Here is a 122047-nt window from a genome sequence, read left to right on the forward strand (position 1 = left end):
CAAAACTCTTTAGCACTGGTAACATTCAGAACTGGGAGGTTGTTGTTGATGATTTAAAGGAATTGATCTTTAAACGTCTCTTAGATATGCGTTCAAGATGCAATTTCCCAGGTGATAAAAATGACATACTGGAAGAGAGAGGTGAGCATGCACTCAGAAGTAAGAGATGCGATAAAACATTGCAACTGTATGTGCTACAAAGAAACTTTCATAGTAGCTTGCTAATATGGCACATTGCTGTTAATAATTGTTTCGAACAGGATTCTTCGGATTCAATTCATCGTAACATCAGCAGATCTTTATCTCGTTACATGATGTATCTATGGAAGGACTTGCCGTTGATGCTACCTAAAGCGTTGGGTGAACCATTGTACAATCAATCCTTTCGCGTGCGGTATGATGCTGAGGAGCTCAGCAAATTATTGGAGTTGCAGAAGGAAAAGGAGGGTTGGTCAGTTGATGAGAAATGGGAATTGATAAGTGAAGTGTTGGTAGAGATGCTAACTTATGTTGCGAGTCAATGTAAATGGAAAGAGCATGCTCGAGCACTTAAAGGAGGAGGAGAGCTACTCACTTTGGTGGCCATTCTTATGGCTCATCTTGGTCTCCATGGGCAGTGTATCTATAACTAATTAACTAATGCTATTATATATACAAATTTATGAATGATTTTATGTAATAATATACAATGATAGCTTCATAACTTTCATATAACACTTCAATTTTACCAGACGTGATGCTTATGAAGTTTTAGTATATTGTTTGTTAAAGAAACAACGATTGAGCAGGATTCTGTTCAAAGGAATCAAAGCTCACAATATAATTATCTAAGCTAACCTTCGCAATCCTACAGAAATTTCTTTGGCTGTGATAAGGTGTTTGATGAAATTTCTGACTGAAACGGAGATGAAAAGGATAAGAAAAAAGGATTGCTGGGTTTTTTCTCTCCACTGATTATTTTATAAAGAGTAAATTATATATAATTTAGTACTTGTATTGTTGATGATATTATAGGTTATAAAAAACATCTTAGTCCCATGATTAAAGTTAACTGTTATTCTTTTCCCTAAATTTCTAAATTAAACCTTTTAATTTTTCCAATAGTATAGGTAAGATTGAAAACTTTGATTATCAATGAAGAACAATTTATGAAAAAATATCAATTTAATTGTGATGAAAAACCAACATAAAGACCAAGTTACAATTATTTCATTTCAAATAATAATTTAGGCTTTATTTATTTCATTTCAAAATATTTTCTTCTTTGTTTGCAATTTTATAAATATAAATGTGCTGTAGTCGTACTTGCAAAGATTTAGAGTTCTAAGAAGTTATATAAAGATTTATTATAATTAGATAGAGATTTGCTTCAAAAAAATTATGTGAATAGTCTAACAAATATTTTTATCAACTAGTGAGTCATGACTAAACCAAAAGTGAAGCTAATCATGTCAGACAAATATAGTAGCTAAGATTAAGAGACTATAACTTTCAGATTCAAATTTGTGTAGGAGATATATTTTCAAAACCCAATTCCTGAAAAAATTGCCTTTGGTGATTCATCCACTACATGGATATCCTGAAATTAGGCTTGGAAGATCCTATTTTGCCAATTTCTTTGATTTTCTCATATATTTTGTGTTATTTTGAATTTTATATTATTTTACTGTGTGTTTTAGGATTCTGATATTATTACGTAGTTTGGGTCAATTTTCTAGCCTATAAAAAAGCATTATAAGCCTTTTTAGAAGACATATATTATTAAAATTTATTTTTAGAATAATAAATTATGAATTTAAGATTTGAGCTTCTAGCCCTTTTCTCTCATCAAATGTGTTTCTTCGGTGATTGTTTTAATGTCTTTATACTTTCATGTGCAAAACAATATTTAAGAAAATTTTAAAAAATACTTCCTTAACTAAAAAGAAAATTGTTTTAAAAACTAGATTGCATTTTTATCTGTATATGTGAACATTTTCAACTCAAAATACAAAAAATTGTATTTCTTAAAGGGTTCTTCGTCGATGAAAATGACAAAATCAAATGAAGGAACAATATTTGCTCAAAACTTGATGATTGAGGGATAAAATTCACAAACTTAATTGTAGACCTCAATCCGTCGTATCCGCAATAATTCTTGCCACTAATACAAAAATAATTACAAATTGTGTGTAAAAAATTCAACCAGACATTAATGATTCGCAGTTTAACTTTCTATCGTTGATATCTGCTTGAACATTTTCAAACCTGTTTGCAACAGCAGAATGTAATGAGTTGAACGAATCTTCTTACTTCTGCATCAACTGAATCGATATTTGTCATAGAAAGATAGCGTATATACAATTTCTCTAGCTTTTAGTTGAAGCCAAAATGTTTTGGCCTTAGCAATAAGCCATTTCAATTACAATAAGAAAACAATCTGTTCTTCCAAAATCAAGGCCGCAAATTAAAAAAAAAAAAAAAAAAAAAAAAAAACATTCTTCTCTAGAGCCCACTAAAACGAACAAACAAAACTGGCGAAGGTGACCTGACCGGAGGGTGCGAGCATAAAGTAAGGACGATAATATGAATGTGTGATCGACCAATGTAGTAAAGCTGCAGCCATCATCTAGTTAATGAAAAAAAACAGTGTATTCTTTTTCCTTTTGCATTTATTTATTTGGTAATATAGTTTCTGTAAATGAAAATAATTTACTCTTACATGGTTGTGATTGTTATGTTATTATATATACAGAAGGTTAATTTTGTCGGTACAGCACATGTATGTTTTATGTTGGAATATTGCCAATTATGTTGACATTTTCAAAGAAGAAGGCTTGTTGGTGGCAACCACCAACCTTGACTTTGGTAGCCACCATTGTTGAAGAAGAGAAGAAGTTGGCAGCCACCTTTGTTGAAGAAGAGATGAGTTTGGCAGCCACCATTGATGACAAAGGAGCAAGAGGAGCTGCCATTGATGCCTATAAAAGAGGCATGATCTTAGAGAGCAAAGTGTGAGAGTTGTGAGACATGTAGAGAGAAGAAGAGAGAAAGAAAGAGAAGGGCTGCCATCAGCAGCCCTGCTGCCACCAGCAGCTGCTGCCCTATGTAGCAATGAGAGATGGGAGTTGAGTGAATGTGATCCTCCTCCATGTGTTGTATTCTTTCTCTATCTCTAAATAAAATGAACCTCTCCCGTGGATGTAGGCAATTTGCCGAACCACGTTAAATATTGTATCTCAGTGTGCTTAACCCTCCTATGAGCAAAGATCAGTACATCACCGGTCCCGGATTCCGCCCCATCATTTTAAACTATATATCCCAGAGGGCATTCTTTTGAAGATTTTCTCGCACCAGATGACCAAGTTTTAAGCATATGAAATTAATTTGTTATAGGCTCTCGTAGAACACAAATCCTTTATGATAATGTGGAAGCATAACACTTACCAACAATGAGTCCCTGAAGTAAATTGATTGCATAAACATCTTGATTTAGATGATAATACAAAAACTTATTAACTTGTAACTGTGTTTGGTCATATTAAAGCTCTAATATAATGTTAAAGAATGAATAATCGCAACTTAAAAGTTTACATGATTCTTTTCTTGAGAGCATGGGAAGTAATTTGTGCTCATGAGTACTCTCAACTTCTGGCAAAGTTTTAGCTGTGACAAGCGAGAAAGCACTTTATTCCACTGGTCCTTTTATTTTGTAGTGAGAGCAAGTGTTTTATTCTCTCTTGAGAACAGCTTTTGATATTGATGATAGGAGGTAAAGTACATGCACCAGTTCATATTCTTGCAGCATCATTAATGTAGATTAAGCACAATTTTGTGGAACCAGGACTAAAAAATACACAAAACTCAAGTTTGCTGCACAACCAGTAATAAATTAGTCCATCAGAAGATTCAGAACTGCTTTTTTCAAAATCTTCAGGTACGTTTGGCTGTAAAAGTTTGATTCATTTCTCCAAGTCTCTTTCATTTCTCCAAGTCCCTCTACCTAAGTTAGAAAGCTTTTTTTCATTTGCTTTTGATATTAATTATAATATATTTGAAAGTTTGATACATGTAGTTGAAATAAAATTTATGATAGAAATAGGTGTTGTCGTTGCATGCGTTAGAGAATATAGATTATAATACAAAACTATTCGTATGCATCACCGAGCTTATAAAGATTATTCATGCGAATTGCTTAGAAAGATGTTATAAATGCATAATTTGGTGTAGTGTTCATGCATTATGTGATTAATATTCTGTTTAATTGATTAATGTATCTTTAAGTAAAGTCATATCTGGCTTGTGTTGAAGGAAAGCAAAGATGAATCTGTATAATTTTTATGGACGTGTTATCGAATTGTGGAACGGATGGGAGCTTCGAGCAATGATCTTGCTGAGTCTCTCGCTGCAAATTTTCCTGACCATCACTGGCAGTCGACGAAAGTATACAGCCGGAATCTGGTTCGGGATGTTTGTTTGGCTAGCATATTTGTCAGCAGATTGGTTTGCAACTATTACTTTGGGTATTCTTGCTCGTAGCCAAGGGGGTTCAGAATCCAAAGGTACCACTTCAAATGCAAGTTTCATCCCGGCATTCTGGGCACCGATGCTCCTTGTGCACCTTGGAGGCCCTGACACTATTACTGCCTATTCAGTACAGGACAACGAATTGTGGTCGAGGCACTTGCTTCAGCTATTAACCCAACTAACGGTGGCCTTTTATGTTTCGTTGAGGTCATGGTGGAGCAATGATCCGCTCATATATATAGTCATTCCCATCTTTGTGTCTGGAGTTATCAAATATGGAGAGAAGATTTGGGTTCTCTGGTGCGCAAGCTCCAGCAAGTTGATGAACTCAGCAAACGAAGCTGGCGTACATGTACGAGGGCAAATATATCCGGAAATTTTGCGCCACCAAAAGTTGGATGATATTTTGCCTCAACTTTATGAAATTTTGATCACGGAACTGGGCATAGATCGCCTTAAGCAAATGTTGGGCATAGAAGGGGGCACGCAACCAGGCCTTCGTGATATTTTTGTCACAGAACAGGGCTCGAGGCGCTTTGTTGAAATGTTTGTCACAGAAGGGTTCGTGGATCGGATTGATGATATTTTGAGCAGTGAAGAAGAGAACGTGCGTCGCATTAATGAAATTTTGGGCACAGAAGGCTTTGATAAAATTTCGGGCTTTAATAACATAATATCAGAGGCCAAAAAGTTCCATGAAGCTTGTTTCTTATTCCAAACATTGAAGGTACTATTTGCTGATTACCCCGTTCCATTTCCTGTTCATAGGATCAGCTACGGTATCTTGCAGAGCAAGGATGCTGCTGGAGCATTCAAATTGATAGAAGTTGAGTTGGGGTTCATGTTCGATGTACTTTTCACCAAGGTGATGACAACCGTTTGTCCGAGACCACGCATCATTCTCCGCTTCATCACCTTTCTGTCCTCTGTCTCTGCATTAGTAGCATTCTCATCAATGACCAGAAACTCGCATACCTATTCCAAATCTGATATTATTGTATCATACTTGTTGCTGTTCGGAGCTACTGTTCTGGAGATTTACTCGGCCATTTTGATGCTTTTCTCCGATTGGGGTATGCTTTGGCTTAGCGATCAAAGGAAGCCACTGGCGGATTCTATTTCTCGAGTTATTTGTTCTTCTCGGTTGCTATCGTTTTTTAGCAAAAACAAAAAGTGGAAAGCATCTATAGCCCAGTATGAGCCAAAAAATTCTAGAGAGAGCCCATGTAAACACCTCCCAAAACTCTTTAGAACCGGCAACATTCAGAGCTGGGAGGTTGTTGGTGGTGATTTAAAGGAATTGATCTTCAAACGTGTCTTAGATATGCGTTCAAGATGCAATTTCCCATTATCTCCATATAAGATATTGGAAGAGAAAGGTGATCATGCCCTTAGAAGTAAGGATTGCCTTTCATGGTCCGTGGTTGATAAAGACTTTCATGAAAGCCTCCTCATATGGCACATTGCTGTTAATACTTGCGTCGACCAGAATTCAATTCATGGTAACATGAGCAGATCATTATCTCGTTACATGATGTATCTATGGAGTGATTTGCCGTTTATGCTACCCAAAGAGTTGGGCGAACCAAAGTACAAGCAAATCGGTCAAAACCCGGGAGGGTCAGCACTATCTGATGGTGGCGATAAACTTGCCGAGTCATTGGACTTGCTGCAGAGTGAACAGAAATGGGAATTGATAAGTGAAGTTCTGGTGGAGATGCTAACTTATGCTGCGATTCAATGTGGATGGAAAGAGCATGCTCGAGCACTTCAAGGAGGAGGAGAGCTACTCACTTTGGTGGCCGTTCTTATGGCTCATCTTGGCCTCCATGGACAGTGTAAGTAATTAACTAATGCTATCGAATTACTTAATATTACTTGCTCTTAATTTCTCAGTTTGTACAAACTCTTGAATGATTTTATGTAATAATATGTCTAACAAATTCTGTAAAACATGCTTAATATTTATGAAACTAGATTGAATTTTTATTAGTATATACTAAAAACTGAGTCTTTTTTAAAATGATATTTTTGGTGAATAAAATTGATAAAATCAAATGGTAGTACAAAAGGGGATACATAAAAGATTTAACAACACATGAATAAATTATGGACTGACGAAGCCAAAAATAAGATTCAAGGAATCCTCGCTTTCTTCATAGTAGATTCAGCGGGCCTCGTGAGGATACACTAGGCTTAGAGATTCTTGATCTTCTGCAAAATTAGTAGCGTAGGAGACTCAATTTAGCAAGATTGATGGGGAAAATGAACTATAAATACCGTGCATGTTGTACTAAAGAAGCAACAGAGGATAATGTTCTTTTTTTGTGGCGATATATCTGTTTTTTTCTTTTTTTACTTGCCCTTACCAAAAATCTTTTTGAGGTATTTATACCCGAAGAAACATGGAGGTAGGGACATAAATTAAAAGGCAAAACGTTGTCCAAACTAGTGTAGAGGTAATCATAGGAATAGTGTAGAGGTATTTATAGCTCCAATGAGTTAATGGTGTGTTATTCAAGATGAGATTTTATCAACGCAAAAGTGTTTAACATGTAAAACATTACCGAGGATGAAGAATTATTTGGGTTTTTTTTAAGTATTTTTTTGTTTGAAAATATATTAAAATAATATTATTTTTTATTTTTAAAAAAATATTTTTAATATTATTATTTAAAAAACATAAAAAAAATTAATTTTAAATAAATTTTTTTTATTATTTTTTAAAAAACGTGTAGAATCCAAACCATACCTAAGTGGGCTCATGATGTGGTGGAAGTGGCTTTGTCAAGGTTAATCTAAAGCTTTAAAAAAAAAATTATATTTTTTTTTTATATATATTCTCAATTTTTTTTAATGTGTTAATATTAAAATAATTTTTTAAAAATAAAAATATTATTTTAATATATCTCCTAACAAATATCATTTTAAAAAATAATCATTAACTATGTAACAGAATTTTAATTCTGCCTGAATGTTGAGACTGGATAGGGTTTTTCAAAACACCCAAGTTTTTTTTTATAGGCTAAAGGGACATAACAGACCTTTAAAAAAGGGTATTCGCTATAAAATTGATCAAATAAAAATACAAACTTCAATGTGCCACAATCCTAATGGTTTATGGCAAAAAGCTGCCATTAAACCCTTTATTAAACTAGCAAATGTTTTTGGGCTGTTTCTTAGGAAGAATACAATTGGGCCTATTGGTATTCCAATAGGCCCATTTGTCTCAATAAAATGAAATTACCATTTGCCATTATTTCGGTACAAAAAATAGGTAGAAGTATCAATCGGATATTGATGATACCCGGTTGAACTTTCCATTGCTGATTTCCGCTTTGAACGTTTTCAAACCTATTTGCAACAGCCGAATGCAATAATCTGAACGGATTTTCTCACTTCTGCATCTACTGAATCGATATTTGTCATAGAAAGATAGGTATATACAATTTCTCCAGCTTTTAGTTGAAGCCAAAACGTTTTGGCCTTAGCTATAAGCCATTTCAATTACAACAAGAAAACAGTCTGTTCTTCCAAAATCAAGGCTGCAAATTAAAAAACAGCCATCTCTACAGCCCATTTAAACGAACAAAATGCAGTAAAGCTGCCGCCATCATCTAAAGGATCCTTGGAGACATCTGATAATATATCTATCATCTAAAGCTGCAACATTGTGCCCGACCTCTCGCCAACTTGTCCCACAGACAGATCATCTGCCTTGGGGATTGGTAATGTGCGGTATAGTAGTTCTCCAAGCATCCGTATTGACAGAATTTCCAGTTGTGGGAGTACTGAACAGGGGTGGAGCTGTTAAATTGTTCAACCCACATTCCCATACTAACATCTTCCATCTTAAAGAGCTGCAATGAGAGTTTAACAATATTTTCATGTACAAACTACAAGCTGATAGGAAAGGTAGTTGTCAAAGAAATGCTAACAGAAAGGGGGGCAGAGAGGGGAAGAGAGCATCCTTCAACTGAGGGAGGTATTAGATAAGATTAAATATCACTAACCCTGAGGCTTCGTTTGCCATGTTGAGCAATGACAAATTTAGCAATATCAGTAGAAATTACATATCCAGGTCCATTGGCGTAAGGAGGATATACTTCTTCAGGCCATTCCTGTTACATTTAAGCAAATAAACTTCAAATGCAAGAAGTGAACATAGAAAAACAATTTCATCATTCAGATTCTATTTATCAAGACAGAGAAATTGAAATTTTGAATTCATTTGAGTAGCAACATGGCTAACCATATCTAGATTAGTTCCTTTTCCATTTTGCACTCCTAGTCAAAGCAGAATGTGTAAGATGTTCAGGACTATGTGCTCAACTAAAAAATGGTCCCCCAGTCCCTAAAAACTACAAACACAAAAAAGCAGCACCTTTAAGGATGATGACTCTGATAGCAGGTTGGGAATGATGTTTTAATTCTTTAACTAACACAGGAAAAACCCTTATCATAGCTAGCCAACAAGCACAAACAGCCTTCTCAAAGCTGTCTTATGCCATTCTATGCCTTGAACAAGTTCCTTGACCAACATCTATTCCATTCCATGAAATATCAAATGCGGTCAAAAAATTACAAGGGAAAGGGGTAAGAAGGAAGACAGTTAGGCAACTCTTGCAAGTACTGTGGGAAGTGATACCTCATTCGGGTAATGCAAAAGTGCCATAACCAGTATCACCAACGTTGCTTCTAGTACAACAGAGAATGGTGCTACAGCTTGATAAACAATTAAAACTTCTTCAGCTTCTTTTCATGATGTTCAGCCCAACCCCAGGTGGCTTATGTGATCCCAGAAGAGATTGCTGAGATGTATATTTTGTAGAGATTCTAATAATTGCCCTTTTACTCCTTTTACCCAGACTTTCTTATTTTATTTTTTTTTCCTTTTTGTATGTTATTTTAAGAGAAAAGGGAACAAGACAATTGAATTAATAAGAGTGAAGACAGTGTTGCAAGGGATTTTATTAAATCAGAATTCCCACAAATGCATTAAAACTTGCATACCTCAAAAGTAACTGCCCATTTTCCATTTCTTAGAGGACGATGTAAGAGATTGAGATTGCCCATATAAAGAGACTTGTTGGGAGAGGTTCGATCAATTTCTTTCAAGACTGTATCCACCCTAACAAATGTATCATCATCACATTTCATTATGTATGCAGCTGAGACATTCTGAACCTGTATTCAGCATATTCAGAGATACCAAAACAAATAGATTCAGGAGATATAAATAAGTACACAGTCACAGATATCCTATTTAAAAGATTCAATGAAAGATGATCAATGAATAAAGTATAGACTTACCCCAAACTCACAAATAGCAATAGTTTTGAGAACCACAAGCTCATAGCGATCCATAAATGGCAAAATCACAATATCACCAAAGTAAGCTGCCTCTCTTTTTAGCACTGCATTCACCTCCTTCCTTGGATTCTGTGATTTCGTAAACGAGTACAAAGATAAATTAGAGTGTGACTGTTATAAAAATGGTAGCTAAGAAGAATGGAAAAAAAGAAAAATGAATAGTAAAAAAACATAATGCCACTTCCTCTGTTCCAAAACAACAGAACATCTTATAGAATGCACAATATTACATTAAGATGATTAAATAATTCGACAACTGAGACGCAAATACAGGCTCACTTATGCACAATGAGCCCTAAACACATAATATGTACTTGATAGAAAGGCAAAATGACAACTCGCAGAATAACCACCCCTCTTAACTTTTGACCATGGACATAAATCAGGGAATAATGGATCATAATTTTGGGATAAGAAGGAATAAGAATACTCCAAAGCATTTCCTCAAAAAAAAAATAGAAAGGGTGCATAAATTGAGCAAACCTCACATGCATATGTCGTATATCAAGGGTATTTATGTGAGTGTCACCACACAAAGTTTCTTTGCAAGGCAAAATTTTAACCTAAGACTTAAACCAACACTGCCCTAGCCTGTGGCTACATCTGCAGATGTTGAAGGGTAACAACAGAGATTGATCCTAGCATCCAAGTTCCCTTGACTTGTAAAGTTATTTTGAGTGCTTTAATCATCAATGAGGAGGAGGGGGGGGGGCTAAGGCTGCTAAATGTGTCAGTGGTCCCTCAACTATTGCTCAATTTCAATCTAATTTACAATTTTCTTTGAGATTTTAATGCAGTGCTTTGATCCCAACTTTCCAATAACTTTTTTCTGATGTAGCCAAACAACTACTAGCATGTATATATTTTTTTAATTTCACTTTTTGAATGATATTTAAAAAAAAAAAATGTTAGCAAGAAGAAACAGAAATTGGATAAAAAGATCACGCACTACACTTTTGAAGTTGAAATAATACATTAGAAAATTTGATGGTTGAGGAATCCTTCTGAAATCATGGAATAATTAAGTGACTGTTTATACAGTTAAACACTCCTTCAAAATAAATAAATCAATGTGGAGATCTTACCAGTGCAACAAAGAAACGAGCAACTACATTTGAAGACTTGATTACAGATGATTGCATCCAAGTTTTTCTAACTGCCATGCGTTCTGCAAAGTGATTTGTAGCTGATAGGATCCCAATAAAAAGTTGAAGGGGACTCTTTGGTAAAGGATGAGCTTTCCACTTCTCTGACATTTCCAATACTCGCTGAGGAGAGAAGCTTGGATGAGAGCTGGGCAGAGAAGTTGCAAAAACTGAATGAACATCTACGTCTCCTTTGATTGCTAATCCTGTTGCATCTTCAAGGGTAAATCCCTGAAGGCACAGAAAAAAATTTAGGAAAGTATTTTGAGTTTAATTTTAATAGAAAAGAATTGAACTCTCTTTGAATATGTACTTAAACAAAACGTAATACCACTGTAACAAACATGACTGTTAAGAACAGGAACCTCAAAAATCTACAGATAGACCATAACAAAGAAATCCAGTGGAAAGAAAAGGAATCACAGACTTAAAATGATGGCAAACAGTGATAAGCTTAGTTCGTGGAAATATTCATAGAAAAAATGCAAATCTCACAAACAATTTGAAAGTACTGTTTTTCCATAGTGAGTGGATGGAACCACTAGAAAGACCATTGAGCATCAGATATGCAGATATATGTCCCAAATCCAGAAGGCCAAGGTTCACCATTTGAGTTAGAGAATCAGGAAAAAACTGTCATAGGATATAACAATCACTTTTTTTCTCATCTATATCAACATACCGGACGATATGGAAATGAGGTCACATGCCGCCCCCCAACAGTAATATGGTATCCATCAACACCAGCACGCAAGGTCAGGATAAACAATCCGCCCTCCACAAAAGGAAATGGCCATGTCACTTCAGGTTTCTGTTCACGCCCTATAAATCTCTTGAACCATGAGGCTGTCTTGGACTCTTTTGAATCTACATTATCATCACGCATCCATTTCTCACACCTCACATGTTCATCAACTGTCAAACATATGCATTAGAAAAACTTTCAATTTAATTATTTAAAATAGAGTGCCATAAGCAGTTTTAGCTTTTGTCCCTATTTCTAATTGAATTGTATAAAAAAAATAAGAAAAGCAACAATATCTCTCTCACCTCACACAACAGCTGGTGTGAAGAAAAGTGTCTAGAGAATATCCAAAACTTTTAAACATCAATTCCTGGGACTTGAGCCTCATTCAAATACCTCAAGTCATTTCTTGAATTCTTCAATGTTTATATGTGAAGCCATGTTTCGTTGGCCCCAGCCCGTCACAAGGTGAATTTAAATCCAACTTGGGAAAATTCTTTACATCTACTTAATTTCCAGCATATAATGGGGAATACTATTTGTGGTTTTGGCACCCATGAAAAGAAGAAAATAAATTCTTTCTTTAATACATGTATACACTAAATAATTATCTTTCCAAGTTGCATTTGACTTAACGTACATAAGCAAACAAGGAAAACAAGTTAATTAACACAATTAAGAAACAAGTTAAATCTTACCCAGCATATCCTCATCTTTCTTGGATGGCAAACCATCGCATCTTTGAGCTGTCCCCCATTGCATCCTATAGCAGGTATTATGCTCAATGACTGGATGCTGACTCCAATCTCCTCTCAATCGAGGATTTAAATGTAGAATTTTTGGTGGATCCTCTCCCTCCACTGACTTTAAACCCTGCAGCTCAATCATGAACTGTGAAACCATTACATTACCATTACCATTCCTCAACCTTGCAAGCTGGGGTACATACTCCTGGTGTGCATGATGGGGTGTTCCCACAATGGTTATAGAAGACCCAGCAGCTAAACCACATGGTAGAAACATCATCTTATCCCCTCCAGCCAACTCTTCTCCACTCATGGATACCCACAAAGGACAAGACTCAATCTTCCCCTCATATAACAAACTCTGTCCAATCTCCTCTCCATCATACTTTTCCACTTCTTCCCATGCCTTCAACCCAAGCAGCCATGCTTCATCTGCCATCCTCTCAAGTGGTGATAATTTCATAGTTGCATTCCTTCGCCTCATAATTCCTCCTGTTATTCTTCCATAACGATATTGAAGTGGCTTTATAGTTTTAGACCCTCCCTTTTCATCTTCCAAAGGTTCCTTACTAGGCATCATCGGAGCATTCTGGTTTTGATTATCCTCTAATTTCCGGTGGAAAGCATCCTTATAAACAGAACTAAAAGATGGTTTGCTTAAATCGGAGTCTTCAACATCTTTTACCATAGATGACGAATCCAATCCAGCATAACTATCATCCACACTCAACATTGATGCAATCTCTAAAAAATGTGGAAACTTCAATGCTAAAAACACCAAGTATATTGCTCCTACAGCCAACAAAATATGCGACAGCTTGCACCTCCTAGTACTAGAAGGTTCAATCTTTAACCTCTTCATCTTAATACCACCCAACAAGCTACAATGCAAGAACAACACAAAAGCTCTATAAAACCCAAAAACCTCCCATGTCTCTAAATCAGCATAAGAGCCCAGAACAAGCTTAAGACTTTCTAAAATACTAAACTATGAAAAGAAAAAAACCCCAAAAACCTCTGATATGCCTATTCTCTAAATGAACATAAAAACCCAGATTCCAAAACAAGCTAAGCTAAGAGAAAATGCTCAAAATGTCCCAAAAAATATACCCTTTTTCATCAGATTTAATGAAGAATCCAAAAATCTCCAAAACCCATTTCAGAAAATGATCAATGAAGCTGAAAATTCAGAAGAATTCGAAAAGAAAGCCAAAATCTTGAGAGTTGAACCTGGAGATCAGAATCGAGCAAAACCCATGAAGTTTGAGACTTTTTTTAAGGAGAGGAACGGGAATTGGGTGATTGATCAAAGAAACTGACACAAATTGAGTGCGAGCTTCATACGAGAATCGAAAAGAAAAAAGAGAGAGAGAGATAAAGGGAGGGAGAGAGACAGTGTGGTAGAGGTTTGCAATCTCTAACGTGTATACGGCAACCAAATTAAATTAATTGAAAAAATAATTGAGAATTTTCGGGTACTTCAATTCTTTTTATTTTTTCGGGTTGGATGGCTGGATTTTTTAAATAATAGTCGATTCAAGCTCGAACCAAAGTCATTAAAACTGGTCTGAGCTATGACACTGTCCAAGACCTGCGTCAGATTAATTTATATTAACTCAAAATAATATTATTTTATTTAAAAAATAGAATTAAGATTATATTATTTTAATGAAAAAACCAAATGGGTTTTGATCATGTTAATAGATCCTGAGATAAATGTGTTGGTTTCCCACTCTAACTAAGTCAACTTATTTTTTTATAACTCAATTCGAGTTTAAGTTTTAGATTTATCTAGTTACTAGGAGACCCGCTAATGCAAGTCAAGATTAATAACACATGTCAAACTTATTAGGAAAACTTTTGGAAATAATAAAATATAAAGACGCAGAAAGAGCTTTCAAAATTAATTAGGAGTTTATTGACTTTATTAATGCTTTTCTATTTAAAGTTTTTGGAATAAAAATAGTTTTTTTATTATCAATTTTTTTTGTTAATCCATATTAGCCTCGCATTAAAAAAAAAAAAACAAACCTTCAAATAAAAGCTTCTTTTGGTATTATTAAGAGAGAAAATTGGTGTTTAATGCAATTTTTTAATGATTCAGAGTTTAATTTATATTGAATGTATGGTGGACCATGCTAATAAATGTCTATTTATCAAATCTCAATCAAAAACCCAAATGGGTAAAAAAATATAAAAATTTAATCTTTAATTGAAAGCAAAAGATAAAATCTTGAAAACGAAAAAGATATAAATCTGCTATTGATAATTTTAAAATGTAACTCCACAATAATAATAATAATAATAATAATAATAATTTATTTTATTATTCAGGAAAAAACCTTTAATATTATTTGGCTTAAATACACATAGAAAAATACATGAAAATTATTAGACTTAGACCCATATCATTCTTTTTTTTTAATTAATATATATTCAGTTTGCACACATTAAATTAAATTTTTACACTGCACATAAAACTCGTAAAATAAAACTTATATCCTGTAATCAGTGCCTATCAATATTAATAAGCAAAAAAAAATTGAATAAAACCACAAAAAAAATATATCTCTCTTTAGTCTACATCAAGTTTACCAACTCAAACACACATTGATGGTTGACAGTTGACACCCAACATTCCCTTCCATAGAAAACTCCCAATAAATAAAGATTAATTATTTAGTTAAACTATTTAATTTAATATGGTTCTATGGGATCATATTGACATCTGGGGCCTTTTTTCAATGCAAGCAGCTATGCTTCCTCTTTCGTTTCCACATGGAATTATCCTCCACAATCAAGAACACATCTTTTTTATATTCATTAGACCATGGACATTCCCTTGTCTATTAAATTAATAGATAAAGTATGGCTTTAAAGCAGCTCTGTAAAGCATTTTGACCCTCCTATGCCTGCATTACTTGAATGCATGTCTCAAATAATATATGCTTCTTTACATGATTTGCAAGCATCTATTCTCACAAATCAAATGGTATACAAGCTGAACACAGGAGATGCTGTGATTGCATCTTATATTGTTTTATCTTGGCCTGATGCATCCCTGTCATTGAGAGGGCCAAAATGATGGCCACATGATTTGAAGCAAACACACAGCTTTCTTCACCTTATCTTTGGACAATTCATAGGAGCCCATCATTTTCTGCAAAAGAAAGAAAAAAGGTGTCTATCATGGAGTCGTATTCGTGATTTCTGATTTATACCAAATTAATTCAGTAAAGAAGAGTTTTGTGATTCCTATTTACCCGTCTAAAAGGCTCAATAGGAAGAAGTGGTAACGTAAACATCTCCACATTCCTGAAACAATGCCATTGATAAGAAAAAAAAAAATTCAAATACTAGGCCTTGTCTAGTTAGTATTCTAAATCAAAAGAGACACATAAGAAAAAATATAAATATGTTTTATTGAAAATACATGTATAGAGATATATTTTAAAATGAATTTTTATCCTTTTAAAAATGATATATCGTCTCTTGATATCATTGAAAAAACTAGTTGTGTGATATAAAAGATTTATAGACTTGTAAATATACAAAAAATGTCAAATTCATCAATTAAATTGTTGTGACTTAGAGGGGTTGTGGTATGTTTTGCTTCAGTCTATAAAATAAATAAACCAACATAAAAATATGGTGAGAAAAGCATCCTTGCAACTCTTCAAAAGTGCGCAAATTTCATTATCAAGAGAGGGCAATGACCACATAATTAACTTGCTCCAGGTGGTTGTGTACCTTATCCCCTCCCCAAATCTCGAGTTAGAGCCCTCCTCGATACGAAGAAGAAGAAGAAGAAGAACCTCATTTGTATCACTAACGTATTATATGGTTCTATATTATGATAATTAATTTCATCAAAACTTATTCAAAATCAAACAATATTTTCCTCCCACACAAGAATTATCAGGTGTTTCTTGCGCGTATTTTGACAATGAAGGCAACATTGCCTAATTTTTAAAAGGTTTTGGATGAAATTGATAAAATTATTTGGTTTGGGATGAAATTGAGAAAGAGTTAATCATTTAGGGATGTTAATGATGTTTTCCCAAAAAAGTGAGATTTCAACAAGAGAGGCTGGCAGGGGCTAGGCCCAGGCTATGCAAAAAAAAAAAAGAAAAAAAAATATGACTCCCCCGAACCATTGAAAATTTTCAATTTAAGTTTTGGCTCTCCTAGAAAAAATCTTATAATCTTAATCTCTTAAAACAAAAATTGGCTTCGTCCCCGATTTAGGATAGTGACATACTTAATCTCCATGCTACACCAACATTCAATCCATCATGCAAGGTAGGTTGCCCTGCATATTCAAATTTATTTCCCAAGAATTTGATAAGAATTTTGAATAAATCCAACACTTGCTTCAAAATAATAAAAGGGATTATATATACACACACACCAACATCTATTTGGCTCAGCCAATAGAAAAACCAGCTTAGCCAATAACCCATCACCCGAACTGTGTTGGCCACTCAAGAGTAAAATCAAGTTTGGTCACTTCAATAAATTTTGGCACCCACGACATCCCCATTCTTGGAAAGGATTAACAATATATCTCTTTAGTGCAATAACATCATTCTCTAAAGGGTGTATAAGAGAGCTCCTTAAAATCCAATAAAACACCTCATGATATATTATCTTTGATAGTAAGTAAGTTTATTTTAAAATTAAAATAATTGTCTCTCTAACATACACTTTTTGTCTACATATCTTTAATAGGAACTGTTGGACTCTTGCACAATCTTCTTAGAAGGGGTTTTTCCTAGTGCGATTGCACAATTTTCTTGGAAGGGTTTTTCCTAATGTCATTGTATAATCTCTTTGAAAGAGGTTCTCTTTAGTGCGATAACTCCATCCTTCATGACAAGTTGAGATGACCAATCTAAAAAAAGTAACAGGATCTTGTCCTATGTTCAAATACATACCACCATGGTTAACTAGAGCCTAGAGAACTACCACAACTCCCCAGATTGACTCCCAGACCTCATGCTATCTCCATGGATGATATCAAATATTTAACTTTCAAGTTCTCTCTCTCTCTCTACCCCCTAATAGAAGGGCTCTCATGCCCCTATGTCATCTTCAGAGAGGTCACAAGCCTCAAAATCTTTAAAAAAAATGCAATAACTCTCTAAAAATTAGATTGACTTGGTCTTATTAGTGCAATAGCATCACCCTCTATAAGTTTCTCTTTGCCATTTGAAAATTTTTTAAGTATAGAAGTCAATAGGGATTCGCTCCTTTTAACCTCTTAGAATATTTTCTAAACATAGGCTCATCATTTTGGGTTTCCTTCGCCCCTTAAAAAATTTCCATGTATGGGCATTGATAGGGATTCACTCCCCTCAGCCTCTTAGAATATTTTATAAGTATAGGCTCACCATTCATGGGTTCCCTTCAGTCTATTGTAAATTTTCTAAGCATGGACTTCACCCTCCATGGGTTCCTTTCAGCCTCTAATTTTTTTTTAAAAAAATATAAGCTTGCTCTCCTTGGATTTCTCCACTTATTAGAAAAACTTTTCTAGGTATAAATTCCTCTATGGTTTCACCTCATCCTCTTATAATTTTTTTTTGAAGTATGAATTCCTCCATGGTGCACCTTTACATATTTAAAAATTGTTTTTTCAAACATAAGGCATACCCATACACACAGACTCTCTAGTATATTAATTGGGGTTTTCACCCCACTTCTCATACAAAAACAAATCGATAAAATTGTTGTGTCGGGTACTTTTACAAGTTTTTGCTTACAAATATCACAAAGACTTAGATGGCTATTAATAAAATCAAATTTAAGAGTCCAAAAAACCCTCTATCATCCCTTAGGCTTAGCAAAAGGAAGAACTCATTTTTTTTTGCACAACTAAATTTTGGATCAAATTCTTAGAACCAAGAGATAACCAATTATCCAAAACACAAATCTTACTCCCAAATTACTTGAATTTTTGGGACATTGCAAATACACACACACAATCTTAGTCATGATAGAAAGTAAAATTAGCAAATTGAAATTTTAATTGGCACCTGTTTTCCTTGGAAGGGTTGGAAAAATGAGAAGAAATTTCAAACACATGGCATTCATCGCCAAGTATATCATACAATCAGATGTTCTTGTTCTTGATTGCAATGTAAAGCTTGAGAACTGTTTCTACAACTGGGTTATCTTCCTCTCCTGATCCTGATGATGAGGTCATAGCATTGGATGACACTAATGGCAATGACACTCTATGCTTTGAATTACAACACTAAATACTATATATAGGAATTCCTATAATACTTGTAGGATTATAGAAATAATTATTTCAAGGGATCTTTCGAATGAAGAAAGGGTAAGTAACATGTAAGAAAAATGTATTTTTTTTTTTTGGTTCATTGTAATAAAAGAATTTGAAGCAATACTTCCAATTTCTTCAAAGTGTAATCTAGGGAGGTTACTGATCTTCATGAAAATAGTAACATGAGGTCTTTTACAATATATATATAAAAGGAAAGAAAAAGAAACATGGTTTAAATGTTTGCAGTATACAATGTTTCCACTAGCCAAGATTATATTTTCAAGGAAAAAAAATAGTAACAATATTTTCTTGAACTAATTAGTATTCAAGTTGTGTTTTTATGCTAGTTTGTGCATATTAAAATAAAAATTATTTTTTTATATTTTATCAAAAAGATATGATCATTCATGTCAAAATTAGGAAAATATTTATTAAGATCTTACCTAAATCATAATCAACAAAGTAGGATGGCATAACTCATAATAATGGCAGGGGGTTTTGATATTTTTGTATTTCTAAACAACTTATTTATTATTTAAGAAACTAAATGACTTGTTGTAGCCCAATCTACAACAAAATATATATGTCCTGAGTTATAGTAAAAAAAAAAAAAAAATTACCTTTGTGCTCTTTGATCTAAAAACTTTAAGCCTCTTTAGGTGTTGATATTTTTTTTTTTTTTCCTCTAAAATCAACAAAATAAAAATTGTTAACCAATGATTTTTTTTATTTTGCATAAGTTTCTCAATAGTAAAAATACATATTTGCCTGCAGAATAAAAAAATTATTGTGCTACCGAATAAAAGTATTTTTGGGGGTTTTAAATTTTAATGTACAATACAATTACATCTTTGATCTTGGAAGAGACAAAACATAAGCTTAACATTTGAGGGTATTTGTGTGCTTTTATATGGGTATTTTGTGTAATTCTCAAGGTCATGGGGGATATTTTTGTATTTTTACTTTTTAAAATTTTTTTTGTAATGCTTAAAGTTGCTGGAGCAAGCTCTATACACCTCGACGCGTGGGTAGCATACGCATCATTTAAGTGGCGCGTGTAATGCCATCATGTGGACGTAACTAACCTTCCATCGTCTTCCTAGATGAGCCATCGTGTACTCTTTCATTTAGAGTGACATGTAACATCTTATGGTGGTCGGATTGTTGTTGGTGGTCATTTGATTTTTTTTTTCCCTTCTTTTCTCTCTTGTGACAAATAATGTATACCATTGTCATATTTGTTTCTTACTTTTTAATTTTAGTTCTCATACTATTAATTTCTTATTTCGTTCATTTTTTATTTATAGAAGTTTTTATTCTTTTTAATTTAGTTCTTCAATTGCAATTTCTCATATGTTTGGTTTTTCATTTTGGTCCTTATTTTTTTTTAATTTCTAATTTTATTCTTGGCACTTTTGTCAAAGTTTTTTTCTTTCAATTCTATCATTCAATTAGATTTTCTGTTGTTTTATTTGTTTAGGTTGACCCTAATTTTTTTGATTTTTTTCTTTTATTAAAGCTATTTTTCAATTCAATTAAATTCTTCAATTGCAAATCTTTATCCTTCTAATTAATATTTTTCTCACCCTCATTTTTTTTTTTATCTTTTTTCTGTAATTAATTTTTTTCCTGGTTTTATCTTTCAACATTTAATTTGTTGAGAATTCGGCTTCGTACAATCTTATTGTTTTGCATTAGTTTTTTTAATATTAGTTTTGTGATTATCTTCAAGCTTTTTATATGGATTTATCATGGTCTCATGACCTAGGTCAACGATTTTTGCATGCCCTTTTTTTTTAGTTGTTATGTTTCTATTTCATTTTTCAAGGTATTATTCTAACTCATATATAATATATTTTTTATACAAATGAAGTTTATTTTTTTAAAATAAAAAAATATTCATTTTTAAATTATATTGCTAATGTGTTTGACCTTGTGTAATATTTTTTTTTTATGATGGAAGTTTATTAAGTCAGTTTTATTTGTGTTTATCTTTTAAGTCATGAATTTTTTAGGGTAAGAATTTATCATTTATTTATTTAAATAAATAAGATTAGTAAACACAATCAGATGCATGCCTTCATTTTATATTATTTAATAGTTTGATCTTGCTTATATAGACTTTTTAATTTATACTTTGAATTTTTTTTATGTAAAAAATACATTAAAGCAACCTGCATATCTAGTATTTTTTTTGAAAAAAAAAATTATAACCCATGACAAAATACAAGTTAAATGGCTAATATAAAACTAGACAGTGTTAACTAGCAAGAAATAAGGATATACTTGAAATTTGGATATCTGTGATGTAGATATCCACAATTAATTTCAAATCTAATGTATACATAATATCGTATCTGTGTAGCATCGCAGTCGATCGTGGTATTTATAAATTTCTAAATAGTTTATCTTACTTGAGATGCACAGATGCCTTAAAGAAATTCTAGGAAATCTAAAAACATTGGAGGCTTCAACAATTTTTGTTTTTGTTTTGTTTCTCTTTGATTGCTTTAACAATGGAATAAATCTTCCTTTCTTTCATCTTTTATATTTTACTATCAGTTAAAATACAATTTTAAATTTCTCGATATGTTAAGTGAAATACTATATAGTATTTTAACTTGTTTGACAAATTTTTCTTAAGAAATCACATTTAAAAACAGGAAAAAATTTGCATCATATTCATAAAAAAAAAAAAATGCATCGATCCATTAATGTGCTAATAAAGATAGTAATCACTAGATCTCCTCAGCTTTTTCACAATTTTATATAGATTTACTTTCTAAAATTTCATTGATATGATTTTGTACATTGGCCAAATGACAAGATATTGGTCATAAATTTTGGATTCTCTGCAACAATTAGATCATAATCTACTTAGATATTCTCCTTTTATGGCATTATGGCCAATGAGCCCTCCTTCTTTAATTGTCCTTATATACCCAATATTCTTCTCCATTCTTACCAAACGATTAGACTCACAATATACCAGTACCAAAAAATGAGTTCAACAAGTTCAGCAGCATCCACCAGCAGCTCTACATTCACTGAAATGTCAGCTAACATTCCTAGTGATATTATCTCTGATATTCTTACTAGACTGCCTGTCAAGTCTCTTACAAGATTCAAGAGTGTATCCAAGTCCATGCTTGCATTCCTTGGCAATCCAGAATTTGTTAAGCAGCATCTCAGAAGAGAAAATTTGAAGAACCCAAATCTTGTCCTGAAGCATGAGTCCAAGCTTTTCTACGTTGAAGATGAAGAATGGAGCAAAGCTAGAAGGCTGCCATTGCCCTTTTCACTGTGCTTAGAGAAAGTTGAAATTTCTGGTTCATGCAATGGCTTACTTTGCATTTCGGACCAACAATGCAATCAGGATATCTTTCTCTTGAATCCCTCTACTGGGGTTTTCAAACACCTTCCGTTCTCGGGTTTCGATATCGCCGCAGTTGAGAACTCTTTCACCACGATGGGGTTTGGTTATCATCAAGCAGAAGATGATTACAAGGTCATAAGGTGTGTTTATATATATGATAAGCCTTTTATTGACATTGACTCTTATGAATGTGAGGCTAGAGTCTACTCTTTGAAAGCTGGTGAGTGGAAGGATATTGGAGCTATCCCGTACCATCTGGGCTATAAAGCTGCTATCTGGCTTGGCAATGATTTTATTATCTGGAAAGCAACTATCGGGCTCGGAAGAACGGGGAGGTATCTGATAGTTTCTTATGACATGAGCAAAGAAGAGTTCAAGGAGATTCCTCAGCCTATTGTGAATCATAATGATGAACTTCACATGGAGGTAAGTGTGTTAGATGGATTGGTATCAACCTTCTATCTTTCAAAACATGACGAGGCTCACATTTGGTCCATGAAAGAGTATGGAGTGACGGATTCGTGGGAATTGCGGTTTGTGATTAAGCTGCCTTGGAGAGTTGAGAACTACAACTACATCTTTTTGAAGCCCCTGACTATTTTGAAGAATGGTGAAATCCTGATCGAGGCAGGTGAAAAGGCAAGAATTCTGCATGATCCTAAGAAGGATAGCTACAGAATCATCAATCCTATTCGTGGAGTTCCTCGAAGATTTTTAGTGACTCCTATTGTGGGAAGCCTGGTTTCACCTCTTGATTATCATCAGGGCTGAAAAGGGCATGACCTAGTTGGGATTTGGAAGTTAGTTAATGGTTCAAGTAAGGGATTAATTTTAATTAAGTTTCTTAAGCATTTAATTTCGTAATTCGGCTGTCAAGGTTTTGAGTTTTTACTTAATTTTGTAGTTTTATAAAATTTCTCAGTTATGTAGAATAAAGATTTCCTAATTACTTCTCAGAGCAAAACTTCCCCTCTCTATTTCTCTCTGTGTGCGCGTCCCACAATCAATAGTTAGGCTATCTAGATTAGGGTCAATTGTTAGTAATTAGCTGTGTATTGAGAGCTCCTCTTACAATGGGGTATTTTTTAAGCTTAAGTTCTTGAAAAAGATGATTTGAACCCGTAACCTCCTTGCAAACTCACTTTGTGCGTTTTAAATCAATTAAAAACCTGCAAGCTTCAGACAGCCTTCCTAATTTTTGTGAATATAAAGTAAATATTTCATGGGCACGATTAGGATTTGAAAGAAAACAGGAGAGTGCTGTGCTTCTTATGAGAACCAGTCAGGAGAAGCTACGGCAGAAGGCAGCAGCAGAAATCAAGAGGAAACAGCAGCAAAGAATAATCCAGCAGGAGGAAGTTTGCAGCAGTAGGTCGGTGCCGGAAGTCCTCGCGGGAGGGATCTGGAGAGGTATTATATGTGGTTGCAACAGCCTTGAAGACAGCAACCAAACTTGACAGAACTAGGTCTCTGAATCGAGGAGTTCTGACTTCTGAGTGTTACAACTATCTTAGATTAGATTAGGATTATTTTATTTTCTAGCAAGTAGAATCCTTGTTATGCTGAGATTTAAGACTATATAAATAGCCAAGGAAGTATTAAACATTCAATCAAGAAATCAAGCGATAAATAAAATAAAATACAACATGGATACACATACAGTACTAGTATACAAAATCCAGCCTTGAAGGAAGTAAAAGAAAACTCGCCCCATTTAAAAGGCAAGCTTCCCTTCTCTTGTTCTCGAGAAACAAAACATTAAATTAAAAGCATTGATACACACAAACACGGAATCAAATCGATCGAAACCATTATGAGTCTACCAGAGGATATACTTGCTCTCGTGTCATGCCACTTACCTGTCAAGAGTTTGACAGCAAAATTTTCATCCAAATTCACCAAGTTTGACAGCAACTATGTCCTTGACAGCAGCACGACAGAACTATATATTTATCTCTATTAACGTAGATTAAGAGATCCTCTCTGTTACCATCGGTCCTTGGTGTCAAACCATAAATGACGCAGCATATAGCAAAAGGTAGAAATCTAGAGGTTTTCATGCCTTAAAAATTACAATCCTAAACTATAGAGAACTCACATCAATTTTTAGAGTTTTTCATGCCTTTAAAATTTTTTAGGGACTTTGGATCGTTCTTGGCTTTCTTAGCTAAACTTCAAAATTATCTTCCAAAGCTTTATCTCCACTTTTCAGATTATACAACATTTGAAGTTCCACTTTCTTGGACTTGAACCACCCATTTACCCCCCACACGTTTCTGCCACTTGACTTGCGCCTTGCTACTTACACCTTGCTAGCATTACCAGCTTTCTTTCATTATTTGTACTCATCTTATTTGGTTGGTATATCATTGCTTTTACAAGTCACAATACTAGCTTCTGGTACTTTGATATCATTGATGTGTTCTCAAGAACCCCTAGGCACTACAAGCAACAACCTTATGTGCTCGTTCGGGATGCTTTTCATTGGTTGTTAATGCAATGGGAAGCATCATACTTGGTTTTCATAGAGATGGTGAAGGTTGTTTGGGAAATCATCAAAAAGATTCTTTCTAAATAAACATAGTTCATTCGGTTATTATGAAAATATAACTAATAAAAAAAAAGATATCATCTCTATTTAGGGATCATTTACCCTATCAAGTTTGCTAACTAATTAAAAATCTTAAGAATCATATTTGGTTTTCGTAGAAATGATGAAGGTTGTCTATGCAATCGTCAAAATGATTCTTTCTAAATAAACATATTTCATTCGATTATTATGAAAATATGACTAATGAAAGAGAAGGTACCCCCTACTTAGGGATCATTTACCCTATCAAGTCTACAAACTTATTAGAAGTTATTGGTTAGCAATAACTCCTGAAGTTACACGGATTGAAACAACATTATATTAGTATCCATTTAAGTCTTTTCAAAACCTCAAAGTTCCAACTTTGATAGTAATTAAGGGTGGTAATAGCAATGAAGCCACTGGTTTATAATAACTCTCAAAGTTACATGATTTGAACCAATATCTTGCTAGTATTTGTTAAAAAACTTACAAAACTTCAAGACTCCAAATCTAATGGTAATTAAGAATGATAACAGCCTGGCTCTTGAAGAAGAGATGAATGGTTTTTTTTTTTTTTTTTCATGTTCCTATAAACAACACCAATAATGAAATTTGATTCTATTCCATTGGCTTGAAGGCCAAGCTAAGACCTAGAATAAGATTATTAATCTTTTAATTCTAGCAATCTGGTTTATCTTTTCTTGATTAAATGGCTAGTGGATTATGCTCAACACCTATAAAAGGTCCATTTATTTGAGTTTGGAAACTCTCCAATGATTAAGTAATATCATATAAAAGAAAAAAACAATTCTCTTTTATAAGAAAGGCTTTTATATATATATATATATATATATATATATATATATATTCTCTTTTATGTGTATGTGTGTTTTTATTACTTTCACACTATGTTTTTTTAATGTTTTTCAAGCTTAATTGATCTTACTAGAAGTTATTTTTTATAAGTTTGGCATGACTAAAAAACTTTGTGAATTAATTGCTAAAAAATAAGAATTTTTGCATTTTATATTTTGAACCTTATTTATTGTGATAGGTTTTTCATCAAGTTTTAATTTTAGAATGTGAACGGTAGTTGAATGATGTTAAAATACACATATCAAGCTTTCTAAGAAGGTATCATGGGTAGAAATCCGAGTTTGTTTGAACCTTTAATTAGACCTGCAAAACCGGACCGATATTCTACTTGCAGCAAAATTCTCTGCTTTTACATTATATATTTAAACGAGCATATCTTAAGTCTCATAGGTATTGAAATCATGCCATTCAAAAGCCCAAAATTATCTACACACAAGACTATAATTTTTATGTAGAATGTAAAGTCAAATAATTTTTTTTTTTTTTTATGATGAAAAATGGGATGCAAGTTTAAGGATGAAAATAGTAATAGTCTCTTGATTTGATGAAGAAACTAACAGTGAGAGTTCTATCTTTCGGAAGAAATCTAAGGAGATTAGAAGGATTGTTTTATAAAAGCCTTTTAACTTCTTTATTTTTAGCCTTCATATTATCATAAAAGCCATCTACTAAGGTAAAAAAAAAGAGGAAAAAGTCATGTGAATTTGATTTTATATGAAAAATAATTGTAATTTTAATGTATTATTTTTTAAGTGAAAAATTTGTCTTTATTTTTAACAAATGAATTTTTTTTCTAATTTTCATTGAAAAATAGAAATTAAAAAAAGAGAGTAAAAGAAAACATAAATAAAATGCTTTCGGTAACTAAACACACCTGAAACTATACACGTGGCAACTTATAATTTGTCATCTAATCAAAACTGAAAACTCTGCGTTTTAACATCTCAATTATGGTGAAAGACAGAAATACCACGAATCGATTCCCACAAAGATACTCACATCCCTTCACCTGCGATAAAAACCAAACTGATAAATACACAGAGACCAGAACCAAAGAACAAAGACAACGTTAATCACTCTAAAGATCAAATTTTTGTTTCTGGTCTTGGTGTGGTCCAATCAACAAATCAATGGCAGAAGATCTAGTGTTAGACACGGCTATAAGAGATTGGGTACTGATCCCATTAACAGTGGTGATGATTCTTATTGGGATTCTTCGTTACTTTGTTTCAAAGCTTATGCGATCTCAGCAAAACCCAGATGCTAAAGTTGTTAGAGAAGGGTAAGCTATCAAAAACCCAGGTCACAGAATCTCTGTTAAGTGCTAAAGTTTGTCTCTTTTTGGGATTTATATTGTTTTTTGTGCTGGTTTTGGTGTATTTTTCTTGTTATTGAAAACCCATATCATGAATTCTCTGTTTAGTGTTTAATTCTGTTTATTTTTGTGATTTTTGATGGTTTCGGCGATTTATTTTTGTACGTTATTGAAAAACAACGAAAATCTTGATTAGTGTTAAAGTTTGTTTCTTTTTGTGATTTTGTTGCAGGCAAGTTGTTATAAGAGCTAGGAACTTGCGAGCTGGAGCTAACTTTATACCTTCCAAGTCTTTTCGAGCACGAAGGGCTCATTTTAGCAATGAGGTTTTGATTTATTTTTATTGGTTTTGGCTTGTTTGATTTTGGGTGATTTGAATGTTGGATTTGTTTATTATTTGTGGAAGTATCTAAATTGGTTATGCTTTGTGGCTAATTTTGTGCTAGTGTAATTGTAAAAGAGATTTGGGATTTAGTGGATTCTGTGGTTAGTTGTGGTGTATTTCTTAAAGTTGGTTGAAGCTGAAATTCTGATTGATGGTAAACTTGAAATATATTTTCTTAAATTCCCAAATAGTTTTGACATGTTCATATTGATTTTTATGAGTTAGATGGTTTTGGATATATGCCAGGTTGCCATACTTTGTTTGCGCTCCTCAGTTTTGATATTTGGAGCTTTACTTAGGGTGCATAAGCCTGATGCTAGCTTGAAGTTTTCATTTTTAGATGGTCAGATGCTAAATTGAAAGTTTATTCTTTTTTATTAGGAAAATGGATTATTGCATGTTCCTAAGGGCCAAGGTCAAAATCCACAAGCACAAATGTTCTCCGACCCAAATATGGCCATGGATATGATGAAGAAAAACCTTTCTATGATTATACCCCAGGTATTAACTGTTCAACAGCTTTTTGTCGTTCTCTGACATGTCTATTCAAACAAGATAATTGACTTGGTGGTTTCTTATTTTTTCCTGCTGGCCAGACCCTTACCTTTGCATGGGTCAACTTTTTCTTCTCTGGATTTGTTGCAGGTTAGTTTTCTTTCTTTCTTTTCACTGTTTTTAGCTACTTGATTCTTAAGCTTTGTTTTATGTCCTTGATACCTTACTATGGCTTATCTGTACATTTAATACTTATATAGATAATATATAACCTTTTTCGATAATTTGTATTCGATTTGATCTTTACGACTTTGTTAATAATCTCTTATTCCCTGCAGCCAAGATACCGTTTCCACTGACTCAAAGATTCAGATCAATGTTGCAAAATGGGATTGATTTGAGCACCGTGGATGTTAGCTATGTCAGCAGTCGGTCATGGTATGTCTGCATTTATGAATGAGAAGTTGTACTTCAAAAGAACTGCTGAAAAGCTTTTTCTAGAGAATTTCTGGATATTTGCCTAGTTTAATAACTCTAATTATCCACAATCACTTTCTTTTGCAGGTATTTCCTTAATTTGTTTGGATTAAGGGGTTTATTTAGTCTCATTCTGGGTGAAGAAAATGGTTAGTGTTATTTTATAAATTTTCATGGTTATATCTATTTTGACTGAGAATCTGCATGTTGCTTGCTTCTCTTGCAAAATCGTTGGTGCAAGAATCTAGAAGCATGGATTAGAGTTTTGCATACTTTAGGATTTCTGGATTTACTCTCTGTAGATGCTCAAATATGATATTTATAATGCAGCCATGGATGATACACAGCGTATGATGCAAATGAGTGGTTTTGGTATGGATCCAACAAAGGTACAAACTTAACTGGTTCTCTATTGAGCATTTTAGCTTGAAGAATTTAAACTGATGCACATGATCTTCTTGAACAGATTTAGTTATTAATAACTTCCTTGATACATCAATTGCAATATGACTGTTATTAGTCAAAGAAATCCCTTTGTATGTTGATTTGCTGGTTTCTATTTTACTGTCCTAAATCTAACTTTGAGCCAAGGTTGTGCCCCTGCCACTGGGACACCACAGCTTTTTAGTTAAGTAGCAACTTTTTATTTAATTGTGCTACTTTCACTGTATAGAAAGAATCAAAGGAATGATACATCTTTATAATTCTGTCATGCACAAAATCTTTAGATTCAGTGGTTTTACTAGCACCTCAGATCTGATAGATATATGGTTGAGAGTTGAATCAAGCTGTCCTGTTTGAAATGCTAGTTTGACCATCTTAACTACTGCATGTAAGTCTTATTATTTCAATGAGTAAAAGAAATTAAGAAACTGTTTGACCATAAGCAAGTTGGAGAGTTCAAACATTTACAAACATGGAGGCAACAAGTGTCAATCAAGTACAACTAAGCAAGACCATCAAGTCTTTTTATGAGTTCTTGGTGGGGTTTGAAGGACTCATTAGAAGTAGATCGCTTCCATATAGACTCGCTGCGAGCTCTGGTGCTGGTGTTTGGGTAACTGGTACAGGGGTGGATTCTTCATTGTGTCTTGCCTGTTGTCAACGTTGTCTGTAAATACCATATGATGTCTGGGTCATTAATAGCACCTTTTCATGTTATATCAGCTGCTCAGCTGCAGGCTTTGCCTATCATATTGAGTGTTTTTGTGTTCCAGTTAGCTAAACTGTCTGTTATGCAGCTTGCCTTTTTTCTCCTTATGTTTTTCCCTTCTGGGAAAAGCCAATATTTAGATTTCTATGAACCCCTATTTTATCAAATGGTTTGGGGGCACAGGAAGTCCTATCATTGATATCGGTTCTTAGATTTCTTTATAATAGAATTAGCTATGAACCCCCTGTTATATTTCAGAAGTTGTTGATAAACAGAGAGTATACTGTGTCTATTTAAAGGTTTCAACAGGCACTTGAAATTGACTCATATTTTGTGATAAATATGTAAATTTCATCTACCAAGAGATTAGTGGTCTATAGAGCTCGTTTTGTTATCAAATGTTCCTTCAAATAATAAAGCTCTTTGCTGGCACTAGTGGGCTGTGATTAGACTGATTTGATTGATGGATTGTAAAAGGAATATTGCAGGTAGGAATCTTTAAGTCAGTGAGTAATAGAGATGACAGCCTAGAGGTTGCCTCTGGCCTGCTTAATTTACTCAGTACTGGTCCTAGGTTTGCCATGTTAGGTTGGTTTTGATCAGCTGTGGATTAATGCATGTCTGGCAACTTAATAATAATATGAGGTCCATTGTACAGTTAGGCCTTGCTTGGTTCAGGAGAAAGGGTGGTGAACAAGATTATGTCTCTTTCCATTCACTATTTGGCTAGCCTCTCTTTTGGCTGCTGCCATCATTTTGCTGCCCTGGTCAATCTTTTGCTCTTCATGTGGCAGCTGTTACGCTACTTCTAAGTTTGGGTCATAGGTATACATGATTAGGCATGTGGGACTTTTCATGAAGCTTACTTTAATTCGTTTTAAATTTGCTAAGCATGTCAACATGATTACTAACTAGCTTTTCTGAGCAGCATTGGCTTGCTTTTCTTCACTACTTTAGAAATGTCTCTTGCATGTTTAGGGGTTTGATTTGTAACTAGTGAGAATCTTTCCAATGGGACCCTGAAAGACAGTTGACCATGTTTTTGCTAGTTGAAATTTAGACCAGGAATGGCAAATCTGGAAAGGTGTGAGCATAGCAAAATTAACTTATCTTTCATGCTCTTAAATGTATGGTTGCAGGATGAGATGTGCTAATAGAGAGAATTTAGGACTGTATAACTTATCTTTCATGTTCTTAACTCGATAAATGCCATTTGTATTTATAATGTTGAGCAAAAACTATTGACTTGTAATCTTGTCTATTTGCGTTCTCCTCAGAACTTGAGTGCTGAGAAAGACGGCCTTGACATAATTCAGCATGAATGGGCCCTACCAAAATTTGAGCAGCGTGCTGAAGCTGCGTTGAAAAAACTTATCAGCTGAACATTGTCAACAGGAGTCAGCTGCCACACGAGTTTCTGCTCGACGAGGCTCCCCTGTTCTTTCATGGATTCTTACTGGAATTTTGCTCACTCAATGGCTGCATGTTGGCAAGAGTTTTAACAATTATAAGAGCCAGTGAATCATCATTGTGGTATTTAGATTGAATACTAGTTTTTATCATAACCATTGGAGAAATTTTCCACACTGCTGGTGGTAATAACATGCTTTCCCTGTAAAATTGCGCGACGCCAGTCTTTCAGCATGCTAGCCAAGAGCATTTGCAGCATATATAATGGCATGCAATCAAATCAATTACTATTAATGTGATGACGCTCAATTTTTTAGGCAATGCTTAATCTTTGCATCTTTTCCATCTTTTTTCTGCGATTGGACTAACCAACAACGCCTTTATCTAGTGGCTGAGCAATCCGATGTTTTTCTCTCTTTTTTTCTTGAGGGTTTTAGTGTATAGTACTTGATAGTCATCATATATGGTGGGAACTTTAAAGTTTAAACGATTCAAAAGCTAGACAGATTCAGCTAAGCAGACATTCAACATTGGTGGAAACCTACGTAACTTTTAATGTGGAAACTTGTGCTAATTGAAACCTTCCTTTGATGTATCCTGTCGGAGCCATCCTGCTCTTTTATTAACGCTTTATCTGCTGACCAGGTAGATTGCCGAGTTATAGCAGAGAATTTAGCAGCGTAAAGCAATCCCTGGGCCACTCTCGAAATGGAGGTCCCTCTCAAGCTGGACGTTCCATTCACTGGAGCAATTATTGAGTTCATTACTGTGCTCTTGTCTTTTGATTCATCAAGCTACGTTTTGGTTGCTATTTCATAACAAGAAACATAGACAAAAATAAATAAACTTTTATTATAATTTTGGAGTGAGTTTTCTTCTCGAGAAACATGTCATCTCTGTTTTTTTTTTTTTTTTTTTTATCCCAAACAATAATCAGACGCTGCCTGCAAGATTTGTTGAATCATGAGAGGAGGAAGAACTGCAAGTCTCTAAACTTTTTTTTTAAAAAACTGTGTCAAGAAGAAGCTGCTTCTTGACTTGTTACTGTTAGCTTCCTATATATTGCGTGCTTGGAAGAGTTGTACGCTTGTGTCATGCGTACAACTACCTGATAGAAAGTTTCCTGATATGGCATTGAAAGTCTGTTTGAAAATTGCTTATACCAACCTAATTGGAATCTTAGCAGCCAAAAAAACAAAAGATAATTATAGCAGATAGAGACCCAATATACTATCGAATCTCTCTCTCTCTCTCTCTCTAATCAATGCCAGGCTTGCCTGGCCTTAATGGCGCACACATGCAAAGGAAAGCATTTTAAAGGGAGGGAATTATAGTTTAAGGATATTAATATTATTGGTCTATCTATCAAAAATCCAGTTAGATTACTGACACAGATATTATGAGAATAAAAAAACATATTTTTCTGTATTTTCTGGTTTAAAAATATAAAAATTCCACTTTAAATTTGCTGGAAAAATTTACTTAATATCTTCATTAATATCTCTTCAATTAAACATGTTATTATTCTTTTTATATTTATTTTTTTATATGTTTATACAATGCATGTCCATTAGGATGTTCGTGTAATTACAATATTACATAAAGAACAAGAAGCTATTTATTTGTTTTATAATGTTAAGAGATTCAAAGTTGTTGTAACTTTAAGGGGTATGACTTAATTAGTGAAATTTTATATTTGTTTCTTAAAAATTATTAATTTGAGTGTTATAAAAATCAAAGTTATTAAAGATTTATTATTATCGTTAACTTTATAATATTTAAATAATATGTGAAAAAGATGCAAGTGACATGCATGTTCCTATTTGTTGAAAGAATGGTTAACGGCTCAAAATCTCATGGGGTCCCATTTTCAGGATACCTAGCATCCTCCCATCTTTCCATCAACTTTTCTTTTCTCACTTTACAGTGTGTACATGTACATGGGAAATGCAACCCTCCTCTTATTGTATACTATACTATAATTTAATTTCTCTTACGTTCAACAATAATGTTATTAAACTTGCCGGATCAATTCATTCATATGCTTAGCAGTTGAGTTTTAAATAGAACTAACCTTGTCAAATTTGATGGATCAAAAAATAAATTAATGATCCTGTTAAAACCTAATTTTTATTTTTAAAAAAATTAAAATGACTTTGCTTTTCCTTTTCTTTTAAAAAAAAAATCTTAAAAATATATCATTTTAGATTCATGTAATAAAATAACAGTAGAATACATCAATGATTTACTTGATGAAAAAACCCACTTCTAAAAAATATTCTCTAATGTCACGAATTAAAGAAAATTTATTAAACTTAAATATACATAGCAAACTATAAAGCAAAATACATGCATGGACAACATCAATCTTGGATCTATAGTAATACTATATAATAGATATAGTTTGAGCTACTTTTTCAAAAGCAAATTAATTTTTTATATTTTTAGATTATTTTTGATGTATTAATATTAAAAATAAATTTAAAAATAAAAAAATATTATTTAAATATATTTCTAAATAAAAAATATTTTAAAAAATAATAATTATTATAATATTATAATAGGAGTGGTGTCCAACAATAGACATTGTGGTTTATGGCAGCTCCTCCATAGGTTACAAGATGATGAATTCGTCATGCAAAATCTCATAATGACACTTTTCAAGCTGCAAATATATATGTCTGTCTGCCCATCATTTCTTTCTTGCATTTACATGAGACTAACATATTCGTTAACACCAACTTTTATGGTCTTTTAACCACCAAAGTCGTCTTTTTTTTTTTTTTTTTCTTTTTTCAAAGTACCAAAGTTTTTTAAGCTTCTTGATCACCATGGATATGAATTTCTATTAAGATGTGAGAGTTTTAATTTATTTTCTTGTTTCAAAATTTACCCTTTTCTTCTCTTGTTTTATATTTTGAATGTCATTTAAGTTGTTTTAAATATATATTATTTTATTTTTAACCATTCAAAAACTATTTTGTTATTGTCCCGAGACCCAAAATAAAATGGATATTATCAGGTTCGGGTGAATTCAATAATAAGTGTTTGTTGGCATTCTAGCCTTTCTTTTTTTTCTCCTTTCAGAGCCTATCCAAAAGAGAATCTAGTACTTATTGGTTGTGAATATTTGAACAGAATGAACCGCAATGTGAATATCTTTATTTCGGAACAAAAAATTAAAATTAGGCATTGTCAACTAGAATGTATATATTATAATTAAAATAAAAAAATATATTTCTTATAAATTTATTCCAAAATTATTACAAAAATATTTATTTTAGATTTTTGTCTCTATCTTTTTAATTAATTATATTTTTGTTTTGTATATGTACATATTTTCTGCTTTAAATGCTAATAAAAGCAATAGATTATACATATCCATAATGAATTTATGAAAAAAATATTTTTTCCAACTTCCATAACGTGAAGATCATAGATGATACTAAACTAAAATCTTATTACAAAAACAAATTGCAATATTTGCAAGACATGGATATAGTGGCAAGTACATGTAGAATGACTTTTTAGTTTTAGGTTTTTGAGAATTGAGGAGGGGTGGTTTGGAATTATATGATTTGGGGGTGCTTGGTGTTGAGAAAAATCTATATTTTGAAAAGACATGATCAGATCAGTGACTGCGATCAAGCGTGGCAAATCAGACGGCTGAAAGTGGGTCCCAACACCACGAGAGCCCTACCTGGAAAGCATCTACACGTTGGCCCACCTAAAGCTCCATCTTTAGAAAGGTCGGTTCCCAAAGCTATTTACCAACACATTTATATATAGATCAATCGAGGAAAAAGTAAAACCATGGTCCATGGTACTTTCTTTTAGTCACAATAATAATATATATATTATATATATATATATATATATATATATATATATATGAGTTTCTTTTTTAATCTATTTAAGTATCTTATTTTGCAAAGTTATTAGACATGGTTGTTCATTAATTAATTCAAGAGTTAAATAAATTAATTAGAATTGATTTAGATTAAAATAAAATAGTGCGGTTTTAACTTTATAAAAAACAAATAAAATAATATTATTTTAAATTTTTTTAATAAATTTAACAAGATTTTGATAAAATTAAAATTTTATCAAGTTCAATCAAAATAAACTTTTATTCAATCTAATTTTAAAATAGAGTCTCTAAATTACTTGGTTCAAGAGACGAAATATTATTCTTTATCATAGTATATAAATAGATCATCATAAATCTATTAATCTCAGTACATGAAAACTTATTTCAATCAAATTAAGAATATAAACTTAATTTCAATATAAAAACTTCAATGAAAATATTACCCAAAAAGATTGGATTAAAAAAAACCATAACACCAAAAATTGTTTCAATATTATTTTTTTTCTAGTGGGACCATCCAAGAGAGGTCATTTGATAACAATCATCATAGTTGGTGATTGAAGGCCCCATTTAAGGCACCGGCCTAGACACCATTGTTGGCTTTTGCTTGTCTCCACGCCCATCCTTACAATGTGAAATTGTTTTATAGTTTAAAGAAAGTGAAAAGCTAAAAAAAAAAAAATACCTTAAAAATAGTAAATTATTTGACCACAGCAGTGAAAAGTAGTCCTTCATTATTGTTTACATACACAAAAGGTGCCATGAATTAGCCTTTCTTTAGCCTATTACTATGATTATATGTGTAGTAGGCACCGAAGCTCCGACCAATTTTATTTTATTTTTCGATATTGGTTCAAAAAGAAGCTGGGCACCATTAGTTTCTGTATATAGAAAATTAATTACAATACAAATTACATGGAAAAAAAAATTAATCTATATAGTGAATTTTATTTTTTATTTATTTTATTGGTGAAAGTATTTTAAGTTGATTTTGGTATATATATCAAGATTAAATTCTATCAAATTTTAAACAAGTTATTCATGTTTAAATCAATATATATATATACATCTCGATCAAATTTTTTTGATATATTTAAAAATGTTAATAAAAAAAATCATATGTGCAAAAAATTTAAAGCAAACAAACAAAAAAAAGGGTAAAACTTGTTTCTTGATTGTACTTAATTAGAATCTTTGAAAATAAACTAAACAATAATGGACAAGATTTGCATTCAACTTGCTTGGATGGCTCTTGATGTTCTCATATGGCAAAATTATTTTGTACACACAAATATATTGCTTGGCATGTGATTGTGTCAAAACATATTAAATTGTGTTTGCCATGACATGTACGCCACTCCAGGTTTTGATGATAATGAAGACTAGCAGTTTCAAGAAAGCCTTAATTCATGAAACACCATTTGTCTTTTAGGTTTTTCAAAAGCTAAATCATATACCAATTCTTTTTTAGTATATAATCTTAATAATTATAGGGTTAATTAGAATGGTGAGAGCACGCGAGCTTAGTTATCAATTTTTTTTAATATATATATATATATATATATATATATATATATATATATATGTTTAGGTGAGTCATTAACTTGACTATATTCAATAACATCAAACAATATAATAGCTTGATTTAAACTATAAAAAACAAATAGTAGTAGATGAATCATACAAAAAATATTTAGTAGTAATTAATTAAAATAAATAAGATGCTAATACTATACCTGAAAGGAGGAGAAAAAAATCACTCGAGACTTATTGTCATTCCACTGTGGATAATGCCTACCACCAAAAGACCTTGATGAGACGGTCCAAATCTCACTGTAAAAAAGTGCATGATGACATTAAAAAAAACCCGCATCACTAGAGTAATGTTGTAGAAGAAAAAAAAAAGAGAAAGGATATTCAACCAATCAATTTTATTTAATTTAAGAATAAAATTTATTTAAAAATAAACTTAATAAAAACACTATTATATCCGCAATGAATTGTATCTAGGTAAACAATGTTTTCTCCTTTCTTTTTCAGCTTTTTTTTTTTAATGGCTTGGTTACATCTTGCACTCGATTTTCATTATAAAAAAAAAATAATGAGGTGAATTTGATTTTCATATACTTTTAGATATATATTTTTAATTTTTTTGTTTGATGGTAAGTATATTTTTAGACTAACTTATATGTTAACTAAAACTAAGTTTGCTATCCAACATTTTAAGTATATTATCGAACATTTTAAGAATATATCTCTTATGTTGATCTAGTATATGAAAGCGTGTTTGACATTGCGATCGATAGCGGTTGCTTTTAAAATGATTTTCACTTGTAAATTCATTAAAATAATATTTTTATTATTATTATTTTTTTTGACATCGATATATTAAAACGATATAAAATATCAAAAAAAATAATTAAAAAAATCAAATTAAAAAAAATTGCATTCAAAACGCTAAAACAAACCTGTTCAAAATATAGAAATATCTCTTCTTAACTAATAAAAGAACAAAATGAATTCTCCTTAAAAAGAAATATCATCATGACCAACACGGTTAATTCGATTCAAAAGGAGGAACCATTCTATGAAAAAAATAAAAAAATAAAAGGGGCAAGGTTAGGCTAGTTAAAATTAACAGAAAATCAAATAGAAATCCTATACAAAACATGAATGCATTACATGATCTAGGCAGTAATTAACCTACATTATGCTCTCCTAGAAAATAAGAACACATGGGAACCCACTCAAAAGAAAGGTATGGTGCTGATATATGAAATGGCATCCACCATTTTGGATTGCCAATTCATATTTGATTTTAAGTATTTGTCAATTCCATCATTTAAAATCATATAAAAAATCTAATCTCAATCATACTTTATATGAAAAAAGAAATAACATATTTACAACTAGCAAGACATGCTAAGGTGTCTTGTCAGCAAAATGATCAGGTGTCAAGTTGAAAGATTCTCCAAGTGAGCATGCTCCCTATGATCTCATGCTCTCATTCTTTAAATAATCTATGCATTTCACTCCTCTATAAATAGCTCTCGCATTGATCATCTCTCCACTTCACGAGCTCACAAGCATCCTAATTTGTGTCTATACCGTCCTTTCTTAATTTCTTTCTACCCTCCTCCGAATCCTGCTATCGTTCCCTCTTTGCTTTCCAAAATGGCCACTGTTGAGGTAAATATTTCTGCTAAAATCAATATTTTTCTTGCCTATAAGCACAAATCTTCAAGCCTCTTAGTCTATCATTACAACCCATTTCTTGATCTAGCACAAGTGGTAGCTAGATCACCTTGAGACACATGCAGTGTGTGCGTGTGCGTGTTGTTGAGTCCTTTTGAGCGATAGTATCTTTCTGATTACTGAAGTTTTTTTCCTACTTCTTTTATGATCAAATGTTTCTGCATCTAGATCAAATGATAGATCAACTTATTCTCTGAGCTAGATTTGAAAATTCTGGTTTCGATCAACCAACTCTACCTCTTGAGATAGACCAACAAAATCATAAGCCACTTGACACTTCTTTTTCTTTTCCTGATGATCTTTTCAAGAACCGTATTCATGTTCCAAGCTTTTGTTCTCAAGAGAAAGTAACATAGATTAAGGAAATATGAATCCTAAAAACCCTTGTAGTTTTCTTCTGTTTGGTTATACATCTTGGGATAAATATCAGTACGGTTTTTGTTGCAGGTTGAAGCTGCTCCATCAGTTCCTGAGACCGAGGTATCTAAGGTGACCAAGACCGAGGAGACACCAACAGAAACTGCACCACCTGCCTCTGAGCCAGTAGCTGAAGAGCCAACAGAAGCAGCACCCGCTGATGCTCCAGCCGCAGAACCTGAAGCTGAACCTGCTGTTGAGGTTGAAACCAAGGAGGTTGTAGAAGAACCAGCAAAAACTGAGCCTGAAGAGGTTGCAGCCCCAGCAGCAGAAGAAACTCCTGAGGACAAGCCTGAAGAGACTGTTGCTGAGGAGACTGCTGCTGAGGAGACTGTTGTCGAAGAGACTAAAGAGGAGGCAGCACCGGCTCCTGTTGAGGAAGAGAAGCCAGCAGAAGAAGAAAAGCCAGCTGAGACACCAGCTGCAGAGACAACCACCGCAGAAGTTCCTGTGGAGACTACTGAGTGAATAGATTGATTCTATGAAGTGATTGATACTAGTGGGGTGGGGTCTTTGTTTTTCTTCTAGGTTTCACTGTCAAAGTCCTCAGGTTTCTGCTTTGTTTCATTTCTCTGTTTATTGATTTATGATTATGGTTACAGAAAGGGTTTTGGATGGGATCTTGGGATATGGAAGCTATAGAGTCGATACTAAGCACTTGGAACACACATCAGATTACAACTTGCCAGCCCAGGCCAGAGCACACAGCAAGAACGGTTGCCATTGCAAGGGCCATGACTCATGGTGGCATGGGGTTAATTTGAATGTATGTGGGTTTCCATAAGTTCTATTGATTTTGAAATGGTGTGATGATGTGATCTCTATCTAGGCTTGATAATAAAAATTATATTACTATGTTTATGTTTAGTAAATGAGCACTTGCTGCTGCTAGTTATCTATGCTTCGTTTTTTTGTGAGAAATAAGACTTGCCAAGGTTTTAGTATAAAGTCCAACGCATAAATCATGAAGGCAGGTGCTAATCATCCTTGCAGCAATAACAACTTGCACATAATAGATTTCTAGGCCATGTCAAATCCAATCCGATGCAGGTGAAAGTAGCGAGAACCAAAAGAAAAAGAATTAGCTGGAATAGAGTTATAAAACTTAAATCTTATTTTATTTCTGAAATATTAATCTAATAAGTTCTACATTTCTAAAAAATTTACAAGTCACCTTGAAAAACTAGAAACCTAAAATGAAAAATGAAAGATAGCTAAAATCATGAAGTCCAAAAAAAAAATATAACAAAACTAGATTAAACATGATTTTTAAAGCCTAATTTGAGGATTTTCATGTAGCGAATAGATCGTTAAGTGCTCTCCTAGAATCAAGTCTCGAGAATCTCTTGTAAAAACATAAATTCCATTTAATACTTCGATCAAAAGTTATAATTTTTTTTAATCACAATGCTAATTTATTGTGATTGAACCTTCTCTTAAACCTAACTTTATCGATCACACCAAGTCAAAAAAATATCAACTAGATCATTTACAAAGTCTGTTTATTTGCGATAAATTTTTATTTAATTATGATAAATATATATTAACTGCTCAAAATTCCTTTTGGAACCCACACAAATAAAAAAGGACTGCCACAGGTTTACCACTACCATTACATCAAACAGTGTGATTTTGATGAAATATCTCATTTTTTCAAGCACAGAAATAATTTCGCAATTAAACCTTCCAGACTTTTAAATTGCTTATCAACATGGCAAAATAGCTACGCCACAAATCTTGGTTACGTGTGATCTTGAGTCTTGGAGGCTAAGACAAGCTTACAGTGGTCTATTTTCCAATGGAAAGATATGTAATGTCAGGTGGCTCAGGTCCATCTATGAATGGTGACAACAGCTTAGTGCCAGAACAATGAAACAAATATCTATCACTATAAGTCCTGTAGAATAAGCTTCATCATGCAGCTCAATACTTTGAAACAACATATCAAAGACCAACTCCAAATGACTCGATAATCCGTAACAAGATTCATACAGATACAGGCAAGAAGATTCATACAGAAACAGGCAAGAAATTTGATCCAGTGCCTGGTCATAAGACAAATGCAAAGGACAACGTAAGATTGTAATGACTTTCAGGGAAAAAGGTTGTTTCATCATGTTCCTTCACATGATGAACATAACTTATCTGATGACCTAATAATTTGCGAAACACGGAGAATCTTGTCGTAACAAGAACCATGCTGTATTAGCAAAACAGAACCCTAATTAGACATGAACATAGCCAAATACAAAGATAATCAAGCATTAGATGATAATAATATACTGACCAGCAAAATAAAGTACGTACATTTTTTCAATGAGACAGTTGAATCATTCAATAATTTTGGACGTGCAAACGAGAGAAGTGAGAATAATAACCTTTCTATGAATTTGGATGTCATTGCATAATCTGTGTACTTACATGACAAGAAAATCAGCTACTGTTACTGATGAAGGAAGTCCATCTGGGAGCATAGAAATTTTCTTCCTTCTAGCCCCCAGCAGCATTATTTACGCTATACCTATATTAACCGTCTGACAAAAAGAGCAATGACATCGCAACTTTCCTGGAGGAAACATAAATTAACTACGAGACTTTCTTACATAGTCTAATGGAGCTGACAGCATAAACCTATCTGTACAAGCTGAGATGAAATCTTTTCTATGTGCAGTACGAACCCTTGTTTACCCTGAAAGTGAATGCACCCAATGCATTACCAAGTGCCAAAACTGCATCCAACATGTTCTTGGGTGATGACGCGGAGGCGATCTTGCATGATAGCCATGGAGGGATAAGGTGGGAAACACAACCGGTAAAAGCAAGTATGAGATGAAGGAAGGTGATCATGTGGTTCTGTGGACTTGTAAATGTAAAGTCGCGAGGCCAAACCACGGAAACCCTCAACAGGTAGATACTTCACCGAGGTCCAAAAGAAGAGAAGAACCTTCCTCTGATCTGCTGACATTCCCCCAACAATCTGCAAGATGTTCAAGTAGAGGATAAATAAAACAAAAAGCAATGCTTTTGCCCTGACAGAACATTTTACTATTAAGTATGAGAAATGTGGGACTATCTCAACTGCAGCTGACTGGTAAAAAACTCAAGGTCCAGGAATGCAAATGCAGGCCAATATGGTTCTCACTTCCTCATATCATTTTCTCATGTATATTTTTAAGATCAAAAGCAAAAAATAATACTACGGAGACTTCTGGAATAAAACTCAGTATGTTGTGTGGAGCTCTCTATGTGGGTTTGGCTACCTCTTCCATGGAGTGCACGATTATTTACTGGTTTCTCTCAAGTACCTTGAGTGTCATTTGTTGAGTATATTATGAACCAACCAAAAATCAGGCATCCTACCATTGGAGAACAATCAAAGTTCATGGGAAACCCACATCCTGTGTTTTTTATGACAAGCAAATTAATTAATAAGGTTATTCCACGCTGGTGATGGAATAAGGACATGCCTGATACACAAGGATAAAGAGTGAGGAGAACCTATTAAAGACCTGAATGGAATAACAAACTTTCTCAAAAGCAGTGCTTTATCAAATGAGCATCAATCAAATCCCACACTGTTATCAGAGATATGCTTTTGTTATGACCAATGACCAACTATCTGAATAGGCATATCTACCTTAAGGCTGATTTTCAAAACAAAATGTACCTTATTTCTGTTTTGCTCAGCTCACTCTGCAAAGCAAGAAATTAAAAGAAACAAAATCCACCCTCATTTCAAATCTCACCTGGAATATTTTTATGAGACAATAAAACCTGATGGACCAACATTAGCAGCACATTAAAGTTAAAAGGTAAATCACTTCCTCAATTTTATCACCTAACAAAAAAATCAGTTAAACTCCAAACTGCTGATGGGATAAACAGCCCATCTGGTACAAAAGAAAAACCTTATAAAACACAGAAAATTCCTTGATGGATATAAAATCAATATTTTGACAAATAAAACACCACTCCCAAGGCCTACCCATTCACAACCCCACAGAAAGAGGAACCAACGGAAGTATGGAAACAAAATCCACAATTGTTCCAACTCTGGCCTTACCTCCCAAAGTCTAGCACACTTGTGGAAGCACATAAGAAATCCAACTACACCCACCATACTCTAATTTCACAGCAACAATTTTTTTCCCTTCCAATGTTTATATGTAGTCAACATAATGTACATGCTCAACATTTTGACATTTGTATTTGTGTAAATGCCTGCATGAATACCATGCATTCAAACTTCAACATCAAAAAATTCCCATAATAACATAACTTAAAACTCTTAAATTTGATCTTAGCAAACACAAACTAAGTTCCTAATATGCTTCCTTATTTAACCATGAGATCATCACTGTGTTGAGGAATTCATGGCACAACCTTAAGCATTTGAGATTCAAATGATCTGTAGATGTGACAAACCAAACATGGAAAGCACTTTGAATTTGCTTCAGTATTTATCATGTGTCAACAACTTAAGTCACACATCTTTCAGCATTTAAGACATTGCACCAAAGTGATATGCTGACATGCAGCAGTCAAATGGTGAACTGGCAAACAACCTCACATGTCCTATTTTCACACCATCATACATTAGAAAAAATTGAATTCACATAGTAATTAGGCTATGCTTAATTAGCAAAACAGCAGCACACCTGGTAAGGATATACAGATAAGGATTGTTTTGTCATGTTAGAAAATAATGAACAAAAGCTACTTCCAAGAAATATAAAAAGAAAAGAACACAAACAGTATGCATTCCACAGATAGTTGTTTCCCTAGAAAATATATCATCCATCCCATAAAGATTATAACTGATTATAAAGACTAGAAATATGAGATGAAGAAGAACCTATACCGCAAAAAAAAAAAAAAAAGTTTAGATTTGAGATATAACATGAACACAAGCATGCAAGAGCATACCTCCCAGAACCAGGATATCTGAGGATCAGTTTCCTTGTAGCTGCTGTACTCAGTGTGAGCCTTCCAGTCTTCCACACATATAGCACTTTCACTTCCATATAGCATCCAATCAAGATCTTCGAGCTCCAAGCTTCGGAAGAAGAGCTTCTGTTCCCCCGGGTTTGAAAGAATATCAGCAAAACCACGTGCAAATCGAGATACAGGGTCAGAGATAGATGTGACAAAGCGATGTTGAATGAGCAGATTGACATATTTCTCTCGGTTCTTGCTATTTACAACAATGCCTTTCCCACCAGGGCAAAGTTCCACAACTTTTATGGATCCTAGCTCCTCAACTTCTCTGACAAATGTCAGCCCCAAAGCATCTGAATCAATGAACTCAGGATCCATCTGCAGAATCTGTTTGCAACTGCTATACAAGCATGGATCTGCATCCCGTATGTCTTCCAAAGAAATATGCATCCCAGCCAATTGCAAGAAAAACACACGATCAAATACAATGCCGACTTGCACTTTATGCATCAAAGCTAATGCAATCACTCGACCAGAGAATTTGAAATAATCAAGGTGCATGGGATCCACCTTAGATGCTGCACGTGAAGTGAAAACAATGAAGTCCATATTTATACTCTGTTTGTTAGTGGTTGTCCATGCCAGCAATTGAATCCAACCAAGACCATGGAACTTAACGCAAGTCCAGAACCAGAACACAATAAAAAACCTCAATGATAATTCTTTGAAGAGGCATTTCAGAGCTCATCAATGCAACTTTAATGCAGTGGAGTAATTAGACATGTTAATCCTCCAAACAGAACCAATAAAATATTTGTCAAAATATGGAGTTCAGATAACAGAATTGGAGAAAATGGAAAACATTCATGGAGAACAACACTAGGGGCTCAGGTATTTCACAATAAAATATTTGTGAAAACAAGAGGTTCATCAATTAGAGCTTAACAAATTTATGCTAGGAAACTTCTACTATAGGATGCAATGCTCCTTTATCCCATAATGCCATGGACCCACATGGTAAACACCTTTCATACCAATAAATATTAGTGAAAGAGCTCTAACAGAGTGCAATGACTAATCTCTCCTACAGTTAAATACCAAACAATAATAGCAAAATATAAAAGTTTAAGCCCCACAGTATTCGATCAAGTGTAGGAAAACTCTCCAACCTTCTTAAAATTGGTATTTCAATCCAAATTATGACCTAAATTTAATATTAAGTTTCACATTCTCCAGATTTAGGTGTGTAACTACATTCAATCATGAAAAGATAAAACCCACAGGAAACCCTATACATTGTACAGGTAAAGCATTTATTAAAAAGGCAGCAGAAGCTTACCGGGATTAGGATAGAACCTTCTACGATCACTTGGGCATGCCACAAAAAGGGCATTTTGAGGATCAAATATAGCTTGTGTAACCAAGAAAAACCACTCACGCAATACACCAGGACCAGTTGCTTCCTCATTTTTAAATTCCATAAATAAACCACCATGCAGTGTGTCTGATTCGGCGTGCACTATGTACTCAAATGACTCCGCCAACAATTGCGACCGATCAATGAGCATCTCATGCAGGTCCTCGTAATCTTCTTTCACCTCAGGGAACATCATCATAGCCAAATGCCTCCTAGACTCAAAATCAGTCACATCCTTATGCTGAAGAAGCCACTGATGATCATCAGTTCGTTTAGCATATCTAACAATCAGCACACACAAGGAAGCTTTTCTACGCCTCAAAATCGTCCAAAACATTTCCTCAGCACCCTTATAAAGTCTAGCAATGTTATTCAACTCCTTCAAAATAAACAAATATTGGGACCAACCTGTATGATTTAACTCACCTTCTCCATTCATTTTCAAATCCGAAGAATCCTGCATTTTCCCAAGACATTTCTCCATAATATTCAGCAAATCAATGAATATCACATGAAGCTGCTCAATTTCTTTCGCATACAATGGACAATTATACGCCCTCTTGCTCAAAGGCATCGGAATTGGACTCCTAAATCCCCTTTGCTCGGAGATCACACTATGCAATGGTATCAAAAACGCCGAAAAATCCTTAACATCAGCCTCCGATGGCCCCATACTCTCCACCACACTCCCCATCAAATCTTTAAACAACTTGCTCCCCAACTCACTAACAAATGGAAAAATCTCCTGCATAACAACTCCCTTCCCCTCCTCCCCTCCATGATACCTCCACCCACACGTACCCCCACCATTCTCCAACAACGAACCAAGACAACTCCTACAAACAGCATACAACGGATCGTCACTCCCAACCTTCCTCAACAAATTACAAAACTCCATCACAATCGGCACACACTGTAAATGCAAATTCTTAGGCAACGAAATCTTACACGAATTCAAAAAGTGCCTAATAGCACCCTCCGCACACTCCTTATTCCCTTTAATACTCGAAACATAAAGTGCAACTAGCGCAGCCGGTGCACTATTCGACAAAAAAACATTCAAGTGCCCCAAAGCATCCTCATTATCATCCTTGGGCGTCAAACTAAAGAACTCATTCATCAACTCCTTTATATGCTTTGACGTGAAAGGATGACCACCACACGGCAATATAGACTTACATATCCGACAAATGTAAGAAACCATATCATTAATCAATTGACAAGTACGAGGATGCCTAGTGCTACGCATTCGACCGACTAAATGAAGAATCGAATCGTTCTCAATAGAGTAATCGGAGAGTTTGTTCTCGTATTGCAATTGCTTACCTAAGTAGATTAATCTCTGCTCTATCACCGGCATTCCGGTCATCACGCGAATCCGTTCGTGGAGTGATTTGACAGAATCGCTCGAGTTCGCGTTGATCACAACATGAGTTGCATCGGAGATCATTCTGATAAAGAATTGGAGTCTTGATTGCGACCTCCGCAGCGGCAAGGGTGTGGTGGTCCCCATGGCGGAGGAGGGGAAGTTGGTGGATGATGAAGAGGTGGAGGTGGAGGCGTCGGAGACACGTGTGGAGAGCTGATTGGTGGAGGAGATGGAGGGAGGTTGTTGTTGTTCTTGATTGTTGCCGGTGGATGACTCGGTGTCGTCTTTACGCATCCTGACAGAGATTAAGTCAGAGAAAACGGCGTCGTTGTCATCCACATCGTCTAGTTTGCGTTTGGAAGAGACACGGTGATCAACGGTGGAGGAGCGCTGTTGATGAAGAGAATCAGCGGTGGGTGATTGGGGAAGAGACATTTGATGAACGGTGATGATTGTGTTCTCCCCGACCTGGGAAACTTTAAGGTTGGGGAGAAGGCATGAGATCGTTGTCGGAGAGAGTGAAACCGCGTGGTTTTTATTAACGGGGAGAGTAAACGACGAGGAAAGGACTGGACGAAGATGGTGTCGCCTCTGTCTCGGTGGGGTTTCTTGAGGGACTGGCTCTGGGTGTTTATTTTAACAGCCGTCAGCAACGAAGAGACTGTAATCTTACGCTAGAGTATTATATTATTGTGTGTGTGTGTTTTTGTTTGGCTATTTACGAAATTGGGCTTGAGAGAAGGTTAAGTGTGGCTCGGCTCTTGGGGTTTTTGTGAGATTCTTGATGATCACGTTGGTAATGTGAACGTATTCTATTTGTGTGATTGATTTACGTTACTGGAAATTACTTTTTTCATGATTCGGTGAAAGATAAATTTTACGGCGAGCGAGCGATAAGTTTTAATATCTATTTAATGAATTTTGGATTTATTTTTTTTATTAAATAAGTACTGATAATTACATCTTGAGCATTATAATTTTTTTTTCATGAAAAGATAATTGATAAATTTTGAATTTTAAATTATTACCGAGTAAGTGCTTATAGCTATAGCTTAAATATAGTCTTTTTTATAAAACAAAAAAATAGATTTTGAATGATGTACATATTCATGAATTTAAAATGCATTTAAACTAATTTGTTTTAATAAGATAATAAACATGTTGATAAGAATATCGATAAAACTAATTTGTATGTGCAGATAAATTTTTAATAAAAATTTCTAAACAAATATTTAATAATAATTATTTAAAATTTTATATATTCTTAAGCTTAATATGAAAAAGTAAATTTATATGAATATAAGTATAATATAAAGGATACGCTTTAAAAAGGAAGAAGATTTAATTGGGATGGAAAGGCTGGACTCTAGAGAGGACCATGGAGGCATAAGATGGGTGTTAGCAAGGCTGGTTAGGGTCGGTGTACAGTGCAATGTGTGCTACCGTCTTCACATAATGAAAGCCACGTGGCATAACAAAAAGGAAAAACCCATCAACAAACTTCCTGAGCAAGGACGGTGAGGTCCGCAGAACCTTAGGAAGCATATCCCACAATTTAATTAATCCAATAAAATGGTCATGTTTATATAAATACTCTTTTTTCTTTTTTATAATAATCGAGAGCGTACGTAATTAGTAAGTTAGAATACCATTATAATGGTGTTTTAGATGAAAAGAAATACAGTGATACTGTTCTTTTTACAATAAAAGGAACTTAGATGTCCTGTGCTTTCTCATATCTTCTAAATAAGTTAATTATTGCCAGTGTAGAAAAAGTTTCAATTTTAAATTTTAAAAATATAATAAATATTATTTTAATGTAATTTTAAAAAACACAACTTCAAAAACTAATTACAATAATTACAAGGAATCATTCCAACCAAATATCTTAAATTATTAGGTGAGGTTATAATTTCTAAGATATGGTTTATATTATTCTCCAACACACTCCCTCAAATGAAAGTTCTTTAAACTTGAAACTTGCATAGAACCACAATATCTTGCGCTTAATTTTTTTAAAATAAATCAGGATGATAAGATTCAATCTCGTGATCACTTGGTCATCAAGGTTATGATATCATAACAAAAAACCATCTTAACTCAATAACTTAAGATGTTAAGTAAGATTTCAAAATATAATTTATATTATTCTTCAATAAATAATAACAAAAAAAAAAAACAAATAAACAAACGAGTTCTTATTCTTCGTATGATATTCCTAACATTCAAAATCCCCCACATTTATAATACCATTAGAGAAAGGACATGCTGCTCGACTCCGATTGATTTAATTCTTTGTTGCTAAGAAATCTCTTGTGCTGACTCAGCCCTGGACAGGATAAGTACTGACCACAGGTTGAGGAAGCTCCATGGACTCTTCTTTGCTCATGTCATAAGAAACTACCAAAATACCTCCCTTTCATTTCGAGCCCACGGATTGCTTTCCAGATAATAAAATTGTTTCCACATTTGAATCTTGAAAGAGACTTCACGGGGAGTCAAGAATCTCAGTGATGATAGCACTAGGAAGGTTAGATGAGACTTCAGAGAATGTAGAGATGATGGTGGATACTAAACTTGCTGAACTCCTTTTTTGCTACTGGCATGTTGGACGTAGGCTTAGTTGGACGCCAAGGAAGGAGAAGATGGGGGGTATTTCTGGACAAAGGAGGAGGGCTCTATATTGGCCATACTGCAGGACATCTGAGTGGATTCTGATCTCATTCTTGGAGAGAATCCAAGATTTCTGCTCACACCCTGTAATTAGGTCATCGTGCAAAATGATATAAGCAAAATTGCAACGCAGTGCAGTACTGCAGGTTGTGTCACAGCAAAAAACATTATTTTTGTGTTTTTGGTGGTGAAATTTAAGTGCAGTCGCAATGCACCGTGTTGTCTATACATAATTGCCGGTAAGTGGAGGAGGAAATCACTATCTTTAGCACAATCGGATTCGATTTCTTTTCTTTTTTACTTTTTGGGATGCCGTCGTCTTTTCTGTTTTGAAATGTGATTTCTTGAGTAAAAAGTGGCCAAAAATACAATAGCTGGTTGATGTGATGGCAATAATATAAGATACATATCTGAAAAGAAGTAGGATATGAATATTCCTATAGTGTAAGCAAACTTACAATTTTACTCTTTTTAAAAAAAAAAAAAATTTCCTATAGATTCATTTTAAACTATACGAAATTTATTTCATTCTCTACAAAATGAAATATAGTGTAATAAAATATAAAGATTCATTATATATGAATATTTTTTTATATATATTAGGGATAGTTAACTTTACATCTAGATACTGCATCACTCTATAATCAAAATTATATATCTTGATTTGGTGATTAACTTGGAATAAGGCGTAGGTTATTGCTTAAGAAGGTCAATCCTCTAATTTTTTTGAAAACAAATAATAGGTTAAAATGACTCATTTTGTAAAAATAAATAAATTAGTAAGTTGAGTGATTAAATTTTAACATATCAATTTAGATTTTAGATTGTCTTATCTATTTGTTTTTATTCAAATTGATTTAAACCCTAAATCAATAGAATTTCAAGCAAAACTCAATGGCTTGAATTTTATAACGGTGACTAAGACTCTTGCATATATGATATTATTTATGAAAAGCTACTTATCATAATTGAAATTAAATATGTTTATTTATACCATTGTAAACTTCAAATTTAAATTTGTCGCTTTGTGTCATTTGTGCAAAATTGAATAAAAAAAAATTATTTAGTAATATTTAAATACCATGTAACATTGAGATGATACAAAGGCATGAGACTATTTATGAAATAATTAATTTTTTATTTGGGATTAATTATGAATATATTTGCTTCATAGATAGTTAAATTAACTAAAGTCTATCATCATTTCTAATTTATAATATATCTAGAGTTCTCTTTGAAATATATTATTCAAGTAGCTAAAGAGAAGGTGCTCTTTAGAAAAACAAATTAAAGAAAAAATAGGTTGTGTTTTATTAGTATTCCAAAATAGAAAGCATATATATATATAAACAAAAACATGTTTAATTGAATAAACAAAGATGTCTATTTAAGTGAATTTTTCTATTTTCAAAACATTAAATACAAGCATACAGTCCTATTCTATTTCCATTGTCTCTGTTTTTTTTTTTTTTTTTTTCATGATACAGTGAACGCTAACAATGATGGAGGATTTCAAAGCTGATGAGAAATCAAATTCAAGTTAGGCAACCCAACAATTCGACCATGACATGTTTATTAGATCAGCCTAGCAATTTCAACCTTAGAGAAATATGTGTGTCGGTGGGTAATGTTCAAGATACCAGTTTCTAGAATGATTTATGGATTGGTAATCCTCGACTGTATAATCTCTCAGAAGACAACAAATGTTCATCAGTATCTGCGATGGGAATATGGGATGGTTTTGAATTTCGGATGGAGGAGGACACTTGATAAAACAATACCAATCAATCCGTGAATTTCTTGTCCTCACGAATCAAGAGTCGACGAACAAAGAAAACAGAGCTAAACATTTCAATAACAGTAGATACTCACATTGTGAGGTTCCAGCAGGGAATTTCTATGGTAGATATGATTTTTTCAGATGTAGTTCGAGAAGGATTTTTGACAATTTGATAGTTCTGAGTAGTCATTTATGTATCTATCACTAATGGATTTTTTAGAAAGCTTAGAAAACTTGTTTCTGAACTAGTGGGACAGAGTTATGTAAAAAAAAAAAAAGAGACTTGTTTATTCTAGACGAATAGCATAACAAAAAAAAAACCATAATTTTATATCTAACTTTTGGATCGGCTTAAATTTTCCTAAATGATTGTACAAGTTCAATCACTAGTTGTAACCAGCTGATATAAAAGACCCTTAAATTAGGCTTGAAAAATGATATTAGAGTCAATTTCATTATTTTTCCTTTTTAGATTTTTAGCTGAATTTTGGATTTATTGTTGTCTTTCCTATTTAACTTAGGATTTTGATTTTTCGATCCTGTAAAAGTTGGTTTCTGATCCATTTAAAGAATTGTAAATCTCTTTTAAAAAGATAAATATTAGAAAAAAATGTCTAGAAATAAAAATATGAATTATGGTTTGTGTTGATGACCCTTTTCGGCAACAACTTTGCTTTGCTTGTTTGTCATCTTGTGTTTTGTTTTCTTTCTGCATCACACAATTTCTTTCATGCTTAATTACTGAATGAGGACCTCAAGCATTTCAAAATAGACTTATATTGACATGAAGGAGAAAACAAACCAAATTAGGGTACCTGAAATATCATACTATCTGCAAAATACGATTAAAGGGAATTAAGAGCTATACATATGTTTAAGATGAAAGAAATGCTTGAGGCTATTTCAATCTTTCGAGGATGAGAAAGTCTATTTTTGAAACGCTTGAGGCATCACAAAACATATGAAAAGAGGAAAGAAATTGTGATGCAGAAAGAAAACAAAACACTTTTCTTTCTCTTCCTCTTTTCTGCTTGTTTCTAGATGCTTCATGCAAGTGGTTTGGCTGCTAAGGTTGAGAGGGAAAACGACGCTTCTGTCAAAAATACAAGCTCTGCTCCCTTTGAATTTCAAATGAAACAGTAACTTTCTTTATCGCAAATCATCAACCAATGAAAAACTTCATGAACTAGGACATGGTGGCTGTAGCGTAAGGACATCAATTGCTGTCCATGAAAAAAAAAAGGTTTAAAAGAGACAGAAAGCTTTCCAACAAAACTAAATCCACAATCATAACCAAGCAAAAAGAATTTTCTGTCTCTTCAAAACTTTTTTGTTGTTAAGTCATATTCTTAATGGCTATAACAGAGGATTTAATAAATCTCTCGTGAAAATTATTGTCCATGAATTAGGAGTCAAGCTATATAACATAGCTTCAACGATGAAATTAACCACTCCAGGTAGTACAATTCTCAAAACCTTGTAGTCATCATCCATGGAATCATATCCAAATTCATAAAAAACATCAATGAAGTGTTAACCGTAGCTAGAGTAGAAAAACTGAAATTGAGCATATTGTTTGAAAACAAGGCCTACTGTATTATTGAATTCTAACTTGAAGGAGTCGTGAGCACTAGGAGTACAGCAGAAGATTACTTACACATGGAATGCATTGGCTAGTTTCCATAAGAATACGGAAGACAATATTCATCTTTACAATATTGGATGATTTGCATATAATGTATCAAGTATACAATATGTTCTTGTACATTCTTTAAAGGGAGATTCTGATTGATATGCATTAATTCCTTCAGATTGTATAGTTGCTGTTCCATTATCAGTTAGACTACCATCTTTGCTTGAGTTTGTTGCCTTTTAAACCTCTTTCTCTCCTAACATTTCTCCAATAATATAGGATACGTTTCTGACAGCAGTTTGTGAGTGTTCAACCTTATTTCTGTCATAATCTTGAGTCATCTTATCACCCCATCTACTCACCTTATCAGCAGTTAGTATAAGAACTTGAGAGAGACGTCATTTATTCTGGCCTGTTTGTGTAGGCTTTTGTGGTCTGATTCATCAATGCAAAGCAAACCATTGCAAGAGCCCAATATCATGGTCAAGTTCTTTCATTGTTATTGCAAAGGCAGGGGCAGGTTCTTTGATTGTTACTTCTCTTTTGCTATCCAGGGCCTTGTTTGCATAGTTCTTTGAAGTTTTCTGCTCCTTTTGGCTTGCAGACCCTTGTGGTCTCTTGTTTGCCTTTTATTTTTTTTTCACAGACCAAGCCTTAGCTTTTCCAAACATTAGGTTGAGCCACTGATATAATAGATCATCCCCACAGCAAGAAAGACAACCACTAGTACCCCATTAATCTAAGAATTTCATCCATAACTTCCACGTTGTCTACAATGAAGGAGAAAATGATGTCTCAATTTCATTTTCACAAAAAAATACATACGACTTGATCAACTGAGATTATATTATGCAAAGTAAGAATTTCTTAGTTCATAAATTTATTATGAACAATTAGCTTAAGAAAAAATCGAACCTTAGAAAAGACTCCTTTCAGCCAGACCGAAGCCTTAAAAGTTCTAAGCCCTAGATTCACAATTTTATTAATAAGTAAAGAACAAGTGTTAACTGTATAATCTCTTTTTGTTGATGAGGACCAAAATTTCTTATATGAAATTGTTACCTCTAGCCGAAAGCTTTCTAGAGAAGAGAGAAGGTAGATGACATGTTCAATTTCAAAGAGAAACAATTGTCTCCTCTAAGATAACTTCCATTTCCCTTGCCCCTAATTTCTCATATCAACAATTGTAGCATTTGGTTTAGTGGAGAGAATATAGAGTTATGGGTAAGTGACTTTCGATGTAGAGCTATTGAACTAAATATCTTACTAGAACCGAGTTGGAGTCTCATTTCCTACTACAAATCTGTAGTTATAGGCTAAAGCTAAAAAGACAGAGTTTGTTTAAGTCATAAGGGATGTGATGTGCCTTTAGATAAAAAAAAAAAAAACAATCTTCTACTAAAAATAAAAAGATTATTTTCAAACACCGGCTTGAATTTGTTGTATATCATTTTCTTTCATAGCTCATTACTAGGAAAAGAGAGCCACCAAATCCATTTGAAAATTTGTTTTATTCTTGGATATTAATAACCCAATCCCAAGGCCACCTTTATTCTTGTCTTGAACAAACACACTCTATTGGACTTTGCAAAACAGTTCTGGTCATAAGAATTTGAGTTGGATGGAAGTAAACAAATGACATATGACTTCAACACACTTTTAATAAGACAAATGCGACCCGTTTTACTTAATATTATTCCTTTCATGAAGTGAGTTTCTTCTAGAATTTATTAATGACGAGTTTCCGAGTTGAAATCCTATTAAAAGTAGACCTCAAAGTTATCCCCGGATAGTTACATGAAAGTATATCATGCCTATAGTAAACTGATGTTGCTAACTCATCCAAGCAAGAGTCATCAACATTAATTCCCATAAAAACACTCTTAAAAAAATTAATGTGCAAGCCTGAGCATAGGACAAACCATCTTAAAACTCTTTTAGCTAACCAGAAGGTATGCAAACTAGCTAGCATAAAAATAAGAGTGTTATCTGCATAAAATGACTCAGAAAGTTATTAAAAAGAGTGTCAAAATCAATACCCTGAAAAATGTTTGAAACAACGCATGATGAAAGAGAATAAATAGACCTTCAGCAGCAATATTAAAAAGAAAGGGCACCAACAGGTTGTGTGGCTCAGTGGTTGTTGGGGGCAGCTCTCCTTCCTTCGAACTCCGGTTCGAGTCCCAGTGGGAGTGGGGCTGGAGAGTTTGTTCCCTTCCTGTCTCTATTGGGTCCTCCCTGTGCGGTATGCCTGTCATCCCCGCGGTGCCTTACATGCTCACTGGGCTTGCAGGATGTTCAGTGGGTCGTGGGATTAGTCGTAGTGTGCGCAAGCTGACCCAGACATCCACGTTAATCAAAAAAAAAAAAAAAAAAGGGCGATGGGGGATCACCTTTTTGTTTGCCTGCTTAATACCGCACCCAAAGTTTCGTGGTACACTTGAAAGTTCAAATAGTACGTCTTTTTTTTTATCTCCTCTGTTTTGTTTATTTTGTTCCGACATAGTAAACGAAAAATACGATCTAAAAGTATTTACCGATAGAAAACTTCGCAAATTAAATTGATCATTACAGTAAATGCCAGCAATTAGAAACTAAACTGTTTAGAGAAACCATAAAAAGAAACTTGCATGAACAAAAAGAATATTAAAAATAACCTTTTTCTTCCTGGTATTCTTTTTCTCTTGTGCCTCCACTTCCTATCAATCTTGCCACCTCCACCACCACTTTATAGTGTAACAAGGCTTCCTACAAAAAACTCAGTTGCAACCACCTCTGGAGCCCCATGAATCTTGACAAGCTCGGATTTTCTCATCCTCCAATCACACCAAACAAAAAAATGTATTGTCCAATTCCAAGAGAACTTTGTCCTCACTCTTTGAATAAGCTAAAGCTCTAACATTGAAGTAAAATCGATCCACTACTCGCAGCTCTGAAACAACAGTACACAACTTAATTACTCCAAGAGTCCTTCACAGCCCATATATATTTGCACAAGAGAACACATCTTAGCACAAAGCAAACACAAGCACCCTCCTAGAACCCCCAAATCAAAATAATGATGCTCATTGGCCAAATAATCAGCAGGTTTCGCTATAATCCTAAAACCTTCAACAACTCCAAAACCAAATGCAACAATCATAGTAGGCGAAAGGTCTCGTCTTATTATTTCAGTACTTGCTGTCCAATGAACAGCGCTGTTAGCAAACACACCATATATACTCCCCTTTATTAGCACGGTGATACTCAGGTTGGAAAATGGCGTAATAATTAGGGTATCCCTTAATTCTTTTCCAAGAATTAGACTTCATCAAGCTATAAACTTTAACCTCAGAAAAGAAACACCTGTTAATAGTATTACCATTATAGTCAACAATCTTCACAACTTTATAGTCTTCATTAATGGGATCGTACCCAAATCCATAAAGAGTACGTTCCCAACAAAATTTGTCATATTCCTTACCGCTAGCTAGGTATGCCCAGCTCAAACAGTGTAGAGGGTAGTATTTTGTATTCTCTTGTACACGGGTTATACAAGACGTCCCCAAGAAGTGCAGCGTGGTGGTAAAGGGCTTGAGATCTGCACAGCAGGTCTCGAGTTCGAGTCAGGGCGTGCACCTCTCGTAAGAGCCTGGAACAGCCGAGGTTTTACTCACTCACTCGACCCCATAAAATGCACTTTCCGGGTGATGTAGTTTCCTCGAATCCAAAAAAAAAAAAAAAAAAGGGTTATACAAGGCAATATAGTCTTCTTATCAGAACATAACAAAGCAAGCGGTCCATTACAAGAGCCTAGCTAGCTATTACTTCAATATTCTAGTTTTTGTTACTTACATTAGTTCCATGGAACTAGTGGGATTTGGCTTGTCTAAGTTTACAGGGTATAACCTGGTGGAACTTCTATCCCCAAGGATGAGCCCTAGATTGGTACGCGCTTGTGTTAACTTTTGCAGATGCATGTTGATGAAATATGGACTTTCGGTTTCCTTGCACCATGATTTTGATACGCACCTGAAACGTTTGAGAGTTCTGACCGGTAGCCTGCTTAGAATATCGGTTATTATCTCCGCTGGTACGAGCATCCTCTTTAATGGTAGTGTCTTTATTTTTTCGTTTAGGTTCTTGTACATCAGAGGAGAATATTTAGGTTCTTCACATCTGAATAAATCAAGAATTTATAGAAGTTTTGATTTTTTTTTTTTTTGTTAACTCGGAGTGTCCGGACCAGCTTACACTCACCACAACTAATCCTCGGGCCCACTGAACATCCTGCAAGCCCAACGAGCATGTAAGACACCATAGGAATGACAAACATGCACAATGAGGTTCAAACCAAGGTTGTTAAAATCGCGTTTTGACTCGTAAAATCGTTCGATTTTACGAGTCAAAACATGTTTTGTGTGCTGAATTGTTTGAAAAAATAAAAAATGGATGAAATCGTGAAAATCGGGTGAAATCATGAAAAATCACGATTTCAGGGCCGATTTCACGATTTTTAACAAAATACATGCACTGAAGGAAAATTTTCCCCTATGTTCCAGCTGCCCGGCGCGCGCCTATTGGTTGTGCAAATGCACGGTCACGCGGTATTTAATCGCTGCAGAACATGTGGATTTTGTCTACATACCATAAAGAAGTGGTGGTGAAATCAAGGGCTGCAGAGATTAAAGAAAGCTTAAAGAAATTGAGGGTTGCAGAGATTAAAGTCAAGGCAACAATATTAAATTCCAATTTAATTCATATTTTTTCCCCATATCTTTTACTTTTATTTGTTATGTTATTTTGGCTATTCATTCACCTTAAATTACTTATGTTTTTTAATGGTATGATAATAAGTAGAAGAGATTTTATAAATATAAATTAGATATAAAAATAGTTACGGGATAATTTAAAAAATTATATTTATTATGATGAGTTGATTCACAAAACTCATATTAAAAGCTTAACTCGTGTTAAATTTTAATTTATACAAATAAAAACACTGATTTTAATAAATTTGATTACTTTGATTATATTTTTAACCATTTATTTAACCCGAACAAATTTGATCAAAACTCAATTAAGTTAAATCAAATAATTTTTTTTTAAAATAAAATTGTGTTTGTTTCAATAAAATAATTAAAAAATAATAACTCAAGTTCCTAAAATATACTCAAGCAACATAAGTCATTGATTTACACAATTAAATAAACATTTTTCCATCCCATAAGATGCTTGAACTATGTAAAATTTTTATTTGAAACATGTATTTTAATGTGTTTGAACTATGTATGAATTTTTATTTGAAGCATGAATTTTTTTGTTAATGTATTTTAAAATTTCTTATGATTTTATGATTTTACGATCCGTTTTTACGATCCGAGTTTGTATTGCATTTTCCATGCCATGTAAAAATTGTAATTTTAATAACCTTGGTTCAAACCCATGTGCAGAGAAATGGAACAAATCTCTTCCACCACTGGACCACAACCTCATGTGCAAAGTTTTGATTCTTAATTAAACTAACAGGGCTTAAAATTTGTTGATTGATGGGACACCTATATTTTGAATAAAACCACACAACCTCTTGGCCATTTGGGAGCTATTGATGTGTCAGGTTTAGTGTTTAAAAAATATTGTTGTAATTATTTTTTAAAGTATTTTTTATTTGAAAATATATTAAAATAATATTTTATTATTTTTTAAAAATTATTTTAATATCAACATATAAAAATATCAAAATGATCTAAAAATACCAAAAAAATATTAATTTAAAACAAAAAAAAATAAAAAAATTTTAATTTTTTTCAAATAGAACTTATCCGTTTCAAAACCGTGGTTTGAACTATATTCCATTAATTTTTTATATATATATATTTTTAGATCATTTTAATTTATTAATATCAAAAATAATTTTTTTTAAAAAATATTATTTTAATATATTTTTAAATAAAAAATACTTTAAACTATAATTCCTATTACATTCTTAAAAACTTGATCAACTTGCTTAAACCCTAGTTATGCGAGCCCGTGACCTGACCTGCATTGGGGTTGAAGGAGAAAAGGAGAGTACTGAGAAATAAAGGAATACTGAGAAAGGAAGATGCAACACTGAATAGATAGTAAATTCTCCAACATCAATCCTCAGTTGAAGTTTAATCGTAGATTATGTTTTACAACTCAGAGATTTCATCCATACAATACAATAAAGTCATCCAACTTCACAAAGTTGAGCAAACTTACAAAAACATATGACCGACCATACTGACTAGATAGAAAAGTCTTCAACATCTTGAGGCTTGATCAAGAAATTACATTACTTTCAGGCAATCAACTCACGAGATCTGATATTTACAGTAAGTCTCTGTCATCACAATCCTTTCTAGCATGGTAGCTTTATCATACATTTATGAAGCCTGACTTTTATTTTTATTTTAAAAAAAATTGGCGCTAATAGGTTTAACACTAAGAGCAAGCATTGGCTAATAAATGTACATAGACATGGCTCATAACTCTCAACCAAATTGCGTTTTTGCAACCCAAGCACGTTCATCCAAATATATCAGCCCATCTTTCCCTGCAAAACAAATAACCAGGTTGATCTTCCAGTGATCACATTGCTTTATCAGAACTAAATTCAATTCATCAGCATGTTATCATCTTTCCATATCAACCAGGAAAAGAAATCGTAACTATCTAAAATCAAAGAGCTTGCATTCATGCGTAGTACTAGCCAGATGAAGAAAGCATCAAATATCTCACGTAAAAGCAGTCATCATTAAAGACTTCTCAGATTCTAACAGCTTACTTTTGTCTTCCTTAATTTCTCTTCTATCACACCAAACCTTGAAGCTAAATCATGATGGCATTTCTATTACTACCCTTCGCATACAGCAGGACAGGCTCAGTCCCCCCCCTCGGAAACTAATGGAAAGTAGAATATTTGTAATCTATCTTGTACAATAATAATGAATCTTTAAAAGTTAATTTCAGAACTCAGAACATTTATACACCAGCAAAATTCCAGCACTGTAATCAGCTCAACTGTATTCACTCCATGAAGACAGGAAAGCATAAGCTTCTCCAAGTCCATAGACCATACCTAAGCTTCTGGTTCAGATGGAGGTTTTGATGAACTAGTCATGCCACATCACTCACCAGCCAAACCACTCAAATACTAGGTTGCTAACTGCAACTGTTAAGTGCTCAATCTTCTAGCATTGCAGAAAGACTTAACAAAGTTAAACAATCTAAAATATCAAAATATTCAAAGCCAAACACATGAAAATCTGGAGGGAAAAACCAAAATCTTGGAACTGGTATATGGAACAGCAGATCTCCTGAATTGCTAACTATATTACAACAAGGACTAGATGTTTTTAGTCTTGTCCCTTGTTCATCAAAAACCAACTAGGTTCCAGACATGGACATTAATTTTGCAAGGAGAGATTTTATTAATTTTGAAAAAACAAACTAGTTGGAGCAATTTGGTGCCTGCAGGAATTCATCAAAATCCCCGAGGAACGGAGTTATTCCTCCCATATCCATATGAAGCCATTCTGGAAAAACCAGAATTTAGCAACAAGCTCCAGAGGCCCTGGTGGTCATTTAGTTTCCATCATTGAGGAAAACAACTTCTAGGACCTTGTAGAGCTAAGAGGATTAGGTAAATATGATATATATGTTTGTTTACGTGTTTCAAAAGCGCTTTTGAAAAAAATTAAAAATTTTTAAATTTTTTTATTTACTTCAAATTAATATGTTTTTAGTGTTTTCAAATCATTTTGATGTGCTGATGTCAAAAATAATTTTTAAAAAATAAAAAAACATTATTGGCATGCATTTTGGTATGAAAAGTTATTTGAAAAGCAACCGCAACCACCATCCCAAACAAACATGAACGCGTAAAGGTACTACCAATTACATAACATCCTATTTGATTGAAGTCTACACACCCTATGCTACTTGCAGAAAATAATACATGGACAGTATATAGCCTCAATTAGACAATACCTGACCAAGTACCTTTTCATTAAGAAAGACGCATGTGAGTGCATGACATATATAATGAGCATAGTTTTTATCCATTCTTTGCTTCATCTGCAAAATTTCTCATATGCTCAATTAAATCTCCATCCGCCAGTATCAGCCCTGAGAGAAATAAAGGCAGCAAAGGACAGAGAAGGTAAAATAAAACTTGTGTTGAAAAAAAAATTGGAAAGTCCCCTAAATGCACAAACAAGCAGCCTCTTATTTCATTAATTCGTAAAATATACTATCCCATCCCAATTTGCAAATAATCTGCAAGTAAAACTAAGCAACTGACAAACATTTTAGAATCTAGCGAGCTTCATGTCAACGGATATAGTTTAATGCAGCAAATTACCTCTTTTCCATGTTTTCTCTGCTGTTTCTTCTGGTGAATTATAAGACCAATTTGAACCCCTCGGACAAGAAATCATCCCTAATAACAAAAACCAAGCCAAAATAACAAGTTACATCAAGTGAGCTAAAGATAGACATGAAAAATGGAAGCATAAAATTCAGCACTGCATACCTCTTATTCCTATCCTTCGAGTCCTCATCTTCATCCTGTGTCCTTCCATCAAGATGCCTAATCGGACTGACAGAAATAAGGCTTTCAACAAAAGTATCTGCTTCAAAGGAATATGGTATACCAGGAATCCTATTCTTTACTTGTTTCCTCTTCAGATCATACCAGCAAAGGTCCAAATTGTCGTGTTCGATGAGAACTTCATCACCACTCTTTGAATAAGCTAAAGGCTTAAGAGATCTAAGAAACCCAATGACCTCGTACTGTGCAACTGAAAACAGTTTAGTCCAGGACTCCTTTACCCCGTACTCTTTCATCATCCACACATCAACACGTTCGCCTAGAAAATTTGCAAGAAAACACAGGCATCCTCTCAAAACCCCCAAATCAATATAAAAATTCTTATCCTTATACTCAGGTTGCAGCACCTCCCTATAATCCTCAACTCCTAAATCCAATGCAACAACTATATTTGCCACATTCGATTCAGGATTCTCACCCACAACCCAATGTAAAGCACCATTAGCAAAAACCCCATTTGCACCAGGATAGTGAACACAATAAGGCATATCACCAATCCTCCTCCACGATTGTTTCCTCAAACTATATACCTTAACCTCAGACTCAAAACTCCTCTTCCCCCCGCCTCCAAATTGCGCAATCCTAACAAGCTTATAATCATCCCTAACACTATCATACCCAAATCCAAACACATAAACACTACAAGACTTGGTCCCAAAATACCTTTTCAGCTCAATAGGCAAAAAGGGCACCACACGATGCTTTCTAGTTGATGGGTTCCACACAGCAATATCATCAACAACATTAGAAATGCAAAGCAACCCATTAACAGAACCTAAAACTTTAATCCCATGATTATAACACATCAAAGGATGATTCAACTCCTTCAGAGTAACAAAGTCATTTAAGACTAAATTTTGCTCAAAATCCATGTAGTGAACATGTGAAGTAGTTCTAAGGATGATGTAAAGATTGGAACTTGTGTCCATAGAGTGTTTCAAATGTAATTTAACGAAGTTTGGACCATCAATTAAAGCACACCATGGTTTAGATACAGACCTGCAACAAAGAACTTCCTTTGCTGGTAATCTGCAGAGGATTTCTGCTATCATCTCAAGAGGAAGACCAGACATTGTTATGATGAGAACTCGTAGGTCACTGTTAGCTAAGGTCTTCGCGTTCTGTGGAATTTTGTCATAGAAAGTGTGAAGGAGAGATAAAGTTGTTGGAAGTTAAATATCCGTCTTTGTTAATACAATAAATTACCTAAACATCAAGGGCAGCTATGTCTCAAGAAAAAAATCAAGGGTAGTTATTGTTAGCTGTTATGTGGACAGTAAAGGGCAGCTTCGTCACATTGATTCAATTTTGTCAAATGAAGAAAATGTTTTGGTATCTAATGTTTCATTACTATTACATTTTAGACCTTTTCCTTGCATAAACTAGTACAACGATTCTATTTCAACTTTATTGGTCATGGGAAGGAATCAATAACGCTATGTCAACAAGAATAAATGGTAGAGAAGATGAAGATATTACCAGAGCTATGAAATCAGCCCGATTGGTCAATTTAATAACATGTTAATTTAGAGTTTAACTCGAGCTTAATTTTATATTAAATTATTCTTTTAATCAAAATAATATTATTTTCAAGTTTTTTTTTTTTTTTAAAAAAACAATAGCTTGGATTGCTCCACCCACTGTCAACTCTACTTCCTAGGTGCCAAATTTAGGTCTTTATCTTCATGTCTCCTCTTACACCAAGAACATGAAGAAACAACAGAGACAAAAACCATGGAGTTATATATTGGTGAGACCAAATGTTTCTCATTGAAGGCAATCAATTTCCTTTGTGCCAGGGGAGCTCCCATGTCTGAGACAATACTAGTTAACTAATCCTCCTCCACGATTGTACACACAATAAGACACATCACCAATCCTCCTCCACGATTGTTTCCTCAAACTATACACCTTAACTATAATATTATTTTCAAGTTTTTTTTTTTTTTTTTGAAAAAACAATAGCTTGGATTGCTCCACCCACTGTCAACTCTACTAATTCCTTGGTGCCAAATTTAGGTCTTTATCTTCATGTCTCCTCTTACATCAAGAACAAGAAGAAACAACAGAGACAAAAACCATGGAGGATTATATTGGTGAGACCAAATGTTTCTCATTGAAGGCAATCAATTTCCTTTGTGCCTTATATATTGGGAGCTCCCATGTCTGAGACAAAAACTTATTCGAGGTTAACTTAACTAAAGATAAGATGATCGAGGTGTTTTTTTTTCCTTCAATAGCATTGACAAATTTTGTTCTGTTTTAACAAACTAGTGCATTTTAAAAACTATTTGAGAAGATAGCATAGATTCATGAATTACGTTCAAATTTAAGTTTTGTTGTTGAGAATAATACATCCTATAGATTTCACGACCCACAGCCTATATCTTTTTGTTATTTTTAAAATATATTATTTTTCCTCATATATTTTTGATATCTTCTAGTTTGTCAAAAAACACATTTTGGGCAGTGGTATTTTTTTTTTTTTTTTAAAAAAAAAAACTACAAGTTGATCGATCCACTGATTACGAGTTGCTCGGAAGGTCACTTTATGAGTGCCTTGAAGGAAGCAACCCACTCAGAATATGCCCATTATTTTACTTGAGGAGCATCAATTTTTATACACTGATTACAGCAGCTTGTAAGCATTGCAGCAAGGCAAGGAATTTGCCCGAAATTGTAAAAAAGGCTGAAGTCGGTCTGATGTATCGACAAAGCTCATGAAGAAAGAAACCAAAAAAAAAAAAAAAAAAACCATGTAAAAATGGTAAAAAGGACACAAAAAACTATTCAGAGGAATGGATTGCACTTGAAGAAATTACAAGCGTTGGCCTGGACGGCAAAAAAATAGCTTGTATTTCCTGATAAGCTTCCACTTTGAATCAAGGTTGTTAATTCCGTTTCAGTAGTTGTTTTGTTTTATCAATTGGAATGAAATATTTCAATTTCAAAGTGTTTCGACGTGCCGTTTCAGGGTTGTACTGTTCATATATATATATATATATATAACAAACATAATTCAAATTCAAAATAAATTAATTATAAATTATGCAATACAAACACAATGTCAAATAAATATAATTTCAAAATTTAAAATATTTATAAATAGTCAAAATAGATTTTTAACTTAAAGTAATTCAACTTAAACAAAATATCAAAATATTATGAAAGTAAAATGTTTTAACAAAAATATTTTAAATATAAAGTTAGGTCAATATTATCAAAGCTAATAGAATCTAAAGCATCCATTGTTTTGCTCAAATTCCTACAAAGTATAAACATTAAAAAAACAACATGAATAGAAACCATATATATTAGTGATAAATTTAATTTTAAAAAAAATTAATATCATTGTTAATGAAAATAGTAATAATAATTTTCAATATTATTATTAATATCATTGTTATTGAAAATAATAATGAAAAAAAAAGCTTTTTATAATTGGGCAGTTTAATTAATTAAATTGAATAAGGTTCAATTTGATTCAATGACTTTTTAAGAGCGGAACGGAACATGTGGAATGAAACCGGAACGTTCCGGATGGATGGAATTTAGCCGAAAAAATCCGGAACGGACCGAGATTTAAAATGAGATGGAATTTGTTTCGTTTTGTTCTGTTTTTTGAATTGGTACGAAATATTTCGGTCATTTCGGGCGGAACATAACGAAATTGACAACCTTGCTTTGAATTCCTCCATTAACACCATCTGTCAAGAGACTAGAGAGCCTAGCAAAATGGCCAGACCACAACCCCATAAATGAATGGGACTAAACTGAATCAAGGGGGACTCTTTCAATTGACCAAAAGCATATATTGCAGCTATTTCATGAAAGGTCTTGAACTGGTGAGCTTGAGAATTGACCCGGTTCAAGCTTGAATAGTCCTTTCAATGATGCTAGAAGAACTGTACATTGAAATTGCTAAAAGGAATGCTATAACAATTGCTAAAATGAATGGGACAAAAAGGATGCTAACAGGACAAAATCAGATGTTTCCCAGAAACTTTCATGGCCAAATCTATATATCTATTTCCACATCACAGCAACATAACTGCTGCTTCAATACCACCAGGCCAGTGGATTCAATCTTCGGGTAATTAGGAAGTCCCTGTGTGCTATTTTGTTCAAATTGACAAATCCAATGGTTCCAATGGATTTCCCCCATGAATCGTTTTGATGTGCTGATATCAAAAATAATTTTTAAAAAATAAAAAAAAATCATTGACATGTATTTCGGCACGAAAAACTATTTGAAAAGCAACCGCTACCACACTGCTAAACACATTATTATGCTCGAGCGATGGATTAATTGAATTAATTTATAAATTAGAAAATCAATTTGGAACTATTTTAAAATGATAAGTTTATTTAAATTTTTTTTGAAATGATACATTATAGATAAAATAAAAAGAATCTTCAAGTTAACTCAATAAAAAACTTCACTGAAATTTAATTGGATTAACCAAATTGACTAGTAAAATCATTTGAATTTTATCACAGTAATTTTTAAAATAATTAAAAAAAACACAAACAAGAATTGAGCCCCTTGTGTGTCAAAATATTTTCAAATTTCTTTTTAAATTATTATTATTATTATTATTCTAGAACTTCTAGACCAATTTTTACATAATAAAGAAAGTAAATTCTTCCTAATCAAGTTTTAAACCGAACATATATCAGAACAACAAAAATAAAGCTAAACCCCAAAAGGATTAAATTAACTTAGCTGACGAATAGGAATTGCAGAGAGACAAAAAGGCATAATATAATCAGAGGTACATGACAAAGTCCCATCCTAATTGAAGCATACTAATCCAAAATAATAATAATAATAATAATAATAATAATAATAATAATAATAAAGAACAATAGTACTCTAGCTATACCTCATTCCCAGAGACGACAGTCTCGAGAAAATCATCAAGCCTTTTAGACCGAGCATCCAATTGTTTACTTACTTCAGATGGACATTGCTTACTTAAACGGAGATGTTGTTGGTGGGAGAAACCACTAGTGGTGACTTTGAAACACTCAGAGGGGATAAAATATACGGTTTTATTATAAAAAACAAAAGCTACAATTAATCAAAAGCTTAACACAATACACGCCCTCTCTCTCTATTCTCTTTCTAGTGTTTCTCTCAATTCTCTCCACACAATATAACAGAAGTTGGACACTCTATTTATACACGAAATCAGAATACAAAAATTCAAACTTTCTAGGTGTGAAGGCGGCTGGCGGCTATGGCAACTGCGGCTGGCGGCTGGCGGCTGGTCGGTTGGTGGCAGCTGTGGCTGCAAGTGGTAGTTGGTGGTTGCCTTCCTTGACTGGAACCTTCTGGATTGAGTTTAATATTCAACAAATCTCCCCTTTAAACTCAATCAAGGGATGTCATGCCAAGCATGAACACTTCTCCTTTCAATACCTTCTCTCTGCTTGTAGCCTTTATCCACTAATTTGGCTTTCATCTTGTAGACCCATTTGACACCTTTTGCTTTCTTGTTTTCTGGTGGATAAGTCAGCTTCCAGGTATCTTTCTTCTCAATGGCATGCATTTCTTCATCCATTGCTTTAATCCATTTCTCTTATGTGACAGCTTTATTAAAGCTTAATGGGTCACTATCTGCATGGAAACAAAACAAAGTTGTATCTTCCATAACTTGAGTGGCATCGTACAGCTCTTCAAGATTTCGCATCCTTCTTGGTCCTTCTGATGAGGATGCTGATGGTGGTTTTGATGATGATGCTCCTAGTGTGTTCCTCCTGTTGAATATAGGGAATCTGTGTACCGGACTTTGTGGTTCAGCTGCTGGCACAATCGGTTCTTCTACAAGTACTGTTGGTACTTCTTCTTCACCTTCAAGGATCAAATCAATGTTGATCCATTTGACTGCTTCTTGATCATCATTTCATGCCCAAGATTTATCTTCTTCAAAGATAACATCTCTACTCATAATCACCTTCTTCGTGATGGGATTATACAACTTATATCCCATCCTTCTTTCACCATATCCGACAAAGATGCATTTTTCGCTTTTATCATCGAGCTTTCTCCTTCTTGCATCTGAGATCTTTGCATATGCCACACAACCAAAGACTCGGAGATGAGTAACACTTGGTTTGTGACCACTCCATGCTTCTTCTGGAATGACACCTTGCAAACTTGTGGTTGGGCAGCGATTCAACAGATACACTGCACATGATACAGCTTCAGCCCAGTATTGCTTGGGCAACTTCTTTGCTTTGAGCAGACTTCTTGCCATGTCAAGAATCGTGCGATTCTTCCTTTCTGCTACACCATTCAGCTGTGGTGTATAAGCTGGTGTTATCTGATGTTTGATGCCTTGTTGTGTACAGAAGGCTTCAAAGTCATTGGCTATATATTCTCCACCTTGATCAGATCTCACGGTTCTGATCATGTAGCCAGTTTGCTTCTCCACAATTGCTTTAAAATCTTTAAAACAATTGAATACTTCTGACTTCCTCTTCAGAAAGTATATCCACGTCTTTCTACTAAAATCATCAATAAAAGTGAGGAAGTACCTATTTTGTCCAGTCGACATAGGCGTTATTGGGCCACACACATCTGTGTGCACTAACTCTAGTGGCCTCTTTGCTCTCCAGTTGACTTCTTTGGCAAAACTGGATCTGTGATGTTTGCTGAGGACACAACTTTCACAGACTTCATCTGGATGATCAATGTGAGGCAAACCTTTGACCATCTTCTTGCTTGCTAGCATCTTCAGACTTGTGAAATTCAGATGTCCAAGCCTCAGGTGCCAAAGCCATTCTTCACTGTTGGTGATGGCACTCAAACACCTTGCTGCATAATACTGGATGTTCAAAGGGAACATCCTATTCTTGGACATTTTCACGTAGGCCATTAATCTCCCATTGTTGTCTCTAATTGTCAGATGACAATTCTTCGAGTAAAAAGTATATCCTCTCTCCAAAAGTTGACCTAAGCTGATCAGGTTCTGCTTTATGGCTGGGACATAATAGACATTGGCAATGTAGCTAGAATCGCCATTCTTCAACTTGACTGGGATGCTGCCTTTACCTTTGAATGGAACCTTTGTGGTATCTCCAAAAATAACTAGACCTTGCTTGGTCTCATCTGGATCACCAAATAACTCTCGGTGGCCGTACATGTGATTGCTGGCTCCAGTATCTAGATACCATATATTCTCATGTTTCTCATCATGTCCTTGTTGGACAAGAAATGCAGTTTCTTCTCTGTCATCTTTCTCTACATAGTTGACTTGCTCACTTATCTTCAACGGAGCTTTCCTTCTGCATTCAGTGCTATAGTGCCCAAATTGATTGCAACTATAACATTGGATATTCCTCTTGTCACGATTATTGTAACCGCCTCCTCTTCCTCTAGGAGTGAATGCATGTTGTCCTCGACCTCCTCTAGTGGTGTTTCTGCCACCTCTTCCTCTAAAGCTTGTATTCCAAGAACCTCTTCCTTGAAATTGCTGAAATCCTCCTCTGGATTGTTGACTTCCTGCTTGAGTGGTATATCCACTTGTTGAAGTCTCCCCTTGCTCATATCTGTCTTTGAGAGACAGCTTTGCTTGTAAGGCATGTTCGATAGCCTTATCTCCATTTCGCTTCACTATCTTCTGCTCATGAGCTTGCAAAGAACTCATAAGCTCATCAACTATCAACTTGTCCACTTCCTTGGACTCTTCAATGGCGACAACAACAAAATCAAATTTTGGATCTAGGGATCTCAAAATTTTCTCAGTAATTCGAGAATCGACGATGGCTTCTCCATTTCTCCTCATCTGATTGACTATCACCATAATCCTTATGTGATAATCAGAAATAGATTCTGAGGACTTCATCTGCAATAATTCAAATTCTCCTCGCAAAGATTGAAGACGAATCTTCTTGATTTTGTCAGCACCTTTGTATTTCTGTTGGAGAGCCTCCCATATGTCTTTTGATGTTCCAGCGGAAGCTATGATCTCGAATGTATCTTCATCAAGACCTTGGTAGATGATGGTCTTTGCTTTGTTGTCCTTCTTTCTGTTGACTTTCAGGGCTTGCTTCTGTGTCTTTTGTAAAGCATCTTCTGCTTCTTTGGACTCTGGTTCATCATAACCATGTTGTACAATATCCAAACACTTTTATAACCCAAGAAATGCCTTCAATCTGATGCACCAACTATCATAGTTGTCTTTGGTCAGCTTCGGAATGAGTGTATGTGTACCTTCTGTAGTCATTTTGCTCTTTGAATGACTATATCACCTTTCTGGGAGTCGAATTTGGCCAAACGAACACTGTAGATCGCTCCGAAATGGTCCAAATAGTAGGGAATCGGTCTGACTTTGTTGAAATCGGGTCAGAAAATGGGTGAATCGGTCAAAAAACCAATTCTGTACGGCGGGCGGTTCGCTGGGTTGAACCGGGAATATTCTCTCGGCGCACTGGCGGCTGGAACGCGGCTCGGCTTGACTTGGCGTAAACGGCTCGGCGCGGCTCAAATATGGCGCGCGTGGACGACACTCGTCGTCTACCTCTGGCGCGCGTGGATGCACGTGGGATACAGTCACCGGATCTTCAGGAGGCGCGTGTGGAGCACCACGGACTCTGATCAGGCTGATTTTTGCTGCAGTGAGTTCGTCTTGATGAGCTATACACTATGGAATGATCAAAACTTGTTTTTGACAACTTTGAAAATTCGTATATACCCCAAAACTCTTCTGTTTTCCGACAAACGGGGCTCTGATACCAATTGTTGGTTGGAGAAACCACTGGTGGTGGCTTTGAAACACTCAGAAGGGATAAAACACACGGTTTTATTACAAAAAACAAAAGCTACAATTAATCAAAAGCTTAACACAATACACGCCCTCTCTCTCTATTCTCTTTCTAGTTTTTCTCTCAATTCTCTCCACACAATATAATAGAAGTTGGGCACTCTATTTATACACGAAATTAGAATACAAAAATTCAAACTTTCTAGGTGTGAAGGCGGCTGGCGGCTGCGGCAGCTGGCGGCTACGGTTGGTGGCTGGTCGGTTGGTGGCAGCTATGGCTGCAAGTGGTGGTTGGTGGTTGCCTTCTTTGACTGGAATCTTCTGGATTGAGTTTAATATTCAACAGATGTGCCATGAGAAGACAGACATGAGTGAGTAGCTCCCCACCTCGGGCAAGTGCATCAGCATGCTCCTTCCATCCACAATGACTTGCAGCATACATCAGCATTTCCACCCACACTTCACTTATCATTTCCCATTTCTTTTCATTTGCCCAACCATCCAGTGACTGCAATGACAGAGCAAGCATGCAACCATCTAGTAGGGCTGACTTTTCTTCCTCTTGTTCTTTAATTTCCGTTAACATGGTAGACGGACTTTGAAGCAATTCATGGAAAACTGCTTTCACTTCAGCTTTAGGAAACGATAATGTAACCAATTTATATTTGGAAATGTTGGTCTCCGCTTCTTTATTATAAGTATTCCTGATGAATAAAAGACGACTCAAATGCATACCTTGTTCCGCTAAGCTCTATCGCTAACATAGCTGGACAATGAACCAGGAGATACAACATGTAGTTAGATAACGATCTGCTCATTGCGCAATTTTGATGATTCGCAAAACCGTTCTTAATTCCTGGAATCGTCAATGTAGCAAACATGTGTAGCAATGTGCCAAGTGAGGAGGCTATGACTGAATTCTACATCAGTCACGCTCCATCCCAATTTATGACAACACTTGCTTTTAAGCGCACTGTAACCTCTCTCTTCCAGTAGCTCAAGGAGGACAAGGAAATCATTGGTATCGGGATCGTACCTTGAACGTTTGTCCATGACTTGTTGAAAGATCAATGCTTTTAAATCCTTGTTTACACTAACCGGGCTAGGAATTTTCCATTTCCGCATAAAGTGCTTAAGAAGCTTGCTCATTGGTTTCTTTGTTTGAGCACTTATTAGGTTGTGCTGTCCCATTGAACTTGACCATCTTTTGCGCTTCCTGAAAAATGCTAGTAACGGAGAAAGACAATAGTTTCGACAGACAATAATATATTTCTTTTTACTAAGCCAAATCATACCCCAGTCGGACAAGAAAAACACAGTGATAGAGTAACAGTCAAGCAAGACAGCTCCCACCAGCAACAAGTAAGATAACATCGTATCATTTTTTGAATAGACATTCTTGCTCATTGTCATTATTGAGAAGGAGATTAACGCAGAAATAGAGGATAAGCAGGAGATAGAGTGGAGAATGATGCGTAGAGAAGAAATCTCTGTCACCTTAGAATAAAGCCGATAATACATGAATCCCAGCTCTATTTCTGTCAACCCGAAGGCTTCCTCGGCTTTCTTTTCAGAAACCAATTCATAGGAAATTTCTTGATCCAAATGGACGAGAGGAAGATTTTTGGACAGAATCTGGACCGTTCTGTACAAAAGACGAGCTTCATGAAAACTTCTAACCTCACGTGAACTATCGTTGATGGAGTATAAATCTTCAAACGGGAGGCAAGGACGTCGTGGCGCAGAAGATTGGTATGCGGCGCTAAAATTCACTGAGGTTGCTATCATGAAAGCCCGAATCCTCTCCCCGTACTTAATAATTCCTGAAACAAAGATGGGAATGGCTACAAATATGATGGCATTCCTGCTCCATAACTTGTATAAGACATAAGAAGCCACACCAGCTTGGATCACTAGCTCAAGAAGTCGCCTTGTCCACAATTCATTGTCTGCCAACGAATAAGCCGTAATGGTTTCAGGGCCACCAAGATGAAGAAGAAGGATTGGAGCCCAAAATACTGGAATCAAGTTAGGATTTGCAGAGGTGGACGTTTGGCTGCGAGCAAGGATACCCAGTGAAAAAGTTGCCACCCAGTCTGCTGACATGTTTGCTAACCAAACAACAAAACGAAGCCAGAATCACCTTTATATTATATTAAAACAATAATAAAATAGCATCACCTTTATATCCACCTAAAATATCAATTATAAAAAAATTAATGCATAAACAACAGCATATATACATACATTCACTCAGAGCTTGCAGACTACGCTCCTGTGTAAGCAGCTTTAGTTGCCTTCCCAATCCTGGTGCGACAAATTTATGTTTTAATTATGGAGATTGTGATTTATTTATGGAGATTGTGGAACGCTATGAACTTGGATATGAAATTTTTATACTGCTTAGAAGGAATAGAATAAATTATTTACTCTCGTCACAAGCTATATACAACTTTATGAAAGGTTTAATGCACACATTAAAGGTAAGTATATAGAATAAATTAATTTTCTATTCACAAGCTAAACCTCGAGGACTTGGTTGCCTGGCTTTAATTTTCTGTAATTTTTTTTTTTTTTTGATTGCTAGACTCCAGTCCTTGTACCTTTCTTTAATTTTTGGACACAATCTCTTGTTGTACTTTATATCAATATATCTCCTTGATTAAGTAATAAGGTAAAAGGTGTGGGGAATTATTATTCACCAACACCCAATCTAGCGTGGATTACAACAGTAATCTACAGTGCATTTTTTTTCTTCAAAATTATCTTTGTTAATTTTTCTTTTTTAATATTGAGCTGGTTAAAAATTTTACTTTGTAATTTTTTTCTTTAAAATACTGTGGATTACGTCGGTGTTTTCCCACATGGTTTTTCTATTTTATTTTTTTTATTTTTTAAAATTATATTTGTTGATTTTATTTTTTTAATATTGAGCTAATTGAGAGTTTAGTTTTGTTATTTTTTTCTTTAAAACATGGTTGATTGCTATAGTGTTTCTCTACATGGTTTTTTTGTTTTCTTACGATATTCTCTAAAATTATCTTTTTTTATTTTATTTTTTAATATTGAGCTGGTTAAAAATTACAATTACAATATGTGAGGAAAACACTCTAGCTTTCCTTACAAATTACTATGAATTGCTACAGTATTTTTTCCCACATAGTTTTTTTTTTTTTTTTTCTAAAATTGTCTTTGTCAATTTTATTTTTGTAATATTAAGCTGGTTAAGAATTACAATTACAAGTAAATACAAGTAAGGTTAAATCATGTGGGGAAAACACTGTAACTTTCCTCATAAAAAACTATAGATTGATACAGTTTTTCCTCACATGGTTTTTTTCTAGTTTCTTTAGTGTTTTCTTTTTTTTTTGTAATATTTTTTTTAAAATTATCTTTGTCGATGTTGTTGTTACCTATTTTTGGGTTCCCATAAAAAAAAAAGACAATATATAAATCCAAAAAATAATAGGAGTGAGAAAAGGATGCTGGAATGCCGAAAAAAGACCAAAATTGGTTGAGGAGGTTCAAAAATGCAAAATTTTAAAATTTGACAGTATATCATTGACTGATAAGAGCCCTGTTGACAAAGAAATTTCAATTTTGAAAAAATATATTCAAAATTAAATGTTTATAGACTCAATTAAATTTTATCTAACGTTTAATTGAATTTATGGAGCGTTTGATTGCAAGAAAATTTAATTTTAAGTCAATTTGGTTTTTATTTGGAAGAAATTAAAGTTTAGGGGTCAAATTATAATTTCAGAACTTGAATGACCAAAATTGAAAAATGGCCATTTCACATCCCAAACGACGCCGTTTTAAGGGACATTATTCATCATCTTCTTCATTTGCACCAGGGAACCGTTTCAGCAGAGGAAACAACTAGCCCCAGCTGCCCACGATGCAATACTGAAACATATGGCATTTATTCGGCTATAAAGCCAAAGAAAGAAACGCCTGCTAAACATCCACGAAAGAGACGCCGACCGTTACCCGAGCTTGACACTGCATGACATTCTCTGGCCTTATAAAAGCCAGAGAAAGGCCACGATAGAAGGGGAGAAAAGAGAGAACAAAGGGAGAGAGCAGAACAGAGGAGGAAAACAAGGAGAACAGGGAGAAGCCGGAGGGAAAAGGAAGAAAACAGAGGGGGAAGAGGGCAGAAAGAAAAATGAAAAAAAAAAAACACAAAAAAGCGTAAGAGAAAGAGTGGGAGTATAGGGGAAAAGAGTAGAGGAGAATCCAGAAGGGGACGAACAAAGAGAAGTGAAAAACAAAAGGCATACCCTCGGTTTCTTCTTCAGTAGCAGTTCCAAAGCTTCGACGACTACTTAACTATAAATCGAGCATTTCAGAGAGAAAAATAGAGGAAGAAGCTAAAGAGAATAATCGAGCATTTCCGATATTAAAATACTTTGTTTTTGTCAAAACAAAAAAAATTAAAATTAAAATTAAAATGTTTTGTTTTCATGCATACAACTAAGTCTCTCAAAAATAAAATAAAAAAAATCATATTGTATTTTCATACACCAAAAAAAATTTCAAAAATATGTATTAGCATGCATTTTGGTTTTAATAACTAGTTTATTAAAGTCACGAGAATTAGGCCAATATTTCAAAAATTCCAAAAATATTATTTTGTTTTCTTTTAATATATGGGGTTACGACCTTATACGTAAGACATATTCCGGATATTAAATTCTTTTATTCATGTCAGAATAGTTAGGTTTTACTCGGTAAGATAAGAATCTTTTTACTGAGAATAACTTTTCTTAAACCATAGACAGACCGACAACTAGAAAACACAACAACACCTTAGATTTTATCAAATAATAAAACAATGCAGCTTACCTTAGGTAGGGCGTATTTGGGGTGCTAATACCTTTCTTTTACACAACCAGTCTCCATACCAAATCTCTGAGACCAGTTATGGTTCTTAGTGATCAAAATACTAGATGGCGAGTCCCATTCTATTTTTCCACTTATAAAAGACAAGAATTACTTGTCTCCCCATATTTGCCACATTAGAAGATACCAATATTAAAGGCAGACATTATCGCCATGACGTTGCACACGTGTGACAGATATTATTTTTTTAATATTATAATTAGAAGTCATTATAAATAAGTCATTACAAATAAGGCTAAATCATGTGGGGAAACACTGTAGCTTTCATCACAAAACACTATGAATTGCTGCAGTGTTTCCAACATGGTTTTTTTGTCCCTGTTTTTTTGTGTTTTTTATTTATTTTATTTTTAAAAAAATTGTCTCTGTTGATCTTATTTTTTTAATATTGAGCCGATTGAGAATTTAGCTTTGTAATTTTTTTTCTTTAAAACACTGTGAATTGTTGCAGTGTTTTCCTACATTATTGTTTTATGATTTTTTCCAAAATTATCTTTGTTGATTTTTTTTTTAATATTGAGTTGGTTAAAAATTATAATTACAATAAAACTAAATTATATGAGGAAAGCGTTGTTGTTTTCCTTATAAAACACTGTAAATTGCTACAGTATTTCTCTAGATGGTTTTTTTTTATGATTCTTTCTAAAATTATCTTTGTCGATTGTATTGGGAAAAACACTGTAGTTTTCCTCACAAAACATTGTCAATTGCTACAATGTTTTTTCTCATGGGTTTTTTTCCTTCCAAAATTATTTTTGTCGATTTTTTTTAAATATTAAGTTGGTAGAGAATTTAGCTTTATAATTTTTTTTTATTAACAGAAAAGCTAAATCATGTGGCGAAACCACTGTATCTTTCTTCATAAAACACTGTGGATTGCTACAAATTATTTTGTTCAGTCTCTAAGTTTTTGATCATCAACACAAGTTTTTTTTTTTTTTCCATCATGAAATATTGGCTCCATCATACTTTTAGTTTCTATTAAGCTTATCTAGCGCTGGTTCATAATTATAACACTATCAATTGTATTTGTTTTATAAGCCCGCAGCAGCGCGCGAGCATGCCATCTCGTTATCATTATTGCACGTTGATGATTGGCGTCAGCAAATCGTTGGAGCTGCCATAAAGTTTGCTAGTTTAGAGTCATTAAAAAATCCGAGTGTATTGGTCTTAACAGAAATTCAAAGGGTAAGAGACTGATTGTGGTTAAGAAATGTATCAGTACTTCTAGGGACATTATGTGGTTTGAATGTGATTTTAAGTTTTTGATGGATTTCTAACTGGTGATCTGTCTATAGTTTAGGATGAGGATTTATTCATGTGAATAAATATGATTTTTTTGAATTCATTATAAGCTCGTGTCCTAAATGAATTCTTATAGAAATGATCTATGTAGGTGCCCTAACAGAGTTTATCTATCTTAAAAGGCGGAAGAGTTTTTCAACACTCATGTGTTATGGTGAAAAAATAATTCCAATTAAAATTGATGAATATTTAAAAGAATTATGAGAAGTCAACTTCTAATATTTAAATATCAGTCTCACTTGTAAGTCCAATATTTATATTAGAATATTGACCATTAATTCTTATGAATTAAAATTTTAATAATTATTGGAATATAGATCAAATTCTCGTGGATTTGATAAATTTATTATTAAATCCAAAATGCATACTGAAAAAAAATAAATTTAACAAGATATAATTTTTGTATATTTTGAGAAACTTGATTATATACAACACACAAAAAGAATTTTTTTTTTTTTTTTTAAAAAAAAAAAACATAGCTTGGATTGCTCCACCCATTGTCAACTCTACTTCCTTGGTGCCAAATTTAGGTCTTTATCTTCACGTCTCCTCTTACATCAAGAACAAGAAAAAACAACATAGACAAAAACCATGGAGGATTATATTGGTGAGACCAAATGTTTCTCATTGAAGGCAATCAATTTCCTTTGTGCCTTATATATTGGGAGCTCCCATGTCTGAGACAAAAACTTATTCCTGCTAGGTTAACTTAACTAAAGATAAGATGATCGAGGTGTTTTTTTTTCTTTAAATAGCGTTGTCAATTTTAATTTTTTTGTTTTAACAAACTAGTGCATTTTAAAAACTATTTGAGAAGATAACATAGATTCATGAATTACGTTCAAATTTAAGCTGTGTTGTTGAGAATAATACATTCTATAGATTTCACGACCCAAAACCTATAGATTTCATTTTAAAATATATTATTTTTCCACATATTTTTGATGCCTTCTAGTTTGTCAAAAACAAATTTTGGGCAGTGGTATTTTTTTTTTTAAAAAAAAAAAAAAACTACAAGTTGATCGATCCACTGATTACGAGATGCTCGGAAGGTCACTTTATGAATGCCTAGAAGGAAGCAACCCACTCAGAATATGCCCATTATTTTACTTGAGGAGCATCTTTTTTTACACTCTGATTACAGCAGCTTGTAAGCATTGCAGCAAGGCAAGGAATTTGCTTTTTCACTTTTGGCACAAGGGAGGAGATGGGGCATGCCCGAAATTGTAAAAAAGGCTGAAGTCGGTCTGATGAATCGACAAAGCTCATGAAGAAAAAAGCGTGACCTGCAAAAACACCATACCCTCTCCTACTCAAAATATGAAAAAAGGGCTTGCTTAATAACCTTGGCCGAATCGGCAAGCCCTCAATTTTCTTCCACTTATCATTCTTTAAACTATAAACCTTAACTTCATACTCGCAACCGAAACCACCACCACCACCATCACCGCCGCCATCTTCTCTAACGAACTGTGCCATTCTCACCACTTTGTAATCATCACCATAAGAATCATAACCGAACCCATAATAAACATACCCAGGTGTCAAATCCCGCCGTGGAATCTCAGTTTCCGCAACATAACACTTCTTACACTCCCTTGTAGACAAATTATACACAGCAATATTTGTCTCAGAACGTCTCAAAAACACCAACCCATTAACCGAACCAATAACCTCCGTTCCACCACCGGAATAAAGGGGATGATGTTTAACCTCCACCGCATCAGATAAAGCATCAAAATCAACAGCGAAAAGATCCCACTCTTTGAGGATGATACTGTGATTAGATTTGGCAGTGATGGAATGGTTTAGATGGAGATTGATGAAATCCGGGCCGTCGATTAAGGAACAAATTGGCTTTGATAGAGATCGGAAACGGACGAGGGATTTCACCGGAAGTTGAAGCAAAATGTCGTGAATGACCTCGTGTGGGATTCTCGACATTTTTTAATGAAGAGGTTAGGTTGGTTAGTTGGTTATGTTGGGTTGCCTACCGCTATGTGCCTGTTTGGAATTGAGGTGCAATCTGTTTTTGGGAAAAATTTAATTTTTTTTTAATTAAAATTGAGTACTTTTTAGATCGTTTTGATGTTCTGATATCAAAAATAATTTTTAAAAAATAAAAAAATATTATTGGCATGTTTTTCGGCACAAAAAGCTATTTGAAAAGCAACCGTTACCACACTCCCAAACATCCTCTATATATCTAATTAAGTGCAAGAGTGAGTGGATAGGTGGGAGAAGGCAATCAAGTACAGCTTGACACCATTTTAAGAGGTGGCCTTTTTGGGCATGGGAGTTAAAAAAACATGACCCTACAAAATCATTTGTATCCATATTTATGCTAGAACGATGGATTAATTTAATTAATTTATAAATTAGAAAATCAACTTGGAATTATTTTAAAATGATAAGTTTTAATTTTAAAAATTTAAATATTGAGGTGCAATTTGTTTTTGGGAAAAATTCAAATTTTTTTTTTTTGCTAAAATTGAATGCGGTTTATACTTTTTAGATCGTTTTGATGTGCTGATATTAAAAATGATTTTTTTAAAAAAAAAAAAAAAACATTATTGGCATGCTTTTCGACACGAAAAGCTATTTGAAAAGCAACCGATATCACACTCTCAAACACCCTTTATATATCCAAGTGCAAGAGTGAGTGGACAGGTGGGAGAAGTCAATCAAGTACAGCTTGACACCATTTTGAGAGGTGGCCTTTTTGGGCATGGGAGTTAAAAAACATGGACCCTACAAAATCATTTGTATCCATATTTATGCTAGAACGATGGATTAATTGAAATTAATTTATAAATTAGAAAATCAACTTGGAATTATTTTAAAATGATAAGTTTTAATTTTAAAATTTTAAAATGATACATTATAGATAAAATAAAAAAATCTCCGAGTTAACTTAATAAAACTTCACTTAAAATTTAATTGGATTAATTGAATTGACTAGTCAAATTATTTGAATTTTATCAAATTAATTTTTAAAATAATTAAAAAAAACTTAATCCAAGCTAAATTATAAATGAGTAAGATTATCGAATGAACTCCAATTTATTAACTATAGTTGTATTGTAGACCTAATATCTCAAAAGTTACTTTTTTATATTATTATTATTCTTGTTTTTATAATTTTCTAGTAAAAAAAATGATACGTGAGCTTAATTTAATTGGTGAAATTTCTTAAATTTTCTATCAAGAATTAAAAACATGAGATTTTTTTTAAGTTTATAAAAAATTCTTAATATAAAATAAATTTTATATTTAAATAGTTACTAAAATGTCAATGTCAATATCAAAAAAAATAAAAAAAATCACATACCATTCAAGTCATTCAATTTATAATGGATGAGTTCTTACCATTATTTTATCAAATTGAATAATGTAACTAATATCTTATTATAATTTTTGCAATTATTTTTTTACAATCGATTATTGCAAGTAACTTGAGATTACATATTGTTTCAAATCACTGATCGTCCGGTGAGCAAATCAATGGCTAGCCCACTGTCATGTGGTGTACTTTGGAGGTTCGTATGTGAAGTTGCTTTCATGATTTCATCTCTTTTTCTTTCTTTTTTTTTTGTGTAGTTTTGATAGTAAGATTATTTTCACATCAGTTTTGGGATAATGAAAAACAAGAAAATATTTGTTTCAAGAAAAAAAAAGAAAGAAAAAACACAAATAAGAGGTCAGCCACTTGTAGCTCAAACATTTCCAAATTTCTTTTGTAATTATTATTATTATTATTTATCTAGAGTTTCTAGAGCAATTTACACATAATAAAGAAAATAATTCTTCTTAATCAAGTTTTAAACTGAACATATATCAGAACAACAAAATAAAGCTAAACCCTAGAAGCATTTAACTAAGCTGGTGAAGAGGAATTGCAAAGAGCCATAATATGTTAATCATAGGTACACGACAAAGTCCCACCGAATTGAAGCATTAAAAATAATAGTACTAATCGAAAAAAAAAAAAAAAACCAAATAGTACTCTATACCTCATACTCAGAGACGACAATCTCGAGAAAATCATCAAGCCTTTTAGCCCGAGCTTCCAATTCGTCTTCACTTATTCCAGGTGGACATTGCTTACTTAAACCGAGATGTGCCATGAGAAGACAGACATGAGTGAGTAGCTCCCCACCTCGGGCAAGTGCATCAGCATGCTCCTTCCATCCAGAATGACTTGCAGCATACATCAGCATTTCCACCCACACTTCACTTATCATTTCCCATTTCTTTTCATTTGACCAACCATCCCGTGTCTTCAATGACTGCAATGACAGAGCAAGCATGCAACCATCTAGTAGGGCTGACTTTTCTTCCCCTTGTTTTCTAATTTCCGTTAACATGGTAGACGGACTTCGAAGCAATTCATAGAAAAATGCTTTCACTTGAGCTTCGGGAAACGATAATGTATCCAATTTATCCATGGAAATTTCTTTATGACTATTCCTGATGAATAGGAGACGATGCAAATGAATTCTAGTTTCTGTATACCTTATTCCGCTGAGCTCTGTCGACGCTAACATATTTGGACATTGAACCAGGAGATACAACATGTAGTTAGATAATGATCTGCTCATTGCGCAATTTTGATGATTCGCAAAGCCGTTCTTCCTGGAATCGTCAATGTAACAAACATGAGTAGCAATGTGCCAAGTGAGGAGGCTATGACTGAATTCTGCATCATCCACTCTGCGTATCAATTCACGGAAAAAACCCTTGCTTTGAAGCAAATTGCGACCTCTCTCTTCCAATAGGTTAAGGAGGAATAGGAAATCATTGTTATCGGGATCGTACCTTGAACGTTTATTCATGACTTGTTTGAAGATCAATTCTTTTAAATCCTTGTCCACATCCACCCTGCTATGAATGTTCCGATTCCCTGGAAAGTACTTCTTACGAAGCTTGTTCACTGGTTTCTTTGATAGAGCACTTATTAGGTTGTGTTGTCCCATCAATCTTGACCATCTTTTGCGCTTCCTGGAAAAATATTGTAGCAGAGAAAGACAACAGGTTCTATAGAGATTAAGAGATCCATTTTCCCAACTACTAAGCCAAATCATAGCCCAGTCGGAAAAGAGATGCCCGATGATAGAGTAACTTTCAAGGCAGACAACTCCACTCAGCAACACGTAAGATATAATTCTATCGTTTTCCGAATAGACACTCTTGCTCTTTATCATTATTGAGAAGGAAACTAAAGCAAAAATAGAGGATAAGAAAGTGACTGAGCGGAGAATGAAGCGAGGCCAGGAAACCGTTGCCACCTTAGAATAAAGGCGATCATACTTGAGTCCCAGCTCAATTTCTGTCAACTGGAAGGCTCGCTCGGCATTCTTTTCAGAAACCAAAAAATAGGTGATTTCTTGATCGAAATAGACGAGATCAAGATTTTGGAACAGCATCTTATTAGACGTTTTGAACAAAAGACGAGCTTCATGAAGATATCTGACCTCACTTGAACTTTCGGTGAGGGAAATTAATAAATCTTTAATCCATAAATCTTTAATCGGGATGCAAGGTCGTTTTGCAGAAGGTTGCTGTGACAAATTATTGGATTCCTTGCTTCTTTTCAAAACCCAAATCCTTTCACCATACTTGATCATTCCTGAAATAAAGATAGGAATGGCTAACAACATGAAGGCATTTTCTCTCAACCTGAACAAGACATAGCCAACCACTCCAACTCGAGTTACTAGCTGAAGAAGGTGATTTATCAATAATTTGTCGACTTCATGCATTGAATAAGCAGAGATAGTTCCAGGGCCACCAATGTGAACTAGAAGGATTGGTGCCCAAAACACTGGAATCAAGTTCGGATTTGTGGAGTTGGCTACGCTGCGAGCAAGGATTCCCAATGAAAAGATTGCCACCGAATCTGCGGACAAGTATGCTAACCAAAGAAAATCCCCGAGCCCAACAGTATACTTCCGTCGTTCTCCTAAAATGGTGAGGATGATTTGAAGAAGGAGACCAATTAACATTAATGAGCGAATCTGCCATTCATTCCATAGCTCTTCAATATCTTGAGACAAATTTACTAAACCCGTCTTTGACGACACGTCCCTAGCAAACACATTTTTTTCAAAAAACAAATCCACCTAAATCAGCATAGTTCCAAACAATTTGAGCAAAATGAACTTGAGAAAATTAGAAACAGCATACAAAATGACCTTTTCTTCATTGTTGTTCAATGGTTATTAGGGTGGTTTTGGAGAGGGACGCGAACCCTAGCCATATGAATTTAAAACGTCTCTGCCATGCAATCAAAATTACTATTGAAAACTAGTTAAATGCCTCTACGTAGTGGGTATCTACTTTAAATCATCCAATTTGTAAATAAGCAAACTAATTTCAATCGGACCATGCATCTTTATTCTCATCGTGTTTATATATAAGTAATATCTATTTCATCCGTTTAATACCTAAAACTATTAAGTTAATCATTTTTTAAAGATTTTTTTAATAAATATATGGACTTTGTATTTTTTTTAATTATAATTATTGATTCATTCATAGTAAGTTAAAAAGAAATATTAAATATATACTTAAATAATACATGTGTGAAGCATGTGACAAAGAAATTAACTAGTCATTATAGCAACATGTATTCATCCATTGACTTGATGGTTTTCTTAACCTAATATCAATAAAACTTCATTATTATCATAACAAAAATTTTATAATATTCAATTTAAAGTTTGATTGCTCTCCTATTTTAAACAAAATAATACAAATTATATATTATGATTTAATAATTTTATGAAGAAATGACCAACTTGAAAAATAATAACGGTGTAAATGACACATTATTCAACTAATATACTTTCACTTATCATAAATAGTTTTAAAAAAACTTGAAAAGGACTGATCTCATATTAGAGACTTTTTTTTTAATACATGTATAGAAAAAAATAATTCAATATACATCTTAAATAAAATATTATATGATGATTTTTCATTAGGTTTAAGTAAAACTAATAAACACAAAACACAAAACTAAAACTTGAGATTCAAACCTTTTCATTTAAGAGTTTATTTTAATCACTAACAAAAAATTGACAAATATAAACGGAGACATTAAAGAAATTTTTTCATCAATAAAACTATTAAATCTGGTTGTATATATTATATCTATCTATCTAAGTTTTATTATAATATTTCTTATGTATACTTTTTTATGAGTTAATAGTTATTTTTGCAAGTATTTTGGTTTCATTAATTTTGTTGCATTAATTAATTTATTTTTTGTTCATGTTCTTCAATAGTTGTCATTATAATTTTTTATATACATTTGTAACCTTTTAGTTTTTCTCTAGTTTAAGAATTAAAATATAATGAATAAAAGGAAAAGGTCGATGAACTCCTAATATTATGAAAACAGTATCACACTATCATGTTCCCAAAATATTTAGAACTAACGCACTAAAAGATTTAACAGTTTTACCGATGAATTTTTTCCGTCGACATCAGACACATAATCTGTCGGTAATTAATTTACCGATGAAATCACCAATGGAAATGTTCTGTCGATAAATCTTTCATCGGTAATTTTTTATCCGTTGGTAATAAAAAAATAAAATTACCCATTTTATTTCGTCGGTATATCCCTCGGTAATAATATTTTATTACCAACAAATTTAACCACGGAAATTCCATCGGTAATTATTTAAAAACATTTTAAAAAATAATTTTATAAAATTATAAAATAATTAAATTAATATAAATCAACGATGTATAATATATACTCAAAATGTTTGGAAAACAAATAAGAAAATCAACTCAAACAAATTTGCAACAAATAAATAAAATGAAAAAATAAATTCAACTACAAAAATTCATATGAAAAAAATGAAGTTGCAATTGCTAAAAATTTAAAAATTCTATAACTAAATCAACTAAAAAATTGGTCTCATATGAAAAACAAAATCTCACAACAACATTTATACAATTATTAAGAACAAAAACAATTAAAAATAAAATAAAAAACAAATATAGTGAAAAAAAATCATGAAAAAAAAGAAGAAAAAAAGAAAAATCTTACCTTAATGTAGTTGCAAGTGAAGCTAAGGAGAGAAAAAAAAATTTCATAACGCATATTAATTAAAAAAAAGCTAAGAGGATAAAAGAAGAAAGAAGAAGAAGACGTACCCGAGCATGGAGGAAAAGAGAAGGAGATGAGGAGAGAAAAGAAGAGAAAGAAATAGATATTGATGTTTTTTACATATTGTGAAGAAGAAGAAGAAGAAGAAGAAGAAGAAGAAAAATTATAAGAAATGAGTCTGTCTCTTGTGAAATAAGGGCATTCAGTCTTTTTATTGGGCCGCGTTAGCGACGGATAATTGAATATTAATAATTTTTAATCTTTCCATCGGTAATATTTAATTTAAATTTTCAATTTCATAATTTTTTTTTAGAAACCGCCAACAATTGCCGACGGTTTTTCAATCTGTCGGTGATTCCGTCTAGAATTTTTAAATAAAATTTTTAAATCAATTAAATTTTTTTAGAAAACTGCCAAATAACACCGACGACTTTTCAATCCATCGGCGATTTTGTCCGTAAAGAACAACAATTAACAGTGCAATTGGAAGGTGAACAGTTTTGGAGCTCTCTGGAAAATACCGACGGAAAATTCCGTTGGCGATTTCCTTTGTGATTGACATGATGAACAGTGTTCATAGTTTATTAATGGAATTACCGACGAAATTTTTTCCGACGGATTTACCAACGGAAATTTTTTCCGTTGATAATTCTATTGGTAAAAAATGACACGTCATCATTTTTTTGCTTTGTTCTAATTTTTTTTCCCATAGTAATTCCCTCGGTATATACCGAGGGAATATTTCTGTCAGTAAAATCTCTCGAAAATTTTCCGACAGAATTATTCCCTTGATATTTCCATTTGTATTTATTGATTTTCTAGTATTGACGTCTCACCACTTACAACTAATAAAACCACTAAGCTTGTTTGACAGTGTGGTTATGGTTGCTTTTCAAAAAACTTTTCATGCCAAAATGCATACCAATGATATTTTTTGATTTTTTAAAAATCATTTTTGACATCAACACATCAAAATGATTTGAAAACACTAAAAATATATTAATTTGAGGTTAATAAAAAAATAAAAAAATTTCAATTTTTTTCAAAAACGCTTTTGAAACGCAGAAACAAACAGGCCCATACAACACAGAATAAAAAAATTATCATAAAAACGAGATAATTTTATTAGGCTAAGCATCTAGTACATGAAAAACCAGCAAAGCAAAGAGATCCATACAACACAGAATAAAATAAAATAAAATAACTTAGCCTGGATTGAATCTATTATTCACTAATTCAAAATCACCAACTTTTCCTCTGGAAACACTTTCTGATTAAGTAGCTGACTTGATTAATTATGATTTACAGGCGAGCCAAGTTAATGCTCATGCGGCATCAAAACTACTAGTAGGGGATTTGGCTGAGGTTAAATCTGAGTGTTCACGACGTGCTCAAATTGATTCATTAATTTTTTATGTACAGAAAAAAAATCATTTTTAACCCTAAACCTTTCTACAGCAAAACTTAATGAAATAGCATCACCTTTATACCAACCTCAAATAACATTAATAAAAAAAATTAATGCATAAAACAAAAGCATATATACATACATTCACTCAGAACTTGCAGCTAGCCCCAAAGTTTGTTGAAGTAAATCTCTGCCGACCACGCTGCTGTGTAACCAGCTGAAGTTGCAGTCCTAATCCTAGTGCGACAAATTTGTGTTTTATTTATTGAGATAGTGATCTTTTTTTATTTTTGATAATAGAGATAGTGATTTATTTATGGAGACTGTGCAGCACTATGAATTCCTCTCACAAAACGAAAATGTTAAACGTTTTTTATGCTGCACAAAAGGAATAGAATAGATAATTTACTCTCGTCACAAGCTATATACAACTTTATAAAAGATTTAACGTACACATTAAAGGTGAATATATAGAATAAATTCATTTCTCTATTCACAAGCTAAACCTTGAGGACTTTGTTGCCTGTCTTTAATTAGTTTTCATCTCAAATTAAATTATTCTTATTAATAAGACTTTTATCAGTCAAAATTAAATTATTAATTTGATTCTCAACTAGTCTTTAATAATATCTGCGTGTTTTTCATGTTCTTTTTATTGATATATTTTTTAAAATTTTTGTATTTCTTTTGTGAGGGCTTAAAAATAAATAACAATAACATTCACACACGTCGTTCTAGATATTCATTCCTTGAAATATTTCTCTTGTAAACATTCACGTCATTTTCAGGTTTTGTAACTTAAGTCTCATCAGCACTCCTAAATATTCATTCAGACAAGAGCATCAATTACTTTCCTTACTTGCAAGCTAAAGTAAAATTATACCTCGAAGGAAAGATCGATTGAAGAAGACTCTTGCAGTCTATCGGCCCGATTTTTGATTTGGTAAGACTAGAAGGCCTCATTTTTATTTGAGGGAATAAAAGCTATGGGTTGGGTCAAAAAATCCTTTTCCACCAGTTTCATCTTATGGCTAAGCAGATTTGTTCTGATTTTTTGACTCTTATATTCAAATCTTCGAACCAATATACTTGGGAATTTTTTTAAACAGATACATATATAGAGACAGAGAGAGATTGAGATTTACCTAAAGCTATATGTTTCTTTGGCTGCCTCTCCCTATGATTATTGTTATTAATATGTGATAGTGTTCTCAGTTTTGAACATAAATTAATATACTTAATCTTCGTTAAATATTATGTTTTCAATTTCCTTTAACATGGTGAACGGACTTCGAAGCAATTCATTGAAAAATGCATCTACTTTAGCTTCCTGAACAGATCATATGCCAAGCAATGCATCCAAGTTATGTGAGGTAGTGTTGTGCTTCCTTTCTTTATGAGTATTCTAGAAAAGGAGAAGAAACAAATGAATGGTCGTATCACTATACCTTGTTTTGCTGAGCTCTATCGCTAACATAGTTGGAAGGTCAACCGTTCTGCCGCTCATTACACGCTTTAGACTAGTATCTTTTGCATAACTGATTATGAATTGGCCAATCGATTTATTTAATTTAATTAGTAAATTAGTTTTTTTTATTTAAAAAAAAACTAAAATCTAGTTTATTTTTAATATTTCTTTTTAAACTTGATTTTTTTATAACTCTCATCATATCTCTCATCTGGACAAAAACATCATATTTAATTGACTTTGTAAAAATATTCGTAACTTGGTTTTGAATATTTACATACTTGATTTCAACTTTCTTTGTTTTAATGCAATCTCGTAGGTAATGAAATTATATGTCAATATATTTGCTTCCATCATGGAATACTAGATTTGTAACAATCTCAAATTATAATTGAATAATATGTTTAAGATTATGAAATTATTTTTATTTTTTTTTGAAAATTTTGGCAGAGCTTTCTTTATTTTCATTGATACAAAGTTATCGACAACACTTCTATTATATGTCATTCCAACTTCCATCTTGATCCAATCATCCTGGATCACATCCCATTCTTCAAACAATCTCTCAATACTTATATTTATCAATATATTCAAGACTCATAATATCAATTAATAAATCAACATAAAAGTATTACTGAAACAATTTGAAAGATAAACAATTTCTTCATTAAAGAGTAATATATGTTAACTAATTACATATATGCATTTAGACTAAAAGAATACAATATTAAGATTAAGAGTCATATAATCTTAAAACATCTAATGTATTCTATTGCTTTATATTATAAACTTATCTTATAATTTTGAAATTGATTTAGCCATACTAACAATTATACATATATATAATACATCCATTACATACTACACATCTTCTACTTGATTTTTACAACACAAAGATTTTCAAAGAAAATAAAGACATAAACATTACATTCCAAAATGATAATTCATAAATAGAAAAATCTTACATCTAACGATCTGCATCACCTCGCGGTATACCTGTTTCAACAATAACTACATTAATTAATTTATTCAATATCTTAGTCTTCTATTAATTATTTTACTCTTAACCTTTGAAATTTAGTACTTCTAACTTTCACCAATTAATTTAAGTACTCTTTTCAAAACTTAAATATCTAGTTAACTCATCTTGATTACCAATAATTCTAACACTTTCATATAATTACTCACAAATTTGGTTATCTTTCCTTGGTTACCAATAAATCTGGTAATTTCATCCGAATTACCCATCATCCGGCTAACCCTTTTTATTGGCCAATCAATCTGGTAATTTCATACGAATTACCCAACATTCAACTGATATCGTTGGTTATCCAATAAACCTGGTAATTCTTTTAATTACCCAAGAAATCCAGCAAACCCATTTTGGATTGCCAAAATCAATCAGGTAATTCTATATGAATTACCCAGCATCCGGTTAACCTTTTTTGTTAGCCAATCAATCTGGTAATTTCATACAAATTACCCAACATTCAGCTGATATCGTTTGTTATCCAATAAACCTGGTAATTCTTTTAATTACCCAAGAAATCCAGCTAACCCATTTTGGATTGCCAAAATCAATCAGGTAATTTTATATGAATTACCCAGCATCCGGCTAACCTTTGTTAACCACATAATAATCCTAGTAATTTCACATAAATTACCAATAATTCTCATTTGTAATAATCACTCAATTTATTCATTTGTTTCATTCTTTTAACATCAATTAAATAAAAAACATTGATATTTAGGGAAATCTAATAATTACAAAATAAGATGACAAATCACCTACCTTCTGCTTGTGATGACCCAACTCTAGGCACAACTCCTGAATTAATCAAATGTCATTATATCATTAATTCATCAATATTTTTCTTACGTGCTGAAACACAAAGCACACAATTTTTATTTGTAATCCGTTCTAATAAAAATTCATTCTCAAATATAACATCATTATTTCACATACAACCACATATTTAAATCAAGTTACTTTTTTTCTTGCTTTATGTTCATAATTCCTCCATCAAATAATCCTTCTATTTTTTATGCCCTCACATCATATTATTTATTTTATCTAAACATATGTAAAGAACTATTTTCAAACACAATCTAAACATTTAGTCTTTATGCTTTCTTTTAGCTAGTTCATTTCTCTTTTAAATTGAATTTACTTAATTTTTTTCTCAACTTTAATGCTATTTCTTCATTTAGTTTTTTTTACATATTTCAAATATCATGATTAAATATAGTTTTCTAAACATTAACATCAAAACCCATTCCTCCACTTTTCCATCATTTGGCCGAATGTTATGTTCCTTTTTCTCCCCCAAATTTTTCTTCATTTACTTGTTATTTCAACTTGCTTTTATTTTATTCCACTTCAATTTCATCATTTTTCCTTCCCCTCCTAATTCCCTCAAATTCCCATAAGAACCCTAAGTTCAAGAATCAAGGATTTGAGAGAAATTAAAGTAAAATTCCATGAAATTACTTCCTAACTTAATCAAGCAAGCTTAAAAACATCTAAATCAAACTTGAAATCCAAACTTCTCATGCTTACCAATTGACTTTCTTCCAATTTCTCTTCTCTCCCAAAGTTATCTAAATTCCCTCTCACAATTCCTCTTTCCTTCACTTGATTCTTCCTTAGATTAAGGTTTTATAAGTTGAACTTTGCAAGTTTACAAGGTTATTCTCTCAATTTTCTTATTTTTTTCTTTACTTTTCTCTCTTTCTCTCATGTTCCTTTCTGTTCTTTCTTTTCCCCAATCTACTTCTACCTAGTCGGCAGTATATAAAAGGAAGGGAGAGCTGATTTGTTTTATTTTTTTAATGGCAAATAACAATTTTACTCTTAATGAATCATTTTGCTTCTATTTGACGATCCTGATTTTTTTGTTAGAACTACTGAGCTCCGTTTATTCTAAAATTTTAACCAGATTCTATTCAATATATTTTAAGATCCCTTGTAAAATTTTAGCTTAATTTGATTTTCGGATTGAAAATTACATCCAATAACGTAAAACTGGTCAAATTGTGATTTTTCATCAAATTTTCAAATTTCTCTAAAAGTTCTGAAATTTTAACCTAAGCTAAGATATTATATTAGAAGGCTCCACGTAAATTTTTAAAATTTTCTAATAACCCGATCGAGAGTTATATATTTTGTTGTTTTGCATAAAATTAGCTAATTTATGATTTTTCGTCCAGAGGCAAGTTTACATTCTCCCCTCCTATAAAAAATTTCCTCCTCGAAATTTAAATTCATACCTATATAAGAAAATAATCTAGGATATTTCTTCTTTATTTCTGACTCTCTCTCCAAGGTTTCTTCTTTTATTTGAGAATTTTTTCACAACACTTTTACTAACGACATCTTTTTATTTCGTAATTCCTTTATACTTCAGTCCATAATTTAAAGAGGCTATACTTCCATAGCTAAAAATCAAGGATATATTAGTAATGTTTTTAATATTTTTAATCTCATCTCAAAAAAAATTAAATTTTAAAAGTTTTTTAAATATATTTGACTTTAAACATGTTATTTTCAAAATTATTGATTTACCTTGCTAAATGGACATTGACATTACTGGGGGAGTTTAGAGGGAAAGAAAATTTTGAAGTAAGAGGGGCAGTGGGGCACTAATTCTTTCCCTATCTCTACCAAACACCAGCCGCCGCCCAAAGAAGCCCTCTCCCTTTGCCAAGCCAGCCCATTTCCTCTCATCTTCAACCTTCAGCCCGAGAGCCCCCTCATTTCCCTTTCCTTTTGACAAAAACCAGAGGGACCCCCCATTTTCTTCCTCCCCCGCTGCACCTCCATCTGCCCCGCAGCAGCTCCCCCTCACAGATCTTCCCCTTCACTCACCAGATCTTCCCTCTCTCTCCCGAACACCCACCAGAACCACAAACGCCAGCCATCGCCATTTCCAGCACCGAATCAGATCTCCCCCCCTCACTCTCTCTTCAACCACAGCGTCTTCCACCTTAACCCCATAGAGCCCTCTCCCTTCCGCCGCTCACCGTTGAAGCCAACACCTACCTCTGGCCGCCTCCCCCCGCAAAAAGGGAACACAGAAAGGGCCGGCCACCACCCCCATCTGCCTTTTTGTTCCTTCATCTTTCCCCACAAGACAGCCCCCAGTAAGCCGACCCACGGCCTACCTCTCTTCTCCCGATCTGTTCTGCTTTCTTCTCTATACAGATCGGCCTCCACCGACCACCAAACCAGCTTCCCAGCCACCCTCACTTCCATCTTAGACCCAACAGAGCCGCCAACCACTTGTAAAGGAGAAGAAGAAAGTGAAACCAAAGGGAAAAAAAAGCAGATCTGAAAAAGAACAAAAGTAAAATCAACTGTTGTATGTATTTTTTTTGTGAGGGCTTAAAAATAAATAACAATAACTTTCACACACGCCGTTCTAGATATTCATTCCTTGAAATATTTCTCTTGTAAACATTCACGTCATTTTCAGGTTTTGTAACTTAAGTCTCATCAGCACCCATAAATATTCATTCAGATAAGAGCATCAATTACTTTCCTTACTTGCAAGCTAAAGTAAAATTATACCTCGAAGGAAAGATCGATTGAAGAAGACTCTTGTAGTCTAGCAGCCTGATTTTTGATTGGTAAGTGCTCTTTAGGAGTGTTTTTAAAAAATTTTGAATTTTTTTTTTGTTTTGAATTAATATGTTTTTGATGTTTTCAAATCATTTTGATGTGCTGATTTTAAAAATAATTTTTAAAAAATAAAAAAAATATTATTGGCATAATTTTTTAAATGAAAAATACTTTGAAAAACAATAACAACCACACTCTCAAAACACCCTCTAAGACTAGGAAGATCCTGTAGAAACACAAATTTTCCACCAATCAAATTTCACCATGTGTTATTTTATTCTTTAAAATAAAGGATAAAATAAAATTGAAATAAATGACATGGAAAACAAATGAGCCTTCAAATATTTCTTGACCAATGAAAAGTTGACACTTGAGATGAGATATTCAAGATATCTTGTCATAAAGTCAAGATTCCATCAATAAAGACCAACCAATAAAATTATGCCACGTGGCATTGGAAAAGGACCTGAGAGCCCCTACAGATCTCTATAAATAGAGGGCCTCAACCTAAAGGGAGGGGATTCGAGAGGAGATACAAATTTTCTTCAAGACTCTCTCTCTCTCTCTCTCTCTCTTCAAGCAAGGAAGCTCTCTCTCAAAGAGTTCTCAAGCCTCCTTCATCTACGCTTGAAGTTTAACAAGAACGAAGCTCTGTTGGATCAAGCCAAAACGCCCCATAAGAGTTCTTCAACAACACTTTGAAGACAAATCAAGGTACTCTTCAAAGCATCAAATCACAACATCTCGCTTCGCAATACACGCCCAAATTCGTGTTCTTGCAAAGCACAAATCTTGGCTTGATTACTCAAATAAATCAAGTCACCATACATCAAATCCAAGGGAAGAATCAGAGGATTGCCATATTCTTTTGATAGAATATATTACATAGAGATTGTACCCATTCATATATTTAATAAAATTATATATTTGTACACGTGTGCTTATTTAATTTCAGGTACACAAAAATTGTGTCTACAAATTTCTGGCGACTCCACTGGGGAAGCGAATAAGCCGATGAGGATGTTCTGTTTATTAATCAAGGAGGGCAAAATGCTATAGGAAAGATAAGACTTGCGATGCACATGGAAGATATGGAATCCAATGCACTTTTCCATGTCATAGATGCCAAAACTACCTACAATATGTTGCTTGGGCGACCATGGATACATGAAAATGGTATCATCTCCTCAACACTCCACCAATGTTTTAAGTATTGTCGAGATGGACAAGTAAGAAAGATAATGGCAGACACCGATCCCTTCACCATAGCTGAAGCTCACTTTGCAGATGCAAAATTCTATTTCAAGTCAAATATGATGGAAGAACTACGATCACCACCTGACCACTTAGGAGAAGGAATAATTGACTCTAAAAGCTTAAAAGGGCATAAGTCATCTGCAAATGAAGGGGTGTCTCAGCCAACAAAGAATAAAGGAAAAGAAAAGGTGGTAGAAAACTTTGTTGATAATAAACCACCACGTAAAGCCGCGGCACTCCGATATATTCCAGTATCAGCAAGAAAAGAGGGCCAGTCTTCTTTTGCAAAGGATGAAGAAAAGATCAATAAAGAGCTTGAAAACTTGACCTTGCCAGCTACTAATCTCGCCTTGAACAAGGTTTCAAAACCTTTACTAAAAGGGTTTGTTCATCAAACTGAGTCGGTGGTGATAAATCTTACAGGACTCCCTGATAAACGGTCAAATGGCTTTGATCCCAACGCTTACAAGCTTTTAGCAAGGGCTGGCTATAGTCGTGAGGACATCAACGAGATATCAAAGGATGGTGATACAACTCAACTTGAAGATAAACAAGATTCTGCAAGGACTAGAAAGGCATGGAGAGAGAAGAAAACTTCTGGCAAAACTTTGAGGGCTGGTCTTGGATATGAGTCTTCCACACCACTGTATTTTCATATTAATAAAGAAGCCTCACGGTACATAAGTGCGAAAGAAGTGAAGGACAAACAACAAAGTCAGTCGACACCTCTTAGAGCTTCAGTCTGGGATCGTCTTGGTGGAACTACAAGTCGTGCTCCTGTTTTTACTAGGATTGGAACCCAAAATAATGGAAGGGTGCTAAAACGCACACCAGTCTTTGCAAGACTTGGACAATCCATGTCAAAAGAGACAAGTTTGATGGGTGATTCAAAGATTCTTCGTAGCAAAATACCTTCACGCATGAAGAGACAATGTGAATGGGTAGTGAGTGCTGAAGAGACATTGAAAGGAAAAACACGCACAATAGTGATAACAAACCCCTCTAATGAAGAAGAAGAAGATGAAATAATGAGTCTCACTTCAAATCACATCACTATTGAAGAAGATGATAATGATAAGTTTGTCGTCGAAGAAGATGTTGAGGAAGCTCCATCTTCCCTTGAATCAGAAAATAAGCCTACAATGGACGAACTTAAAGAGGTTAACTTAGGAACTGTTGAAAACCCACGACCAACCTTCATCAATGCAAACTTATCACCTGAAGAGGAAGCGAATTACATGGAACTTCTGATGGAATATCGAGATATCTTTGCTTGGTCCTATGATGAAATGCCAGGTTTAGACCCAAGGGTTGCTGTACACACCAACTAGCAGTGAAACATGGGGCTAGACCTGTAAAACAAACTCAGCGTCGCTTTCGTCCTGAACTCATATCACAGATTGAGGCTGAAGTCAATAAACTTATCCAAGCAGGTTTCATTCGTGAGGTCAAGTATCCTACGTGGATTTCAAATATCGTGCCAGTAAAAAAGAAGAATGGCCAAATGCGTGTTTGTGTGGATTTTCGAGATCTTAACAATGCTTGTCCCAAAGATGACTTTCCACTTCCAATTACTGAGATCATGGTAGATGCTACCACGGGTCATGGGAGATTAACCTTCATGGACGGTTCATCTGGCTATAATCAAATTCGAATGGCACCCGCAGATGAGGAGAAGACGGCTTTTCGAACTCCAAAAGGGATATATTGTTATAAAGTTATGCCTTTTGGCTTAAAGAATGCAGGTGCCACTTATCAAAGGGCGATGCAGAAGATTTTTGACGATATGCTTCACCAATATGTTGAATGCTATGTTGATGACCTCGTGGTGAAATCAAAAGAAAAGGAAAATCATATGCAGGATCTTCGTTTGGTGTTTGAACGGTTTACGTCGATTCCAACTAAAAATGAACCCATTAAAATGTGCATTTGGTGTGTCCTCAGGAAAAATTCCTAGGGTTTATAGTTCGACATCGAGGAATTGAGATTGATCAGTCTAAGATCGAGGCCATTCTAAAAATGCCGGAGCCAAGAAACATCCATGAGTTGAAGAGTCTCCAAGGAAAGTTGGCCTATATACGGAGATTTATTTCTAACTTAGCGGGCCGATGTCAACCATTCACCCACTTAATGAAGAAGGATACATCATTCTATTGGGATAAAGCTTGTACTAATGCCTTCAACAAGATAAAAGAATACTTGTTGAACCCACCTGTCCTTCGAGCACCGGTACAGGGACGTCCACTTATCCTCTATATTGCGGCTCAAATACGTTCCTTAGGAGTGTTGTTGGCACAACAAAATGATGAAGGCAAGGAAAGTGCTCTCTACTACCTTAGTAGGACATTAAATGGGGCTGAACTGAATTATTCCCCAATAGAGAAGACATGTCTAGCATTGATGTTTGCAATAAAGAAGTTAAGGCATTACCTCCAAGCGCATTCAGTAAGATTAATCTCCCAAGCTGACCCCCTCAAGTACATCATCTCAAGACCAGTATTATCAGGAAGATTGGCAAAATGGGCTTTATTGCTTCAAGAATTTGAAATTGTCTACGTCTCACAAAAAGCTATCAAGGGGCAAGCACTAGCTGATTTTCTGGCTGATCATCCTATTCCCGATGAATGGAAGTTTTCTGAAGACCTACCCGATGAGGATGTTCTGTTTATTGAACTATCAGAACCATGGAAAATGTTTTTGATGGCGCAGCACGACAAGATGGAGCCGGTGCTGGGGTTATATTCATCACACCAGAAGGGAGGTCTTGCCTTTCTCCTTTTCACTTACCAAATGTTGTTCTAATAACATGGCTGAATATCAAGCTTTGATTCTTGGGTTGGAAATGGCAGTGAATATAAAAATGTCTCGCCTTAAAGTTTTTTGGTGATTCTCAATTAGTCATCAGACAACTCCTCTCACTATATGAAGTCAGGAAGCCAGAATTCATCCCATATCACAAGTATGCACTTAAACTGATAACATCACTTGATTGTGTCACTTTAGAACATGTACCACGAAAAGAGAATAAGCAAGCCGATGCCTTGGCAAATCTGGCGTCAACACTAGCATCATGTAGTGAGGAGATAAAAGTCCCTGTATGTCAAAGATGGGTCGTTCCACCACTAAGCCATGACATAGAAGAGAAAGAACAAGTGGGCGTGGTTTCTGTCTACGAGATTGAAAGAGAAGACTGGCGTCAGCCGCTTATCGATTATTTGAGACATGGAAAACTACCTAAAGACTTACGCCATAAGACAGAGGTGAGGCGGAGAGCTTCTCGCTTCATATACTTCCAAGGCACTCTTTATCGACGCTCTTTTGACGGAATTTTTTTTGCGCTGTCTCGGAGAAGAAGAAGCAACAAAAGCACTAGAAAGAAACTCACTCAGGGATTTGTGGAGCACACCAATCAGGCCCTAAACTTCACTTCCGGATCAAAAGAATGGGATATTACTGGCCAACAATGGTGAAGGATTGCATAGACTATGCTAGAAAATGTCAAAGTTGTCAATTGCATGCTAATTTGATCCACCAGCCACCCGAGCCTTTACACCCGACAGTTGCCTCTTGGCCCTTTGATGCTTGGGGACTTGATGTGGTAGGACCATTGCCGAAAAGCTCCGAGGGGCATCTTTACATATTGGCTGCAACAGATTACTTCTCTAAGTGGGCAGAAGCTGTAGCATTAAGAGAGGTCAAGAAAGAGACAGTTGTAAGCTTCATCCGAACAAACATCATTTACCGTTATGGGGTACCAAGACACATCATAACCGATAATGGAAAGGAATTCTACAATACAGCCATGAACAAGTTGTGTGCACAGTTCAGTTTCAAACAACATAACTCTTCTATGTACAATGCTCCGGCTAATGGTTTGGCGGAAGCCTTTAACAAGACTTTATGCAACATTCTCAAGAAGGTGGTGAATCGCTCGAAGAAGGACTGGCATGAGAGAATTGGGGAGGCGCTATGGGCTTATCGTACTACATTCCGAACACCAACTCAAGCTACTCCATACTCCCTGGTATATGGGGTTGAAGCTGTTCTTCCACTAGAATGTCAAATTCCATCTTTAAGAATTGCGATCCAAGAAGGACTTTCCAATGAAGATAATGTTCGCCTACGCCTTGAAGAGCTTGAAGCTTTAGATGAAAAACGTCTTGAGGCACAACAACGACTGGAATGTTATCAAGCACGACTTTGTAGAGCTTTCAATAAGAAGGTGCGACCACGCTCCTTTCAGGAAGGGGATCTTGTCTTGGCAGTACGACGCTCGATAATCATGTCAAAACGCATGGGCAGCAAGTTCCTCTCCAAATGGGATGGCCCTTATGTGGTTCAAGAAGTCTACACCAATGGAGCTTACAAGATTGTTGATGAGAATGGATTGAGGATTGGGCCTATCAATGGCAAATTCTTGAAAAGATACTATGCTTGAAATCTGATGTAGCTCCTGGCCCGCACGAGCTAAAACTGTGAAAGGCACAAAAAAAAAAAAAAAAAAAAAAAAGACAAAAAAAAAAATGTGAACTACGTTATGACTTGATCCTTTTATCCACAAAGGTACGTAGGCAACTTGGAATTCATTCCAAGTACAGTCATGCAAAAAAAAAAAAAAGTTTTGAACTACGTTGTGACTTGATCCTTTATCCATAAAGGTACGTAGGCAACTTAGAAATTATTCTAAGTACAGTCACACCATCCTTTAAAGTTGTTTGAACTAATATGATTGTTCACGTAGAGAAGAGGGACAAATAAACCTCAAAACACAATCGTAACATGGAAATCTAGGTAACAAGACACAAGCGAAGGCAAAATATAGACTTTATTAATGGAAAGAAGAATTCTATTACATAAAGTATGTAGCCTCAATAGAAAGTCATAAGCCGATGTTACCAAAACAAAAAAATTCCAAAGCATAATAAACCATTATCATACTACGGTTTCCAGTTATGTTCTTCCATCTCCTTTTGTTTGGTCTCCAACAATCCTTTTAATTTTTGAAGAATGACTGCGTCAGTTTCACTTATCACAGGGGAAGAGGATAGTGTGGTGATCTCTACTCGAATGCCGGAGGTGATGATTTGTCTCTCAGAAAGTTTTGCATCACACGCCTTGAGAGATGACTCTAACTCAGTCTTCTTGCTCTGCAACTCCATCAATTGTCCTGTTATTTTTGTTATCTCAGCATGAGTAATAGAAATGGATGTAGATGCCTCCTCTTCAAAAGCTTCTGAATTTTTAAGTTGCACTTCAAGCTTTTCAACATTTAAGGCTCGTTGCTCTGATGTCATCATAGGAGATAATGAAGACTCTAAGTGAATAAACTTTTTAGCATCCTCAATCACCTCGGTCACCATTCTTCTGATAGAAGAGCAATCAACCTTTATATCTTCAATGGAGAGGAGGATCTTCTCAACTTCACCAGCCAGGTTAGGAATATAATGGATCGGTGTACGAGCAATCTTATTTTTGATGCTCTCCCAACACTTGACAGCAAATTCAGATCTTATCTCTCCTATTATGTCATCAGCACAATACCTAGTGACTCCTGAAGACTCAAAGGCAGTAGTAGGTCCAAGATTATGCAAGTTGGTCACTATATTAACAGAATACTGGAAGATAAGAGGTTAACTTAGATGAGATATTCAAGATATCTTGTCATAAAGTCAAGATTCCATCAATAAAGACCAACCAATAAAATTATGCCACGTGGCATTGGAAAAGGACCTGAGAGCCCCTACAGATCTCTATAAATAGAGGGCCTCAACCTAAAGGGAGGGGATTCGAGAGGAGATACAAATTTTCTTCAAGACTCTCTCTCTCTCTCTCTCTCTCTTCAAGCAAGGAAGCTCTCTCTCAAAGAGTTCTCAAGCCTCCTTCATCTACGCTTGAAGTTTAACAAGAACGAAGCTCTGTTGGATCAAGCCAAAACGCCCCATAAGAGTTCTTCAACAACACTTTGAAGACAAATCAAGGTACTCTTCAAAGCATCAAATCACAACATCTCGCTTCGCAATACACGCCCAAATTCGTGTTCTTGCAAAGCACAAATCTTGGCTTGATTACTCAAATAAATCAAGTCACCATACATCAAATCCAAGGGAAGAATCAGAGGATTGCCATATTCTTTTGATAGAATATATTACATAGAGATTGTACCCATTCATATATTTAATAAAATTATATATTTGTACACGTGTGCTTATTTAATTTCAGGTACACAAAAATTGTGTCTACAAATTTCTGGCGACTCCACTGGGGACATCTCTACCTTTCATCTCTTCCCTTCAAGAAAGAATTTTCAACAAAACTCTCAATGGCAACTACGAGGAACATGATCACCATTGTCGCTTCGAAGAGCAACAAGGCCATTGATTCAGGTCCCCAACACACTATTGAAGATCCTTCAACCCCGCCATTGAAAACAAAATCCATCGTCGAGTTGTATGCACGAACTAGGCCGATTCTCAAGTTGATATCAACTTCGAATGCAAGAGGGGCACAAGATGTCGCCTCAAAGATGAAGCCACAAGCAACTCCACTACAAAAGTCAAGTGAGGCGCGCGAAATTGTCTTCAGCACTCAAGGCGACTTTGACAATTCACCTATGGAAACTTCTCCGTGTCGATCACCAAGTAAGGCTTCGGGTTCTAGCACCATGTCAGTGATGATGACCGAGACAAACATCTTTAGAAGATCAAGTGGCTAACTTGACAAAAACTCGTCGAGGGGCTTTCGACTTCACTCAAGGCAAAAGACCACGAGATAGCAAAGTTGATGAACAAACTTGAGAGCTTGAACGAAAGAGGCCAAACCTCAACTACCAAGGCTTTTCAAGTAGATCAACTAGATGTCATCGAGGAGTCTGCAATCGGAGCTGTGAAGAATATACGTGGTATTACTGATGGCATCTTCACCAAAAATCAACTGAAAGAACTCATCAAGGAAGCCATCACAGACCAGGTGGAAAGCTCAATTCAACCCTCATATTCATATGCGAAGCCGTACACCCAAAGAATCGACCTGTTAAAGATGCCTCTAAGTTACCAACCACCAAAGTTTCAACAGTTCGATGGCAAGGGAAATCCTCGACAACATATAGCTCACTTTGTGGAGACTTGCAACAATGCCGGGACTAATGGTGATCTCATGGTAAAACAGTTTGTTCGTTCCTTGAAAGGTAATGCCTTTGACTGGTACACTGACTTGGAATCTTGCTCGATTGATACTTGGGAGCAGTTGGAGCGTGAGTTTCTTAACCGCTTTTACAGCACTCGTCGTGTGGTTAGCATGATTGAACTCACTAATGCACGTCAGTGGAAGGAAGAGCCTGTCATCGACTACATTCATCGGTGGAGAAACCTTAGCCTCAACTGTAGAGATCGACTCACCGAAACTTCTGCGCTAGACATGTGTATTCAAGGGATGCATTGGGGACTACGATATATCCTACAAGGCATCAAACCAAAGTCTTTTGAAGAATTGGCTACTCGTGCACATGATATGGAACTTAGCATTGCGGCGGCTGAAAGTTCATTGTTACCTATGCAAGAGCCTAAAAGAAATAAGCCTGAAGGTCGTAGATTCGGAAAGAGCACTCTGAAGGTCGAGGGAAAGCAATCTTTAGTAGTTAACTCGACTGCTGTAAGGGTACCAACTGGAGTTAAGAGGGATGATCATGCAACGCCGACTACTTTTCAAAAGGGTGAAAGAAAGAAACCATCATTGAAAGAGCGACAAGAAAAAGTGTATCCATTCCCTGACTCAGACATATCTAGGATGCTGGATGATCTGCTTGAGGCAAATATCATTGAGTTGCCGGAGGTGAAACGCCCTGAAGAAGCAAACCAAGTAGATAATCCGAATTATTGCAAATATCATCGCTTAATCAGTCATCCCGTAGAGAAGTGTTTTGTGTTGAAAGACAAGATCATGAGGTTACACGAGAATGGAGATATCGTTTTTGATGATGAAATAGCAGCCTCTAATATCACAACCACGGTCAATGTAGGACCATGTCAATCACTCTCTACAATAAGTTTTGGCTCCTATGAACCTATAAGACTTGATGCTATTTTCCCGATGAGCTTCACTGCATCCTCAAGTCAAACTCCATGTATAACCCTTACACCTCAAGTTGACGACTTGAAGCCTGAATGGTCTGAAAAATTATGATGATGAAGGATGGACTTTAGTCACGCATAGAAGAGGAAGAAGGAAGCACATGCAAATGACAAAGCCAACAAGAATGAGGATCTCAATGGTGAGGAAGCTAATTGGTGAGCCGATACGCCGAAAGACTCAACAAAAATCCATACCAGTTAGAAAGGAGGGTTTTTCAGCTCAAAGTATAGGAAAGCCTGTTACACTGAATGAGTACATGCCAACAGAAATGAAAAGAATTGAAAACATACCTGTTGCTTGCTATCAGGTTGATGAAGAGAAAACTCCTATTGATTATGTCTTAAAGAAAAGTCATGATGACTCTTCAAACTTATCTCACGGTGTATGCACAACAGAGATATCCTTCAACGATGAAGACTTGTTGCTTGGATCAAAACTCCATAACCGACCTCTTTTCATTAAAGGATATGTTGATGAAAAGATAGTGAATCGCATCTTAGTGGATGATGGCTCGGCGGTCAATATACTACCTCTTAAGACCATGAGAGAGCTAGGGATTTCTATGGATGAACTCTTCCCAAGTCATCTGATGATTCAAGGTTTTAATCAAGATGCCACAGTGACCATTTTCAGTGAAAAGAAAAAAATTCATGCAACAAGGAGTATCATCATAACGAAGAGTCAAATAGCCGGATCGAATACACATAAAGTAGTCACTCTCGAGGATTGACAAGTTGCCATCATCATATAAGACCCCAACTTTAGCCAGGGGAAGTAATGCAGGAAATATGACTCTCTTGGGATCTCTGAAAAGAGCATGAGCTTGAGATTCATTGAAATGTTTTGCCAACCCCACACCGGCATATTTCGTCATCCCAACTAACTTGGTAGGACTAATTGTTGTTTGATGGGTGCCAAATTTTTCTGCAAGCCAACTGCTGAGAAAATGAATAGGAAAAGGGATGTCTCGTGCGGTCACACTCAATGCAGACTGGACTTCCTTTAGACCTTTGAAGATACTTGCTAGAACTGGTATCGCAAGAGAGAATTGCCTTCCAGCTGCCATCATGGATGCTACTTTGAAAGTACTAGGACGAATGAAACCAACATCCTTGCTAGGAAATACAAATTTGCATAGCCAACATGAAAGAAAAGCCGCTAAATAAACTTCATCCTGAATATGAGAAGGGACATTAAGCTCCTTAAAAGGATGAATGAATTTGCTGAAGCGAACACGAGACTTATCAATTGAGCCAGAAGGATAGTTAGTCTTATTGGATCCGCTAGACTTGCCCACAGAAAAAGGTACCTTGTATCTCAAGTCATCTCGAAACCAGAAATCTACCCAATCTTGAAGGGTCATTACATGGTCACCATCAATAGTCTGACATTCTTTATGAAAGGCGATGAATAGGTACTTGCAGCTCTTTGGAAGAAAAGAACGTCCTTTCTTGTCAGCTTCATTAAGTTCATCAGCAGAAGGGATGACTTCATCATAAAAAGTGCCAAAAATAGGAAGGCCGCTACATGATTTTAGCTCCCAAAGAGATATAGACTCCTCGCCATTCGGGGTAGATAGCGTGTTGGTAGCAGGATTCCAATGGTTATAAAAAGAAAGGATAACATTCATCTGCCAGTCATAGGTAAAAAGGGATGCAAAAATAGTGTCTCGAATATGTGCCCTCTCGAGGATTGGCTCGTAATGTTTCAAAATATCTTCTGTCCATTCCCAATACTTGGGAGTATACTCAAGTGCATCGGAGATTGGGAAATAATCTTTGCAAGTAGCATTTCCATCACGTTTATGATAGTCTAATGACGGCAGATCAGCTAGAAAAGTTGTTGAATGTGGAAAGGAGGATTGAAGTTGTAAAACTGATTGAGGCAAACCACCATGACCATAAAGTTCATAAGAAGTCTCCAATGACCAGGAAGTCAAATGCTTGATGCTTTCGGAAGACCGCTTCTTAGCAAATGGACCAATGGCAGGTTCATATACGTGAAGGCTTGTCCGACGATACTTCTCATCAATCACTAAGAATCTTTTAGTAGAAGAAGAAGAATTCCTGAAAAGCACCATCTAAAAAGAAAAGGAAGACATATATAAAAATGCATGAATTAGATGCATATTTGAAAAAAAAAAAAAGGTAGAGAATAAGAACTTACCTTGATCAAGAGCCAAAGAAAAGTGATGCTCCAATGTTAAGAAATATATGATTGGCCAAAATTGATGAAAAAAAAAAAAAAAAACAGCAACCGTGACCTTTAAGGAGCAACTCGTCAAGCACCAATGCTTGTAAAGTATTACGGCAAGAGAATTCAGATCACCCAAAGAAACCTGCAACCCTGCAATAAGAATAGATGTTAATTAATGGAAACAGGTAGGCACACCAATAACTCAATCAGGCTTAGTCAAGTCTATTTCAATAACAAGTTTGCACCATCCATCATGCAGTTGCAGAAACAGATAAGGGTTGCTTTTGGTTAACACACGCATGTCAACAATATGCCAATCCAGTACAAGCTCTCTCTTTGGATGTGCCATCAAGAAACTCTGCAGTGCTCCAAGGATTTGAAAGGATTTCTTTCATCTAGATAACAACAGTCTTGAAACAACTTGTCCGGAGCCTGCTAAGGTGAAGTTCAAAAAAAAAAAACTGTTGTTGTCGCTGCGGCATCTAGAGTTCACCTTTACTGTCAACATAAAGAAAATAGTTGCTTTCTAGTCACTGAGCAGTCACCGTCTCTGCGTCTCCATGTAATTCAACCATGGCAGATAAAATAACACATGGCCGAATGCAGTTTCACTGCGTCACTATGTAATTCAACGAATAGAGGACTGCGGATTGTCAAGTTTTCCATGTCAGCTCTTAAGACTAGGCAAATTGTTGGAAATATTTCGCTGAGCAATCACTCCTTTTTTTTTGCTTTATTCTAGGCCATGCATAATTTCACTCTTCTCCATGCAGTCAAAAAATAGGAAGACGATGCAAATGCATTTATCAAAGAAAGGAGTTTAAATTACTATCATCATGAGCTTTGGTTAGAAGTTTAAAGCTCACTTCACCTGCACAAACTCAGAATTGTGTCCTGCATATATATATATATATATATAAAGGACTTGCAGTTGTAAAACAAATACTGAAGAGTTATGCATACCTGCTAAGACCGTCGATGATGCTGAGCTGCTAAGTGGAGGCTGCACTGTTAGTGAAGAAACAGAAGTATTGCTAGGTTGAGGCTGCACCGTTAATTAAATCCAAACTTGAGCAGTACCACACTTGGTTTAATGATATCACCAATTCTGCCCGTATATATTGACACAATCTTCGCAAAGCATCAAGTTAGATATTGATTTTGAAGCAAGACGTTTGGTTACTAGGTGGATGCTACGCGGTTAATAAAAAAAAGCAACATGAAGTGTTGCGTGGTGGGTAACAAGAAAAGAGCAATGTAATGTTCTTTTATAGCCGCCTCAGTGACTCTTTCCTAATCTAAAACAAAGTCTTTTCTTATTCTGTGAGAGCAAGCAAAGTCGGCTTCCAGTACAAGAAATTGTGTTGGTCTCTTTCTTAGTAATTAATTCACGTTGGACAATTTATTTAGAAAAGAAAGTCAATTACACAAAGCAATTTACGTTGCAAAGTTATTTTGCTCTCTGGACATTCTTTCAAAAGGTTGAAATTAATTAAGGATGGGGGCACGGTTCCCAAAGCATTGAGAAAAGGGAGTTGCAACTTTCATAATTCATAACTTGTTGACCGCTACTCGGAATCACAAACAGATTGCGTTATTGGATTCAGAATAACGAGATCTTTAAAACAAGATGCCACAGTGACCATTTTCAGTGAAAAGAAAAAAATTCATGCAGCCCGGTCAAAGTGTTGGTTGCTATTCGGGTATAAAGATAAATTTTGTCTGGCCCTGCATATGCAGCAGTTTCAAATGAGCAATTGGACCTGAATATTCTATCATGTTTATCTGATAAATCTCAATCAAGATTGATCCATAAATTTTCAATTTTTTTGATTATTATATTTTATTTTCACAATAAGATTTATCTGTTTATTGTGAAAATCTAATATGATCAAATCAAATTTTAGTCGGAAATATAAAACCCTCACAGCCATATTTTTCGAGACATGCCCACTTGTTCCAAAAGTAAGTGAACTTGTCTCGAGGGGGCATCTGTAGAAACACAAATTTTCCACCAATCAAATTTCACCATGTGTTATTTTATTCTTTAAAATAAAGGATAAAATAAAATTGAAATAAATGACATGGAAAACAAATGAGCCTTCAAATATTTCTTGACCAATGAAAAGTTGACACTTGAGATGAGATATTCAAGATATCTTGTCATAAAGTCAAGATTCCATCAATAAAGACCAACCAATAAAATTATGCCACGTGGCATTGGAAAAGGACCTGAGAGCCCCTACAGATCTCTATAAATAGAGGGCCTCAACCTAAAGGGAGGGGATTCGAGAGGAGATACAAATTTTCTTCAAGACTCTCTCTCTCTCTCTCTCTCTCTTCAAGCAAGGAAGCTCTCTCTCAAAGAGTTCTCAAGCCTCCTTCATCTACGCTTGAAGTTTAACAAGAACGAAGCTCTGTTGGATCAAGCCAAAACGCCCCATAAGAGTTCTTCAACAACACTTTGAAGACAAATCAAGGTACTCTTCAAAGCATCAAATCACAACATCTCGCTTCGCAATACACGCCCAAATTCGTGTTCTTGCAAAGCACAAATCTTGGCTTGATTACTCAAATAAATCAAGTCACCATACATCAAATCCAAGGGAAGAATCAGAGGATTGCCATATTCTTTTGATAGAATATATTACATAGAGATTGTACCCATTCATATATTTAATAAAATTATATATTTGTACACGTGTGCTTATTTAATTTCAGGTACACAAAAATTGTGTCTACAAATTTCTATCTGTAGAAACACAAATTTTCCACCAATCAAATTTCACCATGTGTTATTTTATTCTTTAAAATAAAGGATAAAATAAAATTGAAATAAATGACATGGAAAACAAATGAGCCTTCAAATATTTCTTGACCAATGAAAAGTTGACACTTGAGATGAGATATTCAAGATATCTTGTCATAAAGTCAAGATTCCATCAATAAAGACCAACCAATAAAATTATGCCACGTGGCATTGGAAAAGGACCTGAGAGCCCCTACAGATCTCTATAAATAGAGGGCCTCAACCTAAAGGGAGGGGATTCGAGAGGAGATACAAATTTTCTTCAAGACTCTCTCTCTCTCTCTCTCTCTCTCTTCAAGCAAGGAAGCTCTCTCTCAAAGAGTTCTCAAGCCTCCTTCATCTACGCTTGAAGTTTAACAAGAACGAAGCTCTGTTGGATCAAGCCAAAACGCCCCATAAGAGTTCTTCAACAACACTTTGAAGACAAATCAAGGTACTCTTCAAAGCATCAAATCACAACATCTCGCTTCGCAATACACGCCCAAATTCGTGTTCTTGCAAAGCACAAATCTTGGCTTGATTACTCAAATAAATCAAGTCACCATACATCAAATCCAAGGGAAGAATCAGAGGATTGCCATATTCTTTTGATAGAATATATTACATAGAGATTGTACCCATTCATATATTTAATAAAATTATATATTTGTACACGTGTGCTTATTTAATTTCAGGTACACAAAAATTGTGTCTACAGATCTCATTTTTATTTGAGGGAATAAAAGCTATTGGTTGGGTCAAAAAATCCTTTTCCACCAGTTTCATCTTATGGCTAAGCAGATTTGTTCTGTTTTTTTGACTCTTATATTCAAATCTTCGAACCAATACTTAAGAATTTTTTAAAACAGATACATATATAGAGACAGAGAGAGATTGAGATTTACCTAAAGCTATATGTTTCTTTGGCTGCCTCTCCATATGATTATTTTTAGTAATATGTGATAGTGTTTTCAGTTTTGAACATAAATTAATATACTTAATCTTCGTTAAATATTATGCTTTCGATTTCCTTTAACATGGTAGACGGACTTCGAAGCAATGCATTGAAAAATGCATCCACTTTAGCTTCCTCAACAGATCATATGCCAAGCAATGCATCCAAGTTATGTGAGGTAGTGTTGTGCTTCCTTTCTTTATGAGTATTCTAGAAAAGGAGAAGAAACAAATGAATGGTCGTATCACTATACCTTGTTTTGCTGAGCTCTATCGCTAACATAGTTGGAAGGTCAACCGTTCTGCCGCTCATTACACCCTTTCGACTAGGATCTTTTGCATAACCGATTATGAATTGACCAATCGATTTATTTAATTTAATTAGTAAATTAGTTTTTTATTTAAAAAATAAATAAAATCTAGTTTATTTTCAATATTTCTTTTTAAACTTGATTTTTTTTATAACTTTTATCATATCTCTCATCTTGACAAAAACATCATATTTAATTGACTTTGTAAAAATATTCGCAAATTGGTTTTGAGTATTTACATACTTGATTTCAACTTTATTTGTTTTAATGCAATCTCGTAAATAATGAAATTATGTGTCAATATATTTACTTCCATCATGGAATACTAGATTTGTAACAACCTCAAATTATAATGTCATAAAATCTCAAACATTTTTTTATTAATGTCAAGAATTGAATAATATGTTTAAGATTATGGAATTATTTTTATTTTTTAAAAAAAAATTTGGCAAAGTTTCATCTATTTTCATTGATACAAAGTTATCGATAACAATTCTATTATATGTCATTACAACTTTCATCTTGATCCAATCATCCTGGATCACATCCCATTCTTCAAACAATCTCTCAATACTTATATTTATCAATATATTCAAGACTCATAATATCAATTAATAAATCAACATAAAAGTATTATTAAAACAATTTGAAAGATAAACAAATTCTTCATTAAAGAGTAATACATGCTAACTAATTACATATATGCATTTAGACTAAAGAATACAATATTAAGATTAAGAGTCATATAATCTTAAAACATCTAATGTATTATTCTACTGCTTTATATTATAAACTTATCTTATCATTTTGAAATTGATTTAGCCATACTAACAATTATACATATATATTATACATCCATTACATACTACAGATCTTGTACTTGATTTTTACAACACAAGGGTAATACATTTATTACATACTATACATCTTCTACTTGATTTTTACAATATAGATTTTCAAAGAAAATAAAGACATAAATATTACATTCCAAAATAATAATTCAAAAATAGAAAAATCTTACATCTAACGATCTGCATCACCTCTCGATATACATGTTTCAACAATAACTACATTAATCAATTTATTCAATATCTTAGTCTTCTATTAATTATTTTACTCTTAACCTTTGAAATTTAATACTTCTAACTTCCATCAACTAATTTACGTACTCTTTTCAAACTTAAATATTCAGTTAACTCATCTCGATTACCAATAATTCTAACACTTTCATATAATTACTCACAAATTTGGTTATCCTTTCTCGGTTACCAATAAATCCAGTAATTCCATCCGAATTACCCATCATCCGGCTAAACCCTTTTTGTTTGCCAATCAATCCAGTAATTCCATATGAATTACCTCATATTCGATTAACCTCTTTATTAACTAATAAATCGGGTAATTCTCTTAATTACCCACGAAATTCAGCTAACCTATTTTGATTGCCAAAATCAATTTGGTAATTCCATATGAATTACCCATCATCCAGTTAACTTCTTTTATTAGCCAATCAATCCGGTAATTTCATACGAATTACCTAATATTCAGCTAATATCTTTTGTTAGCCAATAAACCTGGTAATTTTCTTAATTACCCAAGAAATCCAGCTAACCCATTTTGAATTGCCAAAATCAATCAGGTAATTCCATACGAATTACCCAGCATCCGACTAACCTTTTTTGTTAACCAAATAATAATCCCAGTAATTTCACATAAATTACCAATAATTCTCATTTGTAATAATCACTCAATTTATTCATTTATTTCATTCTTTTAACATCAATTAAATAAAACAACATAGATATTTAGGGAAATCTAATAATTACAAAATAAGGTGACGAATCACCTACCCTCTGCTTGTGATGACCTAGCTCCTCTTGTCTGATAACCAGCTCTAGGCACAACTTCTGAATCAATCAAATGTCATTATATCATTAGTTCATCAATATTTTTCTTATGTGCCGAAACACAAAGAATGTAATTTTTATTTGTAATCTGTTCTAATAAAAATTCATTCTCAAACATAACATCATTATTTCACATACAACCACATATTTAAATCAAGTTACTTCTTTTCTTGCTTTATGTTCATAATTCCTCCATCGAATAATCATTCTATTCTTTATGCCCTCACATCATATTATTTATTTTATTTAAACATATGTAAGAACTATTTTCAAACACAATCTAAACATCTAGTATTCATGCTTTCTTTTAACTAGTTCATTTCTCTTTTAAATTGAATTTACTTATTTTTTTTCTCAACTTTAATGCTATTTCTTCATTTAGTCTTTTTTAAACATAACATTTTTATTCCACTTCAACTTCATCATTTTTATTCCACTTCAACTTCATCATTTTTCCTTCCCCTCCTAATTCCCATAAGAACCCTAAGTTCAAGAATCAAGGATTTGAGAGAAAATAAAGTAAAATTCCATGAAATTACTTCCTAACTTAATCAAGTAAGCTTAAAAACATCTAAATTAAACATTAAATCCAAACTTCTCATGCTTACCAATTGACTTTCTTCCAATTTCTCTTCTCTCCCAAAGTTATCTAAATTCCCTCTCACAATTCCTCTTTCCTTCACTTGATTCTTCCTTAGATTAAGATTTTATAAGTTGAACTTTGCAAGTTTACAAGGTTATTATCTCAATTTTCTTATTTTTTTTCCTTACTTTTCTCTCTTTCTCTCATGTTACTTTCTGTTCTTTCTTTTCCCCAATCTACTTCTGCCCAGTCGGCAATATATAAAAGGAAGGGAGAGCTGATTTGTTTTATTTTTTAATGACAAATAACCATTTTACTCTTAATGAGTCATTTTGCTTCTATTTGACGATCCTTATTTCTTTACTAGAAATATCGAGCTCTGTTTATTCTAAAATTTTAACTAGATTCTATTCAATATATTTTAAGATCCCTTGTAAAATTTTAGCTTAATCTGATTGTCGGATTGAAAATTACATCTAATAACATAAAACTGGTCAAATTGTGATTTTTCGTCAAATTTTCAAATTTCTCTAAAAGTTCTGAAATTTTAACCCAAGCTAAGACATCATATTAGAAGGCTCCACGTAAATTTTTAGAATTTTCTAATAACCCGATCGTGAGTTATATTTTTTTTTATTTTGCATAAAAGTAGTCAATTTATGATTTTTCGTCTAGAGGCAAGTTTACATTCTCCCCTCCTAGAAAAATTTTCGTCCTCGAAATTTAATTTCATACCTATGTAAGAAAATAATCCAGGATATTTCTTCTTCATTTCTAACTCTCTCTCCCAGGTTTCTTTTTCTATTTGAGAATTTCTCCACAATACTTTTACTAATGACACCTTTTTATTTCATAATTCCTTTATACTTCAGTTCATAATTTGAACAGGCTGTACCTCTTTAGCTAAAAATCCAGGATATATTTGTATTATTTTTTATATTTTCAATGTCATTTTAAAAAAATATAAATTTTAAAAGTTTTTTAAATATATTTGACTTTAAAGATGTTATTTTTAAAATTATTGATTTACCTCGTTAAATGGACATTGACATTACTGGGGGATTTTGGAGGGAAAGAAAAATTTGAAGTAAGAGGGGCAGTGGGGCACTAGTTCTTTTCTATCTCTACCAAACACCAGCCGCCGCCCAAAGAAGCCCTCTCCCTTTGCCAAGCCAGCCCATTTCCTCTCATCTTCAACCTTCAGCCCGAGAGCCCCCTCATTTCCCTTTCCTTTTGACAAAAACCAGAGGGACCCCCCATTTCCTTCCTCCCCCGCTGCACCTCCATCTGCCCCGCAGCAGCTCCCCCTCACAGATCTTCCCCTTCCCTCACCAGATCTTCCCTCTCTCACCCGAACACCCACCAGAACCACAAACGCCAGCCATCGCCATTTCCAGCACCGAACCAGATCTCCCCCCCTCACTCTCTCTTCAACCACAGCGTCTTCCACCTTAACCCCATAGAGCCCTCTCCCTTCCGCGCTCACCCTTGAAGCCAACACCTACCTCCGGCCGCCTCCCCCGCAAAAAGGGAACACAAAAAGGGCCGGCCACCACCCCCATCTGCCTTTTCGTTCCTTCATCTTTCCCCACAAGACAGCCCCCAGTAAGCCGACCCACGGCCTACCTCTCTTCTCCCGATCTGTTCTGCTTTCTTCTCCCTACAGATCGGCCTCCACCGACCACCGACCACCAACCACCAACCACCAAACCAGCCTCCCAGTCACCCTCACCTCCATCTTAGACCCAGCAGAGCCGCCAACCACTTGTAAAGGAGAAGAAGAAAGTGAAACCAAAGGGAAAAAAAAGCAGATCTGAAAAAGAACAAAAGTAAAATCAACTGTTGTATGTGTTTCTTTTCTTGTTTTGCAGGTCACCACTGGTGAGGAAGGGAAGAAGCGAGGAAGCTATTCCAGATCCTCTCGCTGCGAGGTCTTTCCCGCGGCGGCGCGTGAACCTACTCGCCGCAGTGGCGGGTGGAGCAAACGCGACGCCACTGTTCCCGAGACCAATAAAATTCCAGCACGGTTCCCGAGTCCAAGCAATTGATATCCTGATAATTATTGACCTTTGGAAGGTCTTTTTGTAATTTTTATTTAAATTATTATCCTTATGCAAAGAAATTCTAACGTTAATAAAACAAAATGAACAATGGTTTTTTTTATATGATTTTGTAATTCTATATATTAAAAAGATATTAAAAAAACAAAATATTTTTCTGATATTTTGTTTTTTTTTTGTAATATGAGCTAAATTTTTAAAGTCTTTAATAGACTGATCTATTAAATCATTAGTAGATGACGAAGTTCCATCCGAATTGAAGCATTTAAAAATAATAGTACTAATAAAATAAAATACCACATACCAGAGACGACAGTCTTGAGAATATCATCAAGCCTTTTAGCCCGAGCATCTACTTGGCTATTTATTTTTCTTTGCAAACTATTTTTTTATATCATGTATATTCTTTTTTTTGTTTTGTTGTATATCATCAACCTTCAATATTTTCTGGAAAAACTTTATATACTCAACAAAGTTCTGTATTTATTTATTAATAAAATTCGACTATTATAAAAAAAAAAAGAAATGTTGGTATATATGTTGGAATGAAGAATTGGCGTCTCTATAAATGACAATCCAGGACTATTAAGAATTAGTGGAGTTCTAAGAGATCAGGAAGGAAACTTCTTTGTGTTTTCTCTAGCTTCACAGGTTATATAAGCTCTCCAATAAAGCCAGGTCTTGGCAATTCAAAAAACACTACTTTTGAATACAGATTACAGCTACGCTTCTTCAAATCAATGGATTATAGAGTGTGATTCTTACAATATTATTACTTGGATTAAAAAGGTGAAAATATCATGTGACCATGGCATTTGAAGGTGAATTCAATGATATATACACCGCTTCTAATATCCTTCTTTTCGTGTTTTTTGAGAATGTTTGTAGAGAGAAGAATTATGTTGCTGATAACTTAGCCAAGCAAGGAAATTTTAGACTCACTGATTTATTTGCGTGGCTTTAGCTTATAACTTAGAGAATTATTTAGTATGAAAGGGTTATTAGCAAGTATAAATTCGCAACAATCTACTTTTTTGTATTCTCCTCTTATGTTTAGCCATGTTCTTATTGGCTTTAATTGTTGATTATTAAAATCTATGGTATTTCATTAAAAAAAAAATAACATCAAAGAAAAAAAAGAAGAAGCTAAACCCAACAAGGACTGAACTAGGTGATCAAGAGGAATGGCATATTGCCAAATGGTACATAAGAAAGTTCCATCCTAATTGAAGCATTAAAAATAACAGTACGAATCCAAAGAAATAACAATAATACTCTATGCCTCATGCCCATCAAAATCACCAAGCCTTTGAGACCGAGCAGCTAATTGTTCGCATACTTCAGGTCGACATTGCTTACTTAAACCGAGATGTGACATGAGAAGACAGACATGAGTGAGTAGCTCCCCACCTTGGCTAAGTGCATGGACATGCTCCTTCCATACAGAATGACTTGCAGCTTACATCAACATGTCCACCCACACTTCACTTATCATTCCCCATTTCTTGTCATTTGTCAACCATCCTGTGCCTCCAATGACTGCAATGACAAACCAAGCATGCAACCATCTAGGAGTCCATGTACCTTTCTTTAATTTTTGGACACAATCTCTTGTTGTACTTTATATCAATATATCTCCTTGATTAAGTAATAAGGTAAAAGGTACGGGAAATTTATTTTTCACCAACATGCAATCCAGTGTGGATTACAATAGTAATCTACAATGTATTTTTTATTTTTGTTTTTTTTCCCTCAAACTATCTTTGTTAATTTTGCTTTTTTAATATTAAGCTGATTAAAAATTTTACTTTGTAATTTTTTTTCTTTAAAATACTGTGGATTATGACAGTGTTTTTCCATATGGTTTTTCTATTTTGTTTTTTTATTTTTTAAAATTATATTTGTTGATTTTATTTTTTAATATTGAGCTTATTGAGAATTTATTTTTGTAATTTTTTTTCTTTAAAACATTGTTGATTGCTATAGTGTTTCTCCACATGGTTTTTTTGTTTTTGTTTTTTTTACAATTTTCTCCAAAATTATCCTTTTCGATTTTATTTTTTAATATTGAGCTGGTTAAGAATTACAATTACAATATGTGAGGGAAGCATTGTAGCTTTCCTCGCAAATTACTGTGGATTGCTACAGTGTTTTTTTCCACATAGTTTTTTTTGTCTAAAATTATCTTTGTCAATTTTATTTTTTTAATATTAAGTTGGTTAAGAATTACAATTACAAGTAAATACAAGTAAGACTAAATCATGTGGGGAAAACATTATAACTTTCCTCACAAAACACTATAGATTGATACAGTTTTTCCTCACATGATAGTTTCTTTTGTGTTTTTTTAATATTTTTTTTTCAAAATTATCTTTTTTGATGTTGTTGTTACCCATTTTTGGGTTCCCATAAAAACAATTAAGAAAATACAATATATATATATATAATATATATATATATATATATATATATATATATAAGGAAGAAATCCAAAAAATAATAGGAGTGAAAAAATGATGCTGGAATGTCGAAAAAAGGCCAAAATTGGTTGATAAGGTTCAAAAATGCAAAATTTTAAAATTTGACAGTATATCGTTGATTGATGAAAGCTCTGTTGTCAAAAAAAATTCAATTTTGAAAAAATATATTCAAAATCAGATGTTTATAGACTTAATTAAATTTTATCTAAGGTTTAATTGAATTTTATGGAGGGTTTGATTGCAAGAAAAATTAATCTTTAAGTCAATTTGATTTTTATTTGGAAGAAATTAAAGTTCAGGGGTCAAATTATAATTTCAGAACTTGAATGACCAAAACTGAAAAATAGCCATTTCACTTCCCTAACGACGCCGTTTTAAGGGATATTATTCATCATCATTTTCATTGCATCAGGGCACCGTTTCAGCCATAGGCAGAGGCATGGAAAAGGCTGGGGTGGGCTTTAGTCTAGGTCAAGATTTTATCAATATTTTTTAACTAGTTTTATGTAAAACAAATTTATAATTCTCAATTAAGTTATCAAAAAATTCTGAAAATTTGCGTGGAGCCTTCTAATATGATGCTTTAGCTTGGGTTAACATTTCAGAATTTTTGAAGAGATTTAGAAATTTGATGAAAAATCACAATTTGATCAGTTTTATGTTATTGGATGCAATTTTCAATCCGACCATCAGATCGAGTTGAAATTTTACGAGGGATCTTAAAATATATTGAATAAAATCTAGTTGAGAGTTTAGGATAAACAGAACTTAGTAGTGCTAACAAAAAAAAGAACCGTCAAATAAAAGCAAAATATCTCATTAAGAGTAAAATGATTATTTGCCATTAAAAAATAAAACAAATCAGCTCCTCCTTCCTTTTATATGTTGCCCATTGAGTAAAAGCAGAATAGAAGAAGAAAGAAAAGAAAAGGCGAGAGAGAAATAGAAAAAAGTAAGGGAAAAACATAAAAAAATTTCAGGGAAAAAAAATAAGAAGTGAGAGAATAACCTTGTAAACTTACAAAGTCCAACTTATAAAATACTAATCTAGGGAATAATCAAGTGAAGGAAGAAGGAATTAAAATAGGGAAAAAAAATTAATTACTTTGTTTTCCAGTTGACATGAGATTGTTATTTTATCTTGGTTGAGGAGTTGTTATAATATTGATTCAGATTCAATTATAGATGAATTATATTCCACGAAACATCGAAGGATGTAACTTTAATATTGACTTTATTTTTATTTTCCCTTTAATTTTATGTACTTTCAAGTTTATTTTTTAATATTTTGGATACTATATTTGAATTAAAATTTTACTATTAATTTCAAAAATTTATATACATGAGTTAATAATTAACCTTAAAAAATATTTATATATTTATTAAATAGCCAGGACAAAAAAAAATTTCTGGCTTCGCCCTGGACTGTCAGCAGAGGAAACAACCAGGCCCAGCTGCCCACGATACAATACTGAAACGTATGGCATTTATTCAGCTATAAAGCCAAAGAAAGAAACGCCTGCTAAACGTCCATGAAAGAGACGCCAACCGTTACCCAAGCTTGACACAGCATGGCATTCTCTGGCCTTATAAAAGCCAGAGAAAGGCCACGATAGAAGGGAAGAAAAGATAGAACAAAGGGAGAGAGCAGAACAGAGGAGGAAAACAGGGAGGAACTGGAGGGAAAAGGAAGAAAACAGAGGGGGAAGAGGGCAGAAAGAAAAATGAAAAAAAAAAAAAAACACAAAAAAGCATAAGAGAAAGAGTGGGAGTATAGGGGAAAAGAGTAGGGGAGAATCCAGAAGGGGAGGAACGAAGAGAAGTGAAAAACAAAAGGCACACCCTCGGCTTCTTCTTCAATAGCAGTTCCAAAGCTTCAGCGACTACTTAACTGTAAACCGAGCATTTTAGAGAGAAAACCAGAGGAAGAAGCTAAAGAGAATAACGAACAGCTGAAAGAAGTAAACACCAGAGACCAAAAGGAGAAGAACCAAACAGAAGCAAACAAGGAAGGAAAACAGAGGCTGGTGCCTCTGCACGGGGAAGAAGAAGAAAAACTGCAACAAACACTGCCTGCCACCGTCATAACCACCATGAGGCATCGTCGGCTTCCTCTCCACCGCCACCAGCATCACTGTGAGCGTACGCCATTACCATCGTCTTCGACATCGTTTTTGCCACCAGGTTTGTTCTCCTCGTCTCTGTGCATGGATTCCATTTTTGCATTTTAATGTTCATAGTAAAACAGTAACATTTGAATTTTACTGTTCAAGTGAATTAATTACTTGAACAGTGAAATGCAAATGTAACTGTTTCAAGGGAATTGTAATTCACTTGAATAGTACCATTTGCATATATTACAGAGCATGCACGGGCGAGGAAGCTTTTGGGTCCACCTTAGCTATACAGAGCTAGACTCAGCTCAAAAAAAAATTCTAAAAATCTTTTCAAAAAATTTATGATTTTTTCATATATTTTTTATTGCATTTTGATTGATATTGGTTTGTATTTTTATATTGTAAAGATACAAATCTGGTATTAAAATACCTGGTTTTTGTCAAAAAAATAAAATAAAATAAAATAAAATGTTTTGTTTTCATGCATACGACCAAGTCTCTCAACAAATAAAATAAGGAAATCATATTGTATTTTCATACAACAAAAAAAATTTAAATATATATATTAGAATGCATTTTGGTTTTAATAACCAGTTTATTAAAGTCATGAGAACTAGGCCAATATTTCAAAAATTTCAAAAACATTATTTTGTTTTCTTTTAATATCTGGGGTTACGACCTTATACGTAAGACGTATTCCAGTTATTAAATTCTTTTGTTGATGTCAGAACAATTATGTTTTACCTGATAAGATAAAGATCTCTTTAATGAGAAAAACTTTTCTTAAACCATAGACGGACCAACAACAAGAAAACACGACGAGACCTTATATTTTATTAGACAATTAAACAATGCAGCTTACCTTAAGTAGGATATATTTGGGGTGTTAATACCTTCCCTTTACGCAACCAGTCCTCGTACCAAATCTCTGAGACCAGTTAGGGTTCCTAGTGATCAAAATACTAGGTGGCGACTCTCATTCTGTTTTTTCTCTAATAAAAGACAAGAATTACTTGTCTCCCCATATTTTCCACATTAAAAGATACCAATATTGAGGGTAGACGTTATCGCCGTGACACCGCACACATGTGACAAATGTTATTTTTTTAATATTATAATTATAAGTCATTATAAATAAGTCATTACAAATAAGGTTAAATCATGTGGGGAAGCACTGTAGCTTCCATTACAAAACACTATGAATTGCTATAGTGTTTCCAACATGGTTTTTTTGTGTTTTTTTTTATTTTATTTTTTTAAAAATTATCTTTGTTGATTTTATTTTTTTAATATTGAGCTGATTGAGAATTTAGCTTTGTAATTTTTTTCTTTTAAGGCACTGTGAATTGTTGCAGTGTTTTCCCACATAATTGTTTTATGATTTTTTCTAAAATTATTTTTGTTGATTTTTTTTAAAATAGAGTTGGTTAAAAATTATAATTACAATAAAACTAAATCATATGGGGAAAGCGTTATTGTTTTTTCTTACAAGACACTGTAAATTGCTACAGTATTTCTCTAGATAGTTTTTTTTTTTATGATTCTTTCTAAAATTATCTTTATCAATTGTATTGGGAAAAACATTGTAGTTTTCCTCACAAAACATTATCAATTGCTACAATGTTTTTCCTCATGGTTTTTTGCCTTCCAAAATTATTTTTATCAATTGTTTTTAATATTAAGTTGGTAGAGAATTTAGCTTTGTAATTTATTTTGTTTTTTATTAACAGAAAAGCTAAATCATGTGATGAAACCACTGTATCTTTCCTCACAAAACACTGTGGATTGCTACAAATTATTTAGTTCAGTCTCTAAGTTTTTGATCACCAACATAGCTTTTTTTTTTTTTTTTTTTCCGTCAAGAAATATTGACTCCATCATACCTTTAGTTTCTATTAAGCTTATCTAGCGCTAGTTCATAATTATAACACTATCAAGTACATTTGTTTTATAAGCCCTCAGCAACGCGCAGACATGCCATCTCGTTATCATTATTGCACGTGGATGATTGGCGTCAGCAAATCGTTGGAGCTGCCATAAAGTTTGTTGCTACCCAATTTTTGACCCATGTTTTTGATATATTTTCAAAAAAATCAAAAAATAGAGAAAAACAAAGAAAATCCAAAAAAATATGTTTTTAATATATTTTTGTCATTTTAGCATTTTCAACGTCGTCTAAGAAAAAAAATAAAATTTTAAGGGTCTTTCGAACGCGTTCGACTTTTCACGCGTCATTTTTAAAATAATTGATTTTCCGTATTTGAGTCGACGTTGATATTGCTCGTTTTCAAAAAAAATACAAAAAAACAAGAAAAATCAAATTTTACAAAAAAAGAAAATTAAGGGACCAATTTTGAGGCCGAAACAATATTTTTGCCTATGTATAGAGAATTTTGAATTATGGAAGAAGGGGCAACCTAAGAATTTTTTTTCTCTTCACCCGAAACTAGCCGTTCCCCCTGGCCCAAGACCATTATTTAATCCCTCTCTTTCGGCTAAAAATTAGGAATTCAGCCCCCACCCAGGTCTTTTTTTTCCTTGTTTCCAGCCGACCACATACGCTCCCCCTCACTATCTGCCCACTCTCCCTGGCCCTATGCAAAACGAAGACAACCCCTTTGTAATTAATTTTTCTTCTCTTTCCCCTCATAAAAACCAGCCACACACTCTCCCCGGGCTACGGGCTCTGCCCCCCCGATCTGTCCTCCTTTCTCTCCTGAACCGGCTGATCACTACTTCCTTCTCCTCCAATAAAAAACCCGAACAGCTCCCCTCAGCCACAGCCTCTCTCTGGGCGGACTCTCCCTCTGAAACCGAAAGTCTCAGCCACGACCTCACCAGTTCCTTCCTTCATCTCCCCTGCTCACGCCCCGAAGCCATCACCATTTTTCCCTATTTTTGCTCATTTTCAAAGCAACCACGGTGGCCTCCCTTCTCCTCCAACAAAAAGAAGGAACCGGCCAGCTTCCCCTTTCTTTGAAAACAAACTCCACCTCCCTCAGCTTTGGTTCTTCTCCTTTTCCAGCAGCCGCCGGCCAAGATTCCTTCTCCCACAGCCCGGTCTTCTCCCCTCAAACCAGCAGCGCCGATCCTCCCTCTCAGCCACCGTGAATGGACCGCCCACTCCACTGCCTTCAACCGGCCCGAACGCAACGACCAGCAACAGAACCTCCCCTTCTCAGCAGTGTCTCCTCCTCCTCCGGACCATCAACGCCGTCCGCCAACCGCAGCAGCTCCTCCCCACGGACCCGCTCTGCTCACCACCGAGGAAACATCTCCACCGCAGCAGCATCCCCGCCACCAGAACTGCCCAACAGCGGCCACAGAAGCTGGATCTGTCACCAGCAGAGGAAAACGCATCGAAAAAAAAAGGAAGGGATAATCAGATCTGAAAAGTAAAGAAAAATTAAAATAGACTGGATGTGGGGTTTTGTTTGGCTTTGCAGGTGACGCCGTTCTCACCGCCGGCAAGGAAGGGAAGGGGGAAGGAGGTCGTTGCAGACCCCCCCTGTTCGGTTGTTTTTTCACGGCAGCGCGTGGGTCCACGCGCCGCCAGTGGCGGTGGTGAATAGTTTTAGATTGTTTTGTAATTTTCATTGTAATATTTGGTTAATTTTGTGGTTTTTTTTTATTGTTTGTATTTTATGTAAATGTGGATATAAAAGAAAAGAAAGGAAAAGAAAAGAAACAAAAAATAATAAAAAGAAATTTGTGTGTGTGTTTGTATTTGTTTTTATTTATGTTATTGAATTATAGAAAAAGGACAAAAAGATTTAATTGTTAATTTAAATATGGTTAAATATTTCGAGGACAAATAAAATCAAGTTGTATTTTCCACGAAAATGTGAGAACAAGTTTCTACATATATTCGGGGATTTAATAACTGATTTATTCAAGCCTTAGAATTTAATTAATATTTTAAATTTTCAAATCACATCAGAACACGGAGCAGCTTACCCAGGTAGGGTGTGTTAGGGGTGCTAATACCTTCCCTAACCACAACCAGTCCCTTACCCGTGATCTCTGACAAGACCAGTACATCAGGTTTCCTAGTAGCCCTCAATGAATTACTAGGTGGCGACTCCCACGAATCAAATTCAGCAAAACATAACAAACGAGAAAAATCGCCAGTCGATGCCGCGCGCCAGGATTTTTTGGGGTGCGACAGAATGGCGACTCCACTGGGGAAGGTATTGTTTTCAACTTTATCGGACTAAGCTTTGTGTTTTGATGTGTTCAAATTTTTTTTTTGTGCTTTGTTTTGTTTATTTGTGTTTTATTCATGCATTGTATATATTTCTCTCATTCATCACAAGTTTTAATTTTTGAAAGCACACACCAGCTTTAGGTTAAGTGGGGGACTAGCAGCTTACCTTATGACTTGAGTCAAGGTTTAAGTTTGTGTAAACCCCAACTTTTTATTGAGTGCTTAGACTGGTAATAGTTGGACACGTGCCAACCAATTACCTACTGGGCCCCTATATTGCCTTTACGAAGGCGATCACTGGGACAACAAGAGACCCTTTTAGAGACCAAGTAGCAAACCTACCATGTCTCACGTAAAATGAATAGAGCCTGTCTTTAGAATGTATGTGCTATTGTTTTGCATCCGAGCAAACCCTTCTTGAAGCGTCTTGAACTCAAGACTTGTGGGTGACACAATGGCCATCACTCAGAAAATTTTCATTGTAGAGTTTGGGCAAAAATCATGATTCTTGTTCCATCATACAAGAGTTCATCATATAGATTACATATTCATACATTTATCATGCATGTACCGGGTTGAAAGGTAGGTCCCCCGCACAAGCTGTGCTGCTCGTGATTGAAGAAAGATGATGGAAGTGAAGAAAGGTGTTGGATAGAGGCTCATTATCAGATTAAGGTTGAGAGTATCAAAGGTGAAACAGCTAGAGAATGGAAAGAGAATGTCTGCACAATCTTCCGTGGGAACACTGCTTGTCCACGTCTAATTGAAGTTGTATCTCCTTTTCAGTCATGAACAACAACAACAATGCTTCCAGTCATCAACTAATGACAACTCTAGTTCCTGTCCAGTTGTACCGTTAAGTGTTCATCGCCTCCACATCATCTAATGGAACCAAACGACTACTAGCCTCCTGTTCATGGTGCATTAGTCTTCTTGGAAGCTACCCCAATTATGAGCTCAATTCCAGTTCAGCAGCACAAGTTGGTTTGAAAAACCATGATCAGACACTGAACTTCAACGTGGTAGAGCTCTCTCTGTAGAGATTTATTTGTGGATCTGCCAATGGGAAATGCAAAAGGGGGATGTATTAATTTCATATGCTTTGAAACTTTTTCCCACCAGTGGCACCAGCAAAACATTGTAGTAGGCAGAAGAGTCAGACCTGGTCTGATAATATTAGCAGTTGTCAAACTTCAACGTAGCAGAGCTCTCTCTACAAAAATCAATTTATGGCTCTGTAAATTGGGAATTGATTAGTACTTAAAAGTGCATGTTTATCAAGGTTTTATATCATCATTTTGCACTTGAAGTATCAATAACTCCTTAACTAAAACATGTTTCATAATAACAAGTTTGATATTATAAGATCCCTTAATTTATGGTAAATGCTCATTTTAAATGCAGGAATATCACATAAATAAAAGGATTGATTGATGAGTTTAAGCATTGAAAGTTAAAGGACAAAGAGATGGCCAAACTTAGAAAAGAGATGTCGGTGCAGTCCAAACCGGAACATTGCTCGGTAATTGGATCATATCTGGAGCTCTAGATTTCGGATTTAGGTCCACTTTATATGGATGGAAAGGTAAGACAAAGGCCTACAACTTTCATGAGGAGCCCAAGA

The 122047-nt window shown here is 34.3% G+C and overlaps 12 protein-coding genes across 20 annotated transcripts in view; 5 read left to right on the forward strand and 7 right to left on the reverse strand.

Moving 5' to 3' along the window:
* LOC140955741 (uncharacterized) overlaps positions 1 to 632 on the forward strand; it is a 1860-nt gene extending 1228 nt beyond the window's left edge. The window contains exon 1 of the mRNA XM_073410224.1: positions 1 to 632. This exon is cut by the window's left edge and continues 1228 nt beyond it. Within this exon, the coding sequence (XP_073266325.1) occupies positions 1 to 632 (632 nt within the window).
* A 4337-nt stretch (positions 633 to 4969) lies between these two features.
* LOC140955743 (uncharacterized) lies at positions 4970 to 6352 on the forward strand. The gene has a single exon (XM_073410226.1). It carries the CDS (start codon positions 4970 to 4972, stop codon positions 6350 to 6352), a length of 1383 nt encoding a protein of 460 aa, XP_073266327.1.
* Positions 6353 to 7914: 1562 nt separating this feature from the next.
* LOC118046172 (hydroxyproline O-galactosyltransferase GALT2) lies at positions 7915 to 13936 on the reverse strand. Its single transcript, XM_035054965.2, has 7 exons — positions 12468 to 13936; positions 11707 to 11939; positions 10965 to 11255; positions 9820 to 9948; positions 9520 to 9693; positions 8520 to 8627; positions 7915 to 8366 (listed from the first exon to the last, which is right to left on the reverse strand). Exons 1-7 carry the CDS (start codon positions 13375 to 13377, stop codon positions 8160 to 8162), a joined length of 2052 nt encoding a protein of 683 aa, XP_034910856.1. The 5' UTR covers positions 13378 to 13936; the 3' UTR covers positions 7915 to 8159.
* A 7869-nt stretch (positions 13937 to 21805) lies between these two features.
* Positions 21806 to 22951, forward strand: LOC118046158 (F-box protein CPR1). Its single transcript, XM_035054953.1, has one exon. It carries the CDS (start codon positions 21806 to 21808, stop codon positions 22949 to 22951), a length of 1146 nt encoding a protein of 381 aa, XP_034910844.1.
* A 3681-nt stretch (positions 22952 to 26632) lies between these two features.
* On the forward strand, positions 26633 to 31210 carry LOC118046171 (uncharacterized). The gene is made up of 8 exons (XM_035054964.2): positions 26633 to 26910; positions 27176 to 27269; positions 27710 to 27829; positions 27925 to 27973; positions 28162 to 28261; positions 28388 to 28449; positions 28631 to 28689; positions 30731 to 31210. The coding sequence occupies exons 1-8, from the start codon at positions 26759 to 26761 to the stop codon at positions 30833 to 30835; spliced, it is 741 nt and encodes a 246-aa protein (XP_034910855.1). The 5' UTR covers positions 26633 to 26758; the 3' UTR covers positions 30836 to 31210.
* Positions 31211 to 37764: 6554 nt separating this feature from the next.
* LOC118046170 (uncharacterized) lies at positions 37765 to 39278 on the forward strand. Its single transcript, XM_035054962.2, has 2 exons — positions 37765 to 37923; positions 38437 to 39278. Exons 1-2 carry the CDS (start codon positions 37909 to 37911, stop codon positions 38872 to 38874), a joined length of 453 nt encoding a protein of 150 aa, XP_034910853.1. The 5' UTR covers positions 37765 to 37908; the 3' UTR covers positions 38875 to 39278.
* Positions 39279 to 39808: 530 nt separating this feature from the next.
* LOC118046169 (E3 ubiquitin-protein ligase UPL5) lies at positions 39809 to 46803 on the reverse strand. Of its 4 annotated transcripts, XR_012170190.1 has the most exons (4): positions 44684 to 46802; positions 43333 to 43922; positions 40828 to 41383; positions 39809 to 40606 (listed from the first exon to the last, which is right to left on the reverse strand). XR_012170190.1 is itself a non-coding variant. In XM_035054961.2 (3 exons), the coding sequence occupies exons 1-3, from the start codon at positions 46563 to 46565 to the stop codon at positions 41120 to 41122; spliced, it is 2589 nt and encodes an 862-aa protein (XP_034910852.1). In that variant the 5' UTR covers positions 46566 to 46802; the 3' UTR covers positions 40772 to 41119. The 4 variants fall into 4 exon arrangements, 3 of the variants coding, with proteins under 3 accessions (XP_034910852.1, XP_034910851.1, XP_073266215.1); XM_035054961.2 differs by lacking the exon at positions 39809 to 40606 and having other exon boundaries at positions 40772 to 41383; positions 43333 to 43775; XM_035054960.2 differs by lacking the exon at positions 39809 to 40606 and having other exon boundaries at positions 40772 to 41383.
* Positions 46804 to 58283: 11480 nt separating this feature from the next.
* Positions 58284 to 61943, reverse strand: LOC118046167 (F-box protein CPR1). Of its 6 annotated transcripts, none has more exons than XR_012170093.1 (5): positions 60753 to 61942; positions 60582 to 60659; positions 60221 to 60346; positions 59298 to 59409; positions 58284 to 58772 (listed from the first exon to the last, which is right to left on the reverse strand). XR_012170093.1 is itself a non-coding variant. In XM_073409775.1 (3 exons), the coding sequence occupies exons 1-2, from the start codon at positions 61901 to 61903 to the stop codon at positions 60620 to 60622; spliced, it is 1191 nt and encodes a 396-aa protein (XP_073265876.1). In that variant the 5' UTR covers positions 61904 to 61943; the 3' UTR covers positions 58284 to 58855; positions 60582 to 60619. The 6 variants fall into 6 exon arrangements, 2 of the variants coding, with proteins under 2 accessions (XP_073265876.1, XP_034910850.1); XR_012170092.1 differs by having other exon boundaries at positions 60209 to 60346; XR_004687125.2 differs by lacking the exon at positions 59298 to 59409.
* A 2755-nt stretch (positions 61944 to 64698) lies between these two features.
* Positions 64699 to 71707, reverse strand: LOC140955744 (uncharacterized). The gene is made up of 6 exons (XM_073410230.1): positions 70582 to 71707; positions 70337 to 70457; positions 69969 to 70305; positions 69270 to 69481; positions 67933 to 68123; positions 64699 to 64775 (listed from the first exon to the last, which is right to left on the reverse strand). Exons 1-6 carry the CDS (start codon positions 71705 to 71707, stop codon positions 64699 to 64701), a joined length of 2064 nt encoding a protein of 687 aa, XP_073266331.1.
* A 5208-nt stretch (positions 71708 to 76915) lies between these two features.
* LOC118046156 (F-box protein CPR1) lies at positions 76916 to 77805 on the reverse strand. The gene has a single exon (XM_035054951.1). The coding sequence runs from the start codon at positions 77756 to 77758 to the stop codon at positions 76916 to 76918; it is 843 nt and encodes a 280-aa protein (XP_034910842.1). The 5' UTR covers positions 77759 to 77805.
* A 1895-nt stretch (positions 77806 to 79700) lies between these two features.
* LOC118046155 (uncharacterized) lies at positions 79701 to 85657 on the reverse strand. The gene is made up of 2 exons (XM_035054950.2): positions 85490 to 85657; positions 79701 to 81901 (listed from the first exon to the last, which is right to left on the reverse strand). Coding segments are annotated over exons 1-2 (2082 nt in total). The 5' UTR covers positions 85492 to 85657; the 3' UTR covers positions 79701 to 79821.
* Positions 85658 to 101370: 15713 nt separating this feature from the next.
* Positions 101371 to 105752, reverse strand: LOC118046154 (uncharacterized). Its single transcript, XM_035054949.2, has 2 exons — positions 102987 to 105752; positions 101371 to 102900 (listed from the first exon to the last, which is right to left on the reverse strand). Exon 2 carries the CDS (start codon positions 102898 to 102900, stop codon positions 101371 to 101373), a length of 1530 nt encoding a protein of 509 aa, XP_034910840.1. The 5' UTR covers positions 102987 to 105752.
* Between the last annotated feature and the right edge of the window lie 16295 nt (positions 105753 to 122047).

Source organism: Populus alba, chromosome 6, assembly GCF_005239225.2.
Source record: "Populus alba chromosome 6, ASM523922v2, whole genome shotgun sequence".
In the NCBI taxonomy this organism is placed as follows: Eukaryota; Viridiplantae; Streptophyta; class Magnoliopsida; order Malpighiales; family Salicaceae; genus Populus; species Populus alba.

Bases quoted from the DNA above. Each gene is read 5' to 3' on its own strand.
- LOC118046167 (XM_073409775.1), bottom strand. From the start codon at position 61,903: ATGTCTGGTCTTCCTCTTGAGATGATAGCAGAAATCCTCTGCAGATTA. The intron at 60,660-60,752 runs GTATGCAGTGCT...TTTTGTTATTAG, and splicing joins TCGAAGGATAGGAATAAGAG to GGATGATTTCTTGTCCGAGG.
- LOC140955744 (XM_073410230.1), bottom strand. From the start codon at position 71,707: ATGTCAGCAGACTGGGTGGCAACTTTTTCACTGGGTATCCTTGCTCGC. The intron at 70,458-70,581 runs GTTACAGTGCGC...TGACGATTCCAG, and splicing joins TGAGCTACTGGAAGAGAGAG to GAATTAAGAACGGTTTTGCG. The intron at 69,482-69,968 runs GTCTGTCTTCTC...ATCATTCCATAG, and splicing joins GTGGGGAGCTACTCACTCAT to TGTATAGCTCATCAAGACGA.
- LOC140955743 (XM_073410226.1), top strand. From the start codon at position 4,970: ATGTTGGGCATAGAAGGGGGCACGCAACCAGGCCTTCGTGATATTTTT.
- LOC118046158 (XM_035054953.1), top strand. From the start codon at position 21,806: ATGAGTTCAACAAGTTCAGCAGCATCCACCAGCAGCTCTACATTCACT.
- LOC118046156 (XM_035054951.1), bottom strand. From the start codon at position 77,758: ATGTCGAGAATCCCACACGAGGTCATTCACGACATTTTGCTTCAACTT.
- LOC118046171 (XM_035054964.2), top strand. From the start codon at position 26,759: ATGGCAGAAGATCTAGTGTTAGACACGGCTATAAGAGATTGGGTACTG. The intron at 27,974-28,161 runs GTTAGTTTTCTT...TATTCCCTGCAG, and splicing joins CTTCTCTGGATTTGTTGCAG to CCAAGATACCGTTTCCACTG. The intron at 28,690-30,730 runs GTACAAACTTAA...CGTTCTCCTCAG, and splicing joins TTGGTATGGATCCAACAAAG to AACTTGAGTGCTGAGAAAGA.
- LOC118046172 (XM_035054965.2), bottom strand. From the start codon at position 13,377: ATGAAGAGGTTAAAGATTGAACCTTCTAGTACTAGGAGGTGCAAGCTG. The intron at 11,256-11,706 runs GTATGTTGATAT...CTGTGCCTTCAG, and splicing joins CCTCATTTCCATATCGTCCG to GGATTTACCCTTGAAGATGC. The intron at 8,367-8,519 runs GTTAGTGATATT...CTCTCATTGCAG, and splicing joins ATGGCAAACGAAGCCTCAGG to CTCTTTAAGATGGAAGATGT.
- LOC118046169 (XM_035054960.2), bottom strand. From the start codon at position 46,565: ATGTCTCTTCCCCAATCACCCACCGCTGATTCTCTTCATCAACAGCGC. The intron at 43,923-44,683 runs GTAAGCTTCTGC...CTTCACGTGCAG, and splicing joins AAGGTTCTATCCTAATCCCG to CATCTAAGGTGGATCCCATG. The intron at 41,384-43,332 runs GTATGCTCTTGC...AACATCTTGCAG, and splicing joins AGATATCCTGGTTCTGGGAG to ATTGTTGGGGGAATGTCAGC.
- LOC118046154 (XM_035054949.2), bottom strand. From the start codon at position 102,900: ATGGTGCTTTTCAGGAATTCTTCTTCTTCTACTAAAAGATTCTTAGTG.